At 43.7% G+C, this 144179-nt stretch overlaps 1 protein-coding gene across 3 annotated transcripts; it reads left to right on the top strand.

The window, feature by feature from the left end:
• The first annotated feature begins 7160 nt into the window (after positions 1 to 7160).
• Positions 7161 to 110994, top strand: ARHGAP20 (Rho GTPase activating protein 20). Of its 3 annotated transcripts, none has more exons than XM_050927748.1 (15): positions 7161 to 7383; positions 20058 to 20143; positions 60971 to 61141; positions 75810 to 75959; positions 78271 to 78312; positions 79856 to 79940; positions 84362 to 84439; positions 87139 to 87205; positions 89082 to 89270; positions 98865 to 99043; positions 101196 to 101357; positions 104406 to 104515; positions 105533 to 105722; positions 107666 to 107780; positions 108421 to 110994. In XM_050927748.1, exons 1-15 carry the CDS (start codon positions 7294 to 7296, stop codon positions 110169 to 110171), a joined length of 3465 nt encoding a protein of 1154 aa, XP_050783705.1. In that variant the 5' UTR covers positions 7161 to 7293; the 3' UTR covers positions 110172 to 110994. The 3 variants fall into 3 exon arrangements, with proteins under 3 accessions (XP_050783705.1, XP_050783721.1, XP_050783714.1); XM_050927757.1 differs by lacking the exon at positions 7161 to 7383 and adding an exon at positions 52877 to 52953 and having other exon boundaries at positions 20082 to 20143; XM_050927764.1 differs by lacking the exon at positions 60971 to 61141.
• Positions 110995 to 144179: the final 33185 nt, after the last annotated feature.

Here is a 144179-nt window from a genome sequence, read left to right on the forward strand (position 1 = left end):
ACTGCCAACTACCATAAAAACTAAAGAATAAGTGCTGGGCCTAGTAACTAGGTGGCTCCCACACATATCACAGTCCAGACTCAGCTCTATGATGCTCACTTCGTTCTGGCCTGCTGGCACAAAGTAGCAGTAAACTCTGTGGAACTCAGCAGTGGCAGATTCCCTTTGTGCAAGAGAGTCTTCTGGCGGTGAATGGCTGCTGGTGTAGCTTGCATCTCACTCCCTCTCAGATCCCATCAAAAAGGGGCATGTCCAGGAGACAGCAACATGTCCAAGTCAGCCTTTGCCCTAGTGATCACCCCAGCAACCAGAACTGCTCATTAGAGAAACCTCAGGGGTTGCAGCTGAACGTATGTGAGGGACCAGGCTAGCAGCCAGACAACTCCAGGATCAGTGGAGGGCATAAAGATGTCATAAAGCCACTGTTGCCAGCAACCCCTGCATCTTCAGTTGTGCCCGGTGTGGTTCAGTTCTGCCTGGGACTTGGTCCTGCTGAATTTAGCCACTAGAATGTATGAACAGTATTAGATTGTTAGGAAGTGAATGAAGGCTGTTGCACCAGGTCTACGATTGCCTCTAGGTTTTCAAGCTCCTTTATTTGACCCACAGTATGACTTCATTGACCTGAGGCTTTTGTGATCTTTGTTAAGTTAGTATGCAGGAAAACATATATTTTGGTGTAGATTTAGTAGAATCATGTATGTTGAGTTTATTCTTGTAAATCAACACAACTCCCTAACTTCCAAACTGTAATTTATTTACACTGGATGCACTCCTTTCCTTGGAAAGGAACCTCCGCTAGTGCTAAAATGGATGGAAAGCTTGGGTTTCCAAAAAAAAAAGTTTGTATTCAGTTCACCATGGGTTTTGCTGATATGGCAGATTTACAGGGGTCATATTTCCATGTAGATGGATTTGTTTGAACTAATTCTCCTGTGTTTTATTCACAAACATGATTTTTCCCCCTACAATATCCATGCTTTTCTGGCCCCCAAACAACAGTCATTGTTGCCAAAGCAACAAAAATTCTCCTCTGTTAATATTTATGTTCTCTTGTGAGCCTGTTACATTTTTGTAGGGCAGGGCTGGAGTATGTTCTTAGTTGATATTTGTGATATTTTGCATAGTTGAAAAGTTTGGAACAATTATATATGCAAAACAGGAATCCCCAAGCTGATATTTGAAATCTACATGCAAAAACACCACATGTCAAATACAGCCCAGACACTGATTATGTAATTTGGATGGCTTTAGTGCTGAGCCTCTGGCTTCCTTAAAGAATCCAAATTTAAAAAAAAACATGCGCAGCCTTAAAAAAAATTGACTGTAAAGCCCTGAACTCTCCATTGGGAAAATCTATTTTTCCTGTTTTCCATTTTTAGCCATTCTCAGTTGGCTTGTTTGTTTATATGCTTTGAGATTAAGAGCTCTAAGGTGTGGAACCTTCTAGCTGCCAATTCTAATGCAGAAGGTCTTTTTAGAGGCACTGCATCTCAGGATGGCTGTTCATTGTGGGTGTGTACTGTATGTTCACTATGTGTCCATTCTATCACTTGGCTACAGTACTATTTGTGCTGTAGTTTAAGAGAAGCATGGTTTATAAACTGTTGTTTCCTCTGAGTCACTTACAGCTAGACATCTTCAGCACAAAACATTCTGTTTGCTTTTCTGGCAGTGCAGGAAAATAATCCAAGGTTAACAAAAGGTGTATGAAAGTCAGCATAAAGGAAATAGCAGAACTGAAATAGAACCTTTTATATTCACAGCATCCACAGAGGAACATGTCTCTGATTTTCAGACTCTCGTGCAGCAAGTTATTTTAATCTATTTATTTTAGTTACTATGTGAAAAGGTCAATAAACATTCAATAAATATTGCAGGAAATGTGGCTACAGTACTAGAGAAAGGAACACAACTAAGCATGTGTGAGCATTTAGGAAAGATTATGTAACATTTCCTTTGCAAAATAGATAAGGCTAATTTCCAAAAAATCACCAAGAATATCATCATTTGCAAACTTTTCTTGTAAATAGCCTGCCAACATTACTAAAAATATTCTAGATTTTGAGCAGACATTTTATACAGCTTCCTAATACAAAAAAATTCCCCTTTTTTAGGAAGTATGTATATTACAATCATGCCTTGAGATCTCAGTCAGGGATCAGAATTCCATTGTACTGGGTACTGTAGCTCCTAAGGAGACAGTTCTTGCCCCAAAGAGCTTACAGTCTTGGGCCCAAAGCCTAAAAAGACATACAGATGTGCTTACTTTTAACCCAGGTGCTTAAAGATAAACATGTCTGGAAGCAGAGGCAGATTAAACTTTTGTGGGGCCCTGGGCCAGAGCAAGTGTGTGTGTGGGGCTCTCCCCACCCCTTCTCCCTGCAGTCCTCCCTCCCCTCACTCCTCTCTGTGCTCCTGCCGGGGAAATGGGGTTGGGACGTGGAGGTTTGCTGCACTCCACCTTCCCGGCGCTCCTGCTGGGAAGCGGGGTTGGGGCACAAGAGCGTCGGGCGGAGCAGGGCAAGCCCCTGCGCCCAGACCCCACGCCCCGGCAGGAGCACCAGGCGGAGCATGGGGGTGCCCATTTTTCTGGGCTGGGGCTCTTGGCATGGACCCCATTGGCCCAGTGGCTAATCTGCCACTGTCTGGAAGTTTTTGCAGGACTGGGGTCTCGGTTATGACAAGATGCAGAAGGCAGATGAAACAAACAGATGTGAGCAAAGAGGGAGCAGGAGGTGGGTGAGGAAACAGTGAAATAAGCAACTTTTGCACTGCAAGCAGCAGTCACAGCTTGCCACCTGTTTTGGTATATAGTTGGTTCATGCTTAGCTTATTTTTGATGATGCAGGATTTTATTTTTATCAAACTTAAAAAATTTAAATTGTGTACTGGCTTGAGTTTTTGAATATGGCCATCTGTTTGCAGATTAGTGCTGATACCAAGAATGCATCACTTCAGCTCCTCTGTAAGACTTCAGTGAACAGGAAACATCTTAACTCGTGAAATATTTAATGTACACAACTCTGCAGTGAACGTATGTACAATTCTCTCTCCAGGGGCTGGCGGAGGCAGTGATGGATCTTGCAAGGATTGGGAAGGCATGCACCACATCATCCAAAAGCAACCTCTCCAGTCACCTAATAAGTATTGTTAGATGGCATCAAAGTTATCCCTGTCCAGTTGTCCATAACCTAAAAGACTTGTTGATGACTTAGGGCAGGAAGGAAGGGTTAATAGCAGAAAATGTGCAAATACAGCATCTCTGTGAGAATGAGAAAAGTATTTATACCATATCTTGCTGTCATAAACAGATAGCTAAGGGTTAATGTCTCTTTTACCTGAAGCACCTGACCAGAGGACCATTCAGGAAACTGGATTTTTTTCAACTCTGGGTGGAGGGAAGTTTGTGTCTGAGTCTTTTGTCTGTCTGCCTGCTTTCTCTGAGCTTTGGAGAAGTAGTTTCTGTTTTCTAATCTTCTGTTTCTAAGTGTAAGGACAAAGAGATCAGATAGTAAGTTATATGGTTTCCTTTCTTTGGTATTTGCATGAATATAAGTGCTGGAGTGCTTTGATTTGTATTCTTTTTGAATAAGGCTGTTTATTCAATATTCTTTTAAGCAATTGACCCTGTATTTTGTCACCTTAATACAGAGAGACCATTTGTATGTATTTTTTCTTTCTTTTTTATATAAAGCTTTCTTTGAAGACCTGTTGGAGTTTTCTTTTCTGGGAAATTTCAGGGAAATTGAGTCTGTACTCACCAGGGAATTGGTGGGAGGAAGAAATCAGGGGGAGATCTGTGTGTGTTGGATTTGCTAGCCTGATTTGGCATTCCCTCTGGGTGAAGAGGAAAGTGCTTTTGTTTCCAGGACTGGGAACGGAGAGGGGGAGTCACTCTGTTTGGATTCACAGAGCTTGTGTCTGTGTATCTCTCCAGGAGCACCTGGAGGGGGGAAGGGAAAAAGGATTATTTACCTTTGTTGTGAGACTGAAGGGATTTGGGTCTTGGAGTCCCCAGGGAAGGTTTTTCAGGGGGACCAGAGTGCCCCAAAACACTCTAATTTTTTGGGTGGTGGCAGCAAGTACCAGGTCCAAGCTGGTAACTAAGCTTGGAGGTTTTCAGGCTAACCCCCATATTTTGGACGCTAAGGTCCAAATCTGGGACTAAGGTTTGACATGGTGGCAGCGGTGGGATAGAATCCAGAAGCCAGTAGGAATATTTGACATGAAAACCTCCAAGCTTAATTACCAGCTTGGACCTGGTACTTGCTGCCACCACCCAAAAAATTAGAGTGTTTTGGGGCACTCTGGTCCCTCTGAAAAACCTTCCCTGGGGACCCCAAGACCCAAATCCCTTGAGTCTCACAACAAAGGGAAATAATCCTTTTTCCCTTCCCCCCTCCAGGTGCTCCTGGAGAGATACACAGACACAAGCTCTGTGAATCCAAACAGAGTGACTCCCCCTCTCCGTTCCCAGTCCTGGAAACAAAAGCACTTTCCTCTTCACCCAGAGGGAATGCAAAATCAGGCTAGCAAATCCAACACACACAGATCTCCCCCTGATTTCTTCCTCCCACCAATTCCCTGGTGAGTACAGACTCAATTTCCCTGAAGTAAAGAAAAACTTCAACAGGTCTTAAAAGAAAGCTTTATATAAAAAGAAAGAAAAATACATACAAATGTTCTCTCTGTATTAAGATGATACAACACAGGGTCAATTGCTTAAAAGAATATTGAATAAACAGCCTTATTCAAAAAGAAGACAAATCAAAGCACTCCAGCACTTATATTCATGCAAATACCAAAGAAAGGAAACCATATAACTTACTATCTGATCTCTTTGTCCTTTCACTTAGAAACAGAAGATTAGAAAACAGAAACTACTTCTCCAAAGCTCAGAGAAAGCAGGCAGACAGACAAAAGACTCAGACACAAACTTCCCTCCACCCAGAGTTGAAAAAAATCCGGTTTCCTGATTGGTCCTCTGGTCAGGTGCTTCAGGTGAAAGAGACATTAACCCTTAGCTATCTGTTTATGACACTTGCCCATTAATAAATTACTCTCTTACACTAGTTTTATTCTTGTGTGATTCCACTAACTTGCAGAAATGAGGAGTGAGGTGGGAGAAGTCCTGAGCACACATAGGCAACACACAAAGTATGCTACTCCAGGAACTAGTGTAGCTGTTTAGATTTTTCAAAGCCATTTAGGCACCTTAGCTACTCATCCTCCATTTGAAATTAATGGAAAACTGACTTTCTGAATAGTGGTAATGGACATATTGAGTTCTGTAGTAGAATTCTTACGATGTTGCAAGAGTTTTCAGCTACAAATGTGTACAAAAGGCAGAGTCTACTCTTTGTGTGCATTTGGGTGCCAGCATTCAGCTAGGGCTCAAGATAAATCTCTGCAAAAGTACCTGTACTCTTACCCTTCCACTTCAGTTCCTCAGCTCCCTGCCTCATGACCTTTTCAATGTCAGCTCTGGGTGTCCTAGAAAAAACATAGATAGCAGAGGTCCCACTGGATAATGGGAGACATTATTCCACAGCAAATGATCCCAGAAAATGTATCAATTGTCATATGTCAAAACTCGGCCAAAATGATTTATTGCTATTATTTAAGATGTGTGGTAGTGCCTAGAGGCTTTAACCAGGTTGGGGTCCCTTTGTGGATGGGGTGGTATAAACATAGTAAATGATAGCCCCTAGCTCAAATAATTTTACACATAACTCTTCTCCTAGATTCAAAGTTAATTTGCGGCTAGTGTCCAGTGAGACGGTAAGTTATAAAAGGAAGCAGTATGGGGTTTGAGCATTTTGAATCATGTAGCATATAGCAAAATAGATGCAGTAGGTGAAATGCCGGAAGTAGTTAAAAGCATGGTGGAAGCAATTGATTCCAAAGTAGTGTTACACGTTTACACTAATGTTTACACATTCAAACAAAATGCCACTAAATAGCCATTTCTGCTTACCAAAGAACTTAGTTGCCTCTTTGCTGTAGTATGTGAAGGAGTGCAAAGACCAGATCACTGTGTAGAAATAGGGCTAGAATTTGGGAATACAGAACATAAAAATGTGGTTATGGGGTGTGCCCACTTCACCCCATTATCTAGCCATCAAGAGCCCTTCTGTGTCAACAGCATATTGCATAAGCTCCACATAGGACAGGTTCACGTCCTCCCCCTGGAAGGAAGTGCTGGGGAACAAACATACTCTGTACAATGTTCCCTTCTCTAATTATAATTTATGCTGCTTCCCTTTTTACGAAATGTGATCGTCTAGGCTGGACGGGGACATATGAGCGTTGTTGGGAGCTACAGATGGGACTGAGCCAGCTGTGCTGCCAATATTGCAGGCAGGGGGAACCAATTGGCGTGTGGTTAGACAGAGGCAGCGTGTACCTGACTCCTGAGCCAGGGATTCTGGCCCTGATTTTCCTAACTGCACCCCAAGTCTGCAGAGCTTTCGGGTTATTTCCTCTCGATTAGATGGAAAGGGGAGCTTGTGGCCTGAACAATGTATTTAAAAGCAAAGCAAAGCATTTGCTTTATAAACCAGCTTGTCTTCCATCTGCGCGAGCGGTGCAGTCTAGAGCACGGCAGTAGGCTATTTATAAACAGCAACATCTTGGTATTCAACCCTAGGAGAAAAAAAAATGCTTCGAAAATACTGACAGCAGAATGGGGCTTGCGTGGAATCTGACCCCTTTGCAGAGGAGCTCGACTGAGCGGGGCACGCGTCTTGGTTGCAGATGTCCTGTGCCCACAGGGAGGCTGCACAGTCACTAACGGCCTCGCTCTGATTCGTGACTCTAGAGCTACAGCGCCAACTTCGGCCTCCCCTGCGCACGGAGCCGCGCCCGTTCACACAGCCACGCGCTGCAATGCTCGGCTCGGCCCCCAGGGAACGCGCAGGGCCCGGCGCGTGCGCGTCCAGGCAGCGCGAGCCCGGCGGCGGGGACACCTGCCGCTGCAGCTCCACTGCCCCCCCGCGGCCTGCCACTGAGCAGCCGGCGCGCTGAGCATGCGCAGTAACCACAGCCAAGCCGCGGCCCTCCGCGTGGGAGGACAGGCAAGGCGCTCCCGAGCGGTGTGTGGGCGGAGCCATCTGGCTGAGTGGGCGGGGCAGCGGTGCTGGTCTGCTGGGGGCGGGGTTAGCGGAGCGGGTGTCCGACGCGTTCTGGTCCCGCTCGCTCGCAGGCAGCCTCACTGTCCGTGGTGCAGCCGCCGCCGGGATGAGCCTGTGACTTCAGCGGGAGTTCGAGCCGCTCGGGGAAGGGAGCTTGATGGAAGCGATGTCCCCGCAACAGGATCACGTCGGGCAGGGGCGCTCGTCCTCTGTGAGCGGAGAGTCCAGAGCCTCCGAGGGCAAGAAGGTGAGAGAGAGAGCGAGCCCCTCAATCCCCCCATGCACCTGGGTCGCGGAGAGCCCCGAGTCCCCCCAAATGCACCCGGGTCGCGGAGAGCCCCGAACCTCTCATACACCTAGGTGCAGCCGGGTAGTGGAAAGCCTCGAGCTCCTCATCCCCCCCCCCCCATACACCTGGGTAGCGGAAAGCCCCGCGTCCCCCCGGATGCACCCCGGTAGCGGAGAGCCCCGAGCCCCGCATCCCCCCAGATGCACCCCGGTAGCGGAGAGCCCCGCATCCCCCCAGATGCACCCCGGTAGCGGAGAGCCCCGAGCCCCGCATCCCCCCAGATGCACCCCGGTAGCGGAGAGCCCCGAGGATACCCCCATAATCCTGAAACTCCCGAGCGGGCAGGGCGCGAGAGGGCCCTTATTTACCCCCCCCCTCCATTCCCGGGCATCAGTGCGGAGGAGGAAGTCCCGCTTCCCCATCTCTTCTCCTGTGCCCCTATTCGGGGACGATGCGCCCCGCGCCCCATCGCGTTAACGCCCCTCCCTCTCCCATGGCAGCCCCGTCCCTGGCCCTGTCTTTGCAGGATGTCCCCGGACTCCCCCTCGGGTTGGCGCTGGCCGCTTGGTATAAGGCTGTGGTTTGCCGGGTCCGCTCTGTCCCCGGCTGAACGAGCCATTTATTTAAAGTAATCGCCAAGAAGACCCACGAAATCCAACCTGCCACACGCTGCGTCCCCAGAATGTGTTACTTAGGGCAAGCGGCTGACACTGTTTGTTTGAATCCCAGGGGTATTTGTCACCCTCGGCACGGGGTGTTTCCCTGTGCTGTGTCTGCCTGCGATAGTGATGATTGCCGTTAGCTGTTTTCTCTGGTAATTTGCCATAATGATCCGTGCTGTGTCTAAGGGAAAAGCCACGGGGTTTGTTTCAAAGGAGCTGTTGACATGAACGTGAGTGATAGTGGCACAAACCAGAGATGTCCGTGTATGTTGGGTGGTGATTGAGCGAGATGCGGTTAAAGGTGATTGTTACTTACTAGATCGACGCCGGATTGGCTTGGAATAGGTCCTTGTTCTGTAATTACTTTGCTCCTTGTCTGCGCGTTGTCCAGCCGGGACCAGCGGAGGACGACTCTGGACGTTGCCTTACGTGCTTTTAAATTGAAAGAAACAAGAAAGGGGTGTCCTGGGAAGAGAATAAGCTCCAATAGTGTTCCATTAGTTATAGGAAAATTGAACATAGCTCGATGTCCAAAGCCATCTTCAAAATCTCTTCTTAAAGCTAGAGTTTGTTTCCTTGCTTGATTATGTTGGATGCTAAGTTTACATTGTAATATAGAGCCAATTAAATTGTCTCTGCCATATTCTCACCACAATGTAAAATAGGATCTCCTTTTTCATTTTAGCTCAGCATATTGTGCATTATTTTTCCATTTGAGAGAACCCAGGTTTCAGAGTGGTAGCCCTGTTAGTCTGTATCAGCAAAAACAACGAGGAGTCCTTGCGGCACCTTAAAGATTAACATATTTATTTGGGCAATAGCTTTGGTGGGCTAAAACCCACTTCATCAGATGCATGGAGTTTGGATAGGAATCTCTTCTTGCTTACAGAGTTTGCATTAAAATGTCATTGAATTCATGCAAAAAATACCTTTTCCTTAGAGAATTACACACAGTACTGCCAGATTGGTTCTTGGGATTATAATGCTTGGCTGGGTTGGGAATGCCCTTCATAAATCTTTCCAGCCCTAATTATATCAAGTTAGGAAGGGAGTGAAACTTCTTTGAATACAAGCGTGTCCTTTAGCAATCTTGTGCTTAGGCATGGAACTTTATTGGCCACAAGAGCAGTGCAGAGCTGCAAGGCAGCTACAAATCTTAGTCTCTCCATAATGCTGCTCCATCTGAAGAAACAATCCTTATGGCCAGAAAGCTTGTATGTTACATCTCAGTTGTAGGGGCAATAAAAAGTGTTTGTATTTTCTGTCTATCTGACAGTGAATGCGACCAGACTGAAAGTGCATGCTGCAGTACTGTAACCAGCCACTGCTCTGACCCAGTTCAGTGGCAGCAAGTGAAAATGTATAGATAAAAAAGTATCAGGGGGTAGCTGTGTTAGTCTGTATCCAAAAAAACAAGCAAGGAGTCCGGTGGCACCTTAAAAGACTAACAGATTTATTTGGGCATAAGCTTTTGTGGGTAAAAAAACCCCCTTTGTCAGATGCATGGAGTGAGAGTTACAGATGCAGGCGTTATTACGCTGACACATGAAGAAGAGAAGGGAGTTACCCTCACAAATGCTCTTCACTCATGAGGGAACTCCATTCTCTTCATGTGTCAGCGTAATAACGCCTGCGTCTGTAACTTTCACTCCATGCATCTGACAAAGGGGGGTTTTTTACCCACAAAAGCTTATGCCCAAATAAATCTGTTAGTCTTTAAGGTGCCACTGGACTCCTTGTTGTTTTTATAGATAAAACAATCGCCGAGAATGTTTTTGGCTACAATCAAATGTAGTACCAGTGAAATATCTGACAGGTACCATTACGGGATATCTACTACACTCCCTTAAACTGGAACTATATCCTGCCCTGGCTGTTCGGGTTGTTGATCTAATAGACACTTTCCATCTCTAAATACTGTGATCTAAAATGTGGCCCCTCAGGGTAGGTTTTTTTCTATTGTTTCTTCCCCATTTTCTGAATGTAATCTCTGTGCATGTTATAGCTTGCAACCTGTGAAAGTCGAAATGCCCTCTGAAATGAAGGGGGAACAAGAACAATAGAATGATAGGAAGCTTCAAATGCTGTGAGATTCAAAGTATTTTACTACAGCCTCCTATGTGTAATGCAGAACTTTGGATGTAAATAATACAAAGTAATAAAGAGTGCATTGTTGTTAATGGTGACCCTTTCCAAACACTCAAGGACAGCCCTTGCTCCAAAGAGGTTACAGGCTAAGGAACTTTGCCGCCCAAATTCTGCTCAGCCTCTAGCCAGTGTTGAGAGGGGGTAAGGATGCTGGTTAGCATGCCCATTTCCCACAGATCCTGACAGCCATGTCAGGATTCCATCTACTGGAGGCACACAAAGTGGGATATGGATGTTTGAAAAGAAGCAGCTTGTGCCTCTGGCTTGTAAATGCTGCAGATGGCATGTTGCATGCTAGGTGGGGGTAAGGTTGGTCACACTCTCGACTCTGCATATATTGGCCTTTGAGTTGATGGTGTGGTGACTTTTATAGGTCCATGTCCTTAGTGCTCTTTAAGTACTGCACTGGAAACCTGTCCTGCTGCTTCATGAGTGAGGAAGAGACTGCCTATGATCTTTCTATACTAGTTCAACAGAGGTCAAGGCCTGCCCCTAGTTTTGCATGGAATGGAATCTCAAATGAGGCATCATTACTGCTTAGATACTACAGTGATGGATACTCTGTAAGTACCTATATACCTATGGTAATTATCTTACAGTGTGCATATAACAGAAGAATGGATGGAATCCTTCTTGTTACAGTGGGAGATAAATTCCCTTGTGTGATGATTACGTATGAAATTATACGGGAGAGCAAGTTGGTAATAGATCAGTATAGAGACTGGTGACAATCTCAAAGATCAAAACAGTGCTAATGCAAATTGAGAGAGATTAATGCAAATATGATATTTAAGATTAAAGATGCAAAAATGGCTTTAACCTCCTGACATGAACCCTCTCGAAATAAGAGAGACTATCAGTAGCCACTAAATTACTCATTCTTCTTATCATGAGATAAGACTCAGAGTCTGAATTAAGCTTACTTAGCAGAAATAGTTACTCTTCTGTGTTTCTCAGAACTCTGTTTTATCTTAAGTTACTAGTTTGCATGTAGTTGTCAAAGCAAATAGGAGTGTGTGATCTCTGTTGAACCACAGGGCTGGAAGGTGGAAGCTGCCTATGTGTTGCACCCAGCTTTACCATCTACTAGTGTGTGACTTTGAGCAAATAGCAAAAAGTTTTGCATGCTTTATCTTCTCTAGATGAAAAATGGATATAAGTAGTTACCTACATCGGAGACTTTGTGAGGCACCGTCAATCTGTGTTCGAGACATTTGAAATACTTTGCACTTCTACATTTGATATAGAAGTGCAGAGTATTATTGTTATGCTTATGAAAAATCCTAAAACAGTTTCTAAGCTGGTGTAAATTGGTATTATTGACGTCAGAGGAGCTATGCCAATTTACAGCAGCTGAGGACCTGACTTTTGGGGGCTAGTCTACACATGCTAGTTTTTGTGCTAGTTTGAGGATATTTGTTTCAAAACCAATATAGTTAAATTGATGCAATTGTTGTGATCACATGTATGGCTGTTGCTTACTATGCTAAGGAAGGAAGAATTCAGGTGATGCAGAAACTTGTACTTGGTGGATATAGTTAAAAAACTAGGGAGCAATATTAGAATAAGCAGGGGCAAGTATAACTTCTCCCTTTCTCTGCCTCTTCATCCCCCTGTAAAAATAGGCAAATACATTTTATTGTTTTCTCTATATACCTGCCAACACCCTGATTACATTGCTTGTATGTTGTATCCCTTTCCCATGCCCTTATATTCATTTATTTATTTTGGAGTGTAAGCTCTTTGGGGCACGGTTTATATCTTCCCATAAAATTGTGTCATGCCTAGCACAAGAGGGTCAGATTTTGGGGCCTTTGGGTGGTACTATAATAATATTACTGCTAATGATAACTGGAATCTGGGCTGCCTAGGGACACTTCTCACAGTACACTGTTATTCCTGTAATGGAAAATTACTGCATAAGTTTAAGGTGATATGAGCAATTTTAAGTCAAATGAGGACTGAAAATAGCATGTAGTTAAGATTAACTAAATCATTAATGCACTTGCTGTTTAGGAATGAGCCAGTTATATGGCATGTATTGATTTATGATAACGTAGTACTGTACCTCAGTGCCCAGCAATGTTGCTTTTGTCAAGGGTCCAGGATTAATGATTCTTTTTTGAGGGTGGCCATCCATGGGAAAAGTAGAACGTTATATGTCTGGAGAATAAAATGATGTCCCAGTTCCTGAGTTTCCTGGCCTTGTTTTTTCACTCCAAGGTAGTAGCAGTCCTCAGTAAAAACTGTAGTCCCCAGTACCTAGGAATTGCATATGTCACATCTTGTTTTGACTCTGAGTTGCTTGCAGTATCTAGGTACAAGGGGAATGAGTTAAGGAAGCAGAGCAGTCTGAACCTGAATTTCCTTTTTTGTATTAGTTTAAGGCTATTAGAATCCTTTGTCTGCTTCTCATGCATGTGTCTAGCAGATTCTTGTGTACAATCTGTACTCACAGGTAAGCTCTCATTTATGCTGTGGTAGTACTTATGACTCCTTTGTTTCTTCTTCTTCACCTGGAGACAGGTGTTGCATATTTACATTCTGTAGCCTGAAACATGTAACGGAAGGCAGATATACCTTGGAATCTAGCTGTGACCTGCTCCATCTATGTCAGTACATCAGGGAAGTGAATGCACTCAGCACAGTGAGCAAACATGTCAGGCACCTAAGAAAGGTGACATGAGACACATGCTTAGTGAGTGCCTATCGTAACTCCTAAAACCCTTCCAGCCTTCCAGAAAATCCTGCCAGAGATTAAATTGAAGTTTGGGTATGTGAGAGAGCTCCCCGTAGTCTTTCAAATGATGGGAAGAAACTAGGCTTTCAGATGAATGTAAAATGATGGGATTCACAGCTTTCCCACCCACCTGCATTTTGTTAGTTCCCCAAATGGGATTTCTGCTGCATCAATACTTCCCCAGTAGCCACTTTACAAGAACTATATGAGGTTTGTCAGTTTTAAACTGTCACTGGGAAAGTCCTGCACTACAGGAGCACAGACACAACTGTACCAAGTGCTAATTCCCCTCTTGCTGTGTTTGTATATGCATGCACTTGCCCGGTAGCGGAATAACTGGAATAAAGTAGAAGGGGAGGATAGCTAGGAAGTGTTGAAGCACTGCTGGCAATAGGACTTGCAGATTTAGCATTCGTTTTCCCTACAACCTCTTGCTCCAATTCTTTTGTTAGTATTCCTCCTTCCCACCAACATTTGAAACAACATAATAGGTGAGATCTCCCTGCCGGATTTAAATTAAAGCCATAAGAGTGTTTCTTCTAGTGTAGTAGTATGACTGCTGATAGCACATCTTTCCTTGTTCATAATTTCTCTTGCTGATCTTCTGTTTCTCTACCGCAACTTTCCTTTTAGTCTGTCTGTTACTGTGCACTCTGCCACCCCGATCATCCTCTTGTGTTGATGTCTCTTTCTTTTCATGCCTCTGTAATTGTTTTTTCTTTAGTTAGCCCTCTTAAAGGGACATTATTTTGGGGAAAGTCATTGTAAGTAAATAAGTAAAAGTATGTTGCCAGTGTAAACAGTAACTCAGTAGTTTGGTAAATATTCACTTGATCTATCTTTATGGTACATGAACCCTGAGAAGGACATTTTACATTCTGTAAATTTATGGAGCACACAAACACGCAATCGCTACAGGCTAAGCCTAATAACAGCAGAACTCATGAAGCAATCAGAATCATTCTGTTTAAAAGGGGTCAAGAATGGGGTAGAAAGTTATAAACAGCCCTGTTGTCCTACTGAAGAAATAGTGAACTTCTCAAGGTTTAATTTAATTTATATTCAATGTGTACTGTATGACTTTGAAAAATATTAAATTAAGGCATGCAGAAAACAGAAATAAACAACATAAAGGGCTTATTACCTACTAAGCTATAAATAGCCTAGGGCAGTGGTTCTCAAACTATGGGTTTTAATGGGGTCACCAGGGCTGGCTTACACTTGCTGGGGCCTGGGACCAAAGCCTGAGCCCAACTGCCCAGGGCCAAAGCTGAAGCCCAAGCCCAATTGCTTCAGCCCTGGGCAGCGGGGCTCAGGTTACAGGCCCACTGCCTGGGGCTGAAGCCCTTGGGTTTTGGCTTTGCCCCATTTCTCCCACCCCCACCTGGGGCGGAAAGGCTCAGGCGAGCTCAGTCCCACCTCCTGAGGTCGTGTAGTAATTTTTGTTGTTGGAAGGGGGTCGCAGTGCAATGTGATACCTGTGCAATCTAGCTGTGAAATGTACTCAAAGCGCTGATGCACAAGTCGATCTTGCAAGATAAACTATTGGACAGTGAGGAATATTTGGGGGCTTTTTTTTAGTTTTAGTAAAAACAATTATTTGGAAACCTTGGTACAGGCTTCCTTAAAAGTCTGTAAACATGAATTAAGTATGATATAATTAAACCATAAGGTGTGTATGCCCAGATATTTTTTTTGTTACTTCAAACATCAAGAGGGCAGAGTTTGTACAGATGAAATCATTAACTGTTCTTATTGACTTAAAGATTTTATAGTGTAAGTTTTGATTAAAGCAGGCTTCTTTTCATTAAAAGTTGGAGGGTAGGGTGACCAGACAGCAGGAGTGAAAAATCAGGACGGAGTTGGGGAGTAATAGGAGCTTATATAAGAGAGAGCCCCAAATAGCAAGACTGTCCCTATAAAAGCAGGTCATCTGGTCACCCTATTGAAGGGTCCAGATTTACCACCCAAAAGAGCAAAATCCTCTGCTTGCAGAACAGGTCTAGCAGTGATAGTGTGAGTGAAGGTTGCAGTAGCTAGGCACTGTGCTTCAGTCCTCACCCATATTTAGAGATGGAGAAGTTAATTCAGTTTCCAGACACATACAATCCTTTTGATTCCAGTGAGTGAGCCAATAAGGGTGTCTGCCTTTTACAGAGGTGGTGTTTGTGTTGTGGTCACCTATCAGCTAGGAATAGATTGAGATCTTCGTCCATTTCACATAGATCACTGAATCATCCTCAAATGGTATTGATTTTTCTTCTGGATTCAAACCATTGGCTTAGAGACCAAAGGTTCCATATTTCGTTATCAAGCTTGCAAGCCCTTTTATTCCCATCCTCTCCTCAAAAAGCAAGTGTCTTACTGTTCAAAAAACATCTGACATTCTTGCATTGTATGTTACTGGGATACATCAGCAATATTCATTCTGTGAACACACATACATTCTGTGAACTTGATTCTGCTCTAACTTTGTCATTGATTTAAATGGGAACTGGACCAGATCTTTGATTTCTTTAGTAAACAACAAGGTTCATGTACTAATCTAAATATGGTATTGAGTGAACTTAGATTATTTGAGCATGACAAAAAACGTTATGCTATGATGAAAAAGGAGTAAATCAAAAGAAGTAAATCAAAACTTAGTTGCACATTGTGGGCTAGGGCTCTGTCTATGTAGAACAAGCTGAGAATCAAGGCCTGAAATAGTTTAATAGTATCAGCATTACATGAGACTGGAGGGTGGTATGTAAAAATACTACGTAAATCAGAATGGTAGAGCTATCAAAGGAGAAAAAGGATATCTGTTCATTGCACTAACCTGGAAAAGAATGACACCTATTTTGCCTCTGTAGATGCACATAAAAATTATAAGATACCAGATGTAAGTGGTACAGTGCTTAGTTTTTTCCCCCCACAAAAGAAATCGCATGTGCAATGAATTCTTTTGTGTGTTCTCCACTTAACAAATGCTCTGCGGATCTCTTTCCAGGCCTAATATAATGAAATACTATGCAGAAATCATAAGAAAGTGCTATATTTTCAGTAAAGTTTGTTTTTGTGGTGTGTGTTTGGTTTTTTTTTTTAATTTAAAAAAAGCTTCACTCAAGATCTGTTGTACATTAGCTTTTCACAGAATGGAGATTAATGCCATAATTGAGCAACGCAATATAAAGTGACTGTCTACTTAAACTACTAGCCAAAATTAGTTTAATGCTGGCATTTGGGAATAGACTTCTCTGGAGCAGATGATGAGGTTGATACTCAGAGTAAAGGCTGGCAGTTTTACTGCTCATCTTTCCATCAATAAGATTACAAGACCTAATTTGTTAAACGATTTGGGCCGGAACCTATAAATTAGCATAACTCAGTTGAAATCTATGGAGCTATGCTAATTTATACCAGGTGAGGATCTGGCATTGTTTGTACAGTTTCTTTGCAGTGATAGATAACACTTTAATATGGTATTATAACCCCAACAGAAAACTTTAAGGTGAAATTAAGATTACAGGTTCATTTCTGTGGTTTGAGTTTTAAAAAAATAGAAACCCAAGAAACATAGCCATAAGGTAAAATGCAGAAGAAACCCACACCATGAAAGTATGTAAATGTACAGTGACATATGTACCTTAACTCTGTCCCTTGCAGATGCCAGCCTACCATCTTTGCATGCAGAGTACTAAAAATGTGCATCTAGGACTCTGTATCCATCACGAGGTTGCAGAAGTCACGGATTCCATGACTTTTCGCGACCTCCGTGACTTCTGCAGCAGCCAGTGTGGCTGACCTCAGGGCTGCCCAAGCAGCTGGCTCTGGGGCCAGCTGCTCATGTGGTCCTGGGGACAGCCTCTTCGGCTGCTGCTTGGGAGGTCCCGGGCAGCTGGCCCCATTTCCTGAGCAACCGCTGCTTGGTGGCCCCCAGCAGCAGTCCCAGGGCAGCCAAAGCAGCGACTGTCAGCGGCTGCCGGCAGCGGTCCCGGGGTGGCCAGAGCAGTTGCAGTTGGCTTGGCAGCCCCCAGCAGCTGGTGCCGCTGCCCACCCCCCCAGCAACAGCCCCCGATTCACCCCCACCCAGCAGCGATCCTCCTCCCACCCCCCCAAAACATTTAGTCAGGGGTATGTATAGTACAACTCATGGACTGGTCACAGGCTATGAATTTTTGTTTATTGCCTGTGACCGGTCCATGAGTTTTACTAAAAATACCCATGATTGAATCATAGCCTTATTCATGGGATACTGATTTTATAATGTTTCCTATCTGCATGCTTCTGCCAGTGAGGATATGTTACCATACTACTTTCCTTTATTTAAAAAAATGTTAGAATTTCATGATATGGACATATGGGATTTGTATATGGAGAAATGCTGGCTCTGTGTCTGTTGCCACTCCTCCCACTAATCCCTTGCCCTCTGTTTGCTCTTCATTGCCATACAGATCCTCTTAGGTCTCCTAAGTGCTGCCAGCACGAGACCTCAGGGTGTGTACATGCATATGAAACACGGGTAGGGAAGCTAGAGATAACAGACATCTTGGGTGCAGTTCGCTAGACCAGGAAGCTGTCTCATTCCCCCACAGAATAGATGAATTAAATTAACTTAATTGTAATTGTTTCCCACTCTCTGTTCTTTTTAAACTAGGAATCTGTCTAAATAAATAAAAATTAGAAGAACTTTATAGCTGTGTTGAGCACTACTTTTGAAGTGTTTTCATTTACAGACAGATGGCCTGAGTAACTTCAGTCTTGGTTGGGAAATTCTCCTCTTTCCTATGGCAAGCCTCTTTCGCGATCTATTTATGTTTGGAGGCCTCTCTCTGCAAGGCTAGAGACTTGAAAGCTTATGTCTACAGCAGTGATTTGAGTTCTATTCTGAACTTGCTGGAATCTGAAACTCATTTATTATTATTCTATGTCACAGTAGCCCTTGGTGGAGGCTCCCAGTCAAGATCAGGGTCCTGTTGAACCTCAAAGATTAAAAAATCATGAGTCAGCCCCCTGAAAACCATGAGATTTTAAAAAATACTAATCTTTTTGTTCACTTTGTCTTCTGTTTCTTTAGGCCTTTGTGGGGTCACATTTTCTAACTTTTCTTCTCTCCCACTGGGTCCAAAATCTTTTAAAAATCTTTGCTGAGACTCCCATTCAATCCCATGACTCCAGGAGCTGGAGCTTTAAGAAAACCACCAAATGTCATGAGACACATGGTAAAACTGGAAGTTGGCAAGACTGAAAATGCCTATAAAGACACAGTACTTAGTCTTTGGAAATTACTGGGTAAAATCTCTGACCTGTGTTCTGCAGGAGGTCAGACTAGATGATCATGATGGTCCCTTCTGGCCTTAAAGTCTATGAGATTTGGTTGTAATCAGGCAGTGTTTGATCCTTTACACTTGTTCTCAGCTAAAAGAATTCAGCAAAGAAGGTATTTTCTCTTTGTTTTCTGCTATAAAGTGGCAAAAAAGCACTGGAAATCTTTTTTAGCATGTCAGTCTATTAAACCTGTACCTGCATAACTGCAAATCAGAAAAAAGGATTCTAACTTGGTCCCGGGCCTAAATTATCAAAATGGATAGGATTTTTGGTAGATTTTAGAGTTGGACCAGAAATCAAACTTATCATGGAAATTCAACCACTGCTGTATAACAGAGCCTTAATAAGAGCAAAGTCTGTTACCAGACAAATATATTATAACCAAACAGGCACGTATTGCATGAATCAAAAAGCAAGTGTCAAAAATCATCAAAGCAACAAATGCACTGCTGTGATTACTGATCAATGTCTCCCTGTTTGGCTGAGGAAAGGATACAATGGAGCATTGCATAGTTTTTCCTCTCAGTGAAGAATGTAATATGAACCTGCCTTAACAAGTTCTGTGCTATATTAAGAGTACAAATTGTCAGAAGAATCAATAGTCTTCTAAAATGTTTAATAGTATTCGGTGGTGGTTATTAGCATAAAGGAAGAAAATCCTGGATCACGATTGGCTGAAAAGAGTCATGGGATGAATCTTTAGAGTTTTATTTTTGTTTGTTCTCCATGGTCACCAATCCTGAGATCTGGAACAATGTTAAATGAAAATTCTAGTGTTGCGTATTTTTATACCAAAGCTTGTAAGGACAGACACATGTCTTAGAAGCTATAGATTAGAGGCACATCTCTCAACCTTCAGTGCATGACACAGGCAATCCAAGTGTGTGACAAATGACCAAAATGTGGAACACGTGAGTTTTGCTGCGCAATGTGCCATGTTAGACAAGTTAGTGATTTTTTTTAAGCTATAGAATCTGCATTTAAGAATGCTTCTTCACTAGGTGAATTAAATGCACTAATTTAAAAAAAAACTGGAAAAAACAAATTCTACCATGACTACCAGAGTTGGGGTGGATCCTGGTTGCAAATCAGCAGAGTTGGAACCCTCCAGCCCTTTGGATCACCAGCACAGACCTCTGTTAGTTGAGCTAAAAAAGTAACTTATCTTTTCTGAGGGCTAGCCATTAGAGGGGGATGTCACACATGCTTTGCCAGCTAATTACTAAGACATCAGGAGAGGTCAGGAAATCTAGGGTTTTTTTTTCTCCTGCCTGTTTGAGGGGAATGGTAGTGGTTAGAACAGTGGTCTGTTTGAAAATCAATGTAATATGTACTCATAAATCCTTTGGGTGCTTTTGAAAATCACCTTGTTGGAGAAGAATAATCTTATTTGTTTTGCACTTTATTGTAATACTCAGCTTCACTCAATAGAAAAATACACTGCTCTCTAGAACTACTGCTATTTTTCACTCCTTCCACTTTCTTCCTCATCCTTTGTCTTTCTCTGTCTTCCTTGTCTGTGTCTCCCCTCAATTATTCCTTCCCTGCAGTAATCCCCAATTTCTTCCCTGCCTTTTGTGAGTTTCACAGCCATTTGCTTTCCCATTCTATCCAATAATCAGCAATTAAATAGTTAATGCTGACACTTAGTGTTATCAGTTTTTAGAGAGAGCACTCCAGTTAGATTATTGGAAACAGGAGAAGAATGTCTGTATACATTCAGTTAGTGTTTAAAATCTCACCTCTGGTTCCTTTTGTTTCTTTCCAATCAGAAGATGAAGAGTCTAGCTCAAAGACGTCAGTCTGCACCATCTCTGGTCCTCAGCAAAGCACTTAATAAGTCCAGAACTATCACCAGGTGAGTTGATGTATTTTGCTGGTTGTGCTTTTTCCTGTTCCTGAGCCCAAATCTTGAGATGTTTTTGACAAGCAGTTATCCAAACCTGGCTAAATTATGTCTTCAGGCAGTGCCATATTGAGGAGTGGCAGGAGGTGTCCTTCACTGCTAGCTACATTGGCATAATATCTACTGGAAGGCATAATGCATCCAGAGGTGCGGTGTGAAGTGCATGGAGAGGTGGCTCTTGCTACATCTTTTAAAAGGCATTTTCAGTGCTGCTGTCTAGCACAGCTGTCCTAATGCTGGCTGATATGTCAAGGAGGCAAGCATAGCTGCTCTCCAGCCGCACCCAGGCCTGCCTTATTTGAGCTCCTCAGCCCGTCAGGCAGCATTAGTCAACCCCAAATCATGGTTGCCTGCTCTGGTGATGGAATGGGCAGCGAGGGGAGGGTGAATGGTTCCCTCTTTCGTTCCCCCCAACCCTGTGCCCCTGGGCAGCACTAAGTATAATTCAATACCAGTTGCTGTATGAGCTAAGTTTCTATGATACATTACTGTACATAACTCACCTCTTGTGCTATGTTGGCATCTTACTAACAATTCAGTAGACTTTAAACCTGCAAAGTACCAATGTTTATGAAATAGTGAACAGTCAAGTAGAATGTTATTACGTCAGACTACATGGAGAACCTTACTGAGAAGCATAATTAAGGAAAATGAAAGCACAACTATGTAAAGAATCACTATCTCCCACACTGTGGTGTGGAATTTAGGGAATTAATGTGTGGGCCTTGGAAATTTTGCTGTTTGATCTACTTAATACCTGGATCCATATTTATCATCCAGTGGAATTCCACAGCACTTGAAAAATCTGAAAAGAATTCTGAGAAAATATCAGAGTTGCAAAAAAAACCAAAGGAAAGTAAATTGAAAGTACTAGAAGCTGCTACAGGTCTTTTTATTGTCTTTGAATCAAAAGGAGAAACATAGAAAAAAATCTTTAAATGGTGTTTATGCTACTTTGTGCAGTCTAATGGTTCAGCATGGGATTGGGAGCTAGGAACTCATGGGTTCTAGCCCTGGCTCTGACACTTCCTCTGTGACCATGAGCAAGTCACTTAATTGCTTTCCTTCAGTTTCCAGGTTACTTACCTGCCTCATTAAGGAATTAGTTATGTCTCAGACTCTACGGTAACTCATTTTTATTATCTGTTGTTTACTGTTTCCTCACCATCTTTGCAACTGTCTTAAAATTTCTGATTTCACAATAACACTTTTTCACACAATTGAATTTCTCAAAGCAGAGATGGGTGTGCATCTTCATATATACTGTGAGTGGTGACAGCTAGAGGGTGTGATTGGACACAAAGGGACAGGCTCCCATAATACTTAGTCTTCAGAGTTTTCCTCGACTTGTTGGCATCTAGCTCAACATCTGTTCATCCCTGCAATGGTCCCCTGTCTAGGGTCAGCTGTATCTGCAGTAGCTCAGTATCATCTCCTTGGAAGGAATAAACAAGGGCTCAGCTTAGTTAATGTCTGTATGGTGCTTTCAATATGTAGAGAACTATATAAAAGAGCTAAGTGTTGTATCCCACTGTCCTCAGAGAATGTACTTTTCCAATAGTATGGGTCTCATTTATAATGATCCCCCCAAAAGTCAGTCATTAGGAGCCATTTCTAATAACAGAGAGTGCTAAAATTTTAGGACCTGCTCTGTTGAGTTCAATGACAGAACTTTCCTTCCCTATAATAGAAGCAGGCTTATTCTACAAGGTAACCCTTTGGATCATCTGGTATTTTCATTTAGCCTGTTCAGCTTTCCTCTTCTGTTGCACAAAATGCATTCCTCTTCATCAATAAACTGGATGCATTTGAACTTCCTGCTCTGCTTGTTGTGTAAATGTTTAACCCTTGTGAAGTGTGTTCTCTTTTTAAGAGAGCTAAAGAACAACAAAACGACTGTTTTCTAATCTCCAAATTTTCTCTCTAAGTTATTTTAGCACTTAGTTCCCTTTTGTTGTAAGCAGAATCCATTATTCTCCTTCTGGCAGTGATCCCCAATGTCACTACTCCAATACACCGACTGGTTAATGGTTGATTAATCACTTGTAGATAATAAGATCCCATGCAAAGTTGGCATACATCTGTGAGGTATTTTATATGAATCGTCTCACCTCAACAGCTGGTTCACCTCAATATTTGTTGAAATTAATGAGCAAGTGCAAAGGTTTTATAAGACCAGGAAATACATAGAAACATGAGTCTGGTCATATTTCAATAGTAATTTATATATCTCTGGTGTCCTCAGACTACATGTGGCACAACTTAATAAAATGCAAGTGTAGGGCAAACTTGCCTTCAGGCAATGTAAAAGTTATTCACAGTATTTTTTTTCTCAAAGAAACCATTCTGATGTCTTGAGGTGGCTGTTTTAGCTTTCAGTGAATTACATATCATGCAATTGGCAGAAATTTGGTGTATAGAAGAGTCCGAATGTTTTATAAGATGGTTGTTATAGTGCTGTGATCTAGGGCTGTGTGGCTGTTGCTCTAGATTTACACTGGTGTAATCCCATTGATACCAATGGAATTACTCTGGATTTACACCAGAATAATAGTAGAATATGGCCTATTGCCTCCAAAGGATGAAAATATTCCCTCCTATTTTTAGTTTTCTTCTCCATACAACCCAGCCTGTCTGTCTTCACAAAGTAACACTGGATGATCATGCTAGCACTGTTTCACGTAATTAGATGGCTGTATTTGAAGTACTTTGAGTAGGTTTTACATTAGAAATCTATTGGAAAGACTGCCACAGTGGATCATGACCTTGATGTGGAGTGGCTTGACTGTTCCCAGGATCCTGAGAGCAGTGTCGCTTGGAGTCTCGCATTCTGGGCAGGGTCACCCAAAGTGGAAAAGTGAGCTTCCAGATTAACACCAAAAAATAACCGGACAGAGTGAGGAGCAGCAATCGTGGCCAGAGAACTCAGGAGACGTGACATCAACAATGCTGCACTGAGTGAGACTTGACATACAGAAGGACAGCTCAAGGAACAATGTGGTAGTTATACTTTGTTCTGGAAAAAAACAGGTGATGATGAACGATGAATCCAGGGCGTTGGTTTTGCCATCCAAAACAAAATTGTCAACCAACTTGCAGAATTATCAATTAGCATCAATGAATGACTCATGACCCTCTGCCTTTAACTTGCCAAGAACCAGCATGCAACATACAGTGACAACTCTTGATGCTGATGAGGAAACCAAAGAAGGATTCTATGCCAACCTTGACCATATTCGCTCCACCGTCCCGAAAGAGGACACACTCATACTCCTTGAAGATTTTAATGCAAGAGTTGGACATGACTTGGAGCTCTGGAATGGCATGATCATGAAGGAAGGAGTGGGTAAGACCGATTCTAACAGAATTCTTCTACTGACAAAATGCACAGAGCACAACCTAATTATCATGAACACCATGTTCTGCCAAAAGAACAAGTACAAGACATCATGAGAACACCCAGGGTCTAAGTATTGGCATCTTATCAACTATGTCAATGTCCGTGATTGTGAAGACGTTTACATCACCAAAGTGATGACAGGTGCCAACAATTGTTGGATGGACCATCACCCCATCTGCTCCATTACTTCCATCAAACTTGCATCAAAACAATAAATGTGGAAGAAATCAACCAGACAGAAGATCAATGTTGAGAGTCTCAAGGACCCAACTAAATGTGACCTTTTCTTGCAGTGCCTCCCTGAGAAACTGATGAATACCAAAACTGAGATGGAGAGCCCTGAAGATTACTGGAAAGCACTCAGATCAGCTGTCTGTGCTGCATGTGAGAGAACACTGGGCTTCTCAGCCAGGAAGCATCAACATTGGTTTGATGAGAATGATCAGAAAATCCAAGATCTGATCAACTGTAAGCACAAAGCCTTTTGTGCTTGGCAAAATGACATCAGTTCCAAGCAGAAGCCATACATTCACCATCAACTCAAAGCTGAAGTTCAAAGGAAAACCCATGAAATGAAGAACAAGTGGTGGGAGAACAAAGCGAAAGAGATCCCAAACTTGCTAACACCCATGATATGCACTGATTCTTCAACACCACTAAAGCCCTCTGTGGACCCAGCACCCAAGAGCTAACCCCCCTTAGATCCAGGGATGGAGCCACCCTCCTCAGGGACAATTGATCAATGAATGATGGAAGGAATTCTTCGAAGACCTCCTGAATCATGACTCCAACATTGACAAAAGCATCTTTGAGGGGATGTTGAGGGATTAAGTCAAGGATGACCTTAGAACCCCACCAACACTCATTGAGGTAAAGGAAGTCATCAAGTAGATGAAGAACAGTAAGGTATCTGGACCTGATGGAATTCCCGCCAAAATCTTCAAAGAAGGAGGAGAAGAACTGGATCGCCAGCTTCATGCCCTAATGTTCAAGATTTGGAATTCAGAAGAAATCCCAGCCAATCTTAGGGTTGCCATGATCATGATCATCTGCAAGAAAGAAGACCGGTTGGATTGTGGAAACTATTGAGGAATTGTCCTGTTGTCCACTGCCAGAAAAATTCTTGCCAGAATTCTCCTCAACTGACTGCGTCATATTACCGAGGAAATCCTCCCAGAATTGCAATGCTGATTCAGACTATCTCAAGGTACCACCAACATGATCTTCACCACCCATAAACTTTAGGAAAAGTGCTGCAGACAACATCAACCTCTGTACATGAGCTTCACTGACCTCACAAAAAACATTTGACTCTTATCAGTTGTGAGAATCTGTGGAGAGTTCTCCTTAAATTTGAATGCCCACCAAAAATTGTTGCTGTCCTCTGACTCCTCTAGAACAATATGTCTGTGATGGTGGTCAGCAACGGCTCCAAAATGGACCTCTTCCTAGTTGAGACAGGAATCAAGCAAGGCTGCCTCTTGCTTCAACCCTTTTTTTCCCCCATCTTCCTTGCTATCATCTTCCTTCTCATTGCTGATAAGCTCCCCTCTGGACTTGACATTCAAAACAAAAGGGACAGCAAGCTCTTCAACCTCAGTCGCCGCTGATCCAAGGCAAAGATTATCACAAATCAGTCATTGAACTCCAATATGCAGACAACTGTGCCCTGTGTGCTCACCTAGAAGATCTTCCAGAAATAGTCGACATTTTCTCTGAGGCCTACAACCAACTCAATCTTGCATTCAATACCAGGAAAACCAAAGTACTCCACCAACAGCCTCTGAATCATTGGCATCCTGCTCCTATAATTCAGATCAATAGAGAGACTCTGGAGAATGTTGATCAATTCCTTTACCTCAGCAGCTATCTGTCATAGAAAGCTGACATCAATGAGGAAATTCAATACTGCCGCTTATGTACCAGTGCAGCTTTCGGACGCTTGAGAAAATGTGTCTTCAAAGATTGATATCAAGAATCAAACTAAGCTTTTCATGTACTAGCCCATTGTTATCCCTGCATTCTTGTATGGTGCTGAAACCTGGGTCATGTCCAGTAGACACCTCGATATTCTTGAACGATGCCATCAACAGTGCCTCCGCAAGATCTTTTGAATCAAGCGGGATGACCAATGCACATCAGTATTCTGTCCCAAGTCAAAACCTCCAGCATTGAAGCTATGATCATATACCACCAACTCTATTGGACTGATCATGTTCTTCGAATGCCAGACAGTTGACTTCCAAAGCAGGCCAGCGGACAAGGGGCAAGCAAAAGCTGCTTCAAAGCCAACATGAAGTGCAATGTTGACATAAACCAATTATATTTGACCCTGAGAATGGTGTGCATTTGAAATCATCTTGTTTACTACTGGGTATCATTGTCGTTCAGTCAAGATTGCATGACTTTCTGAATGATATGTTCTAGAGATCCAGCAGAATTTATGGGTTTGAAGAGGGAATTACAGGGTGAAATCTGATGGTCTGTGTTATCTGTGAGGTCATACTAGATGGTCATTGTGATCCCTTTTGGCCCTGAAATCTATGAATCTCAAAACTCTTTTGTATGGAGTATTTGAGACTTGTCTCAAGCCAACTCATTCTTTCAGACAGGAAAATTGTTTGGAGGGATAAGAGGCATTAGATGTTAGTATAGCTATCAGGTTTCTGAGCCTTCATTGAGCTCTTGTGAAGTGACACCTGCTCCCACTTGGAGCACATGGTAGGTCTGGAACTTAAGTCTGTATTATTATTATTATTATTATTTATTATTATTATTATTTTTTGTATTAATGTAGCATCGAGGTCATGGAGCAGGAGCCATTGTGCTAGGCTAGGTTGTACAAACAAAGAACCAAAGACCATCCCCACCCTAGAAGAACTCCCAATCTGAGTATAAGATAAGAGACAGCAGATGGATACAGACAGACTGACAGGAGAGTACAAGGACACAATGAGGCAATATTGGTCAGCATGACAGGCAGCGGTCTCAGTGCTCCAGCAGCAGGACCGGCTCCAGGGGTTTTGCTGCCCCAAGCAGCCCCTCCACCCCCAAAAGTCACGATCGCGATCTGCGGCAATTCAGCGGAAAGTCCTTAGCTCCAAGCGGGAGTGAGGGACCCTCCACCAAATTGCCGCTGAATACCTGAAAGTGCCGCCCCGCTTCGGATTTGCCGCCCCAAGCACCTGCTTGGTAAGCTGATGCCTGGAGCTGGCCCTGTCCAGCAGCCTAACCATTATCAAGAATTTTTTAAGCATCACAGCAGAGGAGAGTTGAAGAAGGGATCTGAAGGAGAATAGTGAGGTAGCTTTGCATATATTTCAGGGAGCTCCTCTCAAGAAGGAGGGACAGGATAGGAGAAAGCATGAAGGTGCTGGTTTGAAAGTGTAACAACGGAGGCTGGCATCATGGGCCATCTATTTCCTTTTTTCTAATTATCAGTTTCATCAGAGCATTGAGGGTCAATTGTGAAACTCCCATTGATTACAACAGGTGTGGAGTTAGGCCAACACTGAGTGCTTTTTGAAAAATACCCGCCTAATGGTTATACTTCTAAATGAAGCTGACTCCTTCTCCCAGGAGAAGAAGGCAGAATTCTGGTTAGCTGTAACACACTGATATAATTTCAGGAGATTTTAGAAACAGTTTCATTTTTGTATCTACTTGACAATTTTCAAATAGACTCCTGCATGTTCAAGTGAAATTGTCAGAAACGAAACACACTGAGTAGCACAGGGTAATTTTGATGGGCTAGGAGCAAAGATTGTCTTAAATTTTTAAATAGTATTTTTAGAAGGCTTATAAAAAGAACACTTCAGTAGACCTCAGAAGGAAATAGATTAGAAAATAATCCTCATTTGGATTTTTAGATTTATATTTGAAGATCCATCAGAAAAAAATCTAGATTTAAGGAATTTCCTAGGGTTTTTTTTCCTTCCATTAAATAGAATCAAAGTTTCATGTTTTGTGGAAACACTGCTCCTTTTTCTGAATCACAGTAAATTATTCTGACATGTTATCTTTGAAGCGTCCTGGCCAAATGCTAAGTATTCCTAGATAACTTAGATTGTATGTGTTATCTAGTAATACATGTCACTTGGCTCTAGGCAAGTACATTGTGTTCCCAGCGTCTTGGACAGTCTGTTCCTAAGGTATTAATCAGAAAGATAGTGGATGAGCCAATCTGTGACTAGATGAAGACAAAAATAGAGATTTAATAAATGTAAATTGCCAGAAAGCCTTTATTATTCCCTCTTCCCTGGGAAGATCAGTATTCAGTGTTTTATCGAAATCAAGGTGTGAGGAGGAGGGGAATAAAGGCCGATGATGTTAATTAACGTGTTAAACTTGTATTTCAGTTTGCAACTATGTGCTGTATTTTCACTCTTTCTTTCTTAGATAAAATACAACCTGTGCATGTTTGGTGATGGTTAACACCTCACATTAATATCAGTGTTAGATTCTGCTCCCATTTGACTTCAGTGGTGCAGGCCCGTAGTGCATTTCATTCCAAAATATTTTTCAGTCATGTTCCTGTACAGGAACTGCTTCACTTGGCACTGAGACGTAGCCAACTCTGGAATGTGGCAGCTCTTTACTACAGCAGCATTGATACCCAACTGCTTAGGACAGGCTGTGAAGAAGAATATTGTAATGGGCAGGGATTGTCTTTATTCTTTGTATGGTGCTTAGCAGACTGGGATCCTGGTCCAGGACTGGGGCTCTTAGGTGCTGCGGGGATACCAATCATAAATAATATTCAGTCAAACTGCAATCCCAGTTGCCGTGGGAGTTTAGGTATGCCCAAAATGTGTGTGCGTTACCGATGTAATCAAATCTTAATAATTGTATTTGTAAACCAGCCCCAGCCAAGTGCTGAGGTGTGGTGGGGGAGGAAATCTGTGGAAAACGGAAACAGTACACAATATTGTTAACACATCAAACGTAGGGATACTGTTGCAGGAAGAAAGGGCAAAAATGAAGATGAGCAAGAAAGGTAACCTTGGTGCTAGGTGAGGTCACACTAAGAAATACCTTTGTGGGAAACTGGGAAGATTTCAGGCCTTTAAGTGAGGAAGAATTGGCAGAGATTGATGTTGAGTAAACAAATTCCACATTCCAGAGCCCACCACAAGGGAAGGTGTGATCCCTGAAATGCAGAGATAACAATTAGAAGTGGGCTCAGGGATGAGATTTCTGCTGTACCTGGGGCCTGCACAATAAGGGCTTTTGAAACAGCAGTGGCAGGTTAAAGTCAGTCTGTCACTTTACGAGCAGCTAATGTGAATAATTGGTGGGTGTAAGATCATTGTTTGCTCAAACCAGTGAGCAAATGTGTGGCTGTATTCTGAGCTGGAAGTGGTGGAGAAGCTCCGGAGAGAGCCAGTCTGAGAGAATTACACTAATTTAACCTCTTAGGTCTTCAGGGCAATGGTTGTTGAAACAGAGTTGTCACAGGATAAATAAGGGTGTGACCTGCACTACTGAAGAAACACCTCTTTCACTGCATGTCTGGACATGGAAAGGGCATGGTCAAAAGTGACCCCAAGATTCTCCTGAATTTTTCCCATCAGTAAGAGAGACACAGAAGAGGAGCAAACCCCCTCATATGGATCATCCCTCTCCAATAGCAGTTTCTGTCTCCTCAGGGTTAAGGGTGAGAGAGCTGGCAGTATCGTTCAAGCACTCCTCCAAGGCAGAAATGGAATTTTGCAGGATTCAAGGGACAGGAAAAACACAGTTGCCGACCTGTGATGCTGCATTCCTGGGTTTAGAGTGATTTGTCCAAGAGACATCATATGTATTGAACAACATGGGAAAGAAGAGACATTTTACAGAACAATGAGAAGGGGACTGTAGCAGGGTGGTTGCCTGCTCCAGCCCTGGAAGGGTTAAAGCCAGTCCTGAGAAAGGGCTGAGGCTGTGAAACAAAGCCTGGGCTGACTGGGGAAGGCAGTAACAGCTGGGGCCAGACCCCAGTCAGGCCCAGCTGGTCCCTATAAGAGGCTGAGAGCCAGAAGCCCTCAGTCTCTCTGCTGGTAGAGACACGAAGGTCCTGGTTGCTAGGGAGTCAAGCAGGGTACTGGGAGTGGAGCAGGACTGGGGAAGGCTAGAGGAGCTGGGGAGCTCCAGCCTGGAAAACCTCCAGGCTGTGGGCCTAGCAGAGGGCCTAAGGCAAGTACTGGGGTTGCAAAGGGGCAGCCCAACAGTAGGTAGAGGCAGCAGGTTCAGACCCAACCTTGCCTATGATGAGTGGCTTATACTGCAGTCTGCCCCAGGGCACAGGGGTGAGTTGGTGACTGGCAGTACCTATGACTGAGGTGAGGTGGGGGTAGTGGGTGGGGGTTCCCCTGAGTGGGGAGACGTGGAGAGACTGAGGGGTGTATGGCCAGGGGGCAGCACCCCAGATAACAGGGCACCATGTCTGGGAAGGACACGGGGGCCAAGCGGCAGTGAGACCCTGGGCTGCAGAGGGCGCTCCGGAGGCTGGACAAGCTAATTCCCAGAGACAATGCCATAGGGGTTAGTCCCACATCGCTGCAGGGAGGAAAAAATGTAAACAAAAATTCCCAAACCAAAGGATTAACTGCTGCCAACTCCTGTGATTTTTATCGCGACTTTCATATTGTTTCTTTCTTAGAGCCATAGGTCCTGGAGTCATGTGATAATGAGAATCTCAGCTTTCATTTAAAAAACAAAACAACACCATGCAAAAGTTTCGAGCCTTTATGGTTATGGAAAAATCTTGAAAAACTGAACCCTAAAGACTCAAACCACGAGGCACATAAAAAAACCCACCGTTTAAAACTTGATTTTAAAATCCTCCCCCTGCCCCATGATTCATGAACGCTTGGAGTTCGCAATACTGGATTAAAGACCTGATCCAACTCTAACTAAAGTCAATGGGAGCCTTTCCATTGCTTCCGTGGGAAATGATTCAAGCCTCCAAAAAGAAAAGGACCTGTTATGGGTCATATCACTGAAACAGGGCTCTAGATAAACTCTGATTCAGAAGTGTACCTAAGCATGTTCCTAACTGTTAGCATGTGACTGATCCCATTGACTTTAGTGGGGAAACTTGCAAACTTACAGTAGGCACTTGCTTAGTGCCTTGCTCGGGGCCGGCTGCAGGCATCAGCTCAGCAAGCAGGTGCCTGGGGTGGCCAAGGGGGAGGGGCGGCATGTCGGGCTCTTCAGCGGCAATTAGGGGCGGGTCCCTCAGTCCCTCTCGGAGGAAGGACTGGCTGCCGAATTGTCACCGAAGAAGAAAGCGGCGGGTAGAGCTGCCACCAATCATGATTGCGGCTTTTGTTTGTGTTTTTCTCTGCTGCTTGGGGCGGCAAAAATCCGGGAGCCGGCTCTGGCCTTACTGAATAGGGACTCTGCTTAAGTTTGTGATAAGCAATGTACTGCTTAAGCTTTAATGGAAATATGCAGAAAGTGAGTGACAAAATTTATGTAGCTACTTCTATAAAGTGTCATTCTTCTCTCAGATAAGCTCAAGATGTTCACATTCCCGTTTTACATATAAAGTTTCGTGATTAAGACACTTCCAGAGTACCCCAAAATAATATTAGTATTGGAGCTGATTGAAAATTTTTGAACTTACCCTATTCCCCTTGGAAATGAGGTTTATAAAATTTTTCTGTGGGAAAATAGCTATTTTGGAAGAATTTGCCATTAGGAAGATCAAAATGAAACATTTCAGGCCAGGTCAACATTAATCTCTGTGTGTGCCTGAGCTACCGTGGAGCCCCATGGGAGTTGTAGTTCCCAGTTCCTTGTGTCCCCTTGTACGTCTCCCATGATACACCCATGGCCTTTCCCTGTCGATGGCTCCCATGATGTAACAGCAGCTCAGCCACAGACTGTAGGTTGACAAACTGAAACCTTCTGGATTCAGGAATGTTCAAATTGGGAATTTCCAATTAGAAACTTTCTTGTTTTGTTTTTGTTCATGAAATTTCAACTTTTTGTCCAGATCCAGGATGTAAACAAATTTCAAAATATCTGAATTTCCCAATGGACATAAAATCTGTTTTTGATTAGCTCCCATTAATATGCTTTGCTTTTGTATGCAATACAGGCAAATATTAATACACTATAGAACTGCCTTAAAAATAAAACAAAAAACTTGTGTGTGTATCAGCTTGCTTATCATCTTAATACAAAGCCACACATTTAAAATAACCTAAAGTAACAAACTGTGACATTTAGGGCACTTTCAATTCATGTTTCATTTAGATCAATTGTGATGCTGGAGTGTGATGCTGGTTTTCTTAAACTGTGCACTTGGACCCAGATGTTGTTTTTCTGCAGTACTAGTTAGGGGAAAATATTATTAAAACTGTTAATAAGGAACAAAGTGAACTCTTGGGCCTCCAATGGCCTTTGAATTCAATGGATTGGAGTTTCCTGTTCTCCTCTACATGTATTTGTGTTGCAGAATGCATCAGTTATTCATTTATTACATACAAACTGGCTTACAGTTATATGTTTGCATCTGGAGATTGAAATGTGCTGCTTCTTCTAGACTTAGCAATATGCTGGGGGGGGTTATTAAAAGGAAAGAAAGAGAGGCGAAAAGCGGGGGAGCGCAGAAGCAAGTTTTCAGAGTGCTTCAAGTTCAGATGTAGAAGTAAACTTTACAATTTACTTTTGTTATTATGATTGATAATGATTTGATAATATTTGATAATATAATTGATAAATAACCCTTTAGAACCTAAGAACAGCCATACCGGGTCAGACCAAAGGTCCATTTAGCATAGGTGCTGACTCCGTGGGTATTCTGGGGCTGGAACACCCACAGAAAAAAAAATAGTGGGTGCTCAGAACCCACTAGCAACCCTGCAGATCAGCCCCTCCCCCCAGTGCCTCCCACCCACCGTGGATCAGCTATTTAACGGGAAGCAGGAGGTGCTTGAAGAAGGGGAGGAGATAGGGCAGGGCATGCTCGGGGAGAGGGTGGAATGGGGTGGAGCAGGGGTGGGAAGAGGTGAGATGTGGGCAGGAAGAGTCAGGGTGGGGCGTAGGGGGATGGTGTGGAAGCGGGATCTGGGGCAGAGTAGGGGGGTTGAGCAACTGCCCCCCCTAGTAACTTATAAACATGGCTTCTCTGCCACCTAGCCCAATATCCTGTTTTCTGACAGAGTCTGATGCCAGGTGCTTCAGAGGGCATGAACAGAACAGGTAATCATCAAGTGATCCATCCCCTGTCACCCATTTCCAGTTTCTGGTAAACAGAGTCTAGGGGCACCATCCCTGCCCATCCTGGCTAATAGCCATTGATGGACCTATCCTCCATGAATTTATCTAGTTCTTTTTTGAATCCTGCTATAGTATTGGTCTTCACAACATCCTCTGGCAAAGAGTTGCACAGGTTAACTGTGCGTTGTGTGAAGAAATACTTCCTTTTGTTTGTTTTAAACCTGCTGCCTATTAGTTTCATTTGGTAGCCCCTAGTTCTTGTGTTATGAGGAGGAGTAAATAAAACTTCTAATTTACTTTGTCCACACCAGTCATGATTTTACAGAGCTCTATCATATCCCCCCTTAGTCATCTCTTTTCTAAGCTGAGAAGTCCTTCAATCCAGTTCCCCTTTAGAATTTTGACTGTTTTAAGTCAAAGGTGGTGAATGGTTACATCTCATAAAAGGAAGGTTCTAAACTCTCATTGTTCTGTACCTGCATGGTTTTAGATTGTACTTCGGAGAAGAGACTTGTCATTTGACAAAATGAGTAATTGTTCAGCATCTGTATAGCTCTGATTCTTGTTAATAATGTCTCAGTCAAATGACTGTGTTTATGCATAGCAGTTGGACAGTGACATACATACCTGAAGAAATTGGGGACTGACAGAGTTCCTTGTGACATTTTGTCTTGGGTAAATAAGGGGAAAGCAACTAATGATATGCAGTCATCAATGTCCGCAGCTCTGAAAATTGCCAGGATTAAATATTTTTTGCATTCTGGACTGATGTGGTGGTGGTGCATCACCTCTCTGGATCACGTAATGATGGAACATAAAGTGGTGCTGCCTCTAACGAGTTCTAACTATGAAACAGACACAATCATCTACTTTTATCTTTTTTAAATGGTCTCATTTCTGAGTGCTTCTTGGGTTCCTAGGTCTGCATGGTAGGGTTACATGTGGACTTCAAGAACATTTTCTGGTTTTTGTCTCCGTAATGGAGGGGGACAGTAAAGTGTGAGTTATCCCTGAACTAGAGCCCGCACTGACTAATTCCTGTGCTAGGCTTCAGCCAATCTACAAGCCAGGAGCTGGTCTGGTGACACTCAGGATGGGTATGTCAGGGCTGAATCCCCACTCTGGTACTTTGAGTGCAGAAGGTGGGGGGCCACAAGGATTCTAAAAATTTATACTGGCCACTCCAGGCTTGTATTAAACTCCCAAGGTTACAGCTTTTCTGTGACCTTGCATGGGGAGATGCTGCCATCACCCAAGTGCAAAACCCCTTTGAGGACCCAGGAAGGCGCACTTGGGAATTCCTTCCTGTGGGGCACCCTCAATCCCTTTCACGCCCCCTCTGGGGAAGTGCTGAGAAAGAAAAACAAAGGAAATCAGCTTTTGCCAGCAGCTAATTAAACAACATGTGCACAAACCTCTTAGGACACAAAATCCAATCCTGTTCTTAAAAAAGGTAAATTTTATTAAAAACAAAAAGAAAGAAAATACATCTGGAAACTCAGGCTATTGCTAGATTTAAAAAAACAAAACAAAACACAAGGATTAAGCATCAAGAATAACATTCTTGAGGTCCAGCTTAAAGGTTACAAGCAAAACAAGCATTTGGGGTTAGCACAGAGGAGTCCACAAGCCATAAAGAAATAGAGAAACCTAGTTGTGTCTTCCTAGACATTTCTTGATCTACTTACATATCTGAGATTTCAAATGAGTAGTTTAGGTGTGATACCTATGATTTTTCGTACCTAGCCCCAAGTTTCGGACAGCATAGTTGCTCTGTGTGTGCTTGTCCCCGAGAACAACAGACGGAAAGATAAAAGGGGAGTCTTGTTTCAATTTTTAAAAGTTCTAGCCTTCCCATTGGCTCTTCTGGCCAAGTGCCCACTCACTTCCTTTTACCTATGCATAGCAGTGAGACTTTTAACCCTTTACAGGTGAACCAAGTAGAGAACAGCTACAAAGAGGGATTTTATAGCTAGCCTATCAGGCTGGGTCCATAAAAGGGAGTTACTTTTCTCTCCTTCATTTATCACAGGGTATACAAGCCTCACTGGAGAAACAGCAACTAAGTCTGCTCAAAGTCACTTCATGGCTTGGAACTCTCTGCTGCCTGACAGTGGTAACAGACTCCACAAGCCTTAGCTTGCTCCAGCATTGCTTCTGCTCCAGTCCTGTTCTGGATTCCTGATTCTGGCTCTGACCATTAGGCCTGACCATCCCCACCACAGTTTCTGACTGCGACACTGCTTATAATATACATGCCTGGGTTTCTTTCCCCTATTCCCTGTCTTCTCTTGATGCTCTATTAATTAAACTGTGGTAGAAATCTTTGTCAAAAGGTTGGATTTTGCATTGTACCCTGAAAGTAGTCAGACTCTGGGTTTGTCTGGCCTCCCCTGGGAACTTATTTTATCACTGGTTCCCTTTGACTGAGAACAGTTTCTCTGGCTTGCACGTGCTTTCTCCTGAGGTCTGTGAACAATGTTTTCCAAGAGGAAAAGAGCTGGCTTGGTGGGTGTTGTATAAAATCAAATACCTGTTTTCACCAAAGAGTCAATAACCAGACACTGGCATAGGTCTGGCAAACCAAATGTGGCAACAAATATAAAAATAGTTGCCATGCAAAAAGTTCTTGTCATGCTGCCATCAGAGCACACAAGGCCTAATTCTCCCCTGCCTTACTCTGCACTACCCACTCTGCACATGTGTGATTGTAGAAAGGTACAAGGCTGTGGAGAATCAGTCCCTGTACATCCTGTATCTAGATTAGCATCACCTGGGAATCTTCAAAGAAATAGATCTAGAAACTCTGTAAAAAAGACTAATTTTCATATACAGGAATTGTAAAGAAGTCAACAGATGGACACAGTTGAAACTAATTTGTCTGCTGCAGCTCAAAAAGAATCTGGGTCATACACATGCAGTAGCTAGCGAAGCCAGAGGTATCAAGTAAATCTCCTCACTGCAAATGGATCATTCATATCCTATGGGACCAGCATCAGATTATGGTTTAAAGCCCTTGAAACAAGCCAAAGACAGATTCATTCCCATTAAAACTAAGATTAAGTTCAACAAGGTGGCAATCAAATCTTCAATGGGACATTACAGTTCCAGAGTCCCAGCCAGACTGGCATCATGTTGAAATGCACAGTAGTTTCTCAAGCCAGCTTAAGAGATAAGGCCAGATCCTCAGTTTGTTTTCAGTGGAGCTATACTGAATTTGCACCATGGAGTCCCACTGCTGCTGGGTACTTACAAGCCAGTGATTGGTCGACAGGTAGCAACAGACTTCAGTGAAAGCAGAAAAAAATTCTTCTCTCCTGATGATGGGGATGGGGTCATGTCTTACTAGAGGGCTAGGAGGGGATGCTGATCAATCCACTAACGCTAAGTGGAAGAGGGAGATAGAAGTAGGGTGACCAGATGAGAGACATGAAATACTGGGGGGGGGGGGGTGCCGGCAGAGCAGCAACAACAAAAAAAGCTGCCAGAGCATAGGAAAAATTGGTGGGGGCAGAGCACCCACCGGCAGCTCCACGCCCTGCCCCCCGGCACCAGCTCGCTTTCGCTCTGCCTCCACCTCCCCTGAGCTGGCTGCCGCATCCTGCTTCTCCCCTGTCCCTCCAACACTTGTGCTGCCATACAGCTGATTAGCGCAAGCCTGGGAGGAAGGAGTGAGGAGGAGGAATGTGGCATGCTTGAGGAAGAGGTGGGGCCAGGGTGGGGATTTGGGGAGGGATCCAATAGGGCAGTGAGGGGGCAGGGCTGTGGGGCGAGGCCAGGGCGGGGATTTGGGGAGGGATCCAATAGGGGAGGGAGGAGTGGAGTCAGGGCGGGGTCGGGGTGGAGTTGCGGCGGGGGGCGCAAGCCCCCTCTGTCTGTGCACCGGAGGGCAAAATATTGGGACAATTCATGTCCTGACTGAACATCAGTCGGGACACGGACAAACAAGTAAATATCGGGACAGTCCCGATAAAATCAGGAGGTCTGGTCACTCTAGATAGAAGAGAGTTGCCCATATATGGGCTCCTCCATTATAACTGGCCTTTTATGGGAGGGAGAGTGAGGATTAAGGACATAAGAACGGCCATACTGGGTTAGAACAATGGTCCATCTAGCCCAGTATCCTGTCTACCGTCCCCTGTTGTCTGCTCCCAGCTTCTGGCAGTTGGAGGCTAGGGACACTCAGAGCATGAGGTTGCATCCCTGCCCATCCTGGCTAATAGCCATTGATGGACCTATCCTCCATGAACTTATCTAATTCTTTTCTGAGCCCCCATTAAATTTTTGGCTTTCACAACATCCCCTGGCAATAAATTCCACAGATTAACTGTGCGTTGTGTGAAGAAATGCTTCTTTTTCTTTGTTTTTTAAACCTGCTGTCTATTAATTTCATTGGGTGACCTCTGGTTCTTGTGTTGTGAGAATGAATAAGGATGTGTTATTTACTCTTTCTCTACACCATTCATGATTTTATAGGCCTCTGTCATATCCCCCCTTAGTAGTCTCTTTTCTAAAATGAAAAGTCCCAGTCTTTTTAATCTCTCCTCATAGAGAAGCTGTTCCATATTCTTAATAGTTTTTGTTGCCCTTTTCTGTACTTTTTCCAGTTCTTATATATTTTGTGATGGGGTGACCTGAACAGCATGTAGTATTCAAAGTGTTTTTTGAAGATGTCTGGGAGATGCAAGAGGGGAAGGGACATCAAGGGGTCATGGAACAGGCTCCCACTGATCCTAACAAGCTTCAGGACATCAGCAGGCAGCCATGTGGCACTGCTGTCACTTTAACCACTCTGAGTTGAGTGTTGCTGTAGGAGCCACCTGCACCAGTCCAGTGAGCTTCCCAAAGCATTCTGGAGTAAGGTTGGGCCAGCTGCTGTTTCATAAACTGTTGTTGCTTTGCCTGTTTAAAAGGCAGTGGGACAAGTAGCGAGGCGGTAATGGGTGGGCTGACTGTCTCCAGAACAGACACCATGCTGAGGGTGTCCTCTTGAAAGGGATGGGGTGATGGTGCTTCCTCTGTAGCCCTGGTGATCTGTGGTTGGGAGCACTGAATATCCAAAGTGGAACCATAATGAGAACAGGGTAGTGGGAATTAATCTGCCCTTTCTAAACACAATGGGCCAAGTTCATCTGCACTGTAATGCCACTGACTTCAGTGGAGTTTCAGTAGTGATTTATCAGTCTGATAGGTGCTGAATCAATGAGTTCTATCACATCAGTGGGCTGACAAACAATCCGGAAGACCTCCAGTCTGGCTATTTAAAATGAAGGAAGAGATCAGCTGGGGAGAGTGTCAGGTTTGAATGGCCATTTGGACAGACTGGTAGAGCTTAGCAGCCTATGGCAGGAAAAAGTGCATGATGGCTTTAGCTCCTCCTCACTAACTGACATGATGGTATGTGTCCTAAAGATGGCTGATTCAGGTTATATAAAATCATATAAAGTATCCAATTAAAGCAGGAAAGGGTTAAATAGTAACAAAAGTAATATAGAATCCCGAGAGAAGGAAATTAAAGGAAACAGGTAAAAAGAGTGAACAGAACCAGAGTTAATATTAGAATATGTGATGTAGAGATTTATCTCTTAGCAATCCTGTTTAAGGCTTTTTATATTTTATTACTTTGATAGTTTATAAATCAGTAAGTTTAGTAATTCAAGACTCCTGAAAAGGGCAAACTGCCAAAAGGCCTGAAAATTAACAGCTGTTGAAATCGACTTTAATTTTCCCTGTCCAGGCTCAAATATCTCTTATTGCTTTGGACCAAATGATTGGATTTTGTTTTGTTTTTTTAAGTACAGTGGCCTATCTGGAGACAGTTTCCATGTGGTATAGCTTGGGGAGGAGAGATCCTTAGGAGAGCAGCTGGAGAATGGAATGTTCAGTGGCTGAAAGTGAGTGAGCTCATTGGTATGGGACTCTGTTCAGCCCCTAGCAGCCTGCCTAGCATTAACATACACCAGCTTATTATCTGGTAACCCAGCTAGGCGATTAGTCTGTGGTAAGCAGTTTGGTAGTGATCTAGAACTATTATGGATATTAAAAGTAATTTATGTAGTTGTCCCAAGTCCTCTCTTCCCATGCGCTTGTTTCCTGGTAGGCGTGGGCAGTGGAATATGCTAATCATTGCCACAACAATCCCACTGCACCTTGTAAACAATCTGTGGCTGATTTGCACCACAAAAAGAGTGTTTTGGTGAGCATGTAAATTCTGCCCCTCAGGACTGCTGTAAATTATGTTAGCTGCATTGACTCTTGAGTGACCTTCCATGCAGCTGGGATCACCAAAGTGTGGTTGATGGATGGGGATGGAAATCAGAAAAAATGGCCACATCATCGAGGTAGGCAACTATATATTCTCCCAATCCTGCTAGGAGACCATCTACAAGTCTTTGGAAGGTAGCGGGTGCATTTCGCAGCCCGAAAGGAAGCACATTAAATTCATACACCCCTGCACGGGTGATGAAGGCTGACCTTTCTTTGGCGGGTTCATCTAGCGGTACTTACCATTACCCCTTGGTTAAGTCTATTGTAGAGATGAACTGGGCACATCTCAATTTCTCCAATAGCTTATCGGTGTGTGGCATTGGATAGTTGTCGGGACGAGTTATAGCATTTAGCTTATGGTAGTCCATGCAAAAACCTATTTCCCCATCTGGTTTGGGAACTAGAACCATTGGAGATGCCCATGCACTGTTAGAGGGATGGATTATACCCATCAGTAGCATGTTTTGATCTCCCGTTCTATAGCAGCTTGGGCATGAGGAGACACTCGGTAGGGTGGGGTTCTAATTGGGTGAGCATTACCTGTGTCAATGGAATGGTATGCCTGTTCAGTCCGTCCTGGGGTGGGTGAGAACATTGGGGCGAAGCTAGTGCACATCTCCTTGATCTGTTGCCACTGCAGATGTTCCAGGGCTGTGGAGAGGTTCACCTCTTCCACGCCACCGTCACTTTTTCCTTCGTAGTAGACATCTTCAGGCCACTCAGCATCATCTCCTTCCTGGGCTGTAAACTGACAAACCTTGAAGTCTCTGGAATAAAAAGGCTTGAGAGAATTAACATGGTACACTTTAGGCTTTAGGGCTGAGGTGGGAAATGCTATGAGATAGTTAACAGCTCCCAGGCGCTCTTGGACTGTGAATGGCCCTTCCATCTTATTTGCCTGTTGTGCCTTCAAGACTATAACCTGGTCTCCTACTTTGAAGGAACGCTCTCTGGTATGTTTATCATGCCAGGCCATTTGCTCTTCCTGAGCATCCTTTAGGTTTTCTTTAGCAAGGGCTAAAGAGTGTCGGAGTGTGCTTTGTAGGTTGCTTACAAAGTCTAGACTGTTAGTTCCTGGAGAAGGCGTAAACCCATCCCATTGCTGTTTCACCAACTGTAATGGCCCCTTAACCTCGTGGCCATACACAAGTTCGAATGGTGAAAACCCTAAACTGGGATGTGGTACAGCCCTGTAGGCAAAAAGCAACTGCTGCAACACTAGATCCCAATCATTGGAGTGTTCATTTACAAATTTACGTATCATGGCCCCTAAAGTTCCATTAAACCTCTCAACCAGGCCATTGGTTTGATGGTAGTAAGGGGTGGCAACCAAGTGATGCACCCCATGAGCTTCCCACAGATTTTTCATGGTCCCTGCCAGGAAATTAATTCCCGAATCTGTAAGGATGTCGGAGGGCCAACCTGCCCTGGCAAAAATGTCTGCTAAGGCCTGGCACACAGTCTTAGCCCTGGTGTTGCTTAGAGCTACTGCTTCCGGCCATCAGGTAGCAAAGTCCACAAAAGTCAGTATGTACTGCTTTCCTCTGGGGGTCTTTTTTTGGGAAAGGACCCAGAATATCCATGGCTACTTGCTGAAATGGGACCTCAATTATGGGGAGTGGCTGGAGAGGGGCTTTGACCTGGTCTTGGGGCTTTCCCACTCTTTGGCACACCTCACAAGACCGGACATAATTAGCAACGTCCTTGCCCATCCCTTCCCAGTGGAAGGACTTCCCCAACCTGTCTTTGGTTCTGTTCACCCCAGAATGGCCACTGGGATGATCATGGGCTAAGCTTAAGAGCTTTCCCCGGTACTTAGTTGGAACTACCAACTGTTTTTGCGGATGCCAGTCTTCCTGGTGTCCTCCAGAAAGAGTCTCCTTGTATAAAAGTCCTTGCCCACGTCCAGACTAACCCGCTGTATCGGCGGGTTAAAATCGATTGCTCGGGGATCGATATATTGCGTCTAGTCTGGACGCGATGTATCGATCCCCGAGCGCGCTTACATCGATTCCAGAACTCCATCAACCCGAACGGAGTTCCGGAATTGACACGGAGAGCCGCGGATATCGATCCCGCGCCGTCTGGATGGGTGAGTAACTCGATCTTAGAAATTCGACTTCAGCTACGTTATTCACGTAGCTGAAGTTGCATATCTAAGATCGATTTTCCTCCCCTAGTCTGGACGTGGCCCTTGTTTTACAACAAACCGAGATCGATTAGAAGAGCTGAGAGGCGGTGGGGTGCTCCGTGCCGCCGCCCAAGCTTTCTGAAGGTTGTCATCTGCTTCCTGCTCAGCCTGGAACTGTTCCCTTGAGGCTGGGGACATCAGTTCCTCCTCAGACTGTGGACTTGGGCTTGGTCCCTCTGGAAGCGATGTAGGTGATGGAGTTGTTTTCATTGATGGTGAACTGCTGTCCGATGGTGCGCTATGCGATGTTTCAGGCTCTGGCTGAGCCTCTTGGGTAGGGTTGTCTGCTGCTTCTGCCAGTTCAGGCCTGCTGGTGCCCTCTGACGTTGGGGTTGGAGATGGGTTTGCAAGTGCTGGCGTTAGTGCTGGCAACGGTTCTGGTGCTGGTTGCTTTTCCAGTTCCGGTTCTGGGACTGGATGCACTGTGGCTGTTGCAGTCGTTGGCAGGGGATCTGGGTCCACCACCTCTGTCCGGGTCTCTGGTAACACAGACGGGGCCCTTGTGGACGGCTCAGGAACAGGGATGGGTCTGGAAGCTTGCCTGGCTTGGCTGCGTGTAACCATCCCCACCCTCTTGGCCAGCTTCACCTGGTTGGCCAAATCTTCCCCCAGTAGCATGAGGATGGGATAATTGTCATAGACTGCAAAAGTCCACATTCCTGACCAGCTTTTGTACTAGACAGGCAGTTCAGCTGTAGGCAAGTTTACAGATTTTGACATTAATGGGTAAATTGTCACTTAGGCCTTTGGGTTGATGAATTTGGGGTCCACCAAGGATTGGTGGATAGCTGACACTTGTGCCCCTGTGTCTCTCCACGCGATAACCTTCTTTTCGCCCACTCTCAAGGTTTTCCTTCGCTCCGAGGGTATTTGAGAAGCATCTGGGCCTGGGGATCTTTGGTGTGATGGTGGTGTAATAAACTGTACTCGGTTGGGGTTCTTTGGGCAGTTGGCCTTTATATGTCCCAGTTCATTACATTTAAAACATCGCCCAGCTGACTGGTCACTGGGCCGAGGTGTGTTGGGCGGGACAATAGGGTGTCTGGGGCTTTCCTTGGGTTGCCCCCGGTGATAGGGTTTATTTTTGGTTTGCCCCTTCTGATTTTCTCTCCCCTTGCTAGTAGCTTTTTTCTTTTCTGCCACTTCCACCCATCTGGCTCCCATCTCCCCCGCCTTGGTTACAGTTTTGGGCTTCCCATCTAGGATGTACCTTTCTATTTCCTCAGAAACACCCTCTAAGAACTGCTACATTTGCATTAGGAGGGACAGCTCTTCCAGAGAGTTAGCCTTTGCTCCTGATATCCAGGCATCCCAATTCTTTCCAATGTGGTAGGCATGTCGGGTAAATAACACATCTGGTTTCCACCTTAGGGCTCTGTACCGTCGACGGGTATGCTCAGGTGTTAGCCCCTTTCTATTCTGGCCTTGGTTTGAAAAAGTTCATAATTGTTAATGTGTTCCTTAGGCATTTCAGCCGCCACCTCTGCTAAGGGTCCACTGAGCTGTGGCCTCAGCTCTGTCATGTACTGGTCTGTAGGGATGCTGTACCCATGGCAGGTCCTTTCAAAATTTTCTAAGAAGGCCTCAGTATCATCACATGCCTTGTAGGTGGGGAATTTCCTGGGATGGGGAACAGTACCTGGAGAAGGGTTGTTAGGGTTGGCTATTCCATTCTGCTTAGCCTTTTTTAATTCCAGGGCCTGCTGGTGGGCCTCCCTCTGGAGCTCCAAAGCCCTCCAGTGGTCAGCCTCTTTACTTTCTCTTCTGTGTCCAGCCTGGCCGTTTCCTGTTTAACTGCTTTTTTGGCACTCATTTTTCTGCTTTCTTGTGCTGGCCACACTCTCTCTGCAGCTCACTGAAACCTGGGACGCACTCCGCTCAGGGCTGCTTAGTTAACAGAGATTTTGTAATTAGCTATACCTGAGAGATAGAAAGAGAGAAAACAATTCAACTTGTAAATTCCTTTTTGCTATCTGCTTGCTCACAGCTTGAAGCCTCCTCTTAACAAAGACCCTTGTTAAAAAACTTAACACCTCTGCCCTCAGGCTGCTTTCCAAGCAGCTAGAAAGGAGAGAAAAAAAATCCTACTGGCTTTTGCTTCCTAAAAAATCCCACAGCTGCCACCATGTCAAGGTTTTTTCCCCACTTTGAACTTTAGAGTACAAAAAGGTGGGACCTGCATGAACACTTGCAAGCTTAATTACTAGCTTAGGTCTGGTACGCTGCCACCAGCCCGAATTTAGTGTCTGGCACACTTTCCATTCCCCCAAAACCATCCCTGGGGAACACAGATCCAAACCCCTTGGATCTTAAAACAAGGAGGAATTAACCATCCCTCCTCCTTTCCCCCCACCAATCCCCTGGTGAGTTCAGACCCAACCCCTTGGATCTTAAAACAAGGAAAAAATCAATCAGGTTCTTAAAAAGAGAGCTTTTAATTAAAGAAAGAAAAGATAAAAATTATCTCTGTAAAATCAGGATGGGGAATGCTTTACAGGGTACTCAGATTCATATAGACCAGAGGGACCCCCCCCAGCCTTAGATTGAAAGTTACAGCAAACAGATGTAAAAATCCTTGCAGCAAAAGAAACATTTACAAGTTGAGAAAACAAAAATAAAACTAATCCGCCTTGCCTGGCTACTACTTACAATTTTAAAACATGAAAGACTGATTCAGAAAGATTTGGAGAACCTGGGTGTACGTCTGGTCCTTCTTAGTCCCAAGAGTGAACAGCGAACAAAACAAAAAGCACAAACAAAGACTTCCCTCCACCAAGATTTGAAAGTATCTTGTCCCCCTATTGGTCCTTTGGTCAAGTGTCAGCCAGGTTCCCTGAGCTTCTTAACCCTTTACAGGTAAAAGAGACATTAACCCATAACTGTCTGTTTATGACAGGGTCATTTCTATTTTTGTGCAAAAATCACTTTTTTGTGACAAGGGGAGTAGAAGGAACAAAGAAATCTTTTCCTGTACAAATAGTGCCTGGAATGGCATCTCCCGGGCGTAACTGTTATGGGAATGCCACTCAAGGTGGTGCTGCTATGTCACTGAATAAAAATTTAAATTGCAGTTGTGAACAGAGGATCGATTCTTCTGAAGGCTAAAAAGACTTTATTGCCTTCTACATGCAAATATGTCCTTGCCTAAACTTTCCCTCCATCTTTATAAGCCCTCTGAATTCGTAGTTGATCAGTATTGAAGCTCTGTAGCAGAGTTTGCAGAATATCCACACAGCAAGTATTTGAAGTCTCGAGTGTTCATTAGTGCTTTAAAAAAAGCTAAATTATTTTCTAGTGTAAATTGTCAGCAGCGTACATTCCAATGGAGCTCTAACGTGCACCAATAGAGAATTTGGCCCTTTGTGTTAAACTTGCAGAGTAAACACCTTGCAGCTGTTTGTTAAAGCTTAAAACAAAACCTGGAAGTAAACCAAGCCACATGTGTATTTTCCTAACTCTAGGCATCACACTATAGTGCATTCTTGCTGCACAGAGAATGTTGTCATTTCAGCTGTGTAAAAATGACTTCAGTGAAGTTGTTTTCATTTAAGCTGCCAGACATCAGGGGCAAAAGGTGTGGAGATATTTTTAAATAACATATTTCATACTAATAGCTATGTGAGTATTCTATTGCATTCTGGTTCCTTCACTGCCTTTCAGGGAGAGTACAAAAGAAACATACTTTACGCAGTTTGACTTTATAACTCTTGCTAGTAATTCCGTGTAATAATATTTTGGCATAATGCAAAGATGAGACTTGTACAATTAGTTTTTTCAATGTGTAGTTGAATTAAAACCAGCAAACCGGTACTGGTCCAGTGAATGAATGAAATACGAGTGATATTTAAAATAGAACTGCATTCAATACATTACATCCTGTTCAGGAAGAAATAGGAATAGTAATACTCTGAGAATAAGAGTGGGTTGGTTGGTTTGTTTGCAGTTTAATACAAGGCAAATCTCTCAAGTTTAATTGTATGGAAGCTACTGTAAGCTGAGTCTGAATGAGCTCTCCCCTGACTGAATGAGCTCTCCCCTGACATCTAGTGTTGAGCTGGGGAAGAGGACTTCAGGAGCTGACCTTTGCATGGTCACACTTACCTTGCCAAGATGATCAGTATGATGGGACTGCTTTGCCTAAATGATCACTTTTGGCTGGTGTTGGATCACAGGTTGCTTTGTTATCAGGAGCAGGGGTACTAAAGGGTTGTTGTCCTTGTGTGAATCAAGGGCAGCAGAACTGTTTGGCATACCCTGGTTGAGGGACTCCTCCTTATCAAAACTGCACTCGCTAGGCAGGGGACATGAGTGCCAAAGCCCAGTGAGTGGAGAGAGGGTGGGGACAGGTGCTTGTACCTGGTGATGTGGTTGCCGTGTAAGGGTTTAGACACCATTTGACCCTTCCTCTCTCCAGCGTGTAATAACACAGCTGATTAAGATTCAACTGAGAGTCTTGTTGCACACCAACAGAGCTGAAATCACTGATAATCGGGTCTAAGCATTCGGCCTGCTTTAGGATAGTGTCTCTCTCCAGTCTCCATTAGCAGTGAGGCTCCTCGACTAACAGCTGAAGTCACCAAGAACTGTGTTAAGTGGTGGGACCTCAAAACATCCCAGAGGGTGCAGAGTGGAGCAGTGAGCAGCCAGCAAGGTGGCTGATGCCAGAGCAAGTGACTGGATGGCAGAGCAAGCACAGAGCTCCTCCCATCAGGGTGGGAGGTGAGCTCATGCAGATGTATCTCTAAACTGCAGGTCTTCACTGACCAATTACAACAGCTGTGAGTGGGGTGCAGTGGAGGGAGAAGGGAGAGGCACACTAAAGGAACTTTTGGTTGCTGGACTTCAGAACCTGAGGCAAAAGGACACTGCCCAACATACTCTGGGGTGGGTCTTTTGCTCACTGTTTTATGTTTATGAATCCCGCTTTCAGCATTTTCCCAAATTAATGCTGGGTTACTTTCCTCTTTTTATTAAGAGATTCTTTTCTGCACTCAAACTCTGTGGGCTTGCAATAGGTTAAGTATTGCCTCTTAGAGGCATGCTTGGGGTGGTATGTAATTGTCCCATATTACTGTGGGGTGGGACTCGAGCCTGTTTGGTATTGTATTGTTGAAAAGGAACCCCTAGATACTGAACACAACCTTTGTTGCTGCAAACTCCAACTGGCAGAGGGGTTACACTACTGCATATGACTATATAGTGGTTAAGGAAATCTGCAGTGTGTGCTGCACAAAATAAATTAATTAGCTCTTTGAAATTCAGCACTGGTTTCACAATCAGCTACTTGGGCTGTATAAGATTTACTGCTGACTAACTCTCAAAAATGGATTGGCTGCCCTTACGATGAAAGAATTTTTGTGCTTGTGTATCCAAGTCTCTTGTGTTATTAATCAGTTTAATATTACAGCAGCATTATAGTTTTCCACAATCACCTCTTCCACTTATCTCTTTCAGGAAAAAAAATACCCTCTGGGCTGATCTTTGTTTATTCTTGGCCTCATGGAGTGATATATGTACTGTTATAATATAAAATGCCGTTCAAGCTTTATATATAACCCCCTCACTCAATGGAGGGTTGCAATGGGAAAAGGTACCACCTCGTTCTCTGCGTGTTTGTCAAAGATAAATGTGCATGTAGAGAACCGTATCTAACTGGACCAACTAACAAAACCAATCTTGACTTGAAGTCAGTGGGAGCAGTGAATGTTCACATCTTTTAGGCCCCAATCCTACAAATTGTTTCATGTGGGCAGATCCCTGTGTGGAGTACCACTGAAGGCAGTGGGACCTCTGAGTCCTCAGCACCTGAAGCGAGTGGAGTTCTGTGTGGGCACAGGCTCTGCAGAACCAAGTGCAAGGAACAGGCCTGTCTCTAGGGTCCCACCTTTCAAAATCTTATCCTGTATGCAGAAGACGTGTGGGGAACAAGGCAGCAGGAGCATAGCGAAGACCTATCTGGTTGGATATCATTCGTATTCCGAAGCCATAAAACATTTGCCAGTTTTTCGCCTCTTCCTCCTAACTGATATCTTCGATGGTTTGAGAAAATGAGAAGCTGCTTAAACTAGGCTTTGATAATCATACAGCTGTTCTTTAAAGACCAGATTACCTGCTGGGAAGTCTCAGGAGTAGTCCTGCTCTGTGTAAAACAGTCCTCTGTTGCGCTCTCTAATTCTTTTTGACATGGCAAGTGAGCCTCTTCAGGCTGTGTGCTCTAATGACTTAGCCACATGCTAGGGGCCAAATTTACCACTTGCTGATTCCATTATCGCACACTTGCTTATGCCCATGGTGAATTTGATCCCATCACAGAAGAAACTCATTAAATTTTTACACACATCACATGATGATCTTCTACCATGATATTATCAAGACGGTCATAATACGTGTGCAAGACATTAGCCAAATGATCATTTTACTGTTACAATGAAACGGGATAAGTGTTGAGGTCTTGAAATGCTAACTTTTGTTTTGAATGCAATATAAACAGTGTATCGATGGGTACTTTCTGCAGTGTTATGGGTTTGGAGGTTTTGTCCGCTCATATGAGGACTGCAATCCGTACTAGAGCTCTGCCTTTTGGTTTGTTCAAATACTGTTGTTAATAATTAGTTCTTAGATGGTGACCCTGAACGCAAAAACTCTAGCCAGGAAATATGGGTAGAATTTCTGTGCATTTAAAATGTATTTCTAACAGGGAGCCAACATGGTTCCTAAGCTCCGGTTAGCAGTGCATGCCTGCCTCAGATTTCTTCTAACAAGCCATGGATTAAGCTTATGTTGAAGGCGGCTTCTCGAAGGCAGTCTTGTGCAATTGAGGATATGAAAACGAGACCATAACAGTGCAAAGGTTGTCACCTGCAGTGACAGAGCCAGGTTTTGCAACTTTTTGCAACTGGATGGTCAATGTATAATTGTTGGTGTGGTGGGCTGGAGAGTGAGCCTGTCCTGCACTCATGCAACAGCATCAGCTCTTGTCCCGAGGGGCGGGGCTGGGCTCACCACTCCGGGCATTGCGACCTAGTGCATGGGGTTTCAGTGACAAGGGAGCCTGGATGACGTGTCAAAGCCCAGAGTGGGGAGCTGGCCCTGCCCCATAGGACAGGAGCTGCTGCCACCAAATGAGTGAGAGGCAGGCTCACTCTCCTGTTGTGTATGAAAATGTATGTTGTACTCCTTCTCTTGTGTATTGCGTAATATGCCTGAAAAGTGCCACACATCCATCTGAAGGCCTCTCCTCTCCCTTTTAACTCCACCACTGGTCACCCAATCTGCTTACAAAAGAAGTCTTGGACCTAACTTCATTTCTTCTGGCCAAGGGCTTGAGAATTAGAACAGCGTGTGCTGGTGCAGACCCAATGTGTGTGGCAAACCCTGTTACGTTGGTTAAAACCAGAGGTGGCCAACCTGTGGCTCTGGAGCCACATGTGGTGCTTCAAAAGTTAATATGTAGCTCCTTGTATAGGCACCGACACCAGGGCTGGAGCTAAAGATGCCAACTTTCCAGTGTGCCGGGAAGTGCTCACTGCTCAATCCCTGGCTCTGCCACAGGCCCTGCCCCCACTCCACCCTTTCCCATCCCCTCCCCTGAGCCTGCCATGCCCTTGCTCCCCCCCCACCCCAGTGCATCCTGCACTCCATGAAACAGCTGATCAGGAGGTGTGGGGATGGAGAGGGAGGCGCTGATTGGCAGGGCCGCCGGTGAACAGGAGGCGTTGGGAGCTGCTAGGGAGCTGCTGATGTATTACTGTGGCTCTTTGCCAATGTACATTGGTAAATTCTGGCTCCTTCTCAGGCTCAGGTTGGCCACCCTTGGTTAAAATGATTTGTTAATGAGAAAAATGGCATTGCTAGTAGAGCAGGTGCAGGGTACCACGAGGTTTGGATTGCATGAGAGTTGGCTGGGATGCTGTCTCAGCATTATTTAAGTGGCTCTCTCAATGTAAGAAAAATGTGTATTTTAAAATATTTATTTAGATTCAAATCTAAAACTTGATTATTTTTTTTTCATTCTCCTCCTCCCTTTTTCCACCCAGTGGGAAAGGTGGGAGAGGAAATGTTTCTCCCTCCCTCATTCCTCCTCCGTCTTACCCCACCACCGCTCTCTCTCACATTTTTTTTTTCCATTTAAAAAACCACAAGTCTTCTGAGCAGGGCTGAGCAGAGTTAGGCAATAGTGTGGTAAAAATATTGGTGCCTGCCTGATGTCCTCTTTACACCAGTGGACTGGTGATGGTAATAGATGGGAAATTCTTGGTTGCAGAGTCTAATAGGCATCCCACAGGCCTGGTCTACACTTAAAACTTACAGTTGCATAGCCATGTCAGTCGGGGGAGTGAAAAAATCATACCCCTTAGCCCACATAGCTGTGCCCCTAAACACAAAGTGTAAATGAAGCTATGCCAGTGGAAGAGGACTTTTGTTGGCATAGCTGACGTTGTTCAAGGAAGTGCCATGCCTACACTGGCAGAGCTCCTGCAGTTGTTTGTACACTGTGGTTACACTAGGGGGCTGTGCCAACATAGGAACTGCAGTGGAAACATAGCGGGGGAGGGATAGCTCAGTGGTTTGAGCATTGGCCTGCTAAACCCGGGGTTGTAAGTTCAGTCTTTGAGGGGGCCACATACGGATCTGGGGCAAAAATCAGTACTTGGTCCTGCTATTGAAGGCAGGGGGCTGGACTCGATGACCTTTCAAGATCCCTTCCAGTTCTAGGAGATAGGTATATCTCCAGTTGTTGTTGTTATTTATTATAGCTGTTAGTCTACAAATACTTATTGTTTCCCTGTCTCTAAGGCCTGGTCTATAACTTAAAATCACACACCTGAGAGACATGGTTAAGCTGAACTAAGCCCCAGTACAGACACTGCTAAGTCATGAGAGAATTCTTCTGGTGACATAGCTATTGCTTCTCAGGATGGATTTACAACAGCAACAGAAAAAAACCCTTCAGTTGACGGAGCAAGTAGCGACACTACAGTGCTATAGCGGTGCCCTAAAAGGTCTACACTGCTTCCCTTCATCTCAGTGAAAAGGTTCAGAAAAGGGCAACTAAGATGATTAGGGGTTTGGAGAGGGTCCCATATGAGGAAAGATTAAAGAGGCTAGGACTCTTCAGCTTGGAAAAGAGGAGACTAAGGGGGGATATGATAGAGGTATATAAAATCATGAGTGATGTGGAGAAAGTGGATAAGGAAATGTTATTTACTTATTCCCATAATACAAGAACTAGGGGCCACCAAATGAAATTAATAGGCAGCAGGTTTAAAACAAATAAAAGGAAGTTCTTCTTCATGCAGCGCACAGTCAACTTGTAAAACTCCTTACCTGAGGAGGTTGTGAAGTCTAGGACTATAACAGCGTTTAAAAGAGAACTGGATAAATTCATGGTGGTGAAGTCCATAAATGTCTATTAGCCAGGATGGGTAAGGAATGGTGTCCCTAGCCTCTGTTTGTCAGAGGATGGAGATGGATGGCAGGAGAGAGATCACTTGATCGTTACCTGTTAGGTTCACTCCGTCTGGGGCACCTGGCATTGGCCACTGTCGGTAGACAGTATACTGGGCTAGATGGACCTTTTGGTCTGACCCAGTACGGCCGTTCTTATGTTTATGTAAGTAAAGCCTAATGATGACAAAGTAAATATCAACATGACTAACTTTTTCATGGCTGATCACATTAGCAGAAACCTCTAGTCCAGGCGTTCTCAAACTGGGGGTCAGGACCCCTCAAGGCATTGCGAGGTTATTACATGGGGGGTCACAAGCTGTCAGCCTCCACCCCAAACCCCGCTTTGCATCCAACACTTATAATGGTGTTAAATATATTTTTAAAGTGTTTTTAATTTATAAGGAGAGGGGGGTTTCGCAGAGGCTTGCTGTGTGAAAGGGGTCACCAGAACTAAAGTCTGAGAACCACTGCTCTAGTTACTCTGGGACTGTGCAAGGAGCTTGTGTAACAGAGAGAGAACCTGGAAAATAGAAACTCAATTGCTAGGATTAAAAGTTAGCCAACTTTGGTTTTCCTAAAGGCAAATAAACGGTTCTCCACAGACACCCAGTGATTGGTCTTTGATATGTGAAACAAATCCTTTGTATTTGTGGGGGATGGGGATGGAGAAGGAAGCTACAGACTAGTTTGTAACTCTAAAGAGCATTGATTTATGTGCTATGGCTGCTGCAAACTCCCTTCTAGCCAGCTGCCAGCATAACAAGGGGCAGCTCATAGCATGAGAATCTTCAAAGTCTACATAACTAAGCATAGAACTGGAAGGAACTCAGAAGTTCTAATCTTGGCTCTGACACTGACTCAGTGGTCTTAAATCAAGCCACTTAATCCTTCTGCCTTAGCATTCTCATCTGTGAAATGTACATAAAATCCATGGGGTGGAATGGTGATGGTAAATAAATATTCATTGCGGTGACTGACTTAGTTAATGTTCGCTTAGAAAAGTACTATATGTGTGTTTTAAAGTTCAGTAGAAAGCACTCAGCACCCGTCCAGTGGCTGGGGTTAGTAGATTCCAGACTTCCAATTATTTGGACAATTGTCTTTAAGAAAACAACTACTTTTTTAATATTCAAAACAGCGCAGAAATTGTAGCATTAACAGCTGGGCACCAGTTCTGCTGAACCAGTTGGTGGCTGAAAGATTACCTTCTTACATACAGTGTAAAAGGTTAGACTAACCCTCTGCACAGTGATATGACCAGGTGGACAGGAGTCAGTTACATGGGAGGGGAAAACCCTCCCAAAATGGCTAACACTGGCTCCATCACTATTTCGCTACATCCTGACAGTAACTGTAACACATTTAGCAGAGCTGTAGGATGGAATAACTTCAGTAGTTATTCTCCCAGCAGCACTGTAAAGGAGAGTGGAGGGATTTTATGTTTGTTGTTCCTGAAGCTTATTCACAAAATTTAAAAATCATCTGAAGATGCATCAGGATTTAGGATAGAAGACTGGGAGTCAGGAAACGTGGCCTCTATTCTTGACTTTACTCTTTCTTTGGGCAAGACACCTAACCATGCTGTGCCTCAGATTCATCTATTGGTTAAATAGGAATAATTCTTACCTACCTTTGTAAAGCGCTTCAGTTATATAAGATCAAAATGTTTTATTTCATTATGCATATTTGTGGTGCCTAAACTCAATGGAAAACTGACAAAAATAGCTACAAAGTTCTTATTCTGGAGAGGAGGCTAGAAGAGAAGATAGACACTCGGAGATTAACCTAAAGCTCAGATCCAAAGTCCATTGAAGTCATTGTAAAGCCTCCATTGATGTCAGCGGGGTTAAGATCGGGGCCTTTGTTATTACATAACAGATGCTATGTTAAGTGTCTGCATAGAGCAAAATATTGGTATTGTACTCTGTTTTCCCCTGTGAATAAACATTAAAAACTACATCTCTGTTGCACTCTGAATGAAAATAAACATCTTAGTACTTACATCGTAAAGATATGGTTAGCTTGGAAACCCTCATGACAGCTGTGGGGATGAGAAACATTTGTTGGCTGTGTTTTTGTGCTTCCTAGTAAAGAAGCCATCCTAATGAAGTGGGCATTGAGATGTTTGTTTTCATACTGAGTGCAACGACATTGTATCTTTCAACAGCTAGCTGATTCTTTGTGTTTACTCTGAGTAGCCCCTACACCTCAGATTGTAGAGCTCTTCAAAATGGCACTGAACAGGTTCATATTTTGATTCAGTTAAAAACAGTGAGTGAAATCCAGGCTGTATTGAAGCCAATAGAAAAATGTCCATTAACTTCAGTGGGGCCAGGATTTTACCCCATCATTTGAATTCATCCTTGAATAATTCAAAAAACAGCTTTGTGGACTTTCTTCAAACTTTGCAGCAGAGTTCACCTCTTGACTAAGAACATGCTTTGGAAATTTCTGCCCCAAAGATAATATATTTTGAAACTAATAAGCAACTGACAATAGAGAGTTAGTTAAGGTTCAGATGGCATTTCCATTTTATAACATTACAGAAGCAGTGCTCCGCAAAGAGAAGCAAGTGTAGATGTTCTCTTTGAAGGATATCTGTCTAGAAAAAATGGGGAATTGGATATTGCGGCAAACAGAATTTGTCTGCCAAATAGATTACTGGAAAGTTGACTATTCTATTATTTTTTAAAAAACTGTAGTAATAAAAGTAACCAGTCATAAAATAATTTGTAAAAACAGGGAAAAAGTCTTTTAAAAATAATTCTCAGCCATTGATCTATCAAGTAAGCAATAATGCCTACATTGAAAAGTGATTAGTGATTTTTGGGTGTGTCTATTAAAAGTGGCCTAATTTTCAGACATGAGCATTCCAAGGGGTACCAAGCTGATCAACCAAAAACTGGGGGTCCAAAATATCCCCTCATTTAAGAAAATTTAGGCCTACAAGTATAGTTAAATTGTGTATTTTAATGATTTTCTGATGTGAAAGAATGCCAGTACAGTGGAACTTTGGTTTCATTCATCTCCTGTAACAGGAACAGTTCAACTATATGGATTAAAAAATTACTTTCCAAAAGATATTTGTATCAATGCTGGAGAGTTTTCTGCTCCTTTGCTATGGTTGATCAATGGGGCTTTTGGTTATAAGGGTCCAGTTGAAAGTAATATCTTTGATTTTTCTTTGTTTTCAAAGACTGTCACACCTTTGTTTGGTGCCACTTGTAAGCAGTGTTGCAGCATGTGGGAATGCTATTGGTTAAAAAAGAGCCATGGTAGTCAAAGTCAGAGGTGAAAGTAAGCCGGTACGGTGTACTGGCAAGAGCCAGTACGCCATGCTGGACCGCACCGGCTTCCGCGGCGGGGATTTAAAGGGCTCTGGGTTGCCCCAGTGGCTCTGGTGGCCTGGCTGGGGCCGTGATTTAAAGGGCTCTGGGAGGCCTGCAGTGGCAGGAGCTCTGGGCCCTTTAAATCCCAGCCCCAGCCCGGCAAAGCTCGGGGTTCCCCGCGGCGGCCAGAGCCCCAGGCCCTTTAATTTGCCCCTGAGCCCTGGGGACTCCCAGCCACCTTTTCAGCTGGGAGCCCCTGGTTGATTTAAAGGCCCTGGGGCTCCCAGCCACAGCCGGTGCCCCAGGGCCTTTAAATCTTGAGAGCCTCTGCCTCTTCTGGTTGAGACCACGCCTCTTCTGGATAAGGCCACGCTGCCCTCAGTACTCAATACCGGTAAGTCCTGTAAGTTACTTTCACCCTTGGTCAAGGTGCAGGTCGTATTTGGATAAATAGCTTAGGTTTTTGCGTATCTTCAAACTAGAAACAAATATAACCTGCCTGACCTGCAATAGCATTGAAATATCTAGTAGAACTTTCTCTGTTTACCTGCATGATGGAGATTTTGCTACTATGTCGTAGTGTGATTTGGAAAGTTCTCTGGTTTCTGAATCTGATGTAGTAGTCATTCCACTACAATGATCAAAATGCATCTTGCCCATACAAGCCTGATCCTGAAAGGTACTGAGCACCCTTTTCTCCCATGAAAATCAATAGAATCAAGCCCTGTAATGTGACTTTACTGCTTACAAAGGATTTCACTGCTTTACACCCCTGAAGGTATATCTACACTACAATGCAAGACCCAGGTTAGTGGGATTTGAATCGGTGGACCCTGGATTAGAGAATCCAGAGCTTGAGCATCCCTAGGTTAAGAATTTTCTAAGCTTGTTTAAGCCCAGGGCCACACTGCAGCATACAGACCTGAGTCAAACAACCAGATCCCATATTCCCTAGTGCCCTCCTGAAATGTGACCGCTCTAGCCCTTTGACTGTGGTGCAGTGTGGGAAAACTCAACAGTCCACTTTGCATGTCACAGGAAGTTTGAACGGCCTGCCAACACAGCCTGCTGAGCAGTCACTTTGGGCAGCTCACGCCCGACAGCCGGAGCCAGCAACATGGAGAAGGTGCCATTTGAAGATCTCTCGCTTGCGCTTTCATTCCTGTTTCAGGAAATGGGTGCTGCTCCCGTGAGATGCTGGTGGACATTTTGCTGGCATTTTCTGACTCATGGAAGGCACCTGATGGAGCGGGAGGAGGACCCAGTCATTGCAGACTCAAAGTGGCTGATGCTGCTCATGACACTCAGTATAGTTGCTGATGCCTCCTACGTAGACTGGTGCTTCTGGAGCAGGGACACAAGCACAGACTACTGGGACCACATCATGTTGCAGGCCTGGGATGACCAGCAGTGAGTTGAGAAATTTTGCATGAAGAAAGCTACATTTCTGGAGCTTTATGAGCAGCTTGCCCTGACCATAGAGAGACATGCCTGAGGTCACTCTTGCCTGTCCAGAAGCAGGTTGCTATAACCGTCTGGAAGCTGGATACCCCAGACTGCTATAGGTTGGTTGCCAACCAGTTTGGTGTTGGAAAGTTGACTGTGGGTACAGTGGTGATGGAAGTTTCTGAGATGATCAGGCATGTGATTTACCCAAAGGTGACAGGAATAGAAGCGATTCCTGAAGTAATTGCTGACTTTGAGGGAATGGGGTTTCCAAATTGTGCCAGGGCCATTGATGGGACTCATGTCCCCATAGTTTGCCTTTCTTAAGGAGCACGAGTACATAAACTACAAAGGACACACCACTGTTAGGCAGGCGCTCACAGGCCACAAATCAATTTATGATTGTCAACATGGGCTGCACTGGAAAAGTTCATGATGCCAGGGTTTTTCGCTGATCAGGAGTCTGTATTCATGGACAGGCTGGAACACTATTCTCACCTAATCACACTGTAATAAATGGAGTTACTGTCTCCTCCATTATTCTGGGGGACCTGGCATTCCCCCTTTTGCCTTGGCTTATGAAACCATTTCTTAATATCAGGAGTCTTGTTTAATTACACAGTCAGCAGGTGTAGCATGGTTGTTGAATGTGCTTTTGGCAGATTGAAATCCCATTGGAGATGTCTACAGAGCTGTTTGGATGCCAGTGTCATCAACATTGTGCGCATCACTGTGGCTTGCTGTGCTCTTCATGATCTGCGTGCAGCCAGAGGCGAGCGATTTCCTGCAGAATGGATCTATGGCAGGGATGGATTGTTGAACCACTACCCTCAGCCAGAAAGTGCACCCTCCACAGCTGGATGCAGCCAGGCAACAGAAATCAGGGGTGCTCTGTGCTCCCATGTGATGGGCTTGCATGGGCTAATGGAAGAGGGAGAGTAGCACATTTATGAATGCACTTGGGGGGCTGATTGGGGTGGGGTTCAGAGTTTGAGGTTGGGGAGGGACATAGGTGCTGGAACTAGAGGCGCTGGGGGTGCTGCTGCACCCCCTGGCTTGAAATGGTTTCCGTTATGTACAGGATTTACAGTTTGGTACAAATTGTACCAAATTGTTCCAGCACCCCTGGATAGGGGGTTGATTGCGTGCAATGTACTTATGTACCTGACTGCTTATCAAATGTGGGAGGTGAAAGAGGGTTGACTCAGTGTGGATTGATGTAAGGAAATGATTGATGTATGGATCGATGTAGCTAACTGTGTATTGAGAAATATTGTTTGCGTACTAATTTCTAGTTGTCCCTGGTTAGGTGTTTACCTTTATTATTTGAAATACACATTGTATGATGTGATGTAGTGATAGCAATACACATTCTTGATCAAATAAAAGACTTTATTTATAAACATTAACCCATTGCCAGGCAGGCCAGTTGCCATCACCACACAGAACAGTATTAACCAAAAAAAGTGCAAACAGTGAAACCATGTACAAGCAGAAACAACCTATTGTTTCTTGTTCCCTGACAAGCACCTCCTTCTCTTTTCCTCTCCTTCCACATTTGCTGTGCACTTTGCATGGGGGGAGGGAAGAGGTGGGGGAGGCATCCACAGGGGTGAGTATCAATATGGAGGGCTGCATGGGGGGACAGTTGCTCCGCCCAGCTGCTCAAAAGGGCCCAGTAACATGGGCCACCCAGCCATGGAGTTACCCGAGCTGTTTCTGGACTGTCGCACAAGGTACCACAGAGGGGACTCAGGCCAGGGTGTGGATGCAGCAGGAGCTTGCAGTCTTGCGGCCATTTGTGAGTAGCCATCAAGCAGTTCTTTTTGCTGGGCTCTGTCATTCTCCCTTTGCAGCTGTTCCTGTTCCAGGAACTGCAAAGCAAGGATATAAAATGTTACTTTTCCAAATTGAACTTCAGTATATTTTGAGAGGGATATTTCAGGCCACAGAAGCTCCCCAGACACAGCTGGGTTAATCACAATGAAAGAAGTGCAGAGACAATGATAAGTTTAAAAAAAATCAAAGCTGCTTTAAAAAAATTGTAGAACAGTTTGGATTTGAGGGAGCGGTTGGTAGCCATGCTACAGAAGGTTTTTCTATTATTTCAGGCCTTCCACAGTTTGGCGAACATTAACAGTTCTTGTGGGCTTGTGGCAAAGGGAGATGTTGTTGGTCCCATGCTGCTGGTGGGAAACCAGCAGTGTATGCAACCAAAGTCTTCCATGTATAGTAACTGAGCAGGGCATCGATAAGTGGTGTGGGCTGGTCAGTTACTGAGGTGACCCTTGAAAATAATCCTTCCCCCAGCATGTCACTACCTATCTGGAGTTCCTGCTTCAGGAAAAGTTTGCAGCTTTCAGTACCTGGGATTGGCTCAGAATTCAAGAAGAAATTTACAGGATTTTCTGTTAGCTTCCATATGACTTAGCATGTTATGAATGAAACACCCACAGCTAGGCCTGTCAGCTGACTCTGGCTTGTGGGGCTCAGGCTATGGGGCTGTTTAATTTCAGTGTAGATATTGGGGCTCAGGCTGGAGCCCGAGATCTGGGATACTCTGCCCTCGTGGCATTTTAGAGCGTGGGCTGAAGCCCGAGCCTGAACATCTATGGCCCTGGAGCCCAAGCTCTGCGAGACTGAGTCAGCTGACATGAGCCACTTGCAGGTGTTTCACTGCAGTGTAGACATACCTTCACAGGTTTCCGTTTGGTTTGGTTATAATAACATAACGTTTTTATTCTAACAATTGTCATTACTCACTTCAAAGCTAAGTGGGCATTGCGTCTGCATCGCGTCCACCCTGATGGAGGAGCTCCGCCAGCCCAAAGCATTAATCATTTCTGCTTCATTTGCTGGGCTGAACACTAGACAAGTGAGTTCATATAATGGGGTCCCTGATAACGTGGCCACAAGTGTTTAATATGCTGAATAACCAAAGTCCAAGGATTTCAAATGACAGGAGTCAATGAAGTGATTCTCGAATGTTTCCATAGTTACCCTTCCCTGAAGTACTGAAACTCCTGTTATGAAGCTCTTAACCCAATATTCAGAACTGACCTGACTGAAAAGCCTGGAATATCACAGCTCTTGGTGTGTGGTTGTTTAGGTGACAACTTGAGGATGCTCCCTGTGTCTGAGGTAATAACTTCTCCTGGTTCTAAATACATTGTGATACTGAATTCCCAGTACTGTGTTAGGACAGAGTTTCTCAACATAAGGGTCACAAACAGGGGTCACAGCCACGTAGGGTCACTGGAACAATTTGTATAGTGGGAGTGCTGAAAGCCATTCAACCAAACTGTAAACTCTATGATGGAAACCATTTCAAACCAGGGGGTGCGATAGCATCCCTACTTCCAACACCTATGCAACCACCTTGCTCTCCTCCTATTACCAGATTTGTGGGAGGGTGTTTGGGGGAGGGGAGATTGGTCCTGGCTAGCTGGGAGCGGAGCACTGGATATACAAAGGGTTGAAAACCTCTTTGCTAAGTGTTTGACATGTAAGGAGGTTGATCCCTTCCTGGGTGCCCTTGGCTCCCTTTAAGTATTACTGGAGAGGGTGCAGAAGCACTGTGCTGCAGCTCTGACCCCGAGAAGGAAGTCTGGCTTAGCTACCATTAGTTCAGGGGGCTCCTGAGCAGCCCATGCTGGCACAGCCTTTGGAGAGGGTTCAGCATTCTCTCCTGCACCCCTCGCCAGCCCAGTTAGCTGACTAGTTCAGGGTGAATAGGGCCATGCCCTTTTTGGGCAGTTAATGCCTATGGGGCACTAGGAAGGAGAAGGGTTGGCAGGACTTCCAAGCCACATTGTGGCTGGCCCCTGTCTGGGGAGAAGGTGGGGCTGAAGAGTGGCTCATTGCACCATCCCTCACCTTGCCCACTCAGATAGTGACCTGCCCACTGTTGCATTATACTAATGTGAGCTCTTTTTTCTCTCACCTCCACCTCTCAACATCCTTTCTGCATAGGAAGGATTAGGCCCCACTCCCATAACAAGTAACCTTTTATTTTTTGCATTATTCATTTTTAAAGCTCCTGCTCCTCCCTCTGTCCCAAATAAAATGAAGGAATGATTTTTAAAAATGCAGATCGTCAGACACGAGTAGGATAAATATGGGCTTTCTCTGGCAGCTCCTCACCGCCTCCTTGCAGATCAGTGAAAGTGAGTCACGCTCATGTAGGCTGATCAAAGCACTTGTTCTTTTAGCACCAGCTGTCGGATTTCCTAAGTCAGCATTACTGCTGAAGCCCTCCAAGTAATCCAAGTGCAGGCAAAGGGTTACAAACACAGGGAAACAGCCAGATTGTGCAAGAGATTTGGGAAGACTGTGACCTTATCTGAGAACACTTTCTCTGCCTGCAATCTTCTTTTTGCATGTCTCTCCTTACATTTGTGGCTTTCCTCTTACAAGGTCCATCCTCCTGCCATTGACATCGCCATCAGTTTTGATAAGAGCAGGAACAGGCCCAGTAGGAAAACACTTTACTTCTACCTAGCTCTGCCCTGTTTATTCTTAGCAAAATAAAAAGCCGCACACCCTGGGACGTGTTTTTCAAAGGTGCTGAGCACCCTCAACTCCAGTCGAAGTAGTTGGGAGCTGCAGGTGCTCAGTGTCGCTGAGAATCAGGCCCTGTCTGCATCACGTGTATTTCACGTTCTCTGCGATGGCAACAGGATTGGATAGCAGACATAGAATTACATCTTGCAAGAGGCTGAGCACCTTCTGTATGGTACTGAATACACTTAACCGCTGCTGACTTCAATGGGAGCTAAGGATGCTCAGCTCCTCCCAGAAAAATTTCTCATCTTGTAGGAATGAAAACTTCACTTTATTAATATACTGGGAGTTATTCCTGTAAAGAGCCAATGCAAAATGACCTTTTCTGAATCAGTTTGAAAATTCTGCCATGAATTTACAACAAGGATCTGACAATAAACTATTGATATTAGTGATAAATGCAATGGGAAAATAATTTACCAAGCTGCCAAATTCTGTGTAGTTTAGGTCCTGCATTATACGTACTTCGAAAGTTGTGTGGTCTGTCACCGGTACATCCTGACCTGATTGTACCATGTTCATTTTTTCAGTATTGGTCTCTGCGACTCTCAGTATGAGTTTGCAATTTTAGAAAGTTATTCAAAGTTCCACACACAAAGGTGTGCTCATATGTTCCCTGCTCCAAGGCACGTTCATTTATGGGGAACCTACAATACGCGCAGTATTTTGTTAACAGTCTGATACAGAGTTGCGGAGGTTGTGTTTTTAAATTGTTTGCTAAGTGCTAACAATGTGCTTGGTGCTGTACAAGATGCACGGGTGACAGTGCTGCTAAGCTGTGAAAAACAAAAGTCAGCATCCCTGCAATATATTAGTTCATCTGTGAATTAATTAAATGTTTTTCTGTCTGTTCAGCAATTGGTATGGGAAATCTCTGCCATTCTTCGTTATCTTTGATTTGCTTCCCTTTATTCCTGCTGCAGGGAAAGCTGCTTCTCCCCAATCAGTCCAGAAGCATGTCCCCTCGTGCAGTCCTTTATCTGCCCCAACAGAGCCTTTGTACTTGATGGTCATGTGCAGTTGAAGACGGGCCTTCAGACCCAGGAACGGCACCTTTTCCTCTTCACAGACATCCTTGTTGTTGCCAAGTCCAAGTAAGTATCATTCCTAAGGGAATATTCTTGCAGAGCAGCACCCTTCCTCAGTACAGCATCCCATTAATTTCTCTAATGCTATCTTCAGTAGTGAATCTTCCCCGGATTTCATGAGAGCTTCTTAGTCTGCCAATGGGAGTTGAGCTCCTAACTCCCTTAAGTGCTTTTGTACACTCACAAATCAGTCAATCCAGACTAGAATATGGTAAAGGAATCATAAATTTGTACGTTAATTCAATATGGGAGGGTATTTTAGAAGTGCTGCCTTAAGCTGAGAGTGGGAATGTTGTCTAGTGGATAGAGTGGGAGTTAAGCATCTTGAGTTCCATTCCCAGTTCTGTCTGTAGCCAGCTGTCCAAACGCTGACAAGTGATTTAAGCATCTTGGATTTCAGTTCATTCATTTGAGAAATGTGTATAATATCACTGCCTACATCACATGGTATTAAAGATTTAATACGTGTCTGGGAAGTCATTTGATATCCGCAGATGATTAACATTTCTATAGAAAATTTAATATTAAAGTATTACAGTGAGCATTTCTATCCTCTTTGAATTATCTTCCAAATACTGTTTCTGGTGCAGCAAAATAGAAGGTGGTAGTATTGAGGAGCCTGGGGAGCTGTTTATGTAATCAGGCTTGTTGTTGAGCTCAGATTATTCATTCTACCATTCACAATTAGATCAAATTTACAAGATGGATCTAGCATGCTAGCCTCTTGCAGCAGTTGTGGTTTAAGGCAAATCTTGAGAGTGCTTTCACTTGTTTATGCGTTAAGGAAAAATATGAAAAACGCTAATGTACCTTCGTTCTCTGTAAGGCACCATGTGCTTACTTTTAGGAGGGTGGATGATTTAAATGTGAATCTTGTGCTTGTTCCAATACAGCTTTACCCTCAAATGGCTATTTCAGAGGCTGCTGGGAAGAGCCAATATAAATCGATGTTTCCATAGACATCTGAGCCATGTCTGTGTGAATCACATATAGTAAACATAAAACCCCTAGTTGAATTCCTTCACTTTGTGGATATTTTGTTTCAAACACATATCACTATCCATGGGGTGGTCAACATCCATAGGGCTGGGTCCTTACACGTATTATTATTATTTATTATTTGCACTGCGGTAGCACCCAGGGGCCCTAATGGTGGATCAAGGTCACACTGTGCTGGGTGCTGTATAAGCAATGTACTAACTCACGTAGAACAGTAATTTACATGTATATTTATTATTAGTAGTAGATTTGTATTACCATAGTGCCTACATGGCCTGTAGGGAATGGTAGCTGAATACACAGCACTTAATTTAACATGAAGAGTCGTAAAATTTCTGAAGGAGTTGAAAAAAATGAATGTTTTTCCATGTGTGAATTTGATACAAGTTAAACCAGCTCAAAGTAATTTAGGGTTTAAAGAGGAATAAACAGAGCAGGATTCTGGTAAGAAAATGATCCTCCGTTCCTATTGGTTGTTGAAGATAGTAATAAGAACAGTATTTTGAATATTACTTGGTGTGTCTTGAAGTACCGATTGGGATATGATCTCTCAAGCTGTTCTATCAGCAATTAATATTTGAATCCTATATCGCTAATGGGAACTGTTTAAAAAGTCAGCAGTTGCCAAAAGTTATCATGCAGTATCATCTGAGATACTGTAGTTATTTCCTATTCTAAGTAGGACATACGGGAAACCTGTGGTGCACCATGTACCAATATATTGTGATCAGTGTTGACTTCTTAATGTCTGATGTGAACTTAAGACTGTAGTGCACCAGAGTAAATCTGAACTGAAATGAGGATCCTGTTGAATTTGACTCAGCTACAAAATTATTTCCCATAAAATGGCTAATCTGTAATAATCTTCTGTGTTAAGTACTTCTCTAGTTTTGGTGGCTGCATGTGTCTAAGAGACGTCTTTGTCTTTCTTTGGACAAGTGTTTCTCTATATTTAGAGGTACTCCTAATTTGCAACGTATGTACAGGCTCAGCCCAAATCAGTCACTCTGGAATCACAAAGGAATCTCATTTATAATTAGGTTTTCATTATCAGTAAATGGGTCCAAGTTTTTTCTTTAAAAAGTCCCCAGCAGGCTGTCAGCTCTCTGATTCCACTCCTGTAAGATGGTGGAGAAGTGACGAATACCAGTTACCCCCAGTGAAGTCTATGGGAGTGGAAGATGCTCGGTACCTTCCAGGAGATGTTCAGTGCCTCAGCAGGTTGGGAAAGGAGATGTGCAGTATGGGTCAGTGGATAGGATGGGGGTTCTGTTCCCAGCTCAGCAAATGACTCCCTGCATTTGACTTTAGACAAGTCACTTATGGGTTTTTATAAAGCATCTTTGCAAATTAGACAGTTAACCTTTCGGTTCATCAGTTGACCAAACAGTTAAAAATATAAATAAATATAGTGATAATATGCAGATGCTGGGGTGCTGAGGGTCATACCAAATAACTAAATAATTAAATATTTGCTGAACTTTTTTGAGTTCTTTGAGATCCTCAGATGACCAGCGCAATAAAAGTGCTAAATATTATCAACAAATATTATTCATCACCTGTTACTCTGTGAAAGCTTTGAGTCTGTGCAGCTCATGGACTCAATTTCCTCTTCTGTTTTTTCCTATCCCTCCCCATGAGATATTTACTTTGGTGTTTCATATGTAAGCATTGTGTAAGTGGGAGAATGGTCCCGCTATTGTGTGGAACTTTCCTGGCTTCTGCACTACCCCAGTGAAGTGGGCTAGCAAAAGGATCTGAGTCCTCTCTCCCACTTCCTTTACCCAGAGGCCTCCCTGCCCTTGAGGACTCCCCTTCCACTCTGCTGTCTGGCAGAGTCCTCGTAACCCCAACAAGGCTGGACCCAGGATTCCTGGGGGGCTCAACCCCCAGCCCTGCTGTGGTCACCCAGGACAGGGGCTAGGGTGTCCCCACTCCGGGGTACTCTGATGGCACTGCACACCTCCCTGAACCACTGATCTCATCATACAATTTAAAGCAAATACAAGTTATTTAATTAACAACTAATTTTAAAAAAGAATAAGGAAAAATGAGCCTTAACCAGTGGGTGGGGCATTCACTCAGGCCAGGGCTTTATAAAGCCGCGCACAAGCAACCAGGGAGCTTTGCGAACAGGGAGTTTCGCAAGGGAGTTCTCCAGGTGAAGAGGGAGCAAATACAGCATCTGTGGGGTAAGTGACTGTCTGCAGTGTGTGTGTTTGTTTGTGTTTGGGGGTTACTTGCTGCGTGCTGAGCTTGTGTTTGTCAGTCTTTGTTTGTTTTGGTGGTTTGAAGGACCGTGTGCTGTAGCTGGCAGTTGGAGGCTGAGCTACAAAGGAAGGTTTGAAAGCTAGAAGCCTCTGGTAATTGGCTGAGCCTTAACCAGTGGGTGGGGCATTCACTCAGGCCAGGGCTTTATAAAGCCGCGCACAAGCGACCAGGGGCTGCTAACAAGGAGTTTCGCAAGGGAGTTTGGAAGGGGAGTAGGAAGGGAGCGGGGGTCCCTTGTCGGTCCTATCCGTGACCTGTTAGTCCCTTGAAAACCTATAAACCAAACTACATCCAAAACCTTTCTCTTTAAATCAGAGCAGAGTGGACAGGGAGCTGCAGACAGGGGAGTTTGAGAGGGAGTTTGACAGAGGGAGGCTTACGATGGTTAGGAAGACCCGCAACACCTGTGGCAGCACTGCTTCTGTCTCCTCCACCTGCGCCTGTAGTCAGACAGGGCACCAGAGCATGGATGCTTCTACCCAGATTCTGGTGTGGTTTTGCAAAGACTGTAACTTGCAATTTCCACTTACTGATATCCAGGCTGGGAGGGGCATCCAATGTAAAAGGTGCCTACTGGTGGAATCTCTCAGGCAGCAGGTGGGAGAGCTGCAGGAGGAGGTGGCTAGGTTGAGGAGCATCGGTATCCACGAGCAATTCTTGGACAGTTCCATGTGGAGACAGCTGAGGTAGCTGTCCCAGTTCACAGGACTGCTGACACACCACTGGTGGAGGAGGAGATGGCTCAGGGTGGACACTGGCAGCTGGTTACTTCTGGCAGCGGGCAGTGCTCCACCCCTGCTGCGAACCCTCCTGCCATGGTAATAGGTAACCATTATACTCTTCTTGATACAGGAGAGAAGGAATCACCTCCTACAATAAAGGAGGAGAAGCCTCGTACCCCTAAGGCTTGGAGGTCTGCTGCCACCACTGAAAATAGGAAACGTAGGGTAGTGGTGGTCGGAGACTCTCTGCTGAGGGGGATGGAGGCGCCCATCTGTCGCCCTGACATTTCATCTCGGGAGGTATGCTGCCTGCCGGGGGCCCGTATCCGAAATGTTAGAGGCATTGTCGAAGATTATCCGGCCTTCTGACTACTACCTCATGCTACTCATCCATGTGGGCACAAATGATACTGCGAGGTGTGACGCTGAGCAGATCAAGAGTGACTACAGGGCTCTGGGAGTACGGGTGAAGGAGTTTGGAGTGCAGGTGGTATTCTCTTCGATCCTTCCTGTCAAAGGTAGGGGCCCGGGCAGAGACAGATGCATCATGGAGGTGAATGCCTGGCTGCGAAGATGGTGTCGCCAGGAGGGCTTTGGCTTCCTCGACCACAGGATGCTATTCGAGGAAAGACTGCTAGGCAGATATGGCATTCACCTTTCGAGGAGGGGAAAGACCCTATTTGCACACAGACTGGCTAACCTACTGAGAAGGGCTTTAAACTAGGTTTGACGGGGACAGGTGAGCAAAGCCCACAGGTAAGTGGAGAACATGAAGACCTGGGAGATGGGTCGGAAACAAGAGGGAGCATGGGCTATAATGGCAGAGAGGAAGGAGGGTCAGGGCAAAACTTGGAGGCAAGATCAAACCAGTATCTTAGATGCCTATATACAAATGCGAGAAGTATGGGTAATAAGCAGGAAGAACTGGAAGTGCTAATGAATAAATACAACTATGACATTGGTGGGATAATACACATGATTGGAATGTTGGTGTGGATGGGTATAGTTTGCTCCAGAAGGATAGACAGGGGAAAAAGGGAGGAGGTGTTGCCTTATATATTAAAAATGTACGCGCTTGGACTGAGGTGGAGATGGACATAGCAGACGGAAGTGTTGAGTGTCTCTGGGTTAGGATAAAAGGAGTAAAAAAACAAGGGTGATGTCATGCTAGGAGTCTACTACATGGTGGAAAAATAACACCGTGGGGCACAGACTATCCAATAAGTTCCTGGACTGCATTGCAGACAACTTTTTATTTCAGAAGGTTGAAAACGCTACTAGGGGGGAAGCTGTTCTAGACTTGATTTTAACAAATAGAGAGGAACTCGTTGAGAATTTGAAAGTAGAAGGAAGCTTGGGTGAAAGTGATCATGAAATCATAGAGTTTGCAATTCTAAGGAAGGGTAGAAGAGAGTACAGCAAAATAGAGACAATGGATTTCAGGAAGGCGGATTTTGGTAAGCTCAGAGCGCTGATAGGTAAGGTCCCATGGGAATCAAGACTGAGGGGAAAAACAACTGAGGAGAATTGGCAGTTTTTCAAAGGGACACTATTAAGGGCCCAAAAGCAAGCCATTCCGATGGGTAGGAAAGATAGAAAATGTGGCAAAAGACCACCTTGGCTTAGCCACGAGATCTTGCATGACCTACAAAATAAAAAGGAGTCATGTAAAAAATGGAAACTAGGTCAGATTACAAAGGATGAATATAGGCAAACAACACAGGAATGCAGGGGCAAGATTAGAAAGGCAAAGGCACAAAATGAGCTCAAACTAGCTATGGGAGTAAAGGGAAACAAGAAGACTTATTATCAATACATTAGAAGCAAGAGGAAGACCAAGGACAGGTTAGGCCCATTGCTCAGTGAAGAGGGAGAAACAGTAACAGGAAACTTGGAAATGGCAGAGATGCTTAATGACTTCTTTGTTTCAGTTTTCACTGAGAAGTCTGAAGGAACGTCTAACATAGTGAATGCTTATGGGAAGGGGGTAGGTTTGGGAGATAAAATAAAAAAAGAGCAAGTTAAAAATCACTTAGAAAAGTTAGATGCCTGCAAGTCACCAGGGCCTGATGAAATGCATCCTAGAATACTCAAGGAGTTAATAGAGGAGGTATCTGAGCCTCTAGCTATTATCTTTGGAAAGTCATGGGAGATAGGAGAGATTCCAGAAGACTGGAAAAGGGCAAATATAGTGCCCATCTATAAAAAGAGAAATAAAAGCAGCCCAGGAAACTACAGACCAGTTAGTTTAACTTCTGTGCCAGGGAAGATAACGGAGCAAGTAATTAAAGAAATCATCTGCAAACGCTTGGAAGGTGGTAAGGTGATAGGGAATAGCCAGCATGGATTTGTAAAGAACAAATTGTGTCAAACCAATCTGATAGCTTTCTTTGATAGGATAACGAGTCTTGTGGATAAGGGAGAAGCGGTGGATGTGGTATATCTAGACTTTAGTAAGGCATTTGATACAGTCTCGCATGATATCCTTATCGATAAACTAGGCAAATACAATTTAGATGGGGCTACTATAAGGTGGGTGCCTAACTGGCTGGATAACCATACTCAGAGAGTAGTTATTAATGGCTCCCAATCCTGCTGGAAAGATATAACAAATGGGGTTCCGCAGGGGTCTGTTTTGGGACTGGCTCTGTTCAATAACTTCATCAACGACTTAGATGTTGGCATAGAAAGTACGCTTATTAAGTTTGCAGACGATAGCAAACTAGGAGGGATTGCAACTGCTTTGGAGGACAGAGTCAAAATTCAAAATGATCTGGACAAATTGGAGAAATGGTCTGAGGTAAACAGGATGAAGTTCAATAAAGACAAATGCAAAGTGCTCCACTTAGGAAGGAACAATCAGTTTCACACATACAGAATGGGAAGAGACAGTCTAGGAAGGAGTACGGCAGAAAGAGATCTAGGGGTCATAGTGGACCACAAGCTAAATATAAGTCAACAGTGTGATACTGTTGCAAAAAAAACAAACGTGATTCTGGGATGCATTAACAGGTGTGTTGTAAACAAGACATGAGAAGTCATTCTTCCGCTTTACTCTGCGCTGGTTAGGCCTCAACTTGGAGTATTGTGTCCAGTTCTGGGCACCGCATTTCAAGAAAGATGTGGAGAAATTGGAGAGGGTCCAGAGAAGAGCAACAAGAATGATTAAAGGTCTTGAAAACATGACCTGTGAAGGAAGGCTGAAAGAATTGGAGTTTATTTAGTTTGGAAAAGAGAAGACTGAGAGGGGACGTGATAGCAGTTTTCAGGTATCTAAAAGGGTGTCATCAGGAGGAGGGAGAAAACTTGTTCACCTTAGTGTCTAAGGATAGAACAAGAAGCAATGGGCTTAAACTGCAGCAAGGGAGATTTAGGTTGGACATTTCGAAAAAGTTCCTAACTGTCAGGGTAGTTAAACAGTGGAATAAATTACCTAGGGATGTTGTGGAATCTCCATCTCTGGAGATATTTAAGAGTAGGTTAGATAAATGTCTATCAGGGATGGTCTAGACAGTATTTGGTCCTGCCATGAGGGCAGGGGACTGGACTCGATGACCTCTCGAGGCCCCTTCCAGTCCTAGAGTCTATGAATCTATGAAAGGTTAAAGGAAAACACATCACGCTGCTCTGTGGCAGAGAACATCACAAACAGTGTCTCTGGAATGTCAGGGCAGTTCACAGTCTGTTCCTTGTAGGTCCCAGGCCTCCTTCTCAGGCCTTGGCTGTGCTGCAGGGATGCTGCGGGTTGGACACTTGCTCTAGCAGTGGCCACACTCTCAGGCTCTGGGTGGCAGGACCCTTCTCCCCCGCCCTGTCAGGGTTACAATCCCACTCCAAGTCTGGCCTGAAGAGCCTCTTGGCTGAGGTGTCTCCCTGTGCTGGGCCCACTGCCCAGGGTCCCCCTCGCTCCCCAGCTGCTCACCGCACCCAGCTCTGGACTGCTCCAGCTCCAGCTTCACTCTGCCTCAGCACGGCTGCTGCTGCTGCTCTGCCTTCAGCTCCCTGGGCTGCTTTTCTGGCCTCTCTGGCTCCAGCTGCTACAGCTCTGCTCCCAGGGCAGGTCTGCTCTGCAGGCTGCTTCTGTGACTCTGCTCTCTGCTCTCACCTGGTTGCTGCAGCTCTCCTCCCAGGGCAGGTCTGCTCTCTCTGGGCTGTGCTCTGGCTTTTTGGGCTGCAGCTCTGCTCCTAGCAGCTTAACTTAGGCTCCCTGCTCTCTCCTTAGCTCGGCCGCACTCTGTCTGACTCGGACAATTCCAGCTCTGTCATAACCTTAGTCCCAGATTTGGACCTTAGCGTCCAAATTATGGGGGTTAGCATGAAAACCTCCAAGCTTAGTTACCAGCTTGGACCTGGTACCTGCTGCCACCACCCAAAAATTTAGAGTGTTTTGGGGCACTCTGGTCCCCCTGAAAAACCTTCCCTGGGGACCCCAAGACCCAAATCCCTTGAGTCTCACAACCAAGGGAAATAATCCTTTTTCCCTTCCCCCCTCCAGGTGCTCCTGGAGAGATACACAGACACAAGCTCTGTGAATCCAAACAGAGTGACTCCCCCTCTCCGTTCCCAGTCCTGGAAACCAAAAGCACTTTCCTATTCCCCCAGAGGGAATGCAAAATCAGGCTAGCAAATCCAACACACAGATCTCCCCGATTTCTTCCTCCCACCAATTCCCTGGTGAGTACAGACTCAATTTCCCTGAAATTTCCCAGTAAAGAAAACTTCAACAGGTCTTAAAAGAAAGCTTTATATAAAAAAGAAAGGAAAAATACATACAAATGGTCTCTCTGTATTAAGGTGATAAAATACAGGGTTGATTGCTTAAAAGAATATTGAATAAACAGCCTTATTCAAAAAGAATACAAATCAAAGCATTCCAGCACTTATATTCATGCAAATACCAAAGAAAAGAAACCATATAACTTACTATCTGATCTCTTTGTCCTTACACTTAGAAACAGAAGACTAGAAAGCAGAAACTACTTCTCCAAAGCTCAGAGAAAGCAGGCAGACAGAAAACAAAGACTCAAACACAAACTTCCCTCCACCCCGAGTTGAAAAAATCCGGTTTCCTGATTGGTCCTCTGGTCAGGTGCTTCAGGTGAAAGAGACATTAACCCTTAGCTATCTGTTTATGACAAGCTCACACAGAGGATGGGACCCCCCTGGCCTCCTGACTCCGTGATTAGCCTGCCCGCCCTGTCAATCAGGCTGATCTGGAGCACTGGCCTCTCCACATTGTTCCTGGAGACTGTCAGTCTCAGGCTCCTGATTTCCCATCGATCCCTCCCTTTTTAGTGCTGGGAGCTAGCAACCAAACACCCCCACTGAATGTTAGTAAGGGGGCAACAGTCCCCTGACACCTTCAAGGAGCAGTGGGCGCTGTCTGGGGTTCTCTGCTCGGTGTCCCTGTCAGGCTCCCTTCTTATGACCCTTTGACCGCACTCCTGTCCCTGTTCTTTTATTAGTTGTCCCCCGAAATCCGTGGGGTTCTGAGGTCCTGTAGATCCTCCCCTCAGGCTGAGGGGGGGATCCTTTAGCATTAGGCGGGCGGAAACCCAGAAACCCCAATAGATACAATTGGATCTGATCTTCCCTGTGGTCGGAGAGTGTTTCAGGTGGCTCCTGCCTAATGGTCACAGTTCACTTCAGGGGCCATTACGCCTAGTAATGATGGTTCAAGGTGGTGGCAGTCCTGCCTAGTGGCTACTGCCAGTGCAGGAGCAGGGGAACCTGAACTCTCCCTCTTCCACCGGGTTCCGACTCAGGGCCCTCTGAGACTGACTCAGCTGCTCACCTGCGTTTGTGTGATGTTCAGCTTTGGGCTTCTGGTCCACATCCCCGCCTCTGGATGCTGCGGATCCCTTCGCTCACCAGCTCAATACTGGTTCTCTGGCAGTTCCCAGCATGCTTCTGCTCCCTGGCTTGCCTGCCCCAGACTGAGTTGCCTGGCTGGCTTTTAAACCCCTCCTCCAATCTGAGCATACCTAGCCATGGTGTGGGGGGGCAGGGTCTCTTTAGTCCATAAGTGTTCCTTAACCCTGTGATCGGCGGGTGTTGCAAGGGACCCCTGCCTAGTAAGAGGTTCATACACCCAGTCTCGCTCCCCTTCATATTTATGTTGAGTAGAACCTTCCTTGCATTTTGCATAATATGGCCTGCTCAAAGTGACTCAGAATGGCAGAATTGAGAACTTTAGGGTTATTTGTTGGTTTGTGTCCACTTTTGTGCAAAGCATTGATTTAAGCAACTTGTTCCCCACGTTTTACTCATTCCCCCTTCTCGCGTCCCTTTGTTCCACAAGCCTCCAATTCTAAAGAAGCTGAGCATAGGATTTTGTACATAAAGGAGCGAGAGGTTTAAGAAACAGAAGATACTGCTTTGCTTCACTTTGTTCTTTGCATCTAGGCATGTACGTTCTCTGTGGAGCTAGTCTGGAAGTAGAAGGGTCCCTATGTCACAAAGTCAAATCACTCTCTTATTCTGTTTCCTGTGACTCATGCAGAACTAGCTCTCACGTGCATGACTCCAGCTTGGTTTTCTCATAACCCAGAGCACTCGCATAACAGACCTTGCATTCTAGGTCTGTGAGAGTGGGAGGGAGTGGAGGAGAGAAAGCATTGGTGAGGGACCTGGAAAAGGGGAAGGACTGCGAACATCCAGATAAGGAGCAGGGGTGGCTGCAGGCACCAGCGCAGCAAGTGCATGCCTGGGGCGTCAAGCAGCGGGGAGTGGCCTGCCGGTCTCTGTGAGGGCAGCAGTCAGCCAGCCTTCAGCGGCATTTCTTTGGGAATTACCGAATTACTGCCAAAACCGCGGGACCGGTGGACCTCTCACAGAACTGCCACTGAATCTGCATGACCGACAGACCTCCCGCAGAAATGCCGCCGAAGGCTGCCTGCCTGCCATACTTGGAGCAGCAAAACACATAGAGCCACCCCTGATAAGGAGGCTGTGTGTTTCCTGTGATTGTAACAAAGGGCTGGGAGCCAGGAATACCCTAGTTTCTAACAGAGCCACTGATTCATTTTTTTCACCTTGAATGAGGTAATTTGAGCTCTTTGTGTCTCATTTAACCCAGATATAAGATTGGATACAATACAAAATTTGATTCTGCAAATAAACTGTCCTGGATCTTATGTGAGGAAAAATCCAAGCTTTATGGTGAGTGTTTGGGTTTTTAAAAAAATCAAGTTATATTTACTGCCTCTCAAGAAAATTTAGATAATTTGGGGGCATTTTTCTTCAATCTGAACTGGAAGTAAAGAGACTAGTTGATTCCCGGTATGTAATGAATGCCCTTCTTAGCAGGGAAAAGCAACTGAATGGCTTGTTGGAGTTGTAGATAAACTCAGTTTTTTAGAATGTGTACATATCAAGATAGAAAGCATTTGTTGTGTTTATATAACACACAATGCCACCAAAACCCTATGCACACACTGAATACAGAAGGCATCCTGTTTAGCAACCATTGGTCAACATCCCGTAGTTCAACCAACGGTTGGAATTTCACTGACTGTGATCCCACCAGCAGTCACTCTTCCTGCTGAAGGCTTTTGATGCCATATAGAAGAATCAGATCCCTTTTCAGGCTGACCCAGTTTTATGCGGGAGCTGCAGTCTCAGACAGTAATCCACTTATCAGGTCAGGCAAACTCCACAGCAACAATTTCCAGGCAGACAATAATTTACAGAGCTACAAAGTCAGCTTGTTAGAAGCAAAATAACTCGGAGAGGGCCACACAAGGGTCCCTTTCAGCTACTTTCACTATCACCAAAGTGGAATATCAAAGCTTTAAACTTAGTCCATGGTTGTGCTATATCTTTGGGCACACACAAGTAAATCTTCCTGTTCTGCTGTGGCCACATGAAGATTTAAGCCATGTTTACTCACTGTTGGTTGGCTGTAGCTCCACAGCTGATAGTTTACAGGTGTTTCTCATCTGCCAGCCTTGTGAAAGGAGAACGTATGCGAATCCAAATAAATTGAGACTAGGAGGAAAAGAGAATACACTAGTTAGCTGATTGAAAGATCCTTGATCTCCAAAACAAAGTTTCTATGTGCACTGTGTTGGTAGCAAGTTTCTTATCTTGTACATTAGTTTCCATGTGCCAACAGCTACAGATAGATGCTTTAATGCTGTTTGTGTCTTTCTGTTTTTAAAAAAGATTTCTAATGATTGCCCACAGGTGTGTTGTGCAGGATGTAGATAGAGAATTCCCCCTCAACACACGCATTTGGTTACTGTTCTGAAGTCTGGCTGCTTTGTGGAAAATTAGTAAGAGGGTAAATAAATGGAATGATGGTAGCAATTTCCCAGTGGGTCCATTAACATTTTTGTCAAAGCACCTATTAAAGAGATTAACTAACCTAGTGAGAAATTAATCTTCCATCTATTAATAGCAGTAAGGGACCGAATTGCCATTTACTGAAAGCAAAAGGAACTAGACTTGCCATGCTGGTATGAGAGCTAGGCATGTATTGGCGTACCTGCGTCTTCATATAGGGCCCAGTTTTGCACCATCTTAAGTCAGCAGTTTTGCTGCTGTTTTACTAGGAGCAGGATGGTGTCCTATATCTGCAATGTAAAAACAGGCATATTTTGGAATGGTGTCCATTTGTTTTCTTGAAAACAAAATCCATCTCTCCTTAGGCCAGTCAGTCTCTTCCCTCCCCATTGGTTAATATTGAATTTTGATAATAGCTGTTTTTGAACTGACCAGAAAACTCTGATATTTGGCCAAGAGTCTCAAAACTGGGTGCCTAAAGTTAGGCTGTAATGACAGTATTTAAGCACTTAAATAAGTTGCGTAATGTTCAAAAATGCTCACCTCTCATTCACTGCAGAAAGGACCTGGCAGATGGGGATGAAAATGGGGGGAGGACTGCCTGTGAATGGGGGAAACAAAGGGGTAGAAGGGGATGAGAGGGGAATTACTGAGACTCAGTGAGTGGGGACCCAGCTCCAGTCTGGGAAGGAGGGTCCGGCGGATTCCTACCTTCTCTACAGTCCAATCCTGGGGGCTGCAATGGTGGGCCCAATCCTTCCAGGCCCCACTCTTGTGTCTGAGTTTACACAGGGGTGGAGCCCCCACAGTATTTCCATTGCAAAGGCACCAGAGCTCCCTGGTTCCACTGGACCATGGATGACTTAATACTTCTCTGGCTCTGTTGACTTTAATGGAACTGACTTGACATGGATAATAGTTGACAACTCTGGCTAACCCAGGGGAATTTACACCATGGACTCCACTCCACTCCACCAATTCTGGTCAATACAGCATCTCTGTGTTTGTGTGGGCCCCTGCCAATATTCACTCTTGGTTTTGTGGGGATCCAGCACTGTGTGTTGTATATGTTATGAGAGTATAGTACCAGGCAAAGTTTGCACCTTACCAGAAATTGGAAGAGGAAAGACAGGACTAAAAAACGAATTCCTGATATAGCACCGCAGGTGTCAATGGAGTTACACCAGAGATAAATTTATATTGTTAGATCTTATACTTAGTTCGTTAGACTTCACTCCTATGCTTGTATCTGTAAATTTTTTAAACAATTCATTCCATGGTCAGTCTATGCATGATTATGCAATATTTTTGACAATGGCTCTTACTTGCTCTGTGTAAAAAAAAAAAAAAAAAAAAAAAAAAAAAAAAAAAAAAATCCAATCATTTTATGAGCAAATTGAGTCAAGTATTACAGATTTAAGAGAGGCGAGATGCACAGTGGGTTACGAATCTATATGGCAGAATAAAAATAAAGATGTGATTTTAATATGAAACTTCACAATATTCTACAGACATTCTACTACTTTATGCCAGTGGCTATAGAGATATGCATGCAGGATCCTTTTTACATTCAGCTGTGGAAATTCTCATTAATGCCGGGTCTTCAGTGGTACAGTATCCAGCTGCAGCAGTTTTCAGAATTTAAACTGAAAACGTCAGAAATCAGAGCAGTGAGAATTTAGCACAATCTTTTTAAACCCATGAGGTTCAAGTCCTGTCCTGTTTCAGACTTAAATAGTTCAATATGACTTAAATTAAATACCTTGTAAATGAGACTAATCCTGAAGAAGGTATTCCAGATCCTCCACAGTTCTAAAACTGTTTATTTAGTGTATTTATTTCTAGAGCACTAATCACCATAGTATCTAGGCACCATCCCCATTCATCTTCACGATGGTGAGCTGAGATGGTGCACTCTTGTTTGCAGTGCTTGGCTTAACACATCCTGGTGGCAGGCTGGGCACTTTCTGGGAAGGACCCTCATCTCTTGAAATTTCTTTTCCTCCTTGTCCAGAAGAGGTGGAGTTTGACTTTGTAAACCCATCTGTTAACTTGGCCTTTTGCCTAGGGGGTGGTGATGATTACAGTGCTTGCTTGTAGTGACTGTGGGTTGCATCTATAGAGTTGAGTTGGCTGATACCAGCTAATTTGTTATGCTTTTAATAATTTCGATATAGTGTAGGGCTAGGACAGCCAAGAGACGTCTTTATGTGGAATGGAAAGTAAATTGTATTTATCTGTAAGCACAAAAGCCCAGTAAAAGATTGTATTTTTCTAACTGAACAAGTATAATCTCTCCGTTAGCTCTGATGGAAATTGCACGTCAGCACCACAGTATTTAATAAGTTGGGTTCTTCTGGTTTCATGTGTCTAATAGCTGGCATTTCTGTCAACAGGTCACCATCTCATTTCAAACTAAAGAGCCAAGTGCGTCTCTGTGAGATGTGGACGGCATCCTGCATGGAAGAGGTCTATGAAGGCAGCACTAACCCGGAAAGGTCCTTTGTTATAGGCTGGCCCACCACCAACTGTGTTGCTAATTTTAGGTAAGAATTGAAAAATGTATTTGCTGCTTTATTAAATTTAGGTAGGCTAGCAATGTAATAAAAATATTACAAATGACGTATTGTCTACACACAGGCCTGGAAGCCAGGGTCTCTGTGGCTCCGACATAGATTCCCTCTGTTGCCTTGAGACAAGTCAGCTAATCTTTGCCTCAGTTTCCAGATCTCAAAAAGAGTGGCAGTGGTACTTGCCTAGCTCTTATGAGTGCGCAGAAAATTGAAAATTTGGCAAAGTGTTATATGATTTGTGCTGTGTACATGCTTGGTGTTAACTGTCTGTCTTGGTTTTTAGTAAGGCTAACTACCGAACAGGCACAACCAGGCTGTCAGCCCTTTCCGGGGGTCAAAGAGTCTATCATATGAGCCTGCAAAGGGGCAGAGTTTACATTGAGTGCAAGCAAGAATCATTCAGTAAAATGTTGACTCACTTCAGTTTTTTTTAACTGTGCCAGAAAAAGTAAGTTCAAAATTCCTCCTAAAACAGGAACTCTGAATATTAACGGGCATGAGTATTTAAATCTGTTTCTGCACGGTCTTTGCTGTGAGGTCACTCTATGGCCATTGAGGCAATTCTGGCCATTAGGCTGATTTTAGTCTCTGCAGGAAGGCTTCCTTGTCACTTGGGAAAAAGGTGGGGACCTTTCTCCAATAAATTTGTGGTGTCCAGCTAAGCTAATTGGGCTGAGTACCAGAAACTGGATTTTGCCCCGTAATAGACAGCAAGAGATGAGACCTGTAGTTCTGTTTTATATCACATTGTCTGTAACCAACGAGACTGTTCTGCATAAATTGTTCTCTGTAATACTGACTGGTTTTCTTTTAACAGAATAGGTCTGAAACAAAGCTGAAGTTTCTATTTTAATTAAACTCTTGCCAATAAAAATGAGTTTTGATTTACAGACAGTAGCCTATCCTTTAAAGCTCGAAGGAAATAGTCTGGTGTGACAGTGACAGCCTAGTCAAAAGGGAATCCTAGATTGTATGTAAGTGGAGTGATTTCATGTCCAGAGATAAATGTATAAAACTCTTCAGATTTCCTAAGTCGCTAAGTAGAAATAAGTTACAGGAGAATCTGCCAATCAATGAAACCAAAACCAACGTTCAAAAGTTCATCAAGTGTATGCTTCTGAAGAAGAAAAATTGACCAGGGATTATAGTTCCCTAACAATCAACACCAAAAATGTGGAGAAATGATTTGAAGAAGCAGCAGTGGGAAAAATCTTTTCTTCTTCTAGGCCAGGATTTGGATCAAGAAAGTTTGAAGTAAAATTAGATTAGGCTTCTTATTACTGTAATTATCCTAATAAAAGAACAATCATACATATAACTGGATAGCTTAGTACCCTTCAAAGTGTATGGCTGAGATAAAAGTTAAAAAATCTTGTGTAAAATGGGTCCTCAGTCCTCACTGGGGCCTTTTAAGTACTAGCCTACTGCAAACGATTAATAAGCCAAAGCATCAGAATGGGAGGAGCTTCACCAATCTTTATACCAGCAATACCCGTAAACTCAGGAACTAAACACCTAAGTGTAAAGTTATCCCGGTTTTTGTTTGCATTTTAACAGCCTGTAGCTTAGGAGCCTAATCTTGTTTCCATTGACTTCATTGGCAGAACTTTAACTTCTGTGGTGAAAAACTGAACACTAGGACTTTACCCCAGTCAGATCGTATTTTTTCAGTTTGCAAGGAATCAAGTATTCACTGAAAGTTGCAAATCATGTCAGTAGTTGTCAAGAGCTCCCCTGAGACAGTTGCCCCATGGAGTAGGCTCACTTCAGGTTTACAGAAAATAAATTAACACTGAACTCAAAATAGCTACCTGGCCATTAAAGATTATTATTTGATGTGGACTTTCACAGAGATCCAGAGCACATACTGTCAAGGTTAGACCCCTGACTGGTTACTTGAGTTAGAGAGAGTGAGCCTTTTTTGTCTTGGCTTCACCCAGAATTGGTCCCTACTAGAAGTAATTAGTCCTTTTAATCTGTCTGCTTGGCCCTGATTGGCCTCTGCCTTCTCCTAGCACCAGAGGACCAACTCTGTGTGGGTCTCTCTCAGCAACCTTTGGAGCTCTAAACTCACTGCTCTCCCCTTCCAGCAGGACAACTCCTTAGGACAGGGGCCGGCTCTAGGGCTCAGCAAGAGCCTGGTCACTCTGTCACAACAGTTCTTTAACACTTGCTTGTTCGTGGATATGCCAGTGAATCTATATGCTCGTCCATCTTGGTTCTTTCTTTGGCACTTGCATGCTGGCTAACTTCTATATTTGTCACTGTTTTATAATACTTGCAGTTCCCCAGAGCAGAAGGAAAAGTGGCTCTCTTCCTTGCAAAGGTACTTTATTTTCCTACTTTTATAATACTCATAGAAGAAATAGATAAGATTCATTCACTCATCTAAACTATCTGTTGCTAATGCAGGATTGTTCCCTATAGTGGACTTTATAGAAAGAATGGGCAAAATCCATTTTTCAAAACCTAATCAGTCAAGGGAGATTTTTGGGGAGGCTTAAGTACATGGATCTGGTTTTGTCCCATTTCAAATAGAGATGGGCAGAAACCTCATTGGCTGGAATTTTGTATTCCAGAGTCAAAGTTCTGAGAGTTCAGATCTGTGTCTGTTTGTCTGGATCCCGAGACTTCATGGGTTGAGAGTGGATCAATCATTCTTACTTGGAATTATTTAGACTTCCCACTGTTTTTGACCAGTTGTTTTAAGTGTTCTAAGCAATGGGGCTTCAACCATCTCCCTTAGGAGACTATTTTACAGCCTAATGCATCTCGGTGATGGGAAGCTTCTGCTGGTATTTGGTGTAAATTTACCCATTCTTAATTTCATCCCATTCCCCTTAGTGATGTCACCATGTATCGTCCTCAAATACAGCTGCTCTCCTTCCTTGCTATTTACACCCTAGTCATCCTTATAGGCAGTTGTCAGTGGTCCCAGGTAGTCACTGGATTATCCTTTAATGATGACAATTTAATATACCAGTCAACAGGTTTATCCTCACTTGTTAGGGTAGTTTCCTCCTTTGAGCTGGATCTCTCCCTCCCACAGCAAAACCCATGAGAGAAAGAAAGCTGCACAAAGGAGTCCCCTGTGAGGATTGTCCTGACCGGTTGGAAATAGACCACACGGTCCCACCAGTGCTATTGGAGTGGAGGCCGTGTACCACTACGTGGCTGGCTGTGTGCCACTAGCTGCTCTGGCCCTGGTTCCTGGCAGTGAGGCTCCAATGGGGGCTGTTACCAGGACCTCTTCTACCCACAGATGATCCCCAGGACCCTCCTAGGGAGGGATCCCTGCCATGGAGGGGGCTTTGCGGAAAAGGTAGTGCAGCCCTGGGATGCATATTTTCCTATTGGGGAATCTCCATAAGGTGGGGGGAGGGGTATTCCCAGATCCATGGGGCAGCCTCCAAATGATCTGGGGCAAGGAGAGGGCAGTGGTGTGGAGATGACCGAGACCTCACTTCTGTCCAGAAGAGAGGGAGACCTGTGCAGGGATTTCTTTCCTATGCAAATCTGGGGGAAATGATTAGGCCCTTTGCTAGCAGAAGGATGTTTTTTATTTTAGTGGGCTGCCCAAAAAGCGAACCATTGTGAAAGCAGCATTTAGGTTTCAGAAGGGCTTTAAACCTTGCTCGTCTATTGCTCATACTGGTTTCCACCACCTATCAGCTTTATTCATGCAAAAGTGTAATATTTTAATGGAAACCCTGGTCAGTATCCATACAACATAGATGCATCATTTCCCTCTAAGATCTTTGTGCATATGATAACCTTGCAATCACAGCTATTATTTGGGTACTAAATAAAAATATTACCAATTTTGTTAATAACAATGAAAATGGTGTGGTCTTTGCTTGTTTTGTTAGTCGAATCAAAGAAGAGAAAGAAAAAGACTATCCCAAGAGCATTCCGCTGAAGATCATTGCGAAGGATGTCGGAAATTGTGCATATGTAAGTGTTTCTGTGCTGAAAAAGGGGACTAAGGCTTAATCGCAAAAGACCTGAATGATGCTGAGCACACACAATTCCCAGTGACTTCAGTGGGAGTTTTAGGACCCCAGCCCCTCTCAGGATCCAGCCCACTATAACAGATTGGACCATGGTGAATAATAAGCTGAATGAGTGTGGTGCTGTGGCCAAAAGGAATAATGTGACCTTTGGATGAATAAACAGGAGGATCTCAAGTAGGGAGGTTATTTTACCTTTGTATTTGCCACGAATGCCTCCATATCTGGAATTCTGTCCTCAGTTCTAGTGCCCGCAATTCAAGGAGGATGTTGATATATTGAAGAGGGTTCAGAGAACAGAACAGCCACAAGAATGATTAAAGGATTGGAATGTAAGAATGGCCATACTGGATCAGACCAATGGTCCATCTGGCCCAGTATCCTGGCTAGATCCCAGTATCAGTGGCCAATGCCAGGTGCTCCATAGGGAATGAACAGAACAGGTAATCACTGAGAGATCCATCCACTGTTATCTGCTCCCAGCTTCTGGCAAACATCCCTGCCCATCCTGGCTAATGGCCACTGATGGACCTATCCTCTGTGAACTTATCTAATACTTTTTTGAACCTTGTTATAGTTTTGGCCTTCACAACATCCCTTGACAACAAGTTCCACAGGTTGACTACATGTTGTGTTTTGTTTTAAAGCTGCTGCCTATTAATTTCATGGAGTGAGCCCCAGTTCTTGTGTTATGTGAAGGGGTAAACAACATTTCCTTATTCACTTTCTCCACACCAGTTAAGATTTTATAGACTTCTATCATATCCCCTCTTAGTCGTGTCTTGTCCAAGCTGAAAAGTCCGTCTTTTTAATCTCTCCTTATATGGAAGCTGTTCCATACCCCTATCATTTTTGTTGCCCTTCTCCTGTACCATTTCCAATTCTAATTCTAATTTATCTTTTTTTTAATGGGGTGGCCAGATCAGCACATAGTATTCAAGATGTGGACGTATCACGGATTTATATAGAGACATTATGATATTTTCTGTCTTATTATCTAATGGTTCCTAACATTCTGTTACCTTTTTTTGACTGCCGCTGGACATTGAGTGGATGTTTTCAGAAAACAATCCACAGTCATCTCCCTCTTGAGTGGTAACAGCTAATTTAGACTCCATCGTTTTGCATGTATAGTTGGGATTGTTTTCCAGTGTGCATTACTTTGCATTTATTATGATTTTAAGGAAAACGTGCCTTATAACAGGGCTTCTCAAACTTCTTTGCACCGTGACTCCCTTCTGACAACAAAAGTTAGTACACGACCCTGGGAAGGGGGACTGAAGCCTGAGTACCACCGCCCAGGATAGGTGGGCCCAAGCTTTGGCGGTAATTCGCCGGCGGGGGGTCCTTCTGCCCCGGAGCGGAAGGACCCTCCGCCGGCAAAGACCAGGAGCGGAGGAAGCTCCGGAGGCCCGGGCCCCGCAAGAGTTTTCCGGGCCCCCCGGAGCGAGTGAAGGACCCTGCTCCCAGGGCCCCGAAAAACTCTCGTGGGGGCCCCTGCGTGGCCGGGGCCTGGGGCAAATTGCCCCTCTTGCCGCCCCCACCCCCGGGCGGGCCTGGACGCTCTTACGACATGTCCTGGTTTTACTCCCAGACCTGACCTAGATACAAAGTTGTACTGGTTCATCTGAAAGGGTGATTTGTATACTGATTTAGCTAAACTGGTGTGATTTGGTTTGTGAACACTGTCAAATCAATTTAAATCTGGCTCCCATCAGCTTAACCAGGATCAGTGTTCACATCACTCCTCGCCAGTACCAGCCCAAGCTGGGGAAACTAATGAAACCAGCGGACCCAAATTCAGTGATTAATCCTGGTCACGCGCCACCTGAGGCACATCGTGCATACGCTAAGAAGACGACCTGTATCGATACATTTTCAGGAAAAAAACTAAACTGATACAACAAATGTTAAGCCAATATAAGAATGTCCACATAGGGCGCTGCACCATTTTAACTCCGTTTTTACCCAGTTTAAGTTGAACAAGTGCAGTTTCTGTATGTAGACAAGCCCTCTAAAAAACACTAGCATCCATAGATCATCCATCCATCCTGTCTGTTTTTATCCTCTCCCCTCTAAATGCTGCTTTAAAAATCTGTGTTTTATGTTCAAGAGCCTAAAAGACAATTGCTGAGGCATTTTATGTCTTGTAGAAAGTCCCTTAAAGAGACTTTTCTGCCAGAAGGGGCAATCTGCAGTGGTTAGAATGTTATATCTGAATAAGTCCAACCACAGACTGTTCCTCCTTTCATGGGAAATCATTAAGAGCACAACAGCTAGAATTACTGGATCCCTAAACACAATGTTAATAAACAGTGATGCAAACAGTGGCAGTTTGGGTGGAAGGAAGTGAATCAAGCTGTGCTCAGATATTTCTGAAGAGAGGTCTGTAAATCTTTTATGTACATTCAGAGTGGGGCAATAGATAGTCCTGGAAATGAAATATAGCAGTCTAGATATTATCAGCAATGAAGCAAAGGCATATCAGATGGAAACTTCATAATCTAAATACCTCTTATGATGCTATAGTCTCTTATGTACTAAAGCAGCTGGGGATCCTAGGGAATTGTTTCATTTTGTGGGAGGAGGGACATGCAGCATAAAAACATTTTATTATATTCTAGCCCAAAGCAAAATTTATGCAAATGTGTTGACCTGCTCCTGAGTGCCAGATGCCATTGCTTTGGGGAAATGTTAATTTTTTTATGGTATGAGCATTCAGATATGTCCTGAAGCAAATATACAGTATTCTCACTACTTTACTTTGATTGCCATGGCAGCTTGTTACTATCGGGCTTATACAGAAGGACGTTCCAGATCTTTTGTTTAAGGCAAAACGTCATGGGCTTGTTTTACCTAGAAATGTTGTGTCCAGTTTAAAATTGATATGCTGTATGTGTCAGCAGGGTCTAGCAAACTGATTCTGGGCAAGGAGTCAAGAGTTCAAATCCTGGGTTTGACACTTACTCTTGCTGTGACGCTGGATCTCTGTGTCTCCTTTCCCCCTATCTGTAAAATGGGGTCAGTAACACTTATCTACCTCCCAGCACGTTGAGAATGAATTAGGTCATGCTCGTACGTGTGTTTTGAAATGTAGTGCTCTGGGTAAGGCTACATCTGCTCTAGAAGTGCTAAAGAGGCACAGCTGCACAGCTTCTGGTAAAGACTCTCTAAGGTGACGAGAGAGAGCTCTCCTGTCAGCTTAATTACTCCACCTCCCATGAGAAGCAGTAACTATGTTGGTGGGAGAAGCTCTCCTGCTGACGTAGCCCTGTCTACACTGGTCCGAGTGTCGTAAGTTATACCGAAGTAATTTCTAGTGCAGATAAAGTCTAAGTATTTTTTTGGTTGGAGCTGGGGAAGAGGCAAGTGCATAAAGATTGATTGGAATGGGCTGGAGGGAGGACATGAAGGTAAGATTAGAAACCATGTATCATGGCAATGTAAAAAATAAGACCCATAATTGAGGATGTTCCCCTCAAGACGTCAGGAATAATATTGATGCCCGGCAGTCAGTGGTACTGGTATTGCAAGATCATTCCAGGAAGAACAGCTTCCAGAAAGCAGGACTTGCAGGAATGACTAATCAAGACAGCAGTGCATACGGAAGAGGGACTTCAAGATGGTCAGAGTGCTCAGCTCATCCCCTGTGTCAAACCAATGTCCTGTTTCTATTCATTATACACACCTGAATAGGGATAGTATGTTTCATATTGTTTATCAGTAAGTTTGGAGGATGTTATGGAGGTAAAAATACAACTGGATTAGAGATTCCTGAGATGAAGCAGTTCTACTATCAAACAGAATTTGGCTTTGATGCATATACATGGGAAGTGGTGACAGGCAGAGATGTGAATGTTACTGTTACTATCCTCTCTGGCTAGAACTGCAGTAGAAAAGTGAATTATTAAATGTTAATACACTGACGATTTGTTTCATTGAACACACTCACTTTATCCATTCTGAAGTGTTCCATTCTTTCCAAAGACCCTTCTCATATCTATATGTCCCTGCATTAACTCACCTTTTATTTGTCTTGTGTAGAGGGAAAGTGCGGTTCTTAGTGGCTGATTGAGCTGTGTGTTGCAGGGGTCCCAACCACAAAATCGTAACCACCCTGCCCTTCCCATATTGGTGTTTGGAAAGTGGGCCTGGGGCCAGGTATGGACAGGTCTGAGGGCTTGTTCTTATGCACAAAAAGCATATATTGTTTATTAGCCATCATCTTACCCAAGTCTCTTGCACAGAGTTTTTTTCAGCACTGTAATTTACCACTATTCTCGTGCGAAGTCGTTGGGAGGCTGTTCTTGGCAAACACTGTAGTCTAGAATGCCAATTTTCCCTTCCCCTTTTTTCTCTCCACAGTCAAAAACGCTCACTGTAACCAATGCTGATACAGCGAATGATGTGATTCTCACAGCCCTGCAGCAGCTGTGGATTAACGTAAGTCCTTGCAATCAGATTTGATGACTCTATTTATTTATTTTTAAATAATATTATCAAATCTTTACTTTTTACCCAAATTGAAGACATTGGCACCAATTACATCGGTTACCATAAAAGCCCAGTGATTCTTAACTGCTATGGAGGCACATGTTAGTATAGTGCTTGTCATCCACGGATCACCAAATGCATTATAGCTATTGAGGGAGTCTCCCAATACCCCTGTGAGAGAGACCTCACATTCGTGCTGGTTATTAAATTTATTTCACAGGTGGGTGAGCTGAGGTGATCACAAGTTTAGAGCTCCATACAACTCCTGTTGAAGACTGAAACTCACCTTGGGACCTGGCTCTGGCCTCATTACCTGAGCTTTAGCCCTGGCTTAATGTATCAGTTTGAGCAGGAAAAGAATGAAAATCTCTCTGGATGATTAGGACTCTTGGTTGCTGTACTACTCTTCTAAGTAAGACAGCACAGATTTTCTCTGCATCGTGGTGGCCTCGCAGCTGTTTTATTATGAGCATATCACACACCAGCAATCATCTGAGACTAGCTTAAAAAGAAAACACACAAGCCCCATCCAATAATTGTTTCTGTTAGATAGGTGTCTTTTCCTTACATAACATGACACACAGGAACAAGCATCTGAAAAGCAGGGGGAAGGATATTTCAGTGGCAATTAAAGGAAATAAATTTCCCATCTTGTGTGAATAATGATGCTATTACTGTGCCTGACTTTGCTGCATTTTGTGCAGTGTACTTTTTTCTGGAAAAACCACAGCTAATTCCTGCAAAGTGTCATTGTTCAGTTAATCTAAACTGACTCAACCTCAAGGGGTTCTCAACCTTTTTACTTTGAGTCCCCCCACCCCTCAACATGCTGTAAAAACTCCATGGCCAGCCTGTGCCACAACTGGTTTTCTGTATATAAATGCCAGGGCCGGCATTAGGGGTTACCAGGCAGGCCAGTTGCCTGGGGCCCCATGCCACAGGGGCCCCACAAAGCTACATTGCTCAGGCTTCAGCTTCATCCCCGAGTGGCGGGGCTCAGGGCCCTGGACTTCAGCCCTATGTGGCAGGGCTTTGTCTTTCAGCCCTGGGCCCCAGCAAGTCTAATGCTGGCCCTGCTTGGCGACCCCCCTGAAACCTGCTAGGAGGCCCCGGATCCCTGGTTGAGAACCACTGGTCTAAACTATCAAGCTGGTCAGGAAAGGGGGTTGGAAGGTTCCTTCAAATTTTGAGTTCCTAATGTTTCAGTAACACCAGGACTGTCACAACTGTGCAAGCAAATGGCCTTGTATTGCCTACAGGGGCAGCATTTGTGATTGGGAAGGGCAGTCAGTCCCTCAAAACTGAGTTCACCAGCCCCTCCCTCTCCACTATGTCTCCTTCCTATATATTTTACAAAGAAAAAGTAAATATTTTTTGTGCTATTCAGCTGTATGTATTTGCTCCTGGCCCTGAGGCACCAGGGATGTCTCCAGAGTGTGTCTGTCTTTTCCTTCTTGCACATGCTAACTAGCTTGGCAGCAGTGCTGATGTGGCCCAGAAAGCTGTACTTCTGTCAGTCACAGTGAAAGTGGCTACAGCTTTCTGGGGTGGATCCAGATTATTATAAGTGGGTGCAGGAGGTGGTAAATCTATTTTGAAGAAGATTGGACTCTGTCTTAAATCTAAATAAAGTACCAGTGGGTATCTGCCAGGTTTCTATAGCCAGGACACTCTCTCTGCTTAAGAATGCTGTAGCACAGGGGTTGCCAACTTTTTGCATGCATGATCCCATTTTGAGCCTTACTGTTTCCTGTGGCCCCTGACAGCAATGAAGTAACATAGTGGCCAAGGAATCCAAGGACTTTACACGTTAAGTATGTTATTTAATGCTCTCTGATGTGACACATGGGCTTGTGTGTTGTGACACAGCTTTTCAACGTCTGGCGGCATGGTAGAAGTTGCACATTTAATCTCCGATGTGACATCAGTGGTAGATCAATACCGAGACTTGATGGACACAAGTACCCTGAATCCAGCTTCACACAATTATATGCTTGCAAATGGCACCATCAGTTTCAAGTAGGGTGACCAGTCAGCAAATGTGAAAAATTGGGAGAGGAGGTGGGGGGTAATAAGAGCCTATATAAGAAAAAGACCCTAAAATCGGGACATCTGGTCACCCTAGTTTCAAGGCGCATGTTGAGAGTGCAGGATATTCATTCTTGACAATGAACCAGAACTCTGGGAGAGAAAGTTGGGCATATGTTCTTCGCAAGAATCGATCGCAGGAAATTTTGATGAGCTGTTTGATTTCAGCTGCTGGCAATTCCGTGGCATCAGGCTTGCACTGAAAGGGGCTTCACACCCAATCATATTTTATCACCTCCAACTCAGGGTAAACTGTCTCCCCTCTGATCCGGCTACTGTGTAGAGAGAATTGCCAGTCTGAACTGTGAGTCTGAAAGAGGCCACTAGAAATGGAGGACTCCAAGCAGTCAGTCGTGCTGCTTGGAGCTAGTCCTTAACACCTCATATTGAACAATATAATAATGCAAATAATTCATAAGTTTGGATGTTCTATTTGGGAATTATAGGAGTAGTCACCCTCTGGAGAGTCCCCTTGCTCATAGTCTCAAGGCGCAGACTCATATTACTGTAAGAAACCTAATACATACCTCTCCTAATGGCTGGTCATTTTGATTTTAAAGGGCTCTGAAAAAGACTATCAGCTGTGGGTGAATTCAGGAAAAGAAGATGCTCCTTACCCACTTATTGGTGAGTTTTTGGGATGGATTTGTTTTACATAATTAACTGTCATATTAAAAATGTGGTTTCCTATTTTTAATACTTCCCTGTCCTATGGGTTTGCCTGTCTTAAGGACGACCCCAAACACAGTTGAGTTCTTTGATACTTTTTTGCAGAGAGCTCTCCTGTGTTGTACCCTCTTAGCAACTGGAAAGTACCATTTCTTTCTCCCTGAGATTTATTTTACATTTTCTAAACCTTGATCTAGCCCCTCTAATCACAAACCACCTCTCTCTCATAGAACCAACCTGCTTTGTCGTGTTTTCTCCTATTTTGCCATAGCATATGTACAGTGTTCTCAGGCTCAGCAGATTGCTGGGGAATGGGTTTGCTAATGTACTTATGTCCTCTCTGCTGGCTGGCTTTCCCCGTTTGCAGGAGTAGAACAAAATATTGGGTGTTTTGGTTTAAGCCACCCCTCACTGGTTTACACCGAAGCTCCAAGGTGATTAGATTGAGGAGATTAGTTCTGACCCATCTCTCATTTAATTCAAGAACTGATCCCCTTTCTATTTTTGAGAACCTTCCCTCCTTGGAACGTCGCATTGCTTACGCTTCATAACATTCTGCAGGCGAACAGAAACAGGGAACAAGAACAATGTGCAGGTTTTTCCCATTCTCCTCTCTCAAACCTAACTGCAGCTAAATCATAGCATTCCTTCTCAGAGCAGCCTTAACTACAAATGCTTTACTGGCGTCAGACAACATTCATATTTATAAAATGTCCTAAGGTGTGCACCTTATAGACAATGTAAACTGTTTTGTCTTTGAAACATACCAGACTGTCATTCAGCATATTGAACGTAGTTTAGTTCAGACATAACCGCTGACGTGGCTTTATTTTCCGGATCGTAGAATGTAGAGATGGAAAAGATCTTTCAGTTCATTGAATCTCTCCTTCTGCAAGTACAGAATATAATCCTTTCAATAGAAGACCTATTGGATGTTAAACTGATACTACACTTGATATTAACCCAAAAGTTTACTTGGAGAGGTTAAGGGCCCAGTTTTTATCTCAAATTCTGCCTGCTGATGTGCATCTAACTGCAAGTGTTTCAGCTTTGTTCTGCCTATCATCCTTAATCAAGATTGCATCCACAAACAGATTTCAGGTTACCCCTGGTCTACATACAGTTACACCAATTTAATTAATTCACTTTAGCATCACACCTTCAGTTCAACTTCTGCGTGTGTAGACAAGCCCTGAGGTAGTTTTCTAGTGGAGTGTTTGTATGATTACACCAAAATGAATAGACACTGAATAGTCCCCGAAGACTTGAATTGAGCATGGACTACCAGTTTCAGTTAACTGTGTGATTAACATTCCTTCCTATTTCAACATCCTACAGGAAGTGGAATTGTCCCCTTTGCCTGCACTGATGGGTGGCCCAGTTACCCACGCCAGGGAGGGGAGATCACTTTCATGTTGAATCTAACGCTTTTTGTGTGTTTAGCAAATAATGGCTACCAGGACTTTCATTTCTTGCCAGCTCCATGTGGAAAACCAGTACCTAGATTTTTCTGCAGAGAAAATAAAGCAGTAAAAAGAATAAACACTGGATTCCAAAATTGTCAGTTGTAATTTTCTGCTGGGCATTTGCACAATGTGACTAACAAAATTGCCCGAATGTTCTTGTACCCACTGTAACTTTGACTACAGTGGAGTCAAAGATGACTTATGCCAGCAGAAATGAGAGGAGAATCAGAGTAGCTTTATCCCTAGGTTACCAGGAGATAGAGAGTTGCAAGCCAGTGTACAAAAATCTGCTTTTTCTCTAAAGTAGATTGAATTTTGCTGGTCCCCAGTCAGTCCGAAATAGATTATTTTTATTTCTCTTTGAGCAGGACACGAATATCCCTTTGGAATTAAAATGAGCCACATTCGAGATGCTGTGCCCCAGAGACAGGAATTGAAAGACTATGCCTACCCTCTCGACCTTCATGGGTCCTTCTTAATGGAACAGCTGCCCCGGGAGCTGCAGTGCCAGTTTATACTGAAGCCAAGTCGTCTGGCTTTGTGCGAGCAACTGAATGGTAAGTTGCTCCCCTTACAGAGGCATCATTCATTGAGAGAGTCTTCAGGTTCTCTCTCTGTTATAGAAAGCGGTCATGTGATGGGGGCACAAGATGTGGGGAAGAGGGTCCAGATGTACGTTTCAACTATATGAGAAATTTTGCACTAGAATTCTCTTACTTGAGTTCACTGTATTTTTTTACACTTTTTTTTTTTGAACCAGGTTAAGTTTTTATGAAACTGCCTATCAAATGGTTTTTCTGAAACCAACAAAGCAATGGCCATATCTCCTCCAGGCAGCCTGTTCGCTTATTTTAACAGTTTATTTGCTGATCAGAAAAATCAGGTCTCCACAGGCCTTGCTTTTCTATAATGAGGCTGAACAGTTTTGTGGTTAAGGCACTGGAGTGGGACTCAGGAAATTTGGATTAAATTCCTGGCTATGCCCCCACAGTTTCTGTGTCCCCTTGGAAAAGCCCCTTAGTCCTTGATGCAACAAGGTGCTAACTTTAAGCACCTATTTCAATGGGATGACTCGCATTCCATTTTTTAATTCGCTTATGATTAATTTAAAAACAAATTATATATAGAAAAAACAAGCATAATGTACTATACACAAGCTTCTGATAATACAGAAGTGTTTCATATTAACCATTTTCTGCCTAACCTTAGCTATACTTGAAACACTTAATTATATCTGTAATATGAATTATTAAAATATAAAGCAGCTATTTGTATTACACGATTTACAAACAAAATTTTGTTTATAAAAATCCAATTAATCAAAGAAAAACTATGAAGTTAGGATAAAGAGAAGCCAAGTTCAGAGGAGGGGAGGGAAGGAAGTAGGCTGAGTGGAGGGGGAAGTGAGGGACACCCAGGCATTTCTTGCATGTGATTGTGTACACTGGGGCCGACCTGACTTGTCTCAAAAAGGGTCCAACACCTCATTAAAATCTCCTGCTATGACAACTGATTCTAGTGGAATATTAATTAGTTTGAGGAGAAAAAAAAGCTTGGATCACCTATATTGGGTCCATATATATTAATCAAAGTGTATATAGAACAGTGGTTTTCAAACTTTTTTTCTGGAGACCCAGCTGAAGAAAATTGTTAATGCCTGCGACTCAGCAGAGCTGGGGATGAGGGGGTTGGGGTGTGGAGGTGAGGGCTGTGGTGTGAGGCCAGGAATGAGTGGTTCACGGTGTGGGAGGGGGCTCTCGGCTGGGGCAGGGGGTTGCAATGCAGGAGGGGGTCAGGGCTCTGGGCTGGGGGTGCAGGCTCTGGGGTGGGGCCAGGGATGAGGGGCTTGGGGTGCAGGAAGGGGCTCTAGGTTTGGGGGGGGACTCAGGCCTGGGGCAGGGGATTGGGGCTTGGGCTTACCTCGGGCAGCTCCCAATGAGTGACTTCTTGCCTGTCCTGGCACCTCAGACCACGCTACACCCCGGTAGCAGCCAGCAACAGGTCCGAGTCCTAGGCGGAGGCGCACAAGCGGCTCTGCATGGCTTTCGCCTGCAGACAGCGACCCCCTCCCCACACCAGCTCCCATAGGCTGGTTCTCAGCCAATGGGAGTGTGTAGCTGGTGCTCAGGGTGGGGGCCGTGTGCGGAGCCCCATGGTCCCCCCCCGCCTAGGAGCCAGACCTGCTGCTGGCCCCTTCTGGGGCACAGTGTGGTGTCAGAACAGGCAGGAACAAGCCTGCCTTAGCCGGGCAACACCACCAAGGGGACTTTTAATGGCCCCATCGGCGGTACTGACCAGAGTCACCGTGACCAAGTGCTTTCCATTATGCAACCTGTAGTTTGAAAACCATTGATAGAGTCCAAAATCTTAGCCTTCTCCAGCAAAAATCTACCACCTTCATCTTTATTTACATCTAGAATTTGTAAATTGAGTCTTTTGTGAAATAATATTGCTACACCTTTGGCTGTAGAGGAAAAATTGTTAAACATCCCTTCCCCCCGTCTAACCCCTCCACAATTTCTCTGCCTCCAAGTTATAAGGTAGGTTTCCTGTAGGAAGATAATATCTGCTTTCAGCATTTTTAGGTGGGTGACAATTCTTTTTCTTTTTATTGAATGATTAACCCCTTTTATAGTCCAGGAAACACTATTTATTATAATAGCCATAAGTAGTGTTTAGGTCAAATATCTCTTTATCAGGCACCTGAATAGTGTCATTGCTTGGGTCATTGTTACTTCCAGATCTTAGGAATGGTATATCTGGGTTTCCGTTCCATGCCATGGGGGCATGAAGGGGTGGGGAAAGAGGAGAAGGTAAGGCAGACCTGGAAAGGTAAAAGATGGGTATAATGTGGGAAACAAATAGGAAAAACTGTATAAAAAGAAATGAAGTGGTCAAAATTGACCACGGATCACTCAAAAATACATAATTCTTATCCAAATGGAAATAATACCTCATTCCAGGAGGTTTACAAGGGGGTGACCTAGTCACTCTCACCTCCCACCTCTCCAAAACACCCATGTGGGGTATAGCTGGTTTCCCTCTAACGTTATAAAGAAGAAATAGTCTCATCAAGGAAGGGAATGGTTTCTGCACTGTTCACAACAACAAAAGGGGAAGAAGGCTAGTGTCTAAGGAACAAGTCTATAGGAGATACATAAGAAAGGTATACAGATAGTTTAACCTTATTCTAATGTAACAGGATCATTTGCAAGTAAGTGTTCATTGGCAGAACAGTTCTACCTAAACTTTACCCCCTACAGTTTTGTCCGCACTTGAGTATTGTGTGAACTCCATTGCCCAATAACTGCATCAGCAATGTAAATCAGCTTAACATTTATTTCAACTCATTTAATGAAAATAAAAACTAAAATAAACCACCTGAACTAATATTATTGGAAAAGACAACTGACCGTCTCATACTCGCAGTATCAGTAATTTGGTGAATCATAACCAGCAATAATAATTGTTCTTGGATAGGATTTTAGGAGATCAGGTTTATTCATGATGGAGAATTAAAAAGATTCATCATTAAACTAAAATCTTGATTCTGTCGTTTAGATCTGGTATCTTTTATAAGTGTATCTTTAGGGCAAATGGATTGAATATTTCCAGATTTACTATACACCCTGTATCTCTGAATTAGATGGGGATGAAACCAAGTAAAATAATCACGCAGGAAGATTTTTTTTTTTTTTAAAGGAGGATGAGGGTGAGGTAAGGGGTTGGAAAAGGTACCAGGAGGGAGAGTGCCTCAGGTAGAAAATAGCGTCACACTGCTCTATTGAGCCTTGCTGAACCATAGGTGTAAGGGATCCCCAGGTCCGGTGCAGTGAGTTGCTTGGAGTCAGGATCTCGAGGTGGATGGTGCTTCCTGTGCGCTGAAATCATGAGTATCTTACCTTACTCTTTAACGTTGAAAGTAGCAGGGAAGGAAACAAAGTAGTCCAAACCCAATCCTTTCGCTAGGGCTCTTGATCTATTTAATTTAGCCCTTTTTTCTAGCATGTCCTTGCTGTAATCCAGGGAAATCATCAGCCTGTGTCCTTGTTAGATCTTTCAGTTCATGGACTTTTTAAAGAATGAGTTCCTTAATACTGTATTTTTAAAATCTTACAATTATGGCCTGGGGCTTTGCATTTGGATGGGGCTTGGCACAAGATAGCGGTGAGCACTCTCAATTTCTAAATTTGATTGGGACAGAGACAAAAGTGCTGGCAGTATGATGGATAAAAATTCCACAGGCCTCCCTTTTTCCAGCCCCTCTAGGAGACCCACGAGTCTCAGATTTTTCCCTCAAGATCCTTAATCTTCTCTTGTGGTGCTTTAATAGTTCTTTCCTGTTGCTCTGCAGTTATTTTCATACTACTCACCGTGTCTTCTTGTGAGGAGATTCTGTTCTCAGTGTCCTCTAGTCTTGATGCCAAGCCTCGCAAATTAGCTTGGCGCGTACTAGTAATATTTTTGATCTCTGTTGTATCCTCACATCTTTTTCTCAAGATAATCTGCTCACTTGAGATTTGTGGTAGCCAGTCCATATTTTCATCTGGCTTCAGAGAGGCAGCCTCTCCCTGGTCAGCCATCCTGGCTGCAAGAGGGCTGCCCAATAGCTTCTGCTTTTGAGTATTTTGTGGAAAGTCTGGAGATGGAGCAGCATCCATAATGGTATTAAATTGGGGAAAAAAAAGAGCTGTAGAATAATATCTGATAAAAATTAGATGGGGGGGAAAAAGTGATGCTGGTGGATTTTTGGAGGTGAGGAGGAAAGCTGTAAAGTGAGGCATCCACTGTCCTCCAAGTAAAAAGCAACAGAGAGTCCTGTGGCACCTTTAAGACTAACAGATGTATTGGAGCATAAGCTTTCGTGAGTGAATACCCGTTGTCCTCCAAGTGGCTCCCAGAAGTGGACTACTCACATTCTTGAGGTTAGGCATGTACTTAAGTACATCTCTGCTTCCATTAACGACGATAATACTCTTCCACCCTTTGTCTGTATTGGGCCCAACCCTGCATGCTCTTGAACACATGCTTAATTTTGTGCACCGTGACCTCAGTGAGACAGTTGAGCACACGAGTAAGATTTTGCAGGGCTGGGGCCTTATACTGTAGACTCATTGGGGCAGAGACGCCCTTAATGTTTTTTGCTGCACTTGGCATACTGGGACCCTGATCTCAGTTGTCACCTTTGTGCTACTGTAGTATTAATAATAGTATAAAATCATATATATATGTAGGACTTTTTCATGTTGCCTCACCAATTATTTTTATTTCCTGGATATCATTGCTCGGAGTGTATGCCTAGAACACCATTTCTAATGTATCTAGAAATTAAATATATGGGGGTTTGGTATGTGTATGTATTATACGTTACACAGGAAATTTAATTGTGTTTTATAGATAGTAAAATAATTTCCTTTGTAATTCCCTTGCCCCGAATGTTATGCAGCATCTATTACTTCATGGTGTATTTTAGGAATGAGGCAATTAGTAAGCAGGTGTGATTAGGTTTATAGACCCAACTTGGCAGCTGACATTGACTGGCAAGAGAAAATAGAAATGCAAATCAACTCTCTCTCAAGTTCTGATGCAGACCCATTATCAATAGCACTATGTAAACTACCAGAGAGAAAGCAAGACTGCCTCTGGATCTGAGGCTTGGGGCAGCCCATGGATGATGCACAAGCATTGTGCAAAGTGTCAGTAAGAGAGGCTATTTATTTATTTTTCCACTCTCCTCCTCAGCTGATTGAGCAATACATCATTTTAAATTGTTATATCTGTTTGCAAACCTGAATAACTTGTATGCTGCAGGATCCACTCTCCTTTCCTCTTCTTGGCTCCCACTCACAGATTAGTTTGGGAAATGGATAAGGACAGCAGCACAGAAGCCAGTGGCTGATCTCAAGCTGATCTTAAAATCAGCAGGCCAAAGGCTATGTGGCTGTTATTGTTATGTAACCGCCAGGCACAATTCTGCCTATGTATCGGAGGAGTTCACAACAAAGGGCAAGATTTGTATGTATGGTAACAGGTCTTATGGCTCATAATGTTGCACTTCAGTATTGTCGGATGAAGCTCAATTTATTCTCTTCTCTCTGAAATAGGATAAAAGAGTTAATTTGGAAACGGAGTTTATACAGCGTCCACTAAAACTTACAACTGAATGTAGCCAGTTAAGGATACAGTTGGCTCTAAACATGGTGGTTGTCCATGCACAACATGGTTAACATACAATTAGCAAGCACAGAGGCATAAGTGTTTCAATCATGTATCACACTAGGCCACTGGCAAAGGTGAAATACTTTCACACTGCATAGATTAGTGGTTTTTTAAACTTTCTTTTTCTGGCGACCCAGGTCAAGAAAATGGTTGGTGCCCATGATCCAGTGGAGCTGGGGATTAGGAGTTTGGGCTGTGGGAGGGGCTCAGGGCTGGGGCAAAGGATTGGGATGCAGGAGTGAGGGCTGTGGCATGGGCCCAGGAATGAGGGGTTCAGGGTGTGGGAGGGGGCTCTGGGTTTGGGGGGGCTCAGGGCTGGGCAGGGGGTTGGGGTGTGGGAGGGAGTCAGGGCTGGGACAGAGGGTTGGGGTGCAGGGGTGAGGGCTGCAGGGTGGGGCCAGGAATAAAGGGTTCAGGGCTTCCAGGGGGCTCAGGGCTGCGTCAAGGGGTTGGGGCATGGGCTTACCTCGGGCGGCTTCCAGTCAGCGGTGCATCAGGTGTGCAGAGGCAGACTTCCTGCCTATCCTGGTACTGCAGACCGCACTGTGCCCTGGAAGCGGCCAGCAGCAGGTCTGGCTCCTAGGCAGAGGTGTGCAAGCAGCTCTGGGTAGCTCTTGCCCACAGGCACTGCCCCCCCACAGCTCCCATTGGCCGTGAACTGGCCAATGGGAGTGTGGAGCCGGTGTTCAGGGTGGGGACAGTGCATGGAGGCCAGTGCCCTCTTCCCCCTCCCACCCCCAACCTGGGAGCCGGACCTGCTGCTGGCTGCTTCCAGAGCGCACTGCGGTGTCAGAACAGGTAGGGACTAGCCTGCCTTAGCCGGGCAGCACCACAGACGGGACTTTTTATGGCCTGGTCGGCAGTGCTGACCAGAGCTGCCGCAACCCAGTGCCTTATATTCCATGACCCGATACTGGGCCGCGACCTGCAGTTTGAAAACCACTGGCATAGGTTATACCCCCTAATAGCACCATTCTGTACAAGTTGGCCGCTCCTCCTCCTCCTCCTCCTCCATCGCTATGCATTAGGACGTATTTGAGTGCATTGAGCCATGTGATACTGGTGCCACACTCCCTTATTGTGGCAGTATGAATTAATTGCCTGGATTTTCCCATAATGCACAGGCACACACAGGCAACCTGGTAGGTGGTGACATGTGAACACAGTTAACAAATGATTGTAATGTGAAAAAAAGTTGCTGTGTGGACAGAATTGTTCCCAAAATGGCATCCTCCACATATAGTGTAACCTCTCATACGGCTGCATGGAGGACTCCATTTTAAAGAGCAAAACAGTGGAGGACCGCGCAGTGTGACCTCTTGCACTGTACGTGCGTGGCTGTGCTGGCAGGGGCTGAGAACCTGAACTTAAAATATCCAAACTGCACCACTGCCCAGAGAGACCCTAGGAGTACAAAGTTTGTGTTCCAAAGTATGAAAGTACTGCCTTCTGCGCAATGAATAAGCTGCCTGTGTCTCAGCCATATCGGAGCTTCTCTCTGTATCTTAACTTAGCACATGTTTAAGCAAAGAAAGACCTTATATGTCTCTCCATCCCCCAGCTCTTCTTCTTGATATCTCCCATTTCCCTTGAGCTGTAAATTAACTAATATTGGAGTAGCTTTACTGTCCTTAGAATCTCTTTGTGGCCACAGGATGTTTCTTCCTGCTGCTCAACCATTGTCAATTTTTGACACTATGCTGGTATTTCATTGTTTTAGGCTACTTGTTGGTTTCTGTCCCAGTGTTTTCAAGAATGTTGAATTGGTCCTCTTCAAATAGGAAGAAATCTTCTCCTAAATGCTAACAAGACAGTGGCCAAGTGGAACAACTGTCTCTCCAGGACTTTGTTCTCTGGTGGTAGCTCTACAGAATGTGTTTTTGAGGGGGATATACTGGCATCAGAAGCCTCATAACACCAGGCTTAGGGCCTCATAACACCAGGCTTAGGACTCTCACTTAGTTTGAACAATGAGTTATTGCCTTGCGGAGTTGGAGATAAAGAAAAGTTTCCATTGAGATTGGCTCAACCACTCTGCTACCACAAAGGAAAGGCTGAAATTTTCTTAGTTGCAACATTGTTCATTTACTTTGACACATTTCTGAAATTTCATAAGTTTTTTACCAGTGTGGGGGTGACCTGGCTAAATTCCAGATTGGGTAATAACTCTGCTTACCTAAATTCCCCCTATAGTTTTACCTCCGTTCTGCTTCCTGGTCTAGATGATGATAATTTTGGAGCGCACTGTGAAACAGATGCTGTTTCTCTCCCAAATGGTGGCTGCATTTCCTTTAAATGGTCCTTTTTTTGTTTCCATAATTTTTTTAAGTGCTTTGGCCTCTTGGAATTGAAGGCAATAACAAGAAGCTAGTAATTGCTCCTAATTTTTAAGATAAATTCCCTTAAGTTTTAATATTCCTTATTCTCCAAAATAGGAGCTCTCCTTAATTTTTCCTTTCAATGGGCTCAATGTATTTATTGCAAGAACAGAGCATAAGTATATACTTGCTGTTGTAAGAACAGAACTCCCAGTGTAGTAAACCTTAGCAAACCATAACAAAAATTTTGTTTTTAGACATTAGAGGTTAGTTCCTTTCTTCCAAAGCATGGCATGTGAAAGCACAATCTTAAACTTTGTCAGGCTTATCTGTCATGAAGCTTCGGTTCTTTTTAAATTTATATCCTTATTTTTTTATGGAAAGTATTTTTCATCAGCTTGTAATGTTAAAACGTTCAAGTTTTGAGTTACTCTAACTTTCCTGTCTAATTGTAATGAAATGAATTCCCCCACTCCCAATGGGAACGGAATCTCCTACAGTGGAATGATGTATAACAGAAGCCACTAGTGAGGCTAAAAGCATGTGTGATAAAGTACACAATATAAAAGTCTATATTGTACTGAAATCCATGCTTATAGAAGTACCGCACCTGAATTCTAGTAACGTAGACCGTTCCGTGGGATGAAAGAACCAAAGAATGGAAAGGTTCATAGAGGTTTATGGATCCTGTAAACCTGAATCAGATGACTTTGGAGACAAAAGAAAAGGGAAAGTGTGTGTGTGTGTGTGGATAGATATTTCATGTTTCCACCTTAAAGATCCAACACAACCCTCCAAAATACCCTTTGCTGTTAAGACAGGATTTATATAGAATGACATAGATAAACATGAGGGCATCCCTTTTCTATTTAAGATTGCCTTGGTTTCCTTCTCTTTGTGCTGTAAAGAAGAGCTTCCATCAGTAGTGCAGTTTGGAGCTCTCACTGTTACCATACCTCATGAAAACCATCAAAAAGAATGAAGAATAACCAAGCCCATTGGTGTGTTGGCATCATGATGAAGTGCCAGCTGGAAGACATTGATTAAAGAGCAGGCACTGGTTCTTGAGCATTAGTCGGCAAATGCTTGGAGCAAATACACAGATAGGCTCACTCTGGGGAAAAAGAGTTGGAAAGGCAACTGGGTTTTTCTGTTGGCTGTTAATGCTCCTTCCCCCATCAGCTTACTCATTGTTGTTAGTTGTGCAGAGGCTGCTCCATCCCATTGCCAGTGGAAACTGGAATGTCGTGGTACAGCAACCAGCAAGAGAAGAATTTCTTCTTTTTAAAAGAAGCTGTGACGTTTTTGTGCATGTGAGTGGCGACAGTCTAGATGCATGTAAACTCAGTGGGCTGGTTTTCTTAATCCTATATTTAGAGATAAGAGTTCGGCCGCAGTCTAGCAATGCAGTGCAGATCTGTGTGATCCTTTTTGAATGCTTGGATAATAAGGCATGTTCTCCGCGTGTGCATGTACCAATGGAATAGGCTGAGCCAGTTGTTAGTTGTGTTCATGAAACTTTTCCATCTGAAACCATAGCAACCACTACAAAAGTAATATTGGAAACAGAACTGAAATACATTTCTTCTAATAAACATCTCACTTTTTCCCCAGAACTAAGCCAAAAGCCATTTAAAAGGAAAAGATCGATCATAAACTGGGCCTTTTGGCGTGGTCCAGGCACTCAGCTGGATGATATACCACTGTCTCCAACATCTCCTGTTCCAGGGAAACTCTTTGGTCTGTCGCTGCCAGCCATCTGTGAGAATGACAATCTGCCCAAACCTGTCTTGGTAAGTCACGGATTCTGGGCTGGCTATTAAATATTTGGGATTTTTGAAATGATCCTCCGTAGGGAAACCAGGAGGAAATGTTCTCTCCAGTTTTGAGCCAGAACTTTGGCTGTCAACACAAATTGCAGCAAATGTTTGTAAAATGTGGTCAGACCTGGTAAGTACAAATCAGTCTCAAATTGTATGTAATCAAGCTGAAGGTTTTTTAAAACTAATCTATCTTTCCTGCCTGGGCCTGATTCTGTAACTGTCTCTAATGCAAGTAGTCCCTACTCCTCAATAGCAGTACGTACTACTCAACAGAAGTGTTGTGAAATCAGGCACCTAAGTCTAAGGGCCGGATCTTCAGCTGGTGTAAATTGGGGGAGATGCTGTGAAGTCAATGGAGCTACATCAATTTACACTAGCGGAGGATCTGACTCTTATGCTTGCCCTTGGTATGTTCTCCCCACATCACTCAGGGATGTTCTTACCAGGACTCTTCAGGACATTCCAGAGCATTTTTTGTTTTCTAGCTGCAGTCTTTATGAATGTTGATGATTTTAGGGTATCCAATTTAACCTCCAGATATGAGCTCTAGTTTACCTTATGAATCTATTCTAGAACTATTAGGTCCTTCAAGCCCAATGCAGCCACTGATGTGTTCTGAGAATCTCTCTCAAACTTGAATCCTTTGGGAACTTTTGTTTGGGAAAAGTAAAGTTACTGGGTGCACGGACACCACTTGGTACAATTAGTAGTTTGAGTCTGAAAAACTTAAGTTGTTTAAGTCCCAAAAAGTGTTTTTCATAAAATTCATGCGGTTTCCTTGGAGAAGGAAACACGGCATCTGGGATGCTACATGGAGAAGGCAAAGCTGAGGGCGTTAAAGCCCCATACAGGTTACAAGTGTCTGCTTTAAAGCATTATAACCTGCATTCTAATTTGAAAGGGTTGTTTTAGTTTTTATCTTATAAAAAGCGGGTCAAACCATTAACTCATCACCCTAAAACATTGACCAGTTTTGTTTGTTGGCCAAACCTTTGTTCTCAAGTCGAGATCTTGCATTGCAGGATTTAGCTCATTTTTAACAAATGAGCTCCCAGTCTTTGCAAAGAAAGGCGAAATACTGCTCTGAGTACTGCTGGTGTGAATGGTGCCCCTGTAAAGGTATTTGCACGTAGATGGACAGTTGGCTCCCAACTTCTGAAAGAGGAGGAATGTAGACTTTAAAAATAGTTTCCATTTGGCATATTTGCATTGCTGCGCTTCAGGAAGACCTACCCAGCAGCCCAGACTGCAAAATTAGCCAAAAGCTACTTCTCAGCCATTACAGTTCTAATAACTTAATTTAATGATAATACATACTTCACCAGCCACCATTTCCCTGCCTGCAGCTCAGAGATCCTTCCTTAAAACAAACTGTATTCGATTGCTTTGTGACCGGCTTATTTTCCTTGTTTTAAATACTTTGGTCTTCAGACAAACTGTGTGTGTGTGTGTGTGTGTGTGTGTGTGTGTGATATATCACTATTTTAAAGAATTCCTAAATGAAACACTCCATGGAATAACATATTTATCTGGCACAGTAAGGGCTGACTCTTAATTAGGATTTAGAAGTGGGGATTAATATGAAATGAGAAGTACTTACTAGCTATGATAAAATTTTGTTAGGCTGTTCAGGCTACAGATTGATCATCAGCTGGGCCAGAAACCTTAGCACATAGTTTGCAGCAATGCTGAACAAACAGGTGAATGGAGGTTTGACACCTCCCTGAGAAGCGTCTGGCTGTAGCCACTGTCAGACAGGATACTATATTAGATGGACTGTTGCTCTCTTCCTGTACAGCAGTATAAACTGGCTAACATTTACACAGTGCTTTGAAGAGGTAATGTGCTAGATCAGTGTTGAGTAATATCATTATATAGGGTGAGGATATTCGCACAGCTTGTTTGGAGAAATGTTTTCTCAACTCAGTGCCGCAGACCATAGCTTTAATGAAGGTTGGGTGGCAAAGCCCATGGAATAGAGAGATACCCTGATGTGTTTTTGACTTGTGAATCTTTGTGGGATGTTTGCACATGTAGAAAAAGGATAAAACCACATCTTAATAGTTAACAGATAAAGAAGCTGTATGTAAGGAAGGCTATTTGGCTTTTTAATTTTTCACAGGACATGCTTTCCTTCCTTTACAAAGAGGGGCCTTTTACCAGGGGTATTTTCAGACGCTCAGCGAATGCGAAATCCTGCCGAGAGCTCAAGGAGAAACTGAATTTGGGAGCTGAAGTGCACCTAGCTTGTGAATCCATATTTGTGACCGCCTCAGTGTTTAAGGTATGCAAAAAGCTTTACTCCTTGAGGGCGGGGGGTGGGAGGAGGGATATGACAATGAGTCAATTTGTTTTCTGCAATAGGAGTTTATTATTTTTTAAAAACTTGCCTCCGATCTCATTTAGAACCTGATCCTCCAAGTCCTCTAGCTCTCCTTTATGTCTGTGGGAGTTCTTTGCAGGCTTGGGCCCTTATTCTGTAAAGATGCTATAAACGACAAGACTCTTGTGTTTCCCAAAATATTCAGGTTTATTTCTCTGTGGATTATCTTTGCATAAGGATTAGTATGTTAATAACAGTATTGTTTCATGCAAAGAACATCCAGAATTCATAACCAGCCTATTTGGGAGAGTTTTGTCTGATGTGTATTTCTATATAAATCTCAAATATGGACTGGCATATTTGCCTTGTTGTTTTATTACCCTTCACATGGTTACGTACAATGGGTCCTTGTAATCTCCATTGATATATGTTCAAGTAGTGTCTCTAGTAGGATTTTTTTAACAGAGAATGCTATTCCTCTTGCTGCCATTCCTGATGCCTATGAGTTGTTGCCTGTCATTATGTTGCAATGGTCTGCCCTCTAGTGGTTGGAGGTCTTAAAATGTGCTGCAGTTAACTACTGACAGTAAATCGGAAATTCTCCCTTAGCTCAAGAGATCTTGAACAATTCAAGGAATGAAGTTAGATCCCTGCCTTGGGGTTTGCATGGAATCAGATTCTTCCTTGTGCTGTGCTGCTGCTGTTAATGTTCACTGGGAAAGAGAGACGCTCTCTGGATAACATGTAGACATAAGGAAAAGCACACCTGCTTCTTTTAAAGAAATCAAATGGTGGTTGTGAGAAACCATATCTACTGGTTTTAGAGTGTACAAAGAGAAGAAAATAAGACCTGAATGTGGAATAATATCTGTGCTTGTAAAGATGGTGAAATATGTTCCCCAAACTTTTGCACAAAAGTGTTTTGGTTTCACCCTTGCAAATTGATTGACGCTCTCCAGATTTTCTTTTTCTGCACAATTTGACACGAGTTTTTGTCTTCAGCCAGAACGTGTGAAATTTGTATTCTCAGTATCAAAGCCATTGAATGAATTTGACTCATGCTTGCACCTTTGCACAGGGAACACCACTTAAATCATCAAAATAGTGCCGAAATGGTGCAGATCCTCTGCCCTGGCTTCACCTCACTGTGTCCATTTTTCACTGTGTCCATTTTTCACATCGCAATAGAGTTTGTTTTGTTTGGGAAAAAGTGGCCTGTTTAAGGTTTAAAACAAACGTATGAAACAGGGCAAAGTTTTGGGGGGTGAAATGAGCCCACTTATTTTGTTTGTAGCAAAAAGTGCTGGGGAAAGCACTGTAGTACTTGTTTCCATTTCATTGCAAATATTTTGCACATCTAGTGCTCAATCTTGCAAAGTGCTGAGCAGCGGGGCCCTCACCCAACAAAGCATTTCAACATGCACTTGACTTTAAGCATGAGAGTTATCCTATTGACTCCAGTGGGACTATTCCCGTGCCTCAAGTTAAGCAACTGCTGAAGTGCTTTGATGGATCAGGACCCTGTTTATCACCACAAACTTTAGGTGGAAATCATAATTTTCATTGCAGTCGTCCCAAAAATAGATGGGGAAAGGGGGCGTACATGTCTGATGTCAAAGAAAAGCCTGTTTGTGTATTATGCATCATAGACATGGTTCAAAAGTTCATGTGTGGTATAGCATGACCCCATTTAAGGCTAGCAAAGTCGGTGGGATCTGCTGAGTAAGTGCTAATTGTACAGTTAAGCTGGTAGGAGAGCAAATTTTCCTGCCACTTGAAAACTTGACAGAGAACTGAATTCATGTACCATACTCGGGGGAGGGACTTCTCCCTTGATTGACTTTGCTTTAATGTTCTTTGGAAGTGCCCATCTCAGACCTTGTATCTAAGAGTTTCCCCAAGGTGTGAATCAAGCCTCAGTGAAGAATATTTCCTGCCGCTTGAATGAGGGAGCCATGTAATATGCAGCTACTCTGGTTCATTATTGATAGGAACACTGGAGACCAGAATTGAGCTCTGTCTGTAATTCAGGGAAGTACAAGCCTTATTCTGAAGAGAATGGGCAGGCAGAACTAACTTTCTTTAATTTTTATCATCAGAATCAATCTGTTCTTTGACAGTCCTGTGACAGTCACAAACTGAACACAGAATAATTAGTACATAAACACATGATAATATGGGCCTAATTTGGCACCACTGAACCCAGTGGAATTTTTACCAGTGATTTCAATGGCTCAGGATCAGGCCCTATAGAAAAATTACTGTAAAATGTATTGCTTGTCTACACTAGAAATTTGTACTGCTTTAGCTATACTGGTACAGTTAAGGTGGCGCTGCAGTTATATCAGTATAAAGGTGCTTTATACAAGTGTAGCTACTCCCATACAGGAAGGAGAATAACTGTACCAGTATAAGTTGCCTTTATTCTGGTATAACTACGGCCACACTAGGACTTTTATCGGTATAACTATATGGTTAAAAATTACCACCGTCCAACCAGCATCGTTTTACCATTAAATCTTATACGCATAGACCAGGTCTTTCTGTGACATGTGTAGGAAAGTAGCTGTGCATTTGTAGTCTTCTCCTCATTCTTGGAGTGCAGCAAGGGTGTGCCAGACCCGTGACAAGCACTGTAAAAATTTTGCTGGGATAAATGGGGATTGAAGATAATCAGATGATTAGTAAACTGCAGGCGTCTCACGGTATCCAAATAACTGGCCCTTGAGCTAATTCGCTGGTGCAGTGAAAACAGATAAAGCATCAGAAATGCATCCCGTTTGACAGAAAAGGTTCAGGAGAGGGTATGAAAATATTATTCCTAAACAAATGCAACTTTTATCTTAATTTTAAGAGCTTTACTGCTTGCCTCAGCGGCTCCCTGGAATAAAATGCACACCAGCCAGTGCTGTCCCACCAATACATTCTCTCAGATCTGTGTAGCTTATCTTTTTTCTTCCCCCACACTGCTAGCTCACATGGTTTTTATTATTCCTCTCTTGGAATAAGGATTTTCTTCGGAACATCCCAGGCAGCATTTTTTCATCCCAGCTCTGTGATAAGTGGGTCTCTGTGATGGATCGAGGGAACCATGAAGAGAAGATAAAAGACATCCAAAGGTAGAGTTATTTATATTGCAAAAAAGTGGAATCCTGCACATTAGACTTTTGACAAGCCCCAGTTAAGAAAAGCATTTAAATACGTGCTTAAGTTGCCTCCAGTTCAGGAAAGCACACAGGCATGTGCTCAAGTCCCATTGACATAAAAAGGGCTTAAGTACATGCTACAAGTTAAACACGTGCTGAAGAGCTTTCCTGTATAGAGTGCTTTCCTAAATCATGTCCTTGGTACCTATGTGCCTGCTGTGGGAGTGCATGCCAGTAAGCAGATTTCAGTCATTTCCTTTCACCACAACCACGGGAGAGTGTTTATAAATATGATCCCAAAGACCAGGACTTCTGCCTGCTACTGAAATAGATTGAATTTGTTTTGGGTAGTGCAGGAGCTTTGGCAAAAGGGGCTCAGCAACTATTCAGTTCCACTCTTCTTTATTTTATTTGTATTTGTTTCAAACTTCAGTGACTGTTGTGAAGCTGGGGTTGTGTCATAGTGAAATATTGGAGTCTGGCAATGGTGGAAGCTCTGTTGCTGAGGATATTAAAATTAGATTGGGCAAAGCACTTGTCCATGCAGGCGGGAGGGTGAACTGGGCGACCTATTAGATGGAGCCCTGCCAATTTACGTTAACAACGGGTATCCAGAGCAAATGACTGAATTTTGCAACTGAGTTGAACCAGTGAGTTGACAACTAATTAAACAAAAGAACAAATAAAGTTCACAAATTGTACATGTGCGTTTATGTGACAGTGCAGTGTTAATTATTTCTTAGACTAATTCACAATATATCAGCAATTGTTCTGAATTGCACCATATTAGAGGAACGCAATGAAGTTTTAGTAATGAGAGTACTTGCTGGGTCTTTTCTTAGAAGCTATTGAAATAGTAACTATTTCCTGCTTTAACCACTAATCCACATTGCCTCCCTCCGATTTCTGTAGTTGCATCAGATTCTAGCTCTAGTGAGTGTAGGAGGAAGTACTTTCTTCAATTGCTTTTTATGGGTTTTTTTCTTTCAGGCTAATAGAGCAACTCCCCAGAGCCAATGTGGTTCTTTTACGTTACCTCTTTGGAGTATTGCACAGTATAGAAAAGCAATCTGAAGATAACCAGATGACTGCATTTAATCTAGCTGTGTGCATCGCACCCAGCATGCTGTGGCCTCCTGCTCCCTCTAGCCCTGAAACAGAAAGCAAATTCACCAAAAAGGTGAGTGAAACCTCAGTTTTGCTAAGGAATCTCTATGTTCAGCAAGGTGATGATAATTAGCACCTACACAGATCAGTGCTTCTCCTCTTCAAAGCCCTCTGCAAACATTAAATAATTCATCCCCACTCTGCCCCTGAAACAGAGGGAGTGAGATCAGAAATATCCAGTGCATTTGTAACAATCGCTTCCTCCTAGAGGTGCTGTTTGTTTAAGCTGGTCTTAGAACAGTTTTCTCTGTATAATTGGAGGAATGTAGGGTGAAAAGGGACCTCAGTCCAGCCCCCTGTACTGAAGCAGGACCAAATAAACCTGTAAGGCAGTCGGGGTGGAAAAGATGCACAGGAAGGAGTCGGCTTAGGGCCTCGGGGAACATTATCCCCAAGGAGAAGATTGTAAATGGCAGTTGGGAAGGAGCCGAGTGGGATCCAAGCACAATCAATCTATCCAATTACCTCCTTTGCAAGATGGCGCTGCTGAAGAGGGTGGGATCTGGCACCATTTGGAAGCTGTTCATAAAGGCAACAATACAGATGAGCCTAATGAGAGGGATGCAAAAGCAGAAACTTGTAAATACTCGTTTGAAAATCCATCCATTGTAGGTTCATTTCCAGCTGTGGGGGAAGAAGGGTATAGATGCAGAGGCCCTGTAATGGCAAAATTGGAGGCAGTTGCCTAAAGGTAAAAGAAATTTCATCTGCTGGAAGCCTGTTTATCCGTAGGGAACTAACCTAGTTCTTGAAATGTGTGTTTCCGGGGGACTGGCTGTTTTTGTAGGGCTGGGGTGTGGTGATCTGCTAGGGGTCACTGTGCCATAAAGGCAGGAGAGTTCCTGGCTACTGGGAGGTGAGGGCAGGTCAGGATGCGTGGATGGAGCAAGTGCCATCCCATTCCCCTCCACATATACCCTGTCCTCCCAATGTGATCGCCTACTACCTGCCAGTTTCCTACCCTTCCTCTGGTCTGTTCTCCAGCCTGGGAGAAGCTGCTGTCCTTGGAAGGCTGTGCTATGGATGGGAAGAACTGGTGCGGAAATGACTGCATGCCAGAGCCAGCGGGTGAGAGGAGGTAGACAGGGAACATGAGGCCTGCAGGGATGGTGTGGGAAGTGATTTAGTGCTTAGTGAAGGGGACTAGAGTTAGCAGAGGCTCAGTCTGTGCACAGAGAGAGCAGGACCTATGGTGAGGGAGGCTACAATGGTGGTGAGAGGGGAAAACACTGAGGCCGGGGGTGCTAGAGTGCTCATCTCTTATAGTGCAGAGCCATTTATTACTCTTGGCATTAATATGAGCACAGGGAGAGCAAGGATTGGATTCATAATGAGAGGTACCTACATGGGGCCATTCACATGTTCCAGGGAGTCCAGAATGACCTCTTATAGATTTGGCTGTTCCTTTCTCAATCTCCTAACAGTTGTGTTGAGACCAACGGCTGGAAGTTGAAGCGAGACAAATTCAGACTGGAAATAAGGTGGATGTTTTTAACAGGGAGGGTAATCAGCCATTGGAACAACTTACCAAGGGCTGGTGGATTCTACATCACTGGTACTTTTCACATCCCGATTGGATGTTTTTCTAAGAGGTGTGCTTTAGCTCAGACAGGGAGTATTTGGGGGAAGTCCTGTGTTATACAGGAGGTCAGACTAGATGATCGCAGTGGTCCCTCTGGCCTTAGAATCTCTGAAACATGTCCAGAGGAGCCACCCATCTAGACCTGCTTTAGAACAAATCATTACCTGCAAAATTTAGCACATGCTGGGTAAATCCAAGGCTGGAGCACAATGTACAGCATCAGCAGAGAGCCTGTAACATGATATTTGGGAGCAACCTTTTCATTCAAAGGAAAAGCACATAGGTTTGGTTGGGTTTTGTTACCAATCTATACTCCTCTCAACTCAGTAGTTCAAGATCTGTATAGAGATCTCATTGCCACTGATTTGTTGCAGGTTTCTATTCTGGTACAGTTTCTAATTGAAAATTGCTGCAGGATTTTTGGAGAGGAAATTTCCACCCTCTTTGGGGACATACTGATACGATGTGACAACAGAGAGGATGGTTCAGGTAACATGTTTCATTAATACTAGCTTAACCCAGCCAGTCAGAAGATTCAGTACATTCTTAGGAAGGCTATTATTTTCCACTCATATAATCTGTCCATCCAAAATATTACTCAGTGTACACAAATGCGTACACAAAAGTGCACTCTCCCTTTGTCAGTGATGGTGATAGTATAAGGTGCATGATAAAAAAAAATACATAACTAATTCAGTCACTCTTTTCACTCCATTTGGCATGATCTATATAATGCACTTTGTCACTCATGAGTAATATGGTTGTCCCAAACTTCTCATGTATTCTCTCTAGTGTAATGTGACTAAATTCTCCCTCAGTTACACCACTTTAAATCCATTGTCTTGAGTCTACTTGCTATGCGGTAACTGAAACTAGAACCTCTCATCATATATTGGCTATAAGTCCCTATGCTGCATTGGGGACCTAATAAAATGAATTTCTATTCCATCTTACAATGATCATTTTGGAAGAATTCTAAACTTTTCCGATTTGGCCACGTGTCCAGTTTAGGGACTTTCCAAGGACAAACAGTTACCGAAGGGAAAGAATACTTTTGAAACAAAATGTAACTATGTCGTCAGAGTCGTTTGAGCATGGACATGCTAATGCTGCTTTCATCCTCTTGCAGATCTCTCCTCCTTTCATCTGAATGATTCTTCCTATGACAGTTTGGAAAATGAGCTCAATGATGACGTTGACTCTTCATTTAGTGACTTGATCAAAAAACGAGGTCAGGATAACAGGAGCCGGGACTCAGTTTTGACTCTGAGTGATTGTGACTTGGACCAGCCTGAGGTGGAAGAAATTACAATTCAGCTGCCACCCAAATCAAAACCAGTGCGAATTTCTACTGGATCACACCATGAATCTGCATTACGGGATCACTCTGAGAATGAGTCTCTTCGCTCCAGTACCTCTGGTTGCTCATCAGTAATGGTCCCGGATGCTCTCAAAAGCTTAAGAAGACAGAGACGCTGCTCAGAGCCCACGATTGGCCTTCTTGCCTCTAAGTTCAGCCACGTCAGTGAGGTTCATGAGAACGCAGTACGTAAAGCCAGCTGTGATGCAGTGCTGTCGCACGTAGATGAAGACTGGCTCAAGCAGCTTCGTTCATTACAGGTGGAAGGGCAAAAGCTTATTAATCAGAATTTGGTTATGGGGATTGATGTTGGTCAGAGTGGCACCGTGGGCCAAAATGGTGAAAAGAAAGACTTGTCCAATTGCCTCCTGCCCCCACCCCTGCTGAGATTAAATATTTGCTCAAGAACTAGCTGTTCTAGTTTATCTTCTCCCGGAACGTCCCCATCTGGGTCCTCAATGAGTTCCTTGGACAGTGCTTTCTCTCAGTTTTCAGACTATTCAGTATTTACTCCAACTGAGACCTCCTCTCCTTTGGATTGTGCTTTTCAGCCTCAGAAGAAACATGGAGAGCTTTCTCCTGAATTTAACCCTTTCTCTGGAGTACACCTGGGTGCTGGCCTCAGTTCTTTTCCTAGCCAAGCCATCAGCAGCAGCTCCATTTGTGTTAGAAAAGAGAGTCAAAAAAGCCCTGTAACTCTTCATCCCAGCACATGGCTAAAGAACGGAGCCTCCACAATGAAAAATTGGACTCTCCGAAAAAAGGGAAGAGTATCCAAGCAAGAGGAGAAAAAGAGGAGTGTTGTTAAAATAACTTTAGAACCACAAACCGATTCTTCAGATGCGTCAGAAGATAACTTATGTCAAGAACGGCAAGTTTTAAAAACACTTATGTCAACAGGAGAAATTAATGCTGCAGAAACAGTGCAGGAGGGCAACTTTTCTTCCTCCAAGGGGAGTGGGCAGCTATGCAGCTCTCCACTTTGTGCAGCGGAAGCCAAAGACAAGAGATTAAAGGCTTTGGGGCTGTTGGCTGAGCAAAGCAAGGAGGAGGAAGAGGAGGAGGCAGCAAACTCTCTGTTTGTTCAGTCACATAAAAGACAGCTGTCCAACACTTTCACTCAGTGCACAAATCCAAGGGCTGAACATGCCCGTGAGCCAGAGGATGTTGTCAATGCTGGACATGAACTTTTCGTCAAGGACAGCTTAAGTAAGACTGTGATTTCCACAGATTTAGGAGGTCAGCAAGTGACAAACTCCAAGAACAACAAATCTTTGCCAAGCACTGAATCAAAAAATATTGATGATGAGTCCAAAAGGGGCTTCTCTCGGTCTCCAAAAACCACAAAGGCAGTTGATGACTGTTTGTTTAAACCTGTTGTTAATAAATGTCTTCAGAAATCAGAGGAAGGGACCAAGGCCTTGGTCCAAAATACAAAGGAATGGCCAAACACGCATTGCAGTGATTCCAAGTTTGAAGAGCTTGACCAAAGGTTTTTTGCCGAGGAGTCTTATGTTTAAAATCACCACCTTTGAGACTAATGTCGGATCTGCTTAGGGTTTAATATCCCAAGAGATGAACTTTCATGTCGGGGCTACAGAACTCATCCTGTCATTATGGGAATTATCAAAGTAACTTCCCCGCATACTGATATTGTGATTAACTACCTTTCCTGGGACCTTCCCAGATTCTAGGAATTAAGAGAAGCACTCAGATCCAAGACACCAGCGAGTGCAGTAGTGTGTTTGACACAGAGTCCTCCTCTTGACCACTCTTGTTAAGCTTTGTAGGTGTAAGTCCGTGTCCTTTGTGGTTTTGATGCAGTATCCATGGTCAGCATAGATTCCATAACTGTGGTATTCTACTACTGTTTTGAAACTATGACGGTTATAACTTTCATTGCCCTCAAGGAAGAAGTATCATGCTTTGTATGTTAACAAGGTAACTGTTCAGTAGTTCCAGTCCTCTCCGTCTTGCAGCAAAAGAAGTGACATTAAATGTAGAAGCTTGTAACTAACAACTCCCAACTCTGTGTGTTTCGTTTATTGTACTCCATTGGGTGTTTTTATGTTTACGTTGTGAATAGTTTATTAATATAGCTGTAAAATGGCATGTATTATTGCAAGCAGAACACATGTAATTTTATTATGTGCTATCTAAATCATCTTATAATATATTTAAAGTGATGCATTATCTAAAATGCTTTGAGTTTGTATAATATATCTTGATAAATTTTGCTATTATATATGGTCTGAAATAAATGTGTATTTTTGTACTTGCAGAACTGCTGCTAACTTTACAAATTCTGTTTTTGTTGTTATGGCACTGGTATTGGTGTATGCATTCAATGCTGTACATTAAATAAAATCCATTCTGTCATAAAGTCAACCAAAACAATTTTCCAAAGAACCCTTCAGTTCTCTGGCTTTAAAGTCACATCTATTTACCAGTGGATTGTGATGTTAATGATGCTTCTTAGAAACCTACTTTGTTTCCCCCTTTTTTTTTTTTTCTCTCTAGGTTTTGACATTTGTTTCTATAGTAAATGCTTTTGTTTTGTTTACTAGAAAGAGATGGTATATTTCAGTTTTGGCAAAGAGAACAAACTGCAATGGGAATACAATTCAATAGAATGTCGGAGGTCAGTTCTATGGGTTCTTTCTTGCCTAGTGATATCAATGGGAATTTTGCATGGGAAAGGATTGCAGGATTTAGGCTTTACTTTCTGTACAGCACCATGCATATAAAGTGTATCTCAAACTTGCAGATCTCAACATACTGATAATATAGTTAAAGAATAATTCCTCTTCCCCTTCTGCTATTCCCTAAGAGGCATATTCAAGGGAGAATCAGGTGTTTTCAGCTGAGCTCTAAAATGAGATGAAGAGTCAAGGATAGGGAGAAGCAAAAGGGCCTTTTCAGATAATGTTTGTAGTGTTGTAACCATGTTGGTCCCAGGATATTTCAGCTAATAGACGTTTGGCTGGGTAATGGATCCTATATGAATATTGGCAAAGTTTTACAGAAGGCTAGAAGGAAGGCCAGTGCTTCTGGAATGGTATTGATTCAGTTAGTAACATTCCCTTTTTAAAAATGGCTTTCACCCACTTCAAATAGTATTGATCAGTATAATAATTTTAACACTGTGTTGTATTCAGTCACACTGGGGCAAGATTCCAAAAGCACCAATGGGACTTAGGCACCTAAGACTCTGAGGTGTTTTTGAAAATGTTACCCGCTGTCTAATGCCACAAGCAGCTGCAAAGAGCAGTCTATAGAAGCACTGCACCACTTCACCAGGCAGAACAAGCAATCTGTCTGCATATCTGTCAAGTGGAATGACTAAATATGTTTATGAATGTCTCTTGTATTGAAAATATCCATTCCAAGGCTTACCGTTTTGGGACCTGGACTTGCGAATAGTTTATACCCACGATTGTTGCTACATCTACAGAGATCCACTGAAGGCACCAGGACTTCAGGCAAGTAAAACTGTTTGTGGGATCAGGCTTATAAACACCAACTGTTCTCTCTCATCGTCTCATAAATTATATATATAGCTACAGTTATTTGATTAGAAGTGTAGTACACAAAATCTGACCTTAAAACCTTGTTCACAAGGATAAATTTGTGTGTCTGTGTGTGCTGGGTCCTCATATTTATCAGCACTACAACCCATCTCCCTTTTTAAAAGAAAACAAAGCCCTGATGCCATTTTTAAATGACAGAAGGAGCCACTCTTCATTCCTTTTCAAACTGCTCAAAATTGCATTGCCAGGCAATTTTCAGTCAAGTAGCAAACACTGATTCATTGCACCAATAATAAATGTTAAAAACAGTCTTTGCAACATAAGCATTTTGTAATACCTGTCATATCTTACTGCAGTCATTTTTTCCTGCTAGTCTAAAGTAAAAGTACATTCAGTGCTGCCTGAATGTGAAACAGATTGAGAGTTTGCTCTTGAGCTACGTGTCATGGCATAGTGCTTTCAATATTACAAACACAGTGAACAAGCTGGATGTTGGATCAGTACAGTTTAACATGTAGAATGGACTGTGAAAGGCATATACTCGGTTGCTGCCACCCCCAGCATAACGAATGAGAAACTTGATTGGATCCACAAGGTGCTGGACAGCTATAGGCTAAAGAGGGAGTGTATACTGGGATAAGCCCCGCCTCCCTCTGGGTGCTCTGCTGCCCATTGGCCAGCTAGAGAGATGTGAGCTGATTGTCTCATGCTTCCCACAATAATTTCTTTTAAATCCTGGCCTGGGTTTTATCAGCCTCTTGTCCCATTTTAAGTTGAACCCAGCCTCCGTCTCCAGGGTTGTATAGTACAGGGTGCAGTGGGTCTGACTGATCACCTATGTAAGGGGTTGTGAAGGAATTTTTTCTTGTAGGGGCCAAATGGGCTGTGGCCTAGTAGGTTTTTTTACCTTCCTTATACCCTCATGGAGACACCACGAGGTGAAATGGTGTCAGAGTTTAATGTGAGGAATTGTGTGAATGTTCATCACAACTTCTGTCCAGTGCAGATTAAAAAGCCAAACAGCCAGTGATCAGACAGTAAGAAACATAGGATTTTGTTGGTGGACCCCAGGTCTATGGAAAAAGGAAGACTTGAAGTCCTTGCAGACAGGGATCCTTTCCTCGTACCTTCTGTCCCCTTTGCAGGGGGAAGATGAGAGGATTCAGCAGAACAAGCTGAATCCTTGGGGTAGGCAGTGAAGAGTCCATGGTAGATGCCCTGAGTTATGGCTCTATGGCAGGTGCCCTGTAATCCTGCACTAGATTCCCCTAAATGTGTAGGATGGGGCAGATAGTGCCCCTCTCCCATGTTAATTTCTAATAAAGCTATAGCCTGCCATTTAAAATCCAGCCCTGTGTCTGTCCTCACTCACAGACATTGTCCTGATCAGTCGCAAAGGCCCTGACTTAGAAAAGCACTTACACAAATGCTTAAGTCCATCCCTGTTCTGGAATGCACTTAGGCATGTGCTTTCCTGAGTTGGCTCTAAAAAGAACAATAATGCTTAGGACTTTATATCGCACTTTACATCTTCAAAGTGCTTTCAAACAATAACTAACCCCTGAGAGGTGAGCAACCCCATACAGAGTTTACAGGAGAGCTCTACTCTTAAAAGTGGCTCTAAAAATGGCACTGTGGGGTTGCATGTTTGTGGCTCACTGATTCCATATCAGATTTGCTCAGTTTACAGTTGCAAATTTTTTTTTCTAACTCAGCTCCGCAAAATCAACATGGGAACTGAGAATCAAGCTGGGTTCTTCCCTTTTTACACATCATCACAAGGGTCTGCAGGGCAAGTTGTACTATCTTTTCTGTGCCATTCCAGCTGCCCTAATCCCAGGCTGAGCCTGCAGGGTGGGCTGTAGTTAACAACAACAAAAAAAACCACCATAATTTTACTTATTTAAAAAAAAAACAAAAAAAGTCTTGTCTGGAGATGACTGATGCACAACATGGAACTCCATTATCCCATTTTTATGGTCACATAGAAGGGCACATTCAGGGCCCAGATGTAAGTGACCCTTGTGCATAAAGAAGGCACAAAAAGTAGTAGTAGCTGCACAAAAGGCTCCTGTAATTGCAGTCTCTGGGCTCTGGAGTGGAGAGCTTACTTGCTTCTGTTTTCCCCCTGAGAAGTAAACTGAAAAGTGGGTGGAGTCATAACGGGTAGAGCAGATTGTGCCCCTGATAGGGTAGCAGAAAGCACAAAGCATCAAGAGAAACTGCCTGCGTGAGAGGCACATTCTCTTTGATGCTCTTCCAAGAGGAGTCCCTGCTATACAGGACTCTGGCATAAATGCAATGCCCTAGCCCTGAGCAAGTGACTGGTTCCTGGTTCCCAGTGTCAGGGTCATTCTCCTAGGTGTGCTGCCTTTGCAGGGAAAAAAATCAGATAATATAAGACAACAGCTGACTCTGTACTTAGATAAACTGAGTGAACGATACAATAGACTCAAAGTTTATATTACAAAAATACCAAATTTGTTTTTGTAACACTTAATGTATGGAAACAAATCATGACATGAAAATTTTTGGCCTACCTCTATCATATGCATGAGCTGGAGAGGAATTGCTCGTAGACTTCAAGCCCATTGGAGTCCAATAACCTTTGCTCAGGATTCCTTTTCTATCAACAGCCTTGTATTGATTGAATTATGTGGTGCTAGGGAGCAAAGTGAATGAAACTGTATCTGAGAGGGTCAAGTGCAGCTGTAGAGAACTTTATAGAATAGTCATAGTATTTACTTCTATCCTACAACATGGTTGGAGGCTAACTGTACAAAAAGCTCCCTACCCCACTACAAATCAAGGGAGCATCCAGGTTGTCTGCCAACTTACTTTCACCTCCATTCTTTACAGAACTAGTATGGCTACAAGTAGCATCTCATCTTAGGCTAGGTATAAATTTAAAAGTGATGTCAGCATAGCTACATCAGCCAGGGGTATGAAAAAACCACAGCCCTGACCGACAGAGCTATACTGACTAAATTCACGGCATGTCCACAGCTGTGCTGATGGAAGAGGGCTTCTGTGGACATATCTTCGGTACTTGAAAGCTACAGCATCTTCTTTTGTTCATTCCTTCTGGGGTACCTGGCATTGGCCACTGTTGGAAGACAGGATACTGGGCTAAATGGACCATTGGTCTGATCCAGTATGGCCGTTCTTATGACTTTACTTTTCTTCACTGAACTGCTCAGCTGTCCACTGAAAAGATTTATCCTTATGTTTCCCAATGCTTGTATCAGGTACTTCGTCTCACAACTCCTGTGGAATCTCCTGGGAGTTGAGTGGCTAAAATCTATAGAACACCTTGAAAATGTAGGTGACAGCAGATGCCATAATTTATTTCTGTATTATTTGTATAACAGTAGTGTGACGGGTTCCATTACAGAGACCCCTTTGGGACTATCACCTGAGGTGCTGAGATTACCTGTGAGCCCGTTTTCCCTGTCAGCTTGCGACTCCAGAATCGTCTCTTGTTGATCTAGACACACTACTCCGCTGCAACACAGACCCAAGGTCTGAGCCATGCCCCCAAAGCTGCAGACTTTAACCAAAACTGCTTAGCAGGTTTCCTACCTCCAGCACCCAGACACCCAGCTACCAATGGGATCCAAACCTCAAATAAATCAGTTTTATTCTTTTTAAAGCTTATACAGGATAAACTCATAAATCGTCTGCCGTCTATACACTGATAGAGAGATATGCACAGCTGTTTGCTCCTACAGTTATTAATCACTTACTCTGGGTTTAATAATAAACAAAAGTGATTTTATTAAGTATAAAAATTAGGATTTAAGTGGATTCAAGTAATAACAGACAGAACAAAATAAGTTACCAAGCATAATAAAATAAAACACACATGTCTATGCCTAATACATGAAGAAACTGAATACAGGTAAATCTCATCCTCAGATATGTTCCAATAAGCTTTCACAGACTAGATTCCTTCCTAGTCTGGGCCCAATTCTTTTCCCTGCTACAGTTCTTGTTAGTTCCAGCTCAGCTAGTAAGTAGGGTTTTTTTTCATGACTGCAGCCCCCCTTTGTTCTATTCCACCCCCATTTATATCTTTGGCACAAGGTAGGAATCCTCTCTCTCTCTCTCTCTCTCTCTCTCTCTCTCTCTGGGTTTCCACCCTTCCTTCTAAATGGAAAAGTACCAGGTTTAAGATGGACTGTCCTGTGGAACTTCATTGCTCACTGGCTGGTACCCATGTATACAGAAGACTTACAAGTAAACAGCCATTTACAACCCATTGTCCTAGTTAATGGGAGCCATCAAGATTCCAAGCCATCATTAATGGCCCACACTTTGCATAATTACAGTAGGACCTCAGAGTAATACTTCATATTTCTAGTGTTAGATACAAGAATGATACATTCATACAAATAGGATGAACACACTCAGTAGATTATAAGCTTTGTAATGATACCTTACAAGAGACCTTTTGCATAAAGCATATTCCAGTTACATTATATTTACACTCATAAGCATATTTCCATAAACCTATGGAGTACAACATCACAAGTAGCACCTAGAGAATTCAGCCTCATTGCATTAGGCATACAACTATGTAACAAAGACAGTTGATGTCCCCCCAAAACATACAGTCTAAATAGAAGATATATCTGTTTACTTTCAGTCACGCTGTGTGATCATGTCATGGAACCCTAAATTGCTTCTTGAGGTGGAGTATTGGAACTGGAGAAAATGTTAGGTTTGAGTTATGTCTACACTACATAGGCTCTGCTGATACAGCTGTACTGGTACACCTATAGCAGCAGAGCTTTCTAGTGTAGCCGCAGCTTATGCCAACAGAAGGCATTTTTCTGTCAGCATCGTTACACCATAGTTACTATCTGAGCGACGCTAGCTGTGCCAAGAGAAACCCACTTTTCTCAGTGTAGCTGTGTCTACATTGGGAGCTTTGCCATCATACCTCTATCAGCTAGGGGGGTGTCTTTTTCACTCCCCTGACTGACAGCTATGCCAGCAAAACCTTGTAGTGTGGACCTGGCCTAAGAATCTTCATGCTATTGCTCTGAGCCTGCAAACATTCATATGCTGAAGTTGATGCATGTGCATTTTCCTATTGACTCCATGGGCTACTCATACATAAAGCTGATCATGTGCAGGAATGGGGCCTACATCTCGGTTCTCAAAAAAAGAAAATAAAAGTAGAGGTAGCATCACATCTCGAGGGATGGTTCTTGTAACTAGGAATAAGCTACTGTTACCCCCAAAAAGTATTCTTTACAGTAAGTGTTACAGACAGCCTGGGGGCCTTAGCAACTTGGCCTCTTAAACAGGCAATCTTATGTCATATTGGCAATGCTTGTGTAGGGAGTGTGTATTCACAAAATGCTCATCAGATTGCATACATGGACATACAAAAGGGAATGCTGAATCCTGTTTGAATGGCTACTGCCACCACACTTTGCCAAGGTTATTCTCCATGTTTGGCACTGGCTGCTTCTTTTTGTATATTAAGGGAAGCCAAAGATTATAAAATGGTGCCTGGGCTAATAAGCATTGCAACTAATAGGTATTTATACAGTCAGAAGCTAATATAACATGCCACAAGAGGAGAATGAAATGTATTCGGATAATATAACTCCTAAATTAGTCCCTTTGCAATGGCTAATGGCCAGTTTACTTTTTTCATATGTGCTACTTTAATGACTGTAAAACACACACTGGTAAATTGGTGGGCGAGAGGGTTAGAATACTAGACTTTCATGTTTAAGCCTTACTTTGAACGCAGGCATAATGTTACTGTTGAAAAATATATTTTTTGGTCACATACAGATCACCATACATTCATTATTAAGGCCTCAATACTGCAACAGTATCTGTGCTAGCATCAAGGCCCGTCTGTGATGGAGTGTTGACCCCACACAGGTGAGCAAAGGGTTCACAGGAGTCAGAGCTCAGTTAACCCACCTGGAATGGGCCAGACCTAACTCACAATGACATCCAGTTGAGGAGGAGCAGGGTGATGCAATAAACTGAGGCAGGCGGGAGCAGGCAGGAACTCTGCAGTTATGCTACTGGTAGTAGAGTTGAAGAGTTCTGTAGGGAACAGAGAGGCTCTAGCAGGATAAGGAGAAAGTCTTGGAAAAGCTTGGTAGGAAGAAGTCCAGGGAGATTGCTGCAAGGATTCAGGGGCTAGTGTCCCTAGACTTGGAACCCCATGGTCAGGATGGCCCTGGGTTCCCCTAGTAAGGTGGCATGAAGCCCCTGAGAAGGAGATATACATCCTTGCTCAGAGCTTCCCGTAGTTCAGACTGCTTGGCCTAGAATCGAGGGTGGCAGACTGGACAAAAGGAATGGTGGGGGGTGGGAGGAGGGGGTTGCTGGGCTAGAAGCGGTGGGGACTAAAGCATGACCTGGTTGGAGTGTTGAGGCACAAGAAAGGGCAGACCACCATGGGACCAGGGCAACTGTCGGTGGGGGTGCTACACAAGAAAGAACTGCTATGCTGTGTTCAGCCAGAAAGGGGTGCTCAGCAATGAGTTCACTCTTCTACGCTGCCCAGCCTATAACTGGAGTGGAAGGGAAGGTTGCAGATGAGGCCTATGACACAATGGCAAAGTGGTAGGGGCTGGCAGATGGAATAACAGATGTGGCAGGCCAGTACTGAGGTACATTGGGTGAGATAAGAGTGTTATCTGACTCGAGTGTTAAGTTGCTTGCTACTGTGATCCATAAATTCACTCAAATTGTTTGAATGAACAAAATTCTTAAATGATTTTAATAACCACCAAAGGACACAGCTGACTTGAGCTCTAAGTCAGCCTCAAGTTGTTTTATCTTTTTCCTGTTGCTGTGTGAAAGGCCCACAAAATAAAGAAAACTAACTGACTGTGACAGGAGAAACAGTGAAAGTAACTACACAAAAACTGGTGTCAGATACACAAAATAACCAAGCGGAGAAGGGTATAGATGTTTCACCTCCAATCCCTGCTACAGCAATTTTATACACCACTTGCAACAAGACATAAGATTCAAACCAAAGTGATTCTTTGATGGCATTCCTTTATCAGGTCTCCAAATTACACAGCCTTTGTTAATAGTTACTGTTCTTGGTCTGCTCACAACTGGGGGAGGTAATGTGCCAGAATTGCCAGGGAATTGGGCTGGAACTCCAGTGGCTAAGTACTACAGAAAAAGGAGCAATGGTCTCAAGTTAAAGGGGGGAGGTCTAGGTTGGATAGTAAGAAAAACTATTTCACTAGGAAGATGATGAAACACTGTAATGTGTTGCCTAGGGAGGTGGTGGAATCTCCATCCTTAGAGGTTTTTAAGGCCTGACTTGACAAAGCCCTGGCTGGGATGATTTAGTTGGTCCTGCTTTGAGCAGGGGGTTGGACTAGATGACCTCCTGAGGTCTCTTCCAACCCTAATCTATGATTCTACTCTCAACTTTGCCATGGACTTGCTGCATGTTGCAGAGGATAAGCTCTTTGGGCCAAGGACTATCTTAATATGTTTGTAGAGCTCCAAGGACAAGGGGACCTCTAGTGCTACTGTTCTACAAATAATAGAACAATTATAAGTTATTAACCCCTTCTGTACTATTAAAATGTAGTGACCTTTCTGTATTCTAATTTAGCTAGTGAAATTATTTTGTTACATAGCAGCCTACCATGTCATTCCTTTATACCAGGAGCAATAAGGGGAATACATTTTGGTGGCACACGAGATGGTTTTCTCAGACTCTTAACTGTAACAATTCACAATTGTGAGTTGCTCCTTTTTGAAGGGAGCAGTCAACGTTCAGGGCCTGTATTGCTCCAGCTTGGAGGAGAAATTGGTGATAAGTATTTCTTTGATGCATTTACAGTCCTTCTGTGTTCAGAGACAAAAATCAAATAGCAGGAAATACATCCTCCCATCCCTACTTCCCGCTGACCCAAAAAACTTTGCCCCAGGTTTGGTCAGACCCCAGACTTTCAGATGTTCCTTCAAGCTGTCTGGGTTTCTCTCTGGACCTATGTGTTTTACACACACCCCATCCCATACAACAAGACATACAAGAAACTAGTTTGAAAGAAATAGGACTGCACTGATATTTTGTCCTTTGAGAGGTTTCTGAGTGGATTACTGATGGCATCTTGTTCAAGATTAATATGGCAAATAAGATTTGAACTATTTACTGTTCTAAACAAACACCATGCTTATGGTGATTGTATATAAATGAATCTTCATCTGTCAAACATTAATGCTGGGAGCGTGCTCGTGCCATGTTGCTCCTACTGCAGTGTTTCTGAAAGTAGCAGTGTTGCTTGGTCACCTTCTTTCACTTTGTATTGATATATACAGTGAATTGTGCAAAGGCAATCACAGAATAGGAAACCCAGGATGCAGCTTGTTCAGGTGCAAGGTCCAGGTCTGGAGCAACAGTTTGGCCAGTTGCAGAGAAGATATTTTAAACTCAGAAAAGGTTCATCTCCCTGTCATGGGACCAGGGGTGGAAAAACAAGAGCAAACAGTTACCCAGAGGTTCAGGTCTGAATGTAAAAATCATTTTCTGTAGGTAGGTTTTAGAGCTGGCATTTGGGCTAACCAAATTGATACCAATTTAGCAGAAGGCTTAAGCTGCATTTCCTTCCATGTAACTTTACAAACAGCAAACACCAAATATATAAACCATATTACAGGAGAGCAGCTGTGCTTCCTCAAAGCTCCCTGATTTCTGATTTGGTTCTAGCTTCACTGGCCATAACTGCCTTCTTTTTAAATAGACTTGACTGCACTTAATTAGCTCCCACCTGGGAACGTGTCCGTGAGCTGCCTCTGACAGTGGCTGTGACTTAACATCTGAACCACCCAGATCGCCCATGCTCCCAACTGAATCTTTAAGTGTGAAGCTTATGAAGAGCCTAAACTAGTTGTTACATTTTTGGTCCTGTTACAGCAGATGCAGCTGCCGCGGTTGTGGCTAGAAATGCCAACATTTAATAAAAGAGAGTAAGCTCCTTTAAGAAACCTCTCCCTTCCCCAGAAATCAGCCTGTGGACATAGAGATCTAGTTAGTATTGAATCCTACTGCCCAGTGCTGCTCTAGCTGGTGTGACTCTTAGCTCAGTTTCAAAGAAGTAGGTGGAAGTCTGTGGTTTTTTACTGGTCAAGCCCGAAGTGGGCAACAGCAGCTCTGTTGCTCCCAGTTCAGCAGATACTTTGGCAGTTGCATCCACTATGAGTCAGTTCGTTTTATTCGGGACATTGTTTGGTTTCAAAGCTAGCACGAGGAAGGACAGCTTGGCTCTAAAAAGCCTTAGTGCCGAGGGGGGTTGGCAGAGAAAGGGGACATCCATGGGGCACTGATTGCCAGGTACTGGAAAAACTGGCCATCCCTCCATTAGTAACTTCTGCTTGGCCCTGGAGGTGACTTTTAAGGCCTTTAACGCTCACATTTCTTCCTGCAGAAATGCTTTCAAAGAGGCAATTGGATTGGGGTGAGGCAATCTGCACTGAGAGCCAAAAAACAGTTCCTTTAAGGAGAGAGAGCGGGTCAGATTAGTAGGAGCTTTAGCTACTCTCTCTGCTAAAACATGGCTCTGGTCATATTTTGTTCCTATGTCAAATGTCCTTTTCCAGAGTGAGCTGGAGATATAACCCCTTGGTGGAAGTATAAAGGTTAAAGGGCAATGGGATGGGAGATCTTTTCACTCCCTTGGGAGAAGGAGAGACATACGGGCAGCATACGGTGACCAGATAGCAAGTGTGAAAAATCGGGACAGGGTGGGGGGTAAAAAGAGCCCATATAAAAAAACCCCAAATATCGGGACTGTCCCTACAAAATCAGGACAGTTGTGTCCCTAGGGCAGTAAGAGAGAGGTGTGTCGATTTTCGATTGCAGTGTGAGAGGGGCTCAAGCCACTGCTGTGTTATACTGTTGAAAAGGAACCCCTTGATTTCGAACCTGCCCCTGGTTGCTGCTCGCTCCACCTGGCAGAAGGGTTACAGAAATAATCCTGTAGTAGCAGGGTGAGAGGGACTAAATGGTCTTTGCAACTGTAATTTCTGAGATCTGGGGTGATACAGTAATAATCTCAGTAGATCTTGTAAGTGATGTGCATCAGGCATGGGAAAATCACAGGTAGGGAACAATTCTTTAACGTTTGGCAGATGTCAGGTTTAAACTTAATTATATTGTGTGTATGTCACTTTTATTATTTTTTTTAACTTCCTTGTCATGTTTGTTCAGTTTACTAATGAAAACAAATGTGTCCGCACTCAGCCCTGCAGGGTCAACTTGCAAGAGCTCATAAGGAATCAACTTGTCAGCCTTCTGCCTGAGGCAAAAACATGCTCATAACCCAGAGCTCTCATTGCTGATGACTGATGCATGAAACTGAAGAGGATGCAAAATTGTCAAAAGCCCTTGCCCCGGCGGCCACAAACTGCTTCAGCTAATAAACAGAGCAAATATGACATAAATGGCACTGCCATGGAAATGTGTATCTGATCTGGGTAGATCAGAAAAGTGGCAGCTCTGAAATATCTGCTCCTTTTCAGGAACAAAGAAAATACAGATCTGTATGTAATATCAATCATCACCTGGGAAACTCTCATGAATAATTCCCAACCCAAGTGTTGGAACCTTTCAGATCTTTCCACAACTGCTTATTTTACAAATTCCTAAGATCTCTAGCCATGGGTTGGAGAAAACCATTTTCTTAATTTTCAAATTTTTCCAAGAACATGTTGCCTTGTTTCAACTGTGCTGGGCCATAACAGGGACACTGAGTCATTACCCAGGAGAATGTTCTTAGTGCAATGTGACTTTGTACGATGGGGATCAATATGAAGATTGAAAGGTGGATAAGAAACTGGTTAAAGGGGAGACTACAACGGGTCATACTGAAGGGTGAACTATCAGGCTGGAAGGAGGTTACTAGTGAAGTTCCTCAAGGATCGGTTCTGGGACCAATCTTATTTAACCTTTTTATTACTGACCTTGGCACAAAAAGCGGGAATGTGCTAATAAAGTTCGCAGATGACACGAAGCTGGGGGGTATTGCTAACATGGAGAAAGACCAGGATATCATACAGGAAGATCTGGATGACCTTGTAAACTGGAGTAATAGTAATAGGATGAAATTTAATAGTGAAAAGTGAAAGGTCATGCACTTAGGGATTAATAATAAGAACTTTAGATATAGATTGGGGACGCATCAGTTGGAAGCAACAGAGGAGGAGAAGGGCCTTGGGGTATTGGTTGATCACTGGATGACTATGAGCCGCCAATGTGATATGGCCGTTAAAAAAGCTAATGTGATTTTAGGATGCATCAGGCGAGGTATTTCCAGCAAAGATAAGGAGGTGTTAGTACCGTTATATAAGGTGCTGGTGAGACCCCACCTGGAGTACTGTGTGCAGTTCTGGTCTCCCATGTTTAAGAAGGATGAATTTAAACTGAAACAGGTTGAGAGACGGGCTACTAGGATGATCCGAGGAATGGAAAACCTGCCTTATGAAAGGAGACTCATAGAGCTTGGCTTGTTTAGCCTATCCAAAAGAAGGCTGAGGGGGGATATGCTTGCTCTTTATAAATATATCAGAAGGATTAATATTAGAGAGGGAGAGGAATTATTTAAGCTTAGTACCAATGTAGATACAAGAACGAATGGGTATAACTGGACACTAGGAAGTTTAGACTTGAAATTAGACGAAGGCTTCTAACCATTAGAGGAGTGAAGTTCTAGAACAGCCTTCCAAGGGGAGTAGTGGGGGCAAAAGACATATCTGGCTTTAAGATTAAGCTTGATAAGTTTATGGAAGGGATGGTATGACAGGAGAGCCTAATTTTGGCAATTGATCTTTGATTATCGCCAGATAAGTATGCCTCGTGGTTGGTGATGAGATGTTGGATGGGATGGGATCTGAGTTACTGCAGAGAATTCTTTTCTGAGTGCTGGCTGGTGAGTCTTGCCCACATGCTCAGGGTTTAGCTGATCGCCATATATGGGGTTGGGAAGGAATTTTCCTCCAGGGCAGATTGGCAGAGGCCCTGGAGGTTTTTCACCTTCCCCTGCAGCATGGGGCATGGGTCACTTGCTGGTGGATTCTCTGCAGCTTGAGGTCTTCAAACCACAATTTGAAGACTTCAATAACTCAGGCATAGGTTAGGGGTTTGTTATGGAAGTGGATGGGTAGGGTTCTGTGGCCTGCTTTGTGCAGGAGGTCAGACTAGATGATCACGTTGGTCCCTTCTGACCCTAGAATCTATGAAGCTATGCATGCGAAAGAGTTCGTAGAATACAAGGGCTGGCCCAATCTGTTTGTAACATTTGAGTCATGTGAAGCAGAAGGAGATAAATATTTGACTAATAGGCCCCTCTGACACTGTTGTTTCAGCTGGGAAAGCCCCTTCTCTGTACTGCAGAGCAGCAGAGGGTACGGTGGAAGTAGCTGAAGCTCCTTAACCCAGGTAGTTCTTGCTGGATTGAAATAGCATATACTCTCTTGTAGCCATTGTGATAGGTTTACAGTTTCACTCGCATACCCACAGTGAAGTGTGACAGCTCATCTGGTACACATGGAGCCTTGACTAAACCAAGGTCATTTTGAGAAAACCACTTAGACTCACATTACATCTGGTTTCCAGCTGTGCAAGTTAATAAGTCTGAAGAAAACATTGGGAGGAGGGAGAACACTGGGACATGATGCATGAAGGGCAAGACACAAGTTTAGAGGTGTTTCTCCGCTTGGTTGGTGGGTGGCTAGAGTGGGGGCATATGGCAGGATGAGTCAGATTCCACTTAGCTGGGTTATACATTGTTTTTTTAAAGTTTGCTTTCCAAGCCTGTAAACGTGTTTTCCTGGTCTCTGACTCTGCTTTGCCGTGAGCCTCTGCTCAGTCCACTGGATTATGTTACCTGCAGAGTTTGGTTGATTTGTCTGGAGAGGATTCCAGCTGTTTTACTACCTGTCCATTGCTTCTCTGAGAATTTCCAATCATCATTTTGCTGAGAGGCTGCAACTGGGCCCTTCTACTTGCTTCCTTTGCTGGATTAAGATGGACAGTCAGGCCTGTGCCTATTGCTTCCCTTCCTCTACGTGGACCATGTCCCTTTGTTCCATTTTCTTGAGTTGCTGTAGCTAACATGTACCTGCAGGTCTATGTCTGTGGTGTTTGTAGGCAAGAAGACAACCCCAGAATTCCTTCCCGGCTAGCAGCACATGGGTGACCATGGGTCATGAAATCCAGCTAAGGGTGGCTGGGGACCAAAATCAGGAGAGCCTCCTCTAGAGAAGGCAACCTCCCTAAAGTTTGCAATAATCTGGACAGTTCTCAAGAAACTAATGTGGATATAAATCTTTGGCCTCCCTTTACCGGAAAAGTAACTGGAAAAAGACATGACAATTTCCAGCAACTCTTAACCTCTCCCACCATCCTGGCCTCTCTACACTGAATATTCAGCAGAGGCTATGGCACTGGGCTGACTTTTGTGACACCGGTGAGTAATTTACTTTTGGCTGTAGACAGAAGTTTCTGATGATCAACATGGAAAGAACCCAAGATCCTACTTTCCTTGTGAGGATTGGAGCATGCTCGGTGCTTCCCCCTCACATCATTGCCAAGCACTGAGTGGGGTGGAGTAGCTTTACATGAGCAACTGCATAAAGCCTTATATAGGCATTCATGAAGGCCCACTTCCCCCACAGGAATGGGAAGCTGCCTTCACCACAGCAGTGTGAAATGGCAGGGAGCCTCCCTAGTGCAGCAACTGCAGGCTAAATGGAGCCCTAAATAAATAGAGAACAACCCTCTTTAACTCACAGAAGCATGCACATGATTTCACTTATTATGCGGAGTAGCTAATACTGCTGCTGTACTGATGCCATGAGGGAAATAAACATTAATTGATCCATAGAAATCTAGAATACTAAATGTGCTCAGGTGCTGAAGATTTCTGCTAGAGTGTGTTTGCCATGTAAGCCCTAAAAGGTTTGGTGCATCACTTGGATTTATAAATCTGTACTGCACAAGATACACTGATTATTTTCTTAATACAAGGACTGCTCTAGGCTTTATTTTGTCTAGGTTCTTCAGTGGCTTGACTGCACATCTCAACCATTCCTAGAGGACAAGTAGTCTAGTAGCACAACTGGCAGTAGTTAAGTAAAATAGTTCAGAATGTAGCCATTCAAAGACTGTGTATAAGAGGGGTGTTTTCAATTCAAAAATTGTTGCTCTTCACTTGATCCTGCTGTCACATATGAGTTCAATCAAAGTCTGTGTTGTAAAGTCACTCTTTCAAACATGGCTCTAGTTCTAACTTAACATGTAAGTGGATGGCTGTCATCACTCTAAAGCGCCTCTTTTTTTTGTGGGAAATCTCAACATCTTTCTGTTCAGAGGGTGAGATAACTTACAGGGAGAGGCCTGAGAGTAGGGCTAGGAGAAAGGAACTCGGGCGTACTAATCCCACCTCTCTCAACGAATCTCTCTAGGACATTGGGCAAGTTACTTAACCTCTTTGCTGCTGTTTCCTCATTGTAACAGGGATGCTTATCCCATGGATGGGAGAGCCTGGGCTCAGCTAACCCTGATCATAGGATGGGCCTCACCTGAGAGGAATCAAGTGATTCCTGTGTAGAGGAGCCAGTTTTAAGTAGTGATAAAGCCTAGCTGGGGAAAGAGCTGTGAAGGCAGGAGGAAACCATGAAAGGGGGTGGGGAAGCCCAGGAAACTGTTCTGATATCTGCACAGACTGCAGAGGGCAAAAGGGCCCTGGAGAGACTAGAGAAAAGCTCTCCAGCCAGAGAGGCCTGGGAGAGACCCTCACTAAAAGCAGGGAAGGGACTGGGTGACGTTTTGGGGTGTAATACAACCAAGGAGAAGTTTGTATCTCCACCTGCCCTATAATCCTGGAAGCCCTAAAAAATGTGCTGCTGTGGTGCATGGCCTGGACCCCCACCACCAGCAGACAAGCAGGCAGTTCCCCAAGTGTCTGTGCTATGCAGCCCTGGTTCAGTGCTCTGACCCCAGCAGTCTGCCTATGACATCTACCAGCCTGGGTTACTAGTTGCAGGATGACCCCCAACATCCTCCCAGTCTGGAGTTTCCCCAAAACAGTCTGCCAGGAAGTGTCCAGCCCTCTCCTGGACCACTCAAAAGTAAATATGGTTCATTGCTCCTTTAAAAGACACAAGCACAGCATGTTACGTTAGCTGAAGTTAGCAATTACTACAATTCAAATGCAGCACTAGGTTGGCTTGGATTAAAAGGAAAACAAATTAACAGAAGAAGACAGATTTTAAGTGAGTTCAAGCCCAAGAGATAAAGACACAAGTGGTTAGAAGTACATAAAAGTAAAATCCACTTTCTAGTGGCTAACACTTAGGAAGCTACAGCCTTGGTTCAAGGTAGATTTCTTACCAATCTTTCTTCTTTCCAGCCAGGACTTTCCACAGAAATACAAGATGCTGGTTTCCCTTGTCTTCCTATGTGAAAGATCTTTGCCTATGCAAGTTTCTCCCATATAGTCAGTTCCCAGGGACAACTTGGCTCACAAGAGCCCTGGCCCCGTGTCTGTCCAGTGAGTGATGCCTAGATGGCTGCTTCTTCTCTCCTTATATTTTCCCAGACTCAGGTTGACCTTATGCTGTTCTTCCCTTCATGTGGACTTCCCATTCTCCTGCTGATTTATATGTAAATAGGGTTTCTACTGTTTTTGGTCACATCTTGCTTAATTTCACCAGAGACAGGTAGGTAGCTGCCTTCAATTGAGTCTGGGGGAAAAGCTGTTTCTCCCTGTGTTTGGTCACAGACTTTAAAGTATAATATCAATGAGGCTTCATAATTCCTCATATAGTATTAATGCACACATTTTACAATTATATTAATCACCAGTATATCATTAGCTTTCATAGACCTTACCTGATACACTTTTATAATACAGCAATAGTGTATACAATTTGAGTCAATTAATTACTTATTTGAGGTTCAGACCTCCTGTCCTTTTAGTTAAGAGGCTATCTTCCCCCACTCACTAGGTTGATGGCTTTGTTTACCTTCCATTTAGATGTGTCTTCATTGTCTCTTCCTGATGACCTCATTTGTTTGGCAGGGTCATAATTCTAGTGCACATCCATGTCTCTTTGCATACACTTGTCTAGGCTGAATCCCTACTCTGACACTTTGAGGTCCCACAAGGATTTTAAAAATTAATACTTGCCACACCAGGCTTCTATTACACTCTCAAGGTTACAGTTTTTCTCTGACCATGGCTTGGTAAATGCTGCCACCACCCAAATGCAAAAAATCCCCCTTGAACTCAGGAAGGAGCACTTGGGAATTCCTCCCTGTGTGGTACCTACAAGCCCTCCCGAGGAAGAGCTGAGAAAGAAAACAAGGAAATTAGCTGTTTCCACCAGCTAATTAAGAAACATATGCACAAGCCTCTTAAAAGAAAAGAAACAATATGCACAAACTTTTTAGGACCTCTTAAAAGAAAAGAAAGATATGCACAAAGCTCTTAGGACCTCTTAAAAGAAACAATTATGAAAATTAAGCATCACGATAGCTCTCTTGAGGTTCAGCTTAAAGATTACAGGCAAAACAAAAGCATCCGGGGTTACCACAGAGGAATCCATTAGCCATAATAAAGATAAATAACCCTAATCACATCTTTCTAAACATTCCTGATCTACTTACACATTTGGGAGTTCCAGATAAGTAGTTCTAGGTATGATCTGATGATTTATGACAGGGGTCTCAAACTCAAATGACCACAAGGGCCACATGAGGTCTAATGCTTTGGCCTGAGGGCCGCATCACTGATACCCCCACCCTCACTGCCCCCTGGTCCTGCCCTCACTCCACCCCTTCCATGAGCTCCGCTCCTGCCCCACCTCTTCCTGCCCCTTTCCACTCCCTTCCCCAAAGTCCCCACCCCAATGCTGCCCCTCCCCTGTCACCAGGCATGTGGAGTGCAGCAGGGGGCTCAGGGCAGGGATTTGGGGTGCAGGAGGAGTGCGGAATGCAGCAGGGGGCTCAGAGCAGGGAGTTGGGTGCAGGAGGGGTGCAGGGTGTGGCAGGGGGCTCAGGGCAGGGAGTTGAGTGCAGGAAGGGTGTGGAGTGCATCAGGGTTCCCTGGCCATGGTTCTCTGTTCCCGGCCAGTGGGAGCTGCGGGGTGGGGGGCGTTACCTTGAAGTGAGGCAATGCAGGATCCCCCTGCCGCCTTCTCCCTCCCCTCCGGCCCAAATGGACTTGCTGCCAGCTGCTTAAGGGAGTGGCAAGGGGGCAATTCCGCGGGCCAGATTCAGCCCATGGGCTATAGTTTGACCACCGTGGGCCGCGTGTTTGAGACCCCTGATTTATGATCATACCTGGCTTAAGCTGCTTACAACATTGCTGCTCTGCTTCTCCACTCTCCGGAAAACAACAACAACAGATAAAGAGAAGTTCTTTTTCCCAATTTTAAAAAGTTCTAGCCCTCCCATTGGCTATTTTGGTTAGGTGCCCACTTCCTTTTCTTTTACCTGTGGACTTGTTAACCCTTTGAGGGTAAAGCAAATACAGAACAGCTACTAAGAGGAATTGTATAGCTAACTGGCTGGCTGGGTGTCCATAAAAGGGAGCTCTCCCCTCCCCCGCTTCATTTATCACAACACCCAGTACATACAGCATGCAATATTACTGGCCTGACAAGAGTTGCTGACACAGAGTAGTAAAACACCCATAGGCCTCTGTGTCACAAATTGTCAGCAGATCGTTTTGAATTAGGAATAAATAAGAAAAAATTATAAGCTGCTTGTGGTCAATTCATGAACGAAGTAAAAAGAGTAAAATTTTCAAAAGCACCTAAATCCCATTTCCAGAGTAACTTGGGTTCTTAGGAGCCTAAATGGAATAGAAATTAGGGCACCCAAGTGCCTAACTCACTTTTGAAAATGAAATGTTGGCTCCTGAAGCCCAGCATTCTAGATATATTCAGGCATCTCAAGCTGCAGATATGTGCCTAGTGTGGTTTTCAAAAGCACCTAGGCACTGAACCTCCAAGGAAAGGGAACTAGTCCCTAGGTGGCTAGTGAGATTTTCAGAACCACTTATCTGCATCTTTAGATACCTGAATATCTTTAAAAATCTGACCACAACGTGCTTAGGTGCTCTTGGAAATTTTACCTTACTCTTATTCTGTACATCATTTGCTATGAACTATTGACTCCAGCGCTAAGTATTGTATAAGAGGCTAAATTGCCACAAGCCTAAGAAATATTCCAGTATGTAACAGCTGAACTGTGTATTATACTTTCCTGGTAGAGATGTCATCGGACATCTTGGAAAGGTGAAATATTGTCTGTGTTCTTTAAATGTCCACTGCCATAGTGAAAGCACCTTCTCTATATTCTGACTAATCAGTTCGCAGCATAGACCTGGTCCAGCAAAGCACTTGGGCATGTGCTTAGCTCTAATTATATAAATAGTCCCATTGAAAATAATGTGCTTAATTGCATTGCTGAATTGGAGTCTGTGCTCCTGTTTTGTATGTACAAGATTAGATTTACCTTGCATACTGGATTTGCTAATAAATTGCTTCATATCAAATTACTTTTAACCCTATCTATGGAATAGATATTTTTAATTTAGTTTTTCCAGCGAATGGTGAAAATTAAGCAAATGCAGTCAATGCTTGTGTGTTCTGTATAGGTGAAAAAATGTGCAATTTGCACCATAACATACTTGGCAATGTCAAAGTCTGCATTGCTTTCATTCTTTACCTGAAGATATAAGTATACTTCTCTGAGGAGTGTAAATGTAATATGTTGCAAGGCAGTATCATAATAATTAACTTATTGGGCAGAAACTGCACGTTTCAGCTTTGAACCTCATAAAACTACTTGGCAATCCTCATTTTGTTTTCACTTTTACAGAGCACACAAAGCCATCAGCCCCACAAATGGATCTATGTGGACAAATCCCTGGGCCTACTGTGTGCAAGGTGCTGTACAGTCTCAGTGCAGAAAGGCATCAATAGAAAAATGAAGGGCAAAACCTGCTCAGTAACTCAGAGATATTTGTATCTTAAATTTTGCCTCTGCTTTCTTTTAAGAGTTTCTGTGCCCTAATCTTGTGAAGTGCTGAGTGCCCTCAACGCTCATCCACTTCCCAATCTTCACAGGATCTGGTTCCTCTAACAACTACATGCTGGCGCAGACTCAAGAGTGTTATTACTGTGTGTGTGTGTGAGATATTGTAATAGAATGTACCCTGATATTAATGTCAGTATGTGAACAATCTGAGCATAGGGTTAAAACATCCCACCTCCACTCAAACTGTGCCTGATCCATGGCCCAGCTTCTGCCAGCGTTACTCCATGAGTAGTCCCATCGAAATCAATAGGCCTTCTCATGCAGTAAGTGACTACTCCCTGCAGTGGTGTCAGAATCTGGACCTTTTAGCACAGATCTGTTATATGTGGGTCTTGTGCTTTTTTTGACAGGATCACATATCCAGGAGCAGCAAGTTTTTTTTGAGGGGGGGGGCCTCTAGCACCCCGAGTCTGTAGACCATTCCACCTGTTAATGCTTTGCATTTCTGGAACAGAAATTATGGAGCCACTATTACTTACATTAACATGATGTTATTACCCACCTGATTTTGCAACCATTGCTCACATTGCAACTACTCACATGAGACAGTATTGCTCATCATGAGTAATGGTGGCAGAATTGAGCACCATGTGATTTTAAACTTGTCTCTATTCATATGTTACACGCATGATATTATTTCCCATTGGCTACAGATTTTAATATTTTTAATGCTAATTCTCTTAATCTGCTTGACTAGTTTCCTGGATTCATGTAATTTTGCTGCAGCCAGAAATCTGTGTTAATATTACTAGATGAATGGAAATCAAAGCTGCTAAGCTGCTTCATTGCCATTTTATATTATATTTTATATTATGAATTAATTTTCCTCCAAAAGTACTTGGCCCAGTTCCGTCTGTTTCAGCATAGCCTGCAGATTATAAATATTCCACCTTCTCTTTTAATCTGTCACAGTTTCACAGGTTCAATGGTATATTTCACATTTCATCCAAACGATACAGTGGAACTGTAAGTTGTAAGTTCTATAGCTCTCAGTGGACTTCTAAATCATCTTTTCTTAAATAGAACATGGTTTTGATATTCGTAGTAATTTCACATAGCTCTGTTAAAGCCTAATACAATGTGGTAAAACAAATCTGTGATACATTTTCCCCTCATTCTGATAATGCTCACGTTGAAAAATGTACAGGAGGGACCAGTGTTCTTTGGAATGTTTTACACTTAGGTCTTTTTTTGTATAGAATGCCATGTCCTTCAGCTGCATTAGGATAGGCTGCCTTTAGCATCCTCCTCCCCTGAACAGATCCTCAAATGGTGTAAAGCAGTGGTCCCCAAGCTGTGGGGTCCGCCCCCCAGGAGGAATATGCTGGGGGGAGTGCAACAGGGCCCAGCCCAGCCCAGCCCCCATGGGGAGGCGGGTGGGAGGGCACACTACCCAGCACCTCTCTGGCCTCGCCTCCGGCCACAGCTGTGGCCCCCACTCCGCTCCCTGCCCCTGGCCACAATGGCTTGGCTCAGCTCCCAGCCCCTCACTCTCAGCCCCTGCCCCTGATCACCGCTCTTGACCCACAGACCCCACTGCCACTCCCACCCCCTGCTCAGCTGCAGCCCCTGTCCAGGGGTGAGGCCAGAGAGGTGCTGATGTAAACCATTGACTTCAGTGGGGCTATGTGGCTTTATACCACCTGAGGCGGTGTCGCCCTTGTCCATTTTATAGTTAGCATATTTTTTTCTACCTATGACTATTCTGGTTTGTCCCATCTGAGATCTATTCCAGGTTCCTCTCTCTACAGCAGTATTTTAACAGGGACAGTATACTGACACCTATAACTGCATTTTTATCAACACCCAAATTGTTTCTTGAAAATTTTAAATCACACCCCTTAAGTGACCCTATTAGACCTGCAAAGATTTTTAGAGTAGGCCTGGCCTAAATCTTCAACCCATTCAATTGTTCTGTGTGTGTTGAAATATTTGTCCGTGGAGGTTTGGTGGGTCATTTCCTAGAGCTCTAACTCTTTCATCTGGGATCTCATTTCAAACTGTGTCATGCTGTCTTAAAATAAGAGGTGAGAGATTCCAGCTTAGACCAGAATGTGCAAGACAAATTAATCATGCTTAAGAATGAGGCTGAACAGAGACTGAATTGTCTGTGAAACTTAACTTCCGGGGGAAAGCGGGGCAGGCAAGGGATGTGCTGCACTCCCATTGGTCTGGGATGGCGAACCGCAGCCAGTGGGAGCCGAGGCCCGCCGGACCTGCCAATGCAGCAGGTAAACAAACTGACCCAGCCCACCAAGGTGCTTACCCTGGCGAGCCATATGCCAGAGGTTGCCAACCCCTGACATAAAATATCTGTTTATATACCATGAGATTCATTGGATGATTTAGTTGGGGATTGGTCCTGCTTTGAGCAGGGGGTTGGACTAGATGACCTCCTGAGGTCCCTTCCAACCCTGATATTCTATGATTATGCAATATATAACTGTTTCATAATAGATCTCATGGACTGCTTGAAGATGTTTTACATCTACCCATGTCATGTCCTAAATGCACTTAACACTATTGAACACAATATACTACAGTACTTTCTCATAAAGGACAATACACCATAGCAACTCCACAGTAACTGTTAAGGTCTAGGGTGAAAATGGAATCCAAAAGTTGCTCAGTTTGTTGGGATATCTGTCTGAGATGACTCTCAATGGATTAAGCAGTAATACTCAATCAGGTCTGTGGTCCTATTGACCTTATGGGAACTGAGGGAGCTTGTCACCTTGCAGAATTGGGTCCTTGAATTGTAAAGTCCTTGAGACAGGGACAATGTCTTCCTTTCTTTCTGTGTGCCGGGTCTAAGCCTACTGTTGGCACCAAACAAGTGACAAAGTTCAAAGAGAGGATGTGAAAATACTGTCCATTTACAAAGAGTGGGATTATCCACAGATCCAGGCAGAGCAAGGAGCCATCCTTCTCCCCCTTAACCTACAGCACCCTCAGAGGCTCCTCTCTGGGTCAGACTGTATGAACATCATTCACACACCCCCATGCCACCCCTACAGACAATTTTTACCAGGGAACCTACTCTTGTGGTGTCTGAAGGGCAGTTGCAGCCAGGAGAGTACGTGCTAATATGGCTTCATGGCAGCCGTAGAGTGGCGGCAAATGCAGAGCTAGAACTGGTATGGCAACATAGACTCTGTGTGGCTGGCCCTGGCCTCCTGTGGATCCCTCAGGTTCTGCTGGATTTCTGGGTGGGTCCAGTGGCCTGTTCCACAGGGGAGTAATCCCTACACTCCCTCACAGAAATAATCAGGCAGGATCCTCGTAAAGAGATCCTTGGATATTTCCTCCTTGGAGACCACTCATGTGTTCTTTTTCCATGGGATAGGATAATCTGCCCTCAGGCAATGAGGTGGGTTTTCAGAGAGCATGAATTCCTCATACATCTCATCCAGTCTTGCCCAGAATGTAACCCATAGTGATTTGTAATGCTCTGACACATACAGGCAATAACTGCATCTATTGCAGCAGGAAATTAAGACTGAAGAAATTAATCAATCAACTCCAACAAAATTAAATTAAATAGAAAGTTACTGAGAAAGCTCCCTGAAGTTTGTGGAGGAAATAGAAGATGGGGAGGGAATTAGGTGCTACCATTGTTTTTGTTCCTGTTACTTTGCTTGCAGTGGTAGACGGAATGAAGGAAAGCTTGAGTGGATGACATTAGCTGCTATAGTGCAGAGAGGCGGGTGTGTTTCCAAATCTACCGCAACCCAATTACTGTGACCTTACAGTGCTCATTAGGTAGCATTTAAGCGCCATGCAACTGAGAAAAACATGTGGAAGTAACACTTATCTGGCTGGACTTCCCTCTGTGAAAAGAGATTAGCAGTGGTGCTGCACTGACAGGATTTTATGTACTGCCTGGACGCCTGTCACATCTTGAACAACTCCACCCAGAGAGAGATTTTTAAAGCACACTTGAAGATTTGTTTCTCCAAGGGTTTTCCTGTGAGCAGGGTAATTTGTATGAAGTGAAAGCACTGGGACGTTGAACACTCTGACAGTCTGGTTACATCCACAAAGAAGGTGGTTTAACTCATTTAAGGGTTCATTGCCGGAGCAAATGTAGTGCCCATTTTTCCACCTCTGTCCAACAGCACCTTGTTATGAGTGGGGCAACTGCTAGTGTAGATAGGACTCCAACATGGAATTTCAGAGCAAATATTTTTTCTCAGTTTGGCCTTGAGTGTGCACAGACATAAGGGGAAGAGAGCTGAGAAAGTGTGCTTAGAGTACAGCACTGGTTTCTAGTCCTGGCTCTGCCGCTGCCTTCCTGTGAGGCCTTGGCCAACTCATTTTAGTACCTTAATGTGTCATGATGGCAAAGACCTGGCTGGGAGCTGTATATAAAGAATCAACAAACGTTTGACTTGTGAACAGCCGTTTGGTTCAATCATGCATTTGTTACCCAGGCTGACCCAGTGCTGGGTTTTGTCCACCTCAAGTGGTTGAATCATGTAAAGAGTCTGTTAATAGTGTTAAGGGAGTGGAATGAGTCATTTAGCTCAAGCAAGTGTGACTCCATGCTTTTAAATACTGAGGTCCTGTGCTCGATGCCCCATCTAGGAATGTTGTTACATTTGTGCCCCTTTTTATTCATGCAAACAGGTCTTTCTTCAGCCGAATAGTTGGGGAATGGCTCTGGTTTGTGGGTGAAATCGACCGCTGTACAAAGGACCAGACTAAGGTATATGTCTCACTTAAATGCCCCGTGAGCCCTGTTTTGAGGACTTAAGTGGTGCATGGGCCTTGGTTGAGTTCACTGCACAGGGTGAATTTTGCCCCACTTGAACACCTGTATGCATGCATGAATAAATGTATTTGTGCCTGATGAGTATTTGCTGTTCTCTGTTCATTATTCTGCTTTAAAAGGTTCACTCATCCAGTCAGTAAACAAGAAACCGTACCCTGAAACTTTGGGCTTGTCTATACAAAAGGTAAATCATGCCAAACCAACCCGATCTCCTTCTTTGAGAAGGTAACAGATTTTTTAGACAAAGGAAATGCAATGGATCTAATTTGCCTCAATTTCAGTAAGGCATTTGATACGGTTCCACATGGGGAATTATTAGTTAAATTGGAAAAGATGGCGATCAATATGAAAATTGAAAGGTGGATAAGGAACTGGTTAAAGGGAAGACTACAACGCGTCATACTGAAAGGTGAATTGTCAGGCTGGAAGGAGAATACTAGTGGACTTCCTCCAGAATTGGTTTTTGGACCAATCTTATTTAATCTTTTTATTACTAACCTTGGCACAAAAAGTGGGAATGTGCTAATAAAGTTTGCAGATGACACAAAGCTGGGAGGTATTGCCAATACAGAGAAGGACAGGGATATCATACAGGAAGATCTGGATGACCTTGTAAACTGGAGTAATAGTAATAGGATGAAATTTAATAGTGAAAAGTGCAAGATCATGCATTTAGGAATTAATAAGAATTTTGGTTATAAATTGGGGACACGTCAGCTGGAAGTAACAGAGGAGGAGAAGGACCTTGAAGTATTGGTTGATCACAGGATGACTATGAGCTGCCAATGTGATATGGCTGTTAAAAAAGCTAATGGGGTCTTGGGATGCATCAGGCGAGGTATTTCCAGTAGACATGAGGAGGTGTTAGTACCGTTGTACAAGGCACTGGTGAGACCTCATCTGGAGTACTGTGTGCGGTTCTGGTCTCCCATGTTTAAGAAGGATGAATTCAAACTGGAACAGGTACAGAGAAGGGCTACTAGGATGATCTGAGGAATGGAAAACTTATCTTAGAAAGGAGACTGAAAGAGCTTGGCTTGTTTAGCCTAACCAAAAGAAGGCTGAGGGGGAGATATGATTGCTCTTTATAAATATATCAGAGGGATAAATATCAGGGAGGGAGAGGAATTATTTAAGCTTAGTACCAATGTGGACACAAGAACAAATGGATATAAACTGGACACTAGGAAGTTTAGACTTGAAATTAGACAAAGGTTTCTAACCATTAGAGAAGGGAAGTTCTGTAACAGCCTTCCAAGGGGAGTAGTGGGGGCAAAAGACATATCTGGCTTCAAGACTAAGTTTGATAAGTTTATGGAGGGGATGGTATGATGGGATAGCCTAATTTTGGCAATTAATTGATCTTTGATTATTAGCAGGTAAATATGCCCAATGGTCTGTGATGGGATGTTAGATGGGTTGGGATCTGAGTTACTACAGAGAATTCTTTCCTGGGTGCTGGCTGGTGAGTCTTGCCCACATGCTCAGGGTTTAAGTGATCGCCATATTTGGGGTCTGGAAGAAATTTTCCTCCAGGGCAGATTGGCAGAGGGTCTGGGTTTTTTTTGCCTTCCTCTGCAGCATGGGGCATGGATCACTTGCTGGAAGATTCTCTGTACCTTGAGGTCTTTAAACCACAATTTGAGGACTTTAATAACTCAGACATAGGTTGGGGGTTTGTTCCAGGAGTGGGTGGGTGAGATTCTGTGGCCTGTGTTGTGCAGGAGGTCAGACTAGATGATCATAATGGTCCCTTCTGACCTTAAGTCTATGAATCTATGAGCAGCTAGTGCTAGGAAATAAATCTACCCTGCACTAGCTGGCTGCGCACTAACTGTCCACGTAGACCCTGCTGCCACACACTAAAAGTTCACTAGTTGCTTTGATCTACTTCCATATTGAAATGGGAACAGATCAAAGCACATTAGGGAACATTTACTGTACAGCAGCAGTGTCCACATAGCAGCATAGCCAGAGTAGTGTGGGTAAAGGCAGCAGAGGCATATCTGAGCCGGACCAACTACTTACCCACCAGTTTCAGGTACATTTGTACTTGGTCCAGCTCAGCTTCCACGGCTGCTCCCACTGCTACAATGGCTATGCTGCTATTCGTACTCACACCAGCTCACTGAGAGCTACAGCTAGTATGTTTATACAACCATGGGAATCACACCCCTAACTCATAGTGTAGACATAGGTCCCTGTGTGGACACTCGTATGGTACGCCAAAGCTAACTTGGAATAGCTACTGGCTTTAATTTATAGCCAGCTTATTATGCAATTGCTTCCCCATGAAGATGAGCCTTATCAAATAGCTTCACAGATATTGAGCTTGGTTTACAAACAGCAAAAAGGGCTGTATTCTTCAAATAATTTATTTGCAATGAATAATTCAGTTTTGGCTGTGAGATTTAATTAATTGGTTTGGTAAGCATTTTGAGGTCCTCTGATGAAGAGCTCTATGTACTCATAGCACAAAGAAATATTATTTACTATCATTAATTAAATTCCAAACAAAGCAGCAGCCATTTGCTTCATTTTCTGAGAAACAGTCAAAGGACTGTGTGAGCTCAGGGCCATTATAATTTCCCTTCATTTTTCACTTGCTTGCGCTCTTTCTCTCAAAACACACACTAGCCGCAGGCTCAACTTGACTCCATTACGTCATTTTTGTCAATACTGTCTCTGTGCTTCAATGCAGATAGTCTAATCATTATGACTAGGGGAGAATTTCTCCTAAAAATACCAAATCCCTCCCCACACTGGAAGGCTTCTGTCCAGAGTTTTCTCTTTACATGTTCTTATGTGATTTACATGATTGTGAAAATGGTAACATATTCAGACCACCCGGACCTCATGCTAATAAGGGAAAAAGAGCAAGATTTTATAGACTGCACATTTTAAACTTCTGTTTTATAGGATTAAGCAGCTAGAAAGGACACAAATTGTTCTGGCGGCAAAAAGCTGAGAGAAGTAAAAATGTCACATTGCTTTCGTAGTAGTGGTCAGTAGTCTGATGGAATTGCCATTCTAGCTATTTGTTCTATCTAGTATTTACATCCTGCACAGGCATTTCTTAGTGCTTAATGATTTTGTATGCTAATTAGTCAGAGGCTTAGCCATCTAAGCCTCACATTTGAAATATTTAGCTTCTGTGGAACCAGAGGTTCAGTCTCTGGCTGGAGATGTCAACTCAGTCGATTATTATTTCTGTTGCAGCAGTGACCAAAAAGTGATATATGCTTTCCAAGCTCAGAGGGGGAGACAATCCCTGCCCTGAAAAATGTATGGTATATGATAGTATACAATATACAAGCAAAGTGATCAAGACAACCATTAGCAAAAGTCAAGGTGGATTTCTTTGTGGTATACACACCCACCTCCCATCTTCACTTTGCCTCTCAATCCTCAGTGTACTTGGTAGTTGCATTAAGTTCTGTGCAGTTGATTGTAGAAGAGCAAGACGGACAGCGGTGGAATGGGGAGCTGCACTATGGAGAATAGAATGTGCCACTTTTTAAAATGGAAGAAATAGCCACCTGTCAGTCACCTTCTGCTGCCAGCTGCCTTTTTGCTTTGACCTCTGTAGGTGACTTTTAGCTCTCAGTGATTTCAGCTCTTACTTTCACAGGCGTATGGCATTGAAGCCCCTGGCTTAACTAGGTCCTTTCAGCTGAGGGTGAACCCCTCATTTGGGACAGGTTAAGCACAGTTCTGCTTCCCTTTATTAATATAATAAGGTCAACGACAATGATAACAACATTTCACTACCCCTGCATTCAGCACTAAAGTGATTTGTAACCCAACACCAGCCAAAGCTGATCACTTTGAGCAATACTGCTCTGTCTACTGGCCAGCTTGACAGAGTAGGTATGTTCATGTAAATACAGTTTGCTCCTGAAGTCTTTCTTCCTCCCAGCTAGCTGTCAGAGGAGAACTCATTCAGACCCTGCTTACATACAGAACGTGTATGGGCCTGATTTTCAGTTCTTCCATCCTGTGCTTGGGGGATGGACACCAAAATCTCTCAGGGTATGTCTTCACTAGTAACATTAAAGCGCTGCCACAGGCACTTTAACGTGGCTGTGTAGTCTCAGCACCAGCTCTCCCAGCGCTATAAAAAAATCACCTCCATGAGGGGACTAGCTCCCAGCTCTGTCGCACTGTCTACACTGGAACTTTACAGCGCTGAAACTTGTCGACATCAGGGGGGTGTTTTTTCTGAGAAAGTTGCAGTGCTGTAAAGTGACAGCTTAGACAAGCCCTAAGTCACCTTTACACTCCCTGAATTTTGAGGCCATGTAGGGACCTACATAACCCCTGCTGTAAGTTAGAACAATCACCTGGCCGCTGGCCTCTGAGAAGCAGAGAGCAGTCATAGTGCAGTGCACTCCAGCCACACTCCTAATTCCGTCCCAGTGCTGTTGAGGGGGGCGGAGACAGGACTGACAGGCATCACACAAGTCCTACAGTGCTGCTGAAATTTGTGGGCTTCAACCTGATTTCACCTAGCCTGGTATGAACCAGGCTAAACTCCTTTGAAGGTGATGGAATTACAGCAGTGATCAGAAGCAGGCTTTTCTGGAATAGTCTACAGGATCCAAGCCCACACACCTTCTGACTCCAAGATCACCCTATTGGTATAAGTAACCCTGCACAATGTTGTGAAAGTTGCAGCCGTGCACAAACTTTGGGCTAAGAGGAACTGATACTAATCTTCAGAAGAAAATGGGAAGTTCCATCTCCACTTCCCCCCTTGATATGAATCATATTTATTGTCCTTTGTTCAGAGTTAATCTTTTATAAATAGCCGAAAAGGGCTGAGGGAGGGAGAGAGGATGGAAAGGAGCTTTTGTCACAGACAGTCATTCAAGTTCGTCCTCGGCAGGAGTGTTTACTCTTCTTTGCACAAAAGCAAAAAAACAAAACTGGGAAGAAATTTGCACATCACCTGACAGAGGGTCCTGCTATGCCCGAGCAAACCATCATGGGTTTCAGAAACAGCTCCTTATTCCTTTGCCTTCCAGCCATTGTAGTGGCTGAAAGGTTTGAATTTCTAAATGAAGATAATTGTAGGGTAGACTCAATTGTCCTGTAACATGCCCTTACCTCACCATGTCAATCCAATTTATTACATATTTCCCAGCCCCTTTCCTTCTTTCAGCAGGAATACTGCACCGGCAGCTGGCTGGAAAATTAGCCAAGTGAATCTTTGGCTGCATCTCTCTCTGCCCTAGGCTAATGAGAAAATTGAACTATGATTCTTTCAATCTGTCTCCTCATTAGGCTAGCAGCGCATTTTACTTTCTCAGGGGTGGCTGCAGGACTCCGTGCAGTCTGAATTGTTATCTATGCTCATTAACATTCAGGGAAGCAGTTCAGGATGTCAAGGGTCAGAGGGAAAAGATAGACGGTTCCTGTTTTACAGCCGAGGATAGCCAGTTTCAATAGCCGTCAGTTGATTGCTTGAGTATCAAACTACATTAACCTCATGAGTGCAGAACTGGCCTACAGCTAGCTGTCATGTATAAAAGAGAGGTGTAGTTGACCTATCAAACCCTTTCGTAATATGACTCATTAGTAGACAAGGGAAATACATGACGATTGTACATTTTATAAAAGGTAAAAGACATCAGTGAAGAAGTTTGGGTGCTACAGTCTATAAAAGGGACAGGATTCAGTTTGAAAACTCTCTATTTAATAATACAAAGGCTGAGACTAAAATGCAAATGAGCAAAGGTTGCTGTGCATATCAATGCTGGCGGGATGGTAGAGAGTGTGACACACTGTGCACAATTCCAGGCTATTATTTACTAATGTGAATGAAATGGCACATTACTCACACGTGTCCAGGAGCAGATTACTCAGGCAAGCCCAAATGAGAGCTAAGCGAGCCTTTATGCAACACCACTCTATTGTGTGTTTGGTACATTCAACATACAGCAAAACAATTATCAGAACATTTTGGAGAGTTTTTAAATTTTTGTATGGCAGATTATTTCTGTATCCTGCCCTTTGCAAAGCCAGGCGCCTTAGTTATTTCCAGTCCAACTGTGCAAGGCTCAGAAAAAGCAAGTGATAAATCTTCGAAAAATGACCTGAAATTGCTTTTCTAGATGTAAGTGTCCTGGCCAATGATTGAGACTTCAGACTACTTGGGAGTACGAGGGTCAGTTTGCTGGTCATATGTTATACCACCACACATAGTGGAGTCAGTTACTGATGATCATATAACTAAAAGGGGAGAGGAGTTGATTAATGAACTAATCAGGATGGCTGCAGTGTGAGTAGATATTAAAGTGACTGATGCTTTATAAATACCTTATGTAGACTATATAAACCTTTTGTCCGGACCTCTCCAGCTAGAAAAGGCTGAGGTAGCAGGTGCTGAGGAAAGAAACAAGGAATGAGAACAAAGGGTCATTTATTCTCGCTCAGCCATTCTAGTCACACACACACACACACACACAGCCAAGGTCTCAGTGAGCTCCTAAGCCAGAAAACAAGCCATGATTTTTTTTTCAGGTGCTTGTAAGAGCTATTAATTCTATTTTTATTTTTCCCTGTAACAAAAGCTTTTCAATAGCAGCCACATTACCCACTAGATAAGTTTTAATAACATAATTGCCCTATAATCTCATTTTTATTGCATGGTTTGCGGTTGTTTGATGTCTGGCCTGGTTAATAAATGTTACAATTATATTCTGTTCAGCTCTATCATATTTAAAGGTGTAGCCCTTCAGAGCATCCCTGTGATGTACATTTCCCAAGACAGAACTAGTCTGTTGTAGAGTGAGCTGTTCTGATCTATTAACTGGATGACAAGATACCATTAAAAAGAAAAAGATACCAGCCCCCATCACAGCATAGTGAAAGTACTAGCTTAGTACAAGACAAGCTAGAGAGACTAGTATTTGAGGGTAAACTTGGGTTGATGTTCAGATTGCATCTGATGGGCAAAGCTTTATATCAAGACATCTGGGAACACAGTCTGTGACAAAGCTGGGTTTTGAAAAATCTTTTAAATTAAGAGGTCCAGCAAATGTAAAGCGACAATCACCATAAAACAACCCAAGGAACAAAAAAACCACAAAAGGACATAAAAGTGACCAGTTATGCAGCATTTGACCTGGGAGATGTAGTGCTCATTCAGAGTTTATGAGCAGCTTCCATCAGCAAAGTTCCTACAGCTCCCCGGCCCAATATCAAAGCTGTCCTTCCTTGTTGAACGGAAATGGAGCTACCACCCCCTGCCCGCCCAACAGGGATGAATCGCCAATAGGGCATGGCTGCAAACAGCATGTGCCACTGCTTAAGCCCTAAACATGATGATTCCAATAAACCTGCTTTTCAGTTCTATACATAACCCCATGCTACTGACAAGTTTTGTGGCCCAGAGTGAGCAGGGGTACTTGGGGATTAGAAGCACATTGGCCTCCTGGAGGTGTATAGTTGGATGGTATGGCATAGCAGCTTCTAAGTTCCCTGCTTTCCAGTCCACAGGCAGTAATGAGAAAAAGGCAAGTCTTTTCTTTGCTCAGCCTGGAGTTGGGGAAGGAAAAGCAAGTTCCAGCCTGGAAACCCAGGCAGGAGGAGATAAAGCCAGAGGAAAGCTAGAAACCTATTTTTGCTGGGTGATCCCTGTTTTGTGGATATCACAGCCATTGCTTTATTTCCATTGTCGTCTTTGTAGTTGTGAACTCCTGTGCACATAACAGGAGGCAAAATAAAACTCATTTCACCATCAAAATAATCTCTCTCTCCAGGTCTGGATTGAGATTTACAAACTATAGGCTCATGCCTAGGACTAAAGCTCCTGAAGTCATGTAATTACATCAGAATCAGTTTTCATTTTTTTTAAAAAAGCAAATCTCTAGCCCCATGGTTATGAAGAAAAGTTTCACTGTAACTTACCTGGGTCTGCAAAGAGCCTGAGACAAAAGCTTTGGGCAGTATGAATTGCCCCATGCATCTCAATGGGCTGTTAACTCCAATACTTATTGCTCTTGGTTGGCCCTACCAACATCACCTCAACAGAGGACTGTGTGTCTGGCAGGAAGAGAAGAGTGCATCAAGCCCAGCCCGTCCACCCAAGCAGATATTCCAG

The sequence above is a fragment of the Gopherus flavomarginatus genome, chromosome 1 (genome assembly GCF_025201925.1).
Source record: "Gopherus flavomarginatus isolate rGopFla2 chromosome 1, rGopFla2.mat.asm, whole genome shotgun sequence".
Classification (NCBI taxonomy): domain Eukaryota; kingdom Metazoa; phylum Chordata; order Testudines; family Testudinidae; genus Gopherus; species Gopherus flavomarginatus.

Bases quoted from the DNA above. Each gene is read 5' to 3' on its own strand.
- ARHGAP20 (XM_050927748.1), top strand. From the start codon at position 7,294: ATGGAAGCGATGTCCCCGCAACAGGATCACGTCGGGCAGGGGCGCTCG. The intron at 20,144-60,970 runs GTGAGTTGATGT...TTCCTGCTGCAG, and splicing joins AAGTCCAGAACTATCACCAG to GGAAAGCTGCTTCTCCCCAA. The intron at 101,358-104,405 runs GTATGCAAAAAG...TCTTGGAATAAG, and splicing joins TGACCGCCTCAGTGTTTAAG to GATTTTCTTCGGAACATCCC.